Source organism: Pteropus medius, unplaced genomic scaffold, assembly GCF_902729225.1.
Source record: "Pteropus medius unplaced genomic scaffold, Ma_sr-lr_union100, whole genome shotgun sequence".
Taxonomy (NCBI): domain Eukaryota; kingdom Metazoa; phylum Chordata; class Mammalia; order Chiroptera; family Pteropodidae; genus Pteropus; species Pteropus medius.
Window position 1 is genome coordinate 9621560 of NW_024342474.1, and position 144179 is coordinate 9765738.

Sequence of the window (144179 nt, forward strand, 5' to 3'; positions counted from 1 at the left end):
ACTTTGAGGAAGGTGCAGTAGCCATAATTCAGTGGAAAGGAGTTTCTCTGAATAATAATTCCCCTGAAGAGTGTCTCTTTCAATTTGAGCAGTCACATATGCATTGATTCTTCATGAAGCTTTTGTCTTATTCTAAATGAGATATAAACAAAGAGCAATGAGACGTGAAGCTGACGATCTATGATAGATTCTTCTGTATAGATTTAGTGACTTATCTAACTCCACAGTGGTCAGATGAGAGGTTACAAAATTATAATGCCTCACTGCCAAGTCCATGCAGAGAGAGGCAGAAGGTCGTAATTCCCTTTCTAGGAGCAAACCTCTCCCGAGAACCCAGAAGTAAGGTGACCTGTCGGCTTTGGTAGAAAAGTGCAACCTTTCCCCAAACGAGGGCAATGTCATTCTTGAGTCCAATCCACAGGCACTGGGTGAAGGATTGCACCTAACTCAGAAAGTTATTACTTACTTCCTGGTTGTAGGCACTCTGTCATCTGGACTGCAATAGAACTGCACTCCTTACTGAGACTAACAGTCCAGGGTTTCACCATCTGTACCTTAGTCCTGATAGTAGACTCTGGCTTCTGCTCACCAAAGAACCCTGTTCAGAACTTCAGGAAATTATGTGGGGTTACACATTTAACTCACTACAGCTCAGGCAAATTAAAACCACAACACTTTAAATTTGCCTACAATTATTCCTGAGGCTGAACTTGGAGTTTGATAATTAAATATCCAATATTATTTAAATCTGGTTGGATCTGATGATTTAAATAGTCCATTTAGACAGTGTCCAGTATCTTTTAAAAAGAAGTATTTGTAAGTGCTTGTGGTTTTTAACAGCTTATCTTAAGAATTTCAATGGTTAGTTGCATAATAAAATGTTCTGGGTGTTTTATTTTATTTTTTCATTTTTTAATGAATGAATTTTTTTATGGTGACATTGGTTAACAAATGTTCTGGTTTTAATAGCTAGCTAGCTAGATGATGATAGATGATAGATAGATAGATAGATAGATAGATAGATAGATAGATAGATGATAGAAGATAGATAGATAGATAGATAGATAGATAGATAGATAGATAGATAGATAGATAGATAGATATAGATAGGGGGACCAAAGTTTTGCCACCCTTATTCTACCTTTTAGGGATATTACTTTTAAGCCATTTATTAAGAAATAAGATTCAGAAAGAACCTTTGACCTACCCCCCTTTCCTGCCTAAGAGGAGTCAAACAGAAAAACCTGCTGATGTTTGCCTTAGCCAAATCTGAATTAAGTATGGTACATACTATTTTTGAGTTGCCCAGTGAGAATTTTCCTGCCCTGTATGTTCTGTTCTTCCTCAACTACCTGTAAATCTCTCATTCTCACTTCTGAAATCTAATACCTCATCCTCCCCTTTTCTCCTTTATCCAGAATGTCATATAAACCCAATATTGCTTCACTGTCTTTGGAATTTTCATGCATATGTGTATTCCTCATGCGCATGTATTAACATTTTCATTTTCTCTTGTTTATCTGTCTCTGTTAATTTGATTATTAGCCCAGCCAGAAGAACTTAGAAGGTGAAAGGAAAAGCATTAATTTTTTTTTATTCCCTATAAATAGATAGGTAGGTAGACAGATAGATAGATAGATAGATAGATAGATAGATAGATAGATAGATAGATAGATAGATAGTTAGTTAGTTGATAGATAGATAGGAAGAAATGTTTGGCCTTTCTTTTAGTTGGTATTTTAGAATTTGGGCTTGGAGTTTCCTGGCATTTGCTTTTCTATGTCAGTTCTGCTCACATCCACTGATTTCCAGCCTGCTATTCCTTGTCCACCCGGTTAATGCACACTCTGTTGGCTTCTGATGCTGCAGCCTAGAGGTGAAAGTCCAGTCCCTACTAATGAAGTCTAATCTAATTCCCTTGCTGAGTCCCTTGCCTTTAGTACCTACTGCTTAGATTTGGGGTCTCCCTTTTTATTTCTGGTACAAAAGAAAATATATGTCAAGTTATGCTGTACATGTACATGTGTATCCATATTTAAATTTATATTTGTAAGTTTATATTAAATTTATTTGACATCTTATGCAGCATCTCTATATGTTTAAAGGGAATATACATATTTCATCTACATCCATTATTAGCCAGAAAACTAACTTAATTTTTAAAAAATAAAATTTAAATAAGTAATACATTAATTCTCCTTGTTAAAAAAGGGGGTAACACTGTAGCTAAGGACAAATTCCCTTCAATCCCACCCCCAGCCCTGTCCCTCATCATCCCAGAGGCAATCTGGGTTATCACTTAGGTTAGCTTTCTCTCAGTTCTTTCAATATTTACACGCATTTACTTATTTCCTTTAGGAAATATATAATTTCATTCTATAGTGTCCTTTATTTTCTTTTCACATAAAAAGGTATGGTAATATATGTACAACTTGCTTTTTTACTCAGTTGGATGCTGCAGAGAGCTGTCCAGATCCGCACAGACCTAACCTCATTCTTTTGACTGCCTTTTACCATTGCATACATAGTCTGAAAATACACTTTATTAGCAATTCTTCTAGTCATGGTTCATTGTTTCCAGTTTTTCTCTATGATGAACTCTGCAATGGACAGGCTCGTACATGTTTTATGCTCAAGTGCCACTGTTTTTCAAAAGTAGACACTAATATCTGGAATTACTGGCTCATAGTGAGACAGAATAGGGAACGGGCTTGGCTCCACTCCCTTAAATGCCAGCTTCTGCACCACCCAGATTCAGTTGCTTTCCAACCACAAACTTCTCCAAGGCACTCGATCTCCACATCCACATGGGTACACAACCCTGAGTTGACTGCAAGACGACCTCCCTGGGGTGGCAGGAGTGAGCAGCACCGCCATCGTGAGCCTACTGCGCATGTGCCAGGACCTCTCCTGCTCAAGCACCACAACCAGGAGGAATGGAAAAGGTCACCCCAGCTGAGTTCCAGTGGCTCCCTCACTTTGCCCTGTGTAATGTCCCAAGCTGCTCCCTTTGGGGAGCCAGCTCAGGAATCCCTCTTCCTGTGCTGGCTTCCTGGTGCTGGAGCCTAAGCCCCAATAAACTTTGAGCTTTTGGTTTTGCCTCTTGTTAATTTCTATTACATAGAGAGCCTAAGAGTTCAAGGTTGAAAACAACAGCATACATGTATTTTTCTTTTACTCAATATTGCCAAATTCCCCTTCAGTGTGGCCGTATAAATTTTGTATTCCCCTTAGCTGTGTGTGTGTGTGTTTTCCCACACTCATATCAATGTTTTATTAATGTGTTTAATTTTTGCCAGCACGGTGGTTAAAAATTATCTTAGTGTTCTAAATATAATCAGTATTCATTGGTAATTGGTGAAAGTCAGCTAGCTATTCATATGTTCATTGGCCACTTGTACTTACTTTTGTATTAATAACTTATCCTATTATTTTTCCATGTTCCCATTGGTTTATTATAGTTTTCCTTTTTTTTCGTAGGAGTGCTTCATAGATCCAAATGCGAATCCCTTCTGTGTTATACATATGGTGTATATCTCCTAATCCCTTCTGTGTTATACATATGGTGTATATCTCCTAATCTGTCACTTGTCTTTTAACTTTGCTTAAACATGTACATGTTATTCAAATTTATCAATCTTGTAACTTTGCTTATGATGCCTTTTGTAGTAAAGAACTTTTATATGCTGTTCAAATTTATCAATCTTGATGGACTCAAACATCAATCTATTCTTTTCTATCTTTTTGCATTTAGAGTTTGGTTTAGGATGACTTCTCAAATTCATAAGCAGTCTCCTATATTTTTTCTGATATGTTTAGGGTTTTGTATTTTGTTTGGGTTCTTAATCCCTCCAGAATTGATTTTTGTGAATGGTTTAAGTAGAGAATCTAACTTTATCAAAACAAATGATCATTGTCTTAACACTGAGTTAAGTGAATTAACTGAATTGTTAATACTTCCGCCACTGAGAGGGCATTCCATCTTTATTGTACATGTATGTCTCTCTAGCTTGGGTGAACTAGCCATCTGCAGAAATCACCCACACTAAGAAAAGACTTAACCATTATGCTGCTGAAATTAGACAAATACCCGACAATTATCTAAGTGAGCAGGATGTGTCCTTAATATGAAAACTGTAATTTAGTTATTTTAGAGCCTGTTCGAAATAATATATAGTAAGTGAGGATTGTTTATACACAGGAAGTATATAAAAAAGGGAATTAAATAGTAAGGATTTGATCATGATTATCTTTCATGGGAATAATCAATTCACTAGAGAAATTGATAAAAATTTCCAGGCCTTTCATGGCTTGAATGAAATAGCTTTTTACATTAGCCTACTCCCTTACCTCTGATTATATGCCCATTAAAAACTTTCTGCTAGTCTGTCCAGTTTCACAAGTATCTTGATACAAAAGGAGAGGATGCCCATGGAGATAAAATGTGTATTTCAGGTATATTTACTGTTCAACAAAAATTTTAACCTTTTTTTTTTTTAAAAAAGAAAGCGTTTATTAGGCCATTGCTCCAAAAAAAGACAGACTTGGAGTCTAAACCACCAGCACCATGGGTAGGTAGAGAAGACAACATGTCTGTCATCCTGGAGTTTTGCAAGTGCTTTTACACATCACGTAGGAAGGAGAAAGATGTATGCCATTCTGAAAGAATTTACATTATCTATAGACAAAGGAGATGGGGGAAGGTGAATAGGGCTAGTTCTGGGATAGGTGCAGTAGAGTCAGCAAAGAAGAAGTATCCTCTTCTAGGGCACCTGGCTATCCTAGCAAAAATAGTTACCTGGAAATTAATCCTAAATTCCAACAGATATACAAGGATGTGAGCAGTCTTGTCAGAGCTGGTCCACAGCTATTAACAGGCTAACTGTTAGGTCTCTTCCTCCTACTCTCCAGCCACTGTAATTTTAATTTAGAACACCTTAGAATTTTTTTCTTGTCACTACCTTTCTGAATTGAGAAATTGATATTCTTGTGTACAAATTAGTCTGTTAAAAGTCTTTTACTTGTAGTTTAAATAGCTAAAGCCATACAGTTTTCTGAATATCTAATTCCGTGGTCTTATTTTCAGTGCTTGTATAGTGCCTGGTACATAGAATGTACTTAGTACATCTATTGAATGAATAGATGGCAAAACCATCATCCTCGTTAGGTTAATATTTTAAATGCTTGAATCACAGTAATGTTTTCTCCCAGAGTATTACTATGTAAACAATTTCTTTCTGCAAAGGGATCCAGGCCTACAGCTTGAAGTAGAGCTAATCACATTCAAGGCAGATTGCAAATATCTCACTCATTTATTGCATTCATTCAGTAAAAATTTGCTAAGTACTTATTAACCATGATGCTAATACAATAAAAATTTAAAAAATTTTTGAAGATCACAGTTCTTGTATTTAACCAGAGTGGAAGGTAGAGGGGGCTGCAATTGCAAGCAGTTGAAAGTTCTAAGCAGCAGGTCTAAAACAGGGAAAACCAAGCTCTTTCTACTAGCAATGAGAGAAGACTAGCTATCATTAACTGCAGAGGTCTGTGGACCTATCCAACTGGAACTCAGGTATCAAGGACAAAGTTAAAACCCCAGTCCTTTCCAGAAGACTGAGAATTCACACAGATTAGCGAACCAAGAACCATTGGACATTTAGGTGATTTCCAGTTTTTACTGTTATCAATAATGCTATGTTAAACCTCTTTGGACAAAAACCCTTGTGTACATCTTAACTTCCTTAGGATCGACTCCTTCCTACAAGTAAGTGTATTCTCTGGGTCAAAAAAGCCTATGCCAATTTACAGCCCTATGATCAATATAAGAGGGTGCTTGTTTCCCATGCTCTTGGGAAACTACATTTAGAAAGATATGGATTTATAGGTCTCCATGAAAATTAAAACAAAATGTTTGCCAATTTTATGCTTAAAATTTCCATTTTATTTTTATTTTAGAACTATTTTATTCAGTGAGAAAAAAACTTGTATATTATGTTTATGGAGAAAGGAATCTGCCTTACAATATATTGCAATGACCACTGGGATCTTGTTTGTATAGTTATTCTTGTGTGGAAGTAGAAAATGTTCTCCAATCCTTTAACTGATGGGCTTAGGGTGGAGGTGTGATGGAAGGGGAAAAAATGGTGTCAGAAAAGGTTACGAAAAAAAGGTAACATGATAGGAAAAGAAGATAAAAAGAACAAGGGTGAGAAAGGAAAATGGAGAAGCAAGAGGGCCCAGACTGCTGCCACCGCATTCTCTGCCTGGGCTTGTCCATTTTCTTATGCAGTTGTCTTGTCTGATGTTTCTAGTTTAAACATTTAGCAACTGCGGCTTCCTTTCTTGTCAGAGGAGGAAATGAAAGAGCAAAGACAATTACAGGCTAAGAAGTAATTACTGGGGTCAAAATGAGAAATCGGCACACATACACACATATATATATACACACAGACATATATACACATAGGTATATATTTTTGGGGGGCAGGGGAATTCATGTGTTGCAACTTGCTCATTCACCAGGATCTTAGGGCTCTGACAGTAGACCTTAGTCATTTCTTCCTTTTAATAAAAGATTCCCTCCCTAGTTTTCTACCTGGTCATTGTCTTATTACTAAACACAGCAGTTACCTTCAAACCTCTCTGAAAAGTCTGAAAACGAATTCAAATTCTAATAGGCAGCATTCCTGAATTTTAAAATGTTAGTCAACTGATTGCATATTTTACTTCTCTCTACTTCTTAGTATCTTTCCTATTTAAAGGAACTCATGGAGCTAAAAGTTAAGTACTTTCAAGAGGCTTTTTAGATAACAGAAGAGATGTTTCTCTATAAACAAGTTTAAGATTTAGAAAACCAACAGTGGCAATGGCTCCAAGATCAGAATATGCCACAACCTGACTGTGGTTTTGTTTTCAAGCCTGAAGGCTGCCGTCCATTTTAAAACTCAGTAAGACTAAATGTTTCCTCTCATCACCTAACCTAAAAAGGTCCCGATCACATTTATTTAAAGACCTAAATCTAAATACACTATATTGCAATAAGAACAAACATTAGTAGAGTGATTTTTAAAATTATTTTTTTAAATTATTATCTGTTTTTAAAAGTAGGACTGGGGGGAATTGGAGAGTTGGTCAAAGGGTAAAAACTCCCAGTAAGAAGATGAATAAGTTCTGGAGATCTAATGTGCGGCATTGCGATTATTGCTAACAATACCGAATTGTAAACTTCAAAGTTGCTAAGAGACTAGATCTTAACTATTCTCACCACAAAAAAGAAATAGTAATTATTTGAGGTGATCTTATTGCAATATATAAATGTATTAAATTAACATGTCGTACACCTTAAATTTACACAGTATTATATGGCGATTATGCCTCCGTAAAAGGTAAAAATGAGCAAAGAGAAAAACCTAAATATAAGAAAGACCAATGGAAATTTACTTAATATATAATGATATAATCTACTTGATTCGTGAGATGTTTTCTAAATCAGTGGATGTTTAAAAACATTTTTTTCTAAATTTTCAGCAAAGCCAGTATCGCTTGGCTTGTGGAAATAAATCGCTTAATACTTAAATACCAATTTTAAAAAGTAGAGTTTTATCACAATTAAAAATACATACATACATACATACATACATACATGAATAAGGTTTTTGTTTGTTTGTTTGTTTGTTTTAAAGTAAACCAGATTCTAGAATTCTGCGCCCTTTCCAGGGGGTGTGGTTTGCAAGTGGAGCGTTCACAGCGCCAGGGCCCTCACTGTGAGCATCGCAGCCTTCGTGGGCATCGGGAAGATTAGGCTGCTGAACTTCGAGCTCATCTGAAATCTAAGTGAGCTAAAACTTCAGAAGAGAATTCAGAAGGTAGACTTTAAGTAGGTTTAGCTCAATTTACTGAGGCTCGTAATGTGTGTCTGAAGGAGGGTGATAAAGATGTTGAACTGTGATGAACAGCGTGGTAACCCTCTTGTTGATCTTGGAACCAGATAATCAAGAAGCTCTGATTGAAAACCTATGTGAAAAGCTGGTCAGATTTCCGTAAGATGAATGCCCATCTCTGAGACTGCAGTTGCTAAGCAACCTTTTTCATGAGATGAATAAGAATACTCCCTTAAGATATACAGTATATTTCAGCCTCATTAAAATGGCAGCATCTTGTGAGGCCATCCAGTATATTCCAGCTGAGCTGGATCAAGTTAGTAAATGGATTTCTACTGGAATCTCACCACTGAAAAAAAATAAAATAAAACACTCCTGTAAGGCTATTCTATGAAGCGCTTGTGGATTGTAAGAAAAGTGCTGTCACTTCGAAAATCGTGGTTGAATTGCTAGAAGTTACATGAAGGACAATGCTTCTCCAGCTTGGGTTGATGCCCACAGGTGTATTGTATGAGCATTGAAAATCCAAACACATTTCTTTTTGACCATCTTCTTACTTTAAAACCAGTCATGTTTTGGGAAGGTGAGGTTATTCATGATATTTTAATTGTTTTTGTGAATGCTAAATTGGCATCATACATCAAGTTTTATCAGAATAATACTCTATAGATTCACTTGGAGACTGTTACATGAGATGAAACATGAAAAGGCAGTTTTTATATGGCAGTTTACTTCTGTTGTCATTTTTAATTTTCCCCTGGCTTTGATAGAAGACACAAAACATAAGTAAGGTTATGGGATCCAAGGGTATAGACAATTATGTTGCTGTGGTCCAAGGCCATTTTTGCTGGCTATTAGCAGGATCCCCGGAACCAGAGGGAATACACAGCTATTCTTAAAATTGAAGGTTTGGTTTCAGAGAATATGTTTTTACCTGGGAAAGAACAAACTTGTTTTACTACTGAAATTATTACTCATTTTCTAAACACTCATCAAAAAAAAAAAGTTTAAGGAGAATTCTTAAGTTTCTGCAATTATGAGTATGTGATAAAGCCACCATTTTCTTGGCTAATTTCCAACAACTACCTTCATAATTTTGGCACCAAAAAAAAAAAACAACTATACAATGTGAACTTGTAGGTTTACGTAGTAGCTTTTCAAGATCTCTACTGTATTCCAGGAATACCACAAACATTTTCTAAAAGGTCTTGAGCTTACATTGAAAGAAAAGATATTTAAAACATGCAGATAAAAATCTGTTTTGTCTTCTACTCCCTTCCCTTCCCAAATATGTCTATGTTTTGTATCTTCTATCAAAGCCAGGGGAAAATTAAAAATGACAACAGAAGTAAACTGCCATATAAAAACTGCCTTTTCATGTTTCCTCTCATGCTTCAGAAAACCATGGTTGGAGAAACAGGAAAGAGCAATGCAGTATTTGGAAGCTGGCGTGTTTCTAAGACACAGCAATTGAGTCATCCTTACAATACTGTGTTAAAAAACATTTTTCATTTTAAGTTTTTCTGATAATAAAATACTGTTGAAAATTTAGAAAATATAGAAAAGTATAAAGTAAAAATCACTGGTAATTCATTACCCAGAGAGACCTGTCAACATTTTGGTATTATTTGCTGCCAGTCTTTTTTTTCTATTTTTAGCATATCTGATCATTTTATAGAATTTTATATCTTGGTTTTTCCCTTTAAGCTGTTTCCTAGGTCATTAAAATTTCTCTTAAATGATTGTCAGTGGCTGCAAAATATTCCCTTTTATGGATGTGTTAGAATTTACCTGTCTCCTAATTGAATGTTTGTTTCTATTTATACCTATTAAATAAATTTTAGTTAACTGAGGGGAAAAAAAAAACCTTATTTGGTCTCAGATTACCAGATAAAACCTCCTGTTAAAAGAGAATATAATATTTTAGAAATATGGAATAGAATAAAGAGTACATTAAAATTATCCAAGATAACCTATAAAATTTTATTAGCCAGCGTCACCCCAATAAATTTAATTTAAGAAATAATATAAAATAAATAAAGTGATTGGGAAAAAATAACCCGAGGTTCCAAACACCACTTAACATTTTGATGTAAATATTCTGGTCTCTTCTGTATATATATATATATACACTTTTGAAAAACTTAAATCATATTTATGTCATTTTCTATGCTGTGTTAAAAAGATTTTTAGCATTTCCCTCCATTATGAAAAGTCTGTTAAGAGCATGACTTTATTATATTCCATGTTCCATAATTTTAATATATTGTTGGAAGTTAAAGTTGTTGGAAAACATTTATTGTTATAAATGAGGCTATGATGAATGTCATTTGTTCATAAATCTTTGTGAAGATCTTTGAATATTGCCTTACATTAAAATCTTTTTCCAGTTTGACTGATTAAAAAAAAATCTAGCATCAGTAGAAACAGTCATTTAGCTCAATGTGGAAAGTTAAATTCTGTGTGACCAGTCACATTGGGAGTTTTTTGAAGTACTCCTGCAGCCTTCTCAGACAGGTATCAAACTATTTTAAGCAGAATTTGGCTGTGATCCTTAATTCATATCTTTAACGAATATTTATTGGCACAGTGCAAGGCATTGGAAAGATAACCTGATCAAAATAAAAGCCTCCCCTTTTTGGAACTTGCAATGTAGTGAAGGAGAAAGACTAAAAACAAGTAAATATATACTTGCAAATTGTATTTTCAGAAGGAAATACAATTTGTATTTTTTTAGAAGGAAAAGAACTGGATTCTTAAAAGAGGGACTATCGGCATGTGGACGTAGATGTAGAACAGACTTCATGAGATCTGCATGAGGGGACGTTATCCATGCGAGGGTGGGGTGAGCTTGGCAGAAAACTCTGACAGAGACACCATGAGTAATGACCACTCAGTCACTCAGACAGCTGCAGCGTTCAGGTTCAGTTGGTGTTATGTTAATATTTTCTTGTTCATGTATGTGTCATTGCATAAGAGTTTAATATTTTACATATGGCTGTGTTCTCTGGACTTTAGATTGAGGACTCTGCGATAAAGGAAATGTCTTTCATTTCTCTCTACTTTTCTGGTTTTCGTAGAATGTGCTACATGGAGAGGACCCTTAACTCATGCTACCAACTGAATAAAGGACTATTTCTTTGAGTCTGCCTAGTTGGGAAAGTCCCCTTGGTTAGATTATTTCACCCAGGGATTTTGTATTCCTAGCATCTAACAGAACATCTGTCATAATCAGTACTAAGTAAATATTTATGGAATAGTGAATAAAAGACCAAGTGAATGAATAACTTTTTCACTACATTCATATGTTTATTTCCATGTGTCCAGTTAAACCATGCACTGAAGCATTCAGTCATTCAACAGATAATCATTAAACATATACTGCATACTAGGCATTGTGCCAGTGTTGGGAATATAGAGGTGAGCAGCCCTTGTGGAGTCTATCAAGTATTACAAAAGTCAGAGGTAGAAAATCAATCAAGCATATATGATATTTTCTTTATTGTCAAGAGATAAGGAGTACAGGGGGATCTGAACGAGGCTCAACTTCTTATGTCCCAAACTCAGCACATTCCACCAATAGACATCCGATGCCAGGATCCAATAGAGCTTCTGCTGCCAGGGTTCTATTACCAGGCAGTGGCCGTCTTTGGGCTACCAGCAAAACTCCTTATATCCCTGCCATCTTCAGGGACCACTGACCTGTGGGAAACTTTGGCAACATTTCCACATCAAAGAGGGGTGGAGTCCTACTCAACCTCACTTGTCTCTTCTGCCAGTTGAGTAGCTTAGCAACTTTCAGACAAGATATGATTATTACAGAACAGAAAAAATTCCTCCACCCAGTGCTAGCAGAGCCAAACACTAAACACCAAGAACTGCAGTAGGGAAAGACTGGCTATTTTATTATGAATGGCACCACCCAAGAGAGCAGAAAGCTAATGCTCAAAAGCCAAACTGCCTGATCCAGGGGTCGGGGACAGGTTTTTAAGAGTATAGGGGAACATGTATGCAGAAGTGCTAGCAGGGCAAGTTTTAATTGGAGGACCTTGGAGCTTGGCTATTTATGGTAAAGGGCATCACCACAGGATCTTCCTGGACAATGGACCCTCTGCCTCTGAAAAGGTTTGGTGTTCAAGTTCAGGTTATATCCCAGTCATTGGTTCCATGTGTGTTGTGGGGGAGCAAAACTCTGGTTCTGGATGCAGCTGGAGGCCAAAGTTCTCTCTTCTGCACATGCTTCGGCCACATGACCTGCAGTTTTGGTCTGTTGTCTCTGAAAAGCAACTCAGTATCTCCTTAAAGAAGATATGACCATTTTGAGCTAGTTTTGCGGTTACAGGATCACAAGTGTCAGATTTAGTTGGGAGGTATGGCAGGTTATAAACTCTCTATTCCTCCAGAAGGTGACATACACTGCTCCCGGTCCTCCTTAAAACTCTCAGCAGTAAAAGTCATCCGACTGGTTGAGCCTATATTACCCTTATGGGAACCAGAGTCTCAGGTCAAAAATTTGGCTTTATTTGAACTTGCTCTTGGAGAATGGAGTAACTGTTTTCGACAGGACAATATCTCCACTGAAATCCATGAAGTATTTGTTAACCTCTAAGGATAGGATAAGATATCTATTATGCTTCATATCATCCTATTACATTATTCTGTTAAAAATTCAATTCCTCAGTGTCTTAAAAAAAAAAAAAAAAAGATCCATATGACTAAGTAGAGTTTATTGGAGTAGATACAGGATGGTTCAATGTTAGAAAATCTGTCACTGTAATATTACCATATTAACCGATTAAGAAGGAAAACCACATGATCATCTCCAGATGCATAAAGAAGCATTAGATAAAACTGAACTTATTAATATTAAATTTTTTTAAAAAAACAGGAATAGAAAGAAACTTATATAATGTAATAAAGGGCATCGACCAAAAACTTACAGCAAACATCAGACTTTAAAAGCATTTTCATTGAAGTTAGGAATATGACAAAGATGCCCGCTATCACTGCACTATTCCATAAAGCAACAATTGTTCTGATGGTTATAAGACAAGAAAATGAAATAAGATATAAGAAAGGAAGAGACAAATAGTCTTTTTTACAGATGATATTATTATTTACAAAGAAAATTCAAGACCATCTACCAGAAAACTGATTGTATTTATAAAAGAAAATGCAGCAGTATTGCTGGCTATAAGATCAAAATACAGTAATTGTCTCATATGTCAGAAGTAACTAAATAAAAATAAAATAGAAAAAGGGATAATATAACAGCACTAAAAATTGTTAATTACCTCATAAAAAAAAACTAGCCAAAAATACAAGAGCACTAAGGAGAAAATGATAATATATTGTTAAAGGGTGTAAAGAGACCTGAAAAAAAAAGGAGCAATATGTCATGTTCTCGTCTGAGAAGAATCCAGACTGAAAAGATATCAAACTAATCTGTTACTCTAATATAATTTGAACCAAAATCCCAATAGGACAAATTAGACAAACTGTTTCTAAAGGTGGCATCCAGGAAGAGCCAAAACAATACTGAAAAAGTAAGGAGAGCTTTTCTTGTTAAATATTGAAACTTACTATAAAGCTTAATACTCTATGGCCCAGCAATTCCTCTTGTATGTATGTAGTACTTACTGTTTATGAATTCATAAATTTATAGCCAGTGTATAAAAACATGGACTCAATGGATATACATCAAATTGATAATTATGGTTGCCTCAAGAGAGGGAGGGGAATGAGATAAAAAATGAGAACAAGAGAATTTCAACTTTTTTTTGAGGTATATTTGACATACAGCATTATATTAGTTTCAGATGTACAACATCATGATTCAATATTTGTATATGTTGTGAAATGATCACCACAATAAGTCTAGTTAACGTCTATCACCATACAAAATTACAGAATTTCTTTTCTTGTATTGAGAACTTTTATGATGAACTCTCATGGCAACTTTCAAATATGCAGTAAAGTATTATTAGCTATCATTGCTATGTAGTACCCTCATGACTTATTTATTTTATAACTGGGAATTTGTACGTTTTGACTACTTTTACCTATTTTCCCCACCCACCCCCACCTCTCTGGCTACCACCAATTGGTTCTCTGTATCTATGAGCTTGTTTTTTTCTTTTAAGTTTCCACGTATAAGTGAGATGATATGGTATTTGTCTTTGTCTGATGTATTTAACTTAGCATGATGCCCTCAAGGTCCATTCAGGTCTCAAGTGGCAAGATTTCATTATTTTTTTATGGCTGAACAATATTCCATTATATATACCACATTTTCTTTACCATTTATCCACTGATGGACACTTAGGTTGTTTCCATATCTTGGCTATCGTGAATAACGCTGCAGTGAACATGGAGGTGCATGTAGCTATTTGAGTCAGAGTTTTTGCTTTCTTCAGATAAATACCCAGAAATGGGATTTCTGGATCATATAATAATTCTATTTTTATTTTTTTGAGGAACCTCCATACTATTTTCCATAGTGGCTACACCAGTTTACATTCCCACCAACAGTGCACAAGGATTCTCTTTTCTCTACTTCCTAGTCAACACTGTTATTTTTTGTCTTTTTGATAATAGACATTCTAACAGGTGTCAGGTGATATACAATTGTGGTTTTAATTTGCATTTCCCTGATGATTAGAAATGTTGAGCATCTTTTCTTGTACTTGTTGGCTGTCTGTATGTCTTATTTATCAACTTTTTTAAAAAGTTCTATTTTTAAAATGAATCTGAAGCAGAAATGACAAATGTGAATTCTAGGCAGTGGTTACATTGAATACAAATCATTCTATGAATGTTTCTGCATATCTTAAACTTGTCAAAATAAACAAAAAGTTAGTTGATTATCAAAAGGGAAACAAAAAGCTTGAGTTTATATTCACCGTTTGCTGGGATTTTGCTTTTTAAATAACACTATCTCCAGATGTTTGGAATTTGAAATACTTCTATAAATTTAGATGGTCTCATAAATATTATGAATCTTTCAGCATTCTAAATATTCTAAACACTGTTTCTGAGATAAATCTTATTTATTTTTTTACCATTCTTTAAAGATTAGTTAGTCGTCATTAATAATAATATACAAATATGACATGGCCCTTAGACCAGGGTAAAATTCTATTGTGGATGTATTTGCAGAGTTTAGGTTCCAAAGAATATAAGGATGCTCAAGGTATCTCCTTCTCTTGGAACAAAGGAGGGTGTCAAGAATAATACTGTTAAAAATTAAGAAATTTTCCCCAGAAAATCCTTGAGTTAGCACAGCAAGGGCAGAATGACATCGGATAACTGTGGAATGCAGGGAAACAAGAGCAGCTGATCTGCATCTTTTTTCTTAAAGTCCTGAAACAAGAACTGCTTTTAAAGTGAGCAGATCCAGTGTTTCTCTCTCTCTCTCTCTCTCTCTCTCTCTCCCTCTTTCTCCTTCCTTACTTCCCTCCCTGCCTGCCTCTCTCTTTTTACTTCCAGCAATATTCAGTATCATTACTTGATTCTTTTGGTTTCTGAGACACCATTATATGGCCCTGTGTTGGTTGGCCTTCTGGTCATTCTTCTCATTCTTTACTGTTTCTATCCCTGCAGCCTTATCTTAGTCCAGTCTCTTCTCTCCTTTGAGGAACTCATCAGTTCTTAAGTGTTGAGCCAATCATCATCTGAAAAGCTCTCTCCAACCTGAGCTTCAGTTCTGCATTTTCTAGCACTGAACCCTTCCTTCTGTGGTGCATCATCCAAAACTCAAGCACCACCCAACTTTTCATGTCTTCCAGGCTTTTCGTTAGCAGTATCATCATTCTTTTTGGGTGGAAATTCAGAGTCATCCTGCTAGGTTCTATGACAGTAGAGAGTATGACTTGTTCACCTCTTAGGGCCTATGGTAGTGCTTAGTACACATGGTGAATATTCAATAATGTTATTTTATTTTATTTTTTTTACTTCCACAGCTGAAAGTATCTTTAAAAGAAAGTGTTTATTAGGCCATTGCTAGCAAAAAAAAAAAAAAAAAAAAAAAGGAAGAACGGTCTTGGAAGTCAGAGTCTAAACCACCAGCAGCACAGCAGGACAGCTAGATAGAAAAGACGTGTCTGTCATCCTAGAGTTTTGCCAGCATTTTTACACATCAAGTAGGTGGAGAAAAATGTATGCCATTCTGAAAGGATTTACATTATCTGTAGACAGAGGAGATGGGGGAAGGTGAACAGGGCTAGTTCTGAGATAAGCTCAGCAGAGTCTGCAATGGAGTCCACATTAGAGTCTGTAAAATTCATGTGTAAACATGAAGCAGAAGCTCCTGGGGATCTATGGCACCTGGCTATTCTCTCTTTTTTAGATAATCTCAGAAATAGCCACCTGAAAGTTAATGTAACAACTCCAACATACTGTAAGGACTATGAGCAGTCTTCTGTTGGTTTTGCATTGCAGTTGTTAACTGATTTACCCCCTTTTTTTCTCTTTCTTCCTCCCTCTGGCCTGCTATAATTTAATTTATGACATCTCAGAATTTTCTCCTTGTCACTACCAATTCCTTGACAGCCAGTATCCTTGCCTCATCCATCTCTGTCCCCAGACGCTCAAAATATTATCACTTCTGACTTCATTTCTGCCCTTCTTTTCTGGTTCCATTAGAAAAGGACTTATCACTCTTGTCCTTTGTGCTCTACTAATTCTGTCAACAGAATTTTTCAAAACACTAGGCTAATGAGAAGGGGCAAAATTGTTCCAGAGGGGCTGGCCAGACTATTCAGAGCTTGAACTTGCTCACAGTAGTCCTGTAAAAAACATAGTTTTGAGCAATCCACCTGTTACAGCCTCTCAATCTGTCTACTGCCTACCCTGTCCAAAGCCCCAATTCAAATCCCTTGCTTTGAACTTTAAGAAGACTTCAAGTTCTTAAAACTGTTTTCTTCGCTTTTATGCAAGTCCTACTGATTTAGTTTAGTTTCTCAAGCAGCTCTTTACATTTTCACTTGTGGACTTTTTTGATATTTTTTTCTTGTGCCTGGTATATTCTCCTCTGTTTTAAGTTCTTACCATCGTCCTTCAAGGCACAAAATATGTCTGATCCTCTCTAGGGCCTTTGTGAACTGCCCAGGTATTCACTATCTTTGAACTCTTACAGCACACACCTGTTCCTTTACTTGACATTAACAAATACCAACATGAATAATTTATATTTTTGTGCTTTTTTTTTGTCTCTTGACCTTTTTTTTTTGAGATTTTTTCTTTCATACTGTGTCAAGTACACACTCTCACAACCAGAAATTTCACTATTTGTTGTGATAAAGATGAGAGGATTTTATTTTAATAAATCTTTTTAAATAACTTATTTTCCAATTACAATTGACATACATTATATTAGTTTCAGCTGTACAACATAGTGGTTAGACATTTATATAACTTACAAAGTGATCACCCCCATAAGTCTAATACGAAGTTATTACAATATTATTGTCTATATTCCCTATGCTGTACTTTACACCCAGCTCTCTAAATCCTCTCTCCCATCTGAAGACTACCAATTTGTTCTGTATGAGTTTGTTTTGTTTATTGTTATACTTTTATTAAAGCAAACTGCATCCCTAAATGATATTAATCAGTTGAGGGACCACTATATTTAGGGAAGATTCCTTTCTAGCAGGCCAGGATGTGGGAAAAAGGAAAAATATAACTTTACAAAAAGGTCCAGCGTTCACAAGGAACTAAGCTCTTCCTGGCAAAAGATGCTGTTCTTTGCCTATGATGGTGATTTCTGGGTTGAGCTGACTCAAATTCATATGTCCTTATTCATTTTCGAGATGCCACGTCTGTGTCACGTATATGGCCACGTCTATGTGCCAAAAAGGGGCAAGTAGGTGAGTCCCTCACTATTGAGTGCCTAATATATATATATTGTTAATGGCAATACATGCATATATTATACAAAGCCAAATATTTTAAAACCATAAAGTGAAAAGTAACCGCTCTTCAACCCGTCTTTTATTCCTTCAACTATAACATTTGTATGTATCCGTGTACAAGCCCATATTGTGCTCTTTTAAATCATATTCTCAAAAAAAGTCTTGCTATAACTCATTTGTATACAACTACAGCGGCTGGCAGTGTGGATTTAATATAGCGCACAGCTGTTAATTTTGGTTTCTTTTTTTGGTAGAGGCACTTAGATACGCATTTGCCTGCAGTTTCCACCGCTGTCGGGAGGTGTAAACACAAGAAATACAAAAATAGCACAACGAAAAAAGGAGTTCCAAGCGTCCAGCGCCAAACGAGGCTGTGGTAGGCAGGGCATCACCCGCCCCCTGCCAGGAACTCCGGCCTTGAGGCCAGTTCTGCGCGACAAGCAGCCCCTTCCCCCGCCCAGGCCGCAGAGCTCCCAGACCGCCCCCTTCGTGGAACCGGCCGGCCCAGCCCCCGGCCCCAATTGGCGGAGGTGGCAGGTCCTGCTCGCGCGCGCGCGCACTCGCGCGCAAGAGCCCGGATGGGCCGCGGCTTCCGGCGCGCTCCCCTCGGGCGGTAGGGGTCGCCAGTCGGGTGCACCTCGGCCCGCGCGGCTCCTGTTGGGGCATGTGCGGGCCTGTGTGTGTAGAAGAAAAATGGGGCAAGAAGCCGAGCCTGACGGGCAGCCCTAAGTCTTCGGACCGAGGTCCTGCCGCCTCCGCCGCCAGAAGCCACCCTCTCCTGACCTAGTAAGTTCGAGCGCCCTAGTTGCCTGGGCCCAGCGAGTGGAATAATCGCCGAGGCCCAGGGTGTCGGGCTTCCGCGCGCCCGTGAAGGGAGCTTGGCGACCCCCACCCCACGCCAGGCGCGGAAATCCCCGCTCAGTGAGGAGCATGGATCGGCTGGGAAGCGAGTGGGCAGTTCTGGGTTTGCTCTGTGACTTGCGTCTTCCAGCTCGCTGTCCTTTCCAGCTTCTTCTCCGCTCGCAGCCTTTGTGCATTTGGGAATGGGGGGTGAGGAGCACATGGATTTGTGGAAGTTCTGTTGGAAGGGGACGAGCTTACTGCCGCCTGAGGCGAGGGCGGGATTTCGGGCCGCGCTCCGGGTGGGCGGGGGGCTCCGCTGGCGTCTTGGGGTAAAGGTCACGTGGGCGGGGGTGCTGCGGAGCCCCCCCCCGGTGACTTCCAAGCCGGGGGTTGGAATAATGACAGGTGCCTGTTCTATAGCCAGTCTGAACCAGGCGCCGAGTCTGGGCGAGATTGGGCTGGTTCTGTGGGTAGGTTGACTCAGCTTTTCCTCTTGTGCTGGTCAAGTTCGGACACGTTCCGAGTCTGCAGTAAAAGGAGCTAAGCCCTGACTTGTCTCCAGCTGGGGCTATTTAAACCAAGCCTTTTTCCCAGCTGTATTCACTGTGGTCACTGGCGTACGGCACTCCTTCTGTAGTGATCCAGGTAAGGACCCACTTGCTTATGGCTTTACTTTTTAATAAAGGCATTATTTAAAGTTATTATTTATCTCCTTACTATGTGATTTTGTCTTTTTCACAGACGTTTCCTGATTTTAAGTTTTTATCGTGTTTTATTTTTTCCCTACTCTTAGGCAAATGTGCAATACCAGCATGTCTGTGTCTACTGATGGTGCTGTAAGCACCTCACAGATTCCAGCTTCAGAACAAGAGACCCTGGTTGGTATTTTTGTCTCAAGGGTGGCTTTTAAAAATAATTTATGAGGTGATCAACTAAATTCCATAGACCCCCAATTATAGCATGACTCTAAGTGAAATTGTGTGTACATAGGCATTACCGTGTGGAGTAAAAGTTAACTTTAAGGAGCAGTATTTTCTTAGCTCTTCATCACACTGATTTTAAAAGTGAGTTCCATACACTCTTAAGCATGGATACTGACGTTTATTATGTGAGTTTTTTTATGTTTTGACTTATTAGTATTTAACTTTTAAATGATTTCTAAATGTCACAAAAGTAATTAATGCTTGTGAAGAGTTTAGGCATTACAGAAATGTAGAAAGTAAAAACTGAAAATTCTAGTCTTTTTTGACCATGTCTTAGATCTCGTATGTATATACCCACATATATTATGCATATGTGAATTTTAATCTCTTACTCTCCTGTTTGTTCTACTAAAACAAGATTAAACTAGAGATGTTCTGCACATTGTATCCATGTCAATAAATAAAACCTAGAGTTCTTTTTTAATGGCTGCATAGTATTTCCTAACAGTATACCATTGAAAAACTTTATATCTTTACTGATAGTTTTAATTGCCTTTAGTTTTCGAGTATTACAAATAGTGCTGCTTTGAGTATATGTATCCTAACGCAACTGTTATGTATTTCTGTAAGAAAGATTTTATTGTAGGACAACTAATGGGTCCTAAAATATATACGTTTGATCGCTGCTGACAACTTGCTAGCTTACCAAAAGATTTTAAGTTTTCACCTCAGTCAACAGTGAATATTATCAATCTTTATTATTATTTTGCCCTTTTTTTTGTAAAAGGTATTATGTCATTGTCTCAATTTGTATTTCCCCAGTCTCCGGTGAGGTTGGGTATCCCGTGGATAGTTAAATCATTTGTTTCTTCTGGGATTTGCCTGGTTTTATCTGTCCAGTTTCCTTTTAGGTGTATTGTCTTTTTCTTAATAATTTTTTTGCCTTTATGTTGTCAGTTTCCAGTTGACTTTATGAAGTCAAATTTGTTGACTTGTTGGCATTTGAATTTCATATCATGCTTTGGAAGAACTCCCATCCCAAGATTATGCAAATATATTTATGTATTTTCTTCCCGTATTCTTATTTTTAATCTAGATCTTTATCTGGAATTTATCTTTTTGTTCTCAAGTATAAGATTAAGTATGGTATTATCTTTTATAGAAGTTATTTTTATTAATGCATGTTTTAGTAAAGAAATGATGCTTATGTTGCTTTTTTACTTTCAGTTCTATGTAATTTGAAGTTAATATAGAATATATAAAATTTTAGAAGAAAATAATTTTCTGAGAGTTCATTCTTTAAATAGCTTGAAGGTAAAGCACATATGTAAGCACAAAAAATGTAATCAAGAACAATAAATGATTCAATAATACTTTATTGTGTATTTTAACTTTTATAGTTATTAAACAATATTCTATTAATTAGCTGGAAATAAGCACTTTTCTTAAATTTAGTTTTGAGATTTAGATCTCAAACTGGGATGCTGTCAGATTTCAAAGTTAGACAAAAGACAGTAGTATATTAAAGAGGTGCAGAGGAATGAGTGTGTGGAGGTGGCAAGCTGTAAGCATACTTGAGTTTTGAAGATTTTGATACAGCAACAGATAGAAAACATAAGCACATGTTCCTGCCCCCTTGCCAGTTATATTTTCTCAATACCACTTGTAAAGCCTCTAGATCAGCATTAGACAAACTATAGCCTATGGGCTAAATTTGGCCTGCTGCCTATTTTTAGAAATGAAACTTTATTGAAATGCACCCACACTTGGTTTAGATGATATTTATGCTTCTGAGTCAGGTCATCTGGCAGGAAAGGCTTAAAATATTTACTGTCTAGTCTTGGTCTAGTTTTCTGACTCCTTGAATACAGGTCATATGTTTTTTGTCTTTTTTTTTTTTTTGCAATTCCTTTTACTCTGTGGTGCATAGTAGAAGTTCAGGAAATGTTTATCAAGTAGATACTTGAAATGGAGACCAATTAAGGCAGCATGATATAGTAGGAAGAAAATGGTAGCTTGTAGTTGAGGGACATGAGTTGCCGTCTCAGATCTCTAACTATTTTTGTCAGCTTGGGTTAGTTATTTAAGTTCTCCATTTTTCAGGAACCTAATCTGTAGAAGAAAGAGATTGGTAAAAGGCCCCACACTAAAGATTTATTCTTTTTTCTTGGATTTTGTAATTTAGTTTACAGTAAGACTATTGGACTATTCCATTTATGGTTGAGTTTGTCAGGTAGTAAACAAATGACAGAAATAGCTAGAGGAAAAAAGAATAACTGGCACTGTCTTGGATACTCTTTTGATGGCAACTGATGATGCTTGAGGAGTCTGTGGCTATTTGCATAATAATTAGGTCCCAGTATTTTTTTTCTAGACTCTCTAGACAGTCTGTGATATTCTATTTAAATATTCTATTACATTTAGTGAAAACATTATGACTTTTTGAATTCTAACCTTGTGGGATTGTTAAGTGTGGTGTGTGCTCCCTTTATTGAACTACTTTATGGATGTGTTTGCTGTGGGGTTTATAGTTCTGTAATAATTTTGGAAGTATAATAGCAACTCTTTGTTCTTTATAGGTTAGACCAAAGCCATTACTTTTGAAGTTGTTGAAATCTGTTGGTGCACAAAAAGACACTTACACTATGAAAGAGGTAAGCCGAACTAAGAGTTAACATGGTAACTAATGTCTTACTACTTATGTATAGCCATGGGGAGAAATTGGCCAGATAGAGGGATTTTCAGTAAACAATGGTATTAAGTATTATGACAATTTGGACTAGAATTTGAGGCTGAAAATGTTAATTACACTGAGTTTCATTTCTCAGCTAGAAACTGAGACAAAGGGAAGCTCTGTAGATGAACCTACTAGGCAGAAAGGTGAAGTCTTCTCAGACTGCTAATTTCTCAGAATTATGTTTTTAAATACATGAAATAAATAGGATTAGAAAGAAAGGAAACATTAAAATACAGTTACCAGAATAGTAATCTAGTTTGTAGATTTAGTAGTAGATCTAATAAAATTTTGAAGTAGTGAGGAGTATAATGGATATTTTGGAATGTTTGCATCAAGCATAGTATGACGAATACTATGTCACACTTGTGATTCTTGTTGATGAAATAATCACAGGTATTGCTAATACTTTGTTTTTTGCCTATATTAGTAATGGAAGGAGAAGCTAATTTTCAGTTCAAAATTAGTAAAAAATAAAGATTTTTTTTTTTCATCTAAATTCTAGGGGCTAAAAATTAATACTTTTCCTTCTAAGTTCTTCTAGTTAGGCTAATAATCAAATTAACAGATTAACAGGAGATTAACAGGAGAAAATCAAAATACATGCACATGGAGAATTCATACAAGCATGAGAATTCCAAAGACAGCGAAGTAAAATTGGGTACATATGTCATTTTAATCAAAGGAGAAGAGAGGGTAGGGACCTGAGATTTCAGAGGAAGTAGGCAGTTGACAGGTAGTTGATGAGAAGCAGAATTTACATGGCAAGTAAATTTTTGCTAGGCACCCAGAAATAATGGGACACAGGTTTTTCCCTCTGAATCTCTTAGGCAGGAAAGGAGTGTGTGTGTCAAAGGTTCTTTCTGAGTCTTTATGATGCTTTTAATAATCAATTTGAAATCAGTATCCCAAAAGGCACAGTTTTTGAGGTGGCAAAACTTTGTTTCCCTTCAAAATTAATGGACCTCCTGAATTCTTTCCAAAGACTTCTTGGGCGTCCATGGATCCCAGGTTAAGAACCTCTATACTAGAGATACATGAGTACAGTATACTGTTCTTTCTGGGACAGAGGTGAACTGATTCGTGAACATATGTTTTATTTAGTGGATGCATTTCCATGTATTGTTCTCTAGCTTTAAATTGGTACACAGAAGCACGATTTTCAGTGAGGAATTAAGTCATCTTAGGCAAAATTTCAATGTGAGCGAAATGTGCCTCTTCTCTCCCACTTAGTTTACGGGGCTCAGATTTCTTAAAACACTAAAGTACCTTACCTACCTCGGGATAGTGGGGCAGGAAGAGAATCCAGAACCTTTTCTTTTTCAGCCACACTTTTGTAAACTTCCTTATGGGATGTTTGGTAAAAAGGAATCTAGGTTCTCTTTCTTCCTCTTTTCTCATTGTCAGCCATCTCTCCAATCCATAGTCATGGAGGAATTATTTAAGTCTGAAGTCTGCTTAGCCTGTTAAGTCTATAGACAGTGCTTGCAGAGAAATGTCAAGGTAAAGGACGTCGTCAGGGTTGTTAACTTGGGTTTGACCTTAACTACCATTACATAATCAATTAAGGAAACAAAAAAGGGACTTAGTAGTAGTTAAAAATAAGAACGTTGATCAAGGCCGTCGTAAAGACTTGGAATGCTTATGCTAAGTTATATAACAGTAATGTATATATTGTCTGATAGAGTTTACAGTTGTAGGATCTTTGTTCGGGGACATGTGGGAGAGTGATGAAAGCTAGTACGAGATAGTAGGACATTGGACCAGGAGTCAGAAGACTGAGTTAGTTTTCTTATTTCTATTGTGGTGATAACATTTCTATGAACTGTTAGAAGAATGAGATAGTGCTTATAAAAGTACATTATAAACCGTAAAACACCATACATATTTAGATGATTGTTATTAGATTTGTATGTGGATGTCTTTAAATGTATTGCCTACTTATTAACAGAGTATGTAGAATGTAATTTATCTGTATGTGCATGATTCAGGGTCATTATTTTGATTATTATTGTATAGATTATATTGATATCTTCAAGGGCTTATTTTATTCACTAAATTCTCTCAAACTGTAGAAGTAATTGGTTATTTTCCTATCTTGCTTATCTGTGATGATCTCAGAGGCTATTGAGGTATATGGTGTTGAGATAATTTACTACATGACTTCAGATCACTGCTATATTTTAGGTAATATTTTTGTTTTTGTTTTTTATTGCTATCAGTCGTTTTGCATTTGACTGCTGTTTCCCTTCTTCCTAATATGTAGTACCTAGATATTTGGGCAGCGTTAAAGTCTGGGAACAAAAAATACATTTTAAGGTTTATTTAACTAAATCAGAGAAGCATCATCTGCTTCCATCAAATTAAAAGGAAAAGATATAAAAGTTTTTTTTTTTTAATAGTACTGAAAGGTTATACTAGATGGTTGTAAATGGCTGATAGTTGTTTAAGCTTCTTCAAATAAGTGAGATATTGAAATGTATTTGAAACTAACATTTAATTTTCTTTAATGCTCAAATCATATTTTTTTTCAGGTTATATTTTATCTTGGCCAGTATATTATGAACAAACGATTATATGATGAGAAGCAACAGCATATTGTATATTGTTCAAATGATCTTCTAGGGGATTTGTTTGGAGTGCCAAGCTTCTCTGTGAAAGAACACAGGTAAATTCTTCAATCCATTGTAAAAAGCCAGCTGGGTAAACATTTCAGTTCACCTTTACCCTCACTCCCTTTCCTCAGAGAAAAATTGTTACAACATATATAAAAGATGCTGAAATTTAATTTCATAGCAATATAGTATGTTGTTTGAGAACCTGAGTTCTAGAATCTTAAAAACCTGAGTTTCAAGCCTAGTTCAGTAATTTTCTAGCTGTGTAACTAAGTAAATTGACATAACCCTTTCTAAACCTTAGTTTCCCCCTGTTTGTAAAGTAAGGAAAAAATATAAATACTTCATGTGGAGGTTATGAAGACATTGTGTAAAAAGCATATATTTGGCACATAGTAAACTCAATTATTAGCTATTTGGTGCATATTAAAAAAATATTATTATAGTCACTTCCAAAAATTTTTATTACATCCTGTGATAAAAGCTTAAATTTAAGCTTTAGTTACTTTAGACATTTTTTTTTTGTCGTATACCATTATGGTACTTACGTTAAATTTAACTCAGATAACATTTCTAGAATTATTCTACTGAGAGCTGAAGACTTTTTTCAGTCATTCTTACATTTGGAATTTCTTGTCCCACTTGGTTTAGCACAATCTTTATGGAGCCTTAGCATGTGTATCCTAATAAATGAATACTTTTCACATGAAACAACCAGATTGTATTGGTATTTAATGTTCAATAATATTATAGCTAAAAAGACGGTAATTAAGTGGGCTATTTATAAATTTATTCTGAACATGAAGACAGAAAGCTAAGATGAATAGGAAAGAAAATGACTAGTTTGTCATTGAAAGGTATTTTTTTTTAAAGATATTTTTACCTCTCATTTTTATATTATGTGCAGATGTGTTTTAACCTAGTTGTGAACATAATATGTTTAATTTTGTCCTTTTTCAAAAAAGGTTTATTGGAGTGTCATTGGTTAATAAAATTATATATCATCTTGATTTTTAACATTATATAAGCATCTTTCCATTGACAAAACCACTTCTGTTTAATATTTATGGTACCATTTTATACTGGCCTTAGGATAAAGCTTTAATTTTATAAATTAAAGAACTGTATCAGTGATTTTACACCATTCGAGTATTGAATCTTTTGATAATGTTTGGAGATAACAGTTTCTGATATTGAAAGCATACTGTTAGAATTATCTTTGACTTGAATTCTAATATGTTGAGAGATTAACCACTGGGGAAATTGCTGACTCGGAAAAAGCATATGAATAGGAATATTGATTTTTGTGAGTTTAAGGAGGTGTATACAGTCCCAAGGGTGAAAAGAAATAGTTGGATTTGGCACTTCCACCTTAACCTTGAGGATTATAAATGGTATCTTTTAGCTAATAAACATTCTCTAAAACCATTAGTTCAAAATAAAGAAACATACTTTCACATCACTGAATACTGGAATAAGTGAATTGCCTTCCTATTTGGATGTGAGTTCCATGAGAGCAGAGATTTGGTTTTATTTTATTCTTTTCTCCATTTTCTAGAATAGTGGCTGGTACGTAGTAGGTTCTCAGTTCGTATTTATGAAATCAGTGAATACTGCTTTATTTTTAATAAATTTTAAGATCATGAAAGAAAATCAGATGATTGGTCCAAGGTCGATGAAAGTCAAAATTATAATCAAGTTTCTATATAGTGGGTTTTCTATAACATTACTTTTTTTAAGTAGTCTGCTTTTAAGCACAGAAATAGAAAATTTCTTTTCTGTTTGAAAATAAGTATATATATTAACCTGCCTCCTGCATTCACACCCATTCTCTGTGGTCCTTTGGTAAAATACAAACAAGGCACATTTCAGGAAATCGATAGTCAACTCTTTCATCTAGAGACTTAAAAGTAGCTGTATATAATCATTGTGCAACTTTAGGTACTTTTTAGGGCTTGGAAGCTTGATATAATTTAAATGCAGTGATTTAAAATTTGGTTTGGGTACAGTAGTTCATACTAATAATACATTTAAAAGAGATTAAATCCAGTTTAATACATTTTTATTTTAAAATGTGCATTTCTTATTTTTTTCTCCCTACAAGGAAAATATATACAATGATCTACAGAAACTTGGTAGTAGTCAATCAGCAGGGTAAGTTAATTTTGAATATCATAAAAATATTTTAAAGATGTTTTGTGTATGTACAGAAATTTTATGATTTTGATTCTCTTTAAAAGTTGCTTTGTTATATGTTGAATTATAAAAGAGTGTGATTAATAGGAAGAAATACATGTGAACTAAACACAATACTAGATTCTAATGCAGACATATCAGTTTTAAGCCTTATGTTATTAGAATTTGTCTTGAAAGGTAGATCATTTCAGAAGCTCCCTACTTAGTAAAGATATGATTGAACCTTGAAACATGTATTGAAAGATTTTGGGAAGTAATTATACCTAGGTAAGACCATTTGAAACAAGGATGGGTATTTTTGTTTCTTTGGTTTTTATAGTAGACAAAACTTTGTTTACCAATTTATTTAGGTAAGTGAGATTTTAATACATTTAGACTTGTTCTTAACTAGTTTTTTTTTTGAGTCACATATCCCTTTGATAATCTCAAAGCAGTGGATTCTCATTCCAGAAGGATACACATATGTAGTGGTATGCTGGTAAATGTTTAACAACCCACTCTCTAAGGGAAAAGCCCTGATTTGTAGTGGTTGGTGGTTTCCATGGTATAAATATTCCCATCATGGCCATTTTCAGGCTATAAATATAGAGTTGGGAAGAGATGTGTACAGTCTGCTTTTGAATGCTGTTGGGAGCTGACTCCAACACAACACAGGTTTTTTAAAGCCCATCCTCGAAATACAATTAAGAACTGTTCTCAGAAGTTCATTTACTTCTCTGGATGAACTGACCACTCCTCTGTGCTACCACTATTCCATATTTAGATTTTATTGTTATAATGCTTTGTTATACCTGTTTATATTTCTCTTTCCTGTGTCCTATTCAAGTTTGCATTCTACATCACACAGTACAGTGTTTTATTTATATGGTGTTTAGTGAGTGTTGAATACTTGTTTTTCCAAAGTTAGGATTTAAGGCCCAGAAAAGGGCATCACCATCTTGTCCCAGAATAGAAGTAACTTTTAACCTGGCGACCTGACATTTTATTGTTTTACAAAGCTCTTTATGCATTCAAATGAAGGCAAATAAAATAACTATAGTACTGTAGTATTTTCATTGTTCTGAAGTATTATCACAGATGTATTTATTTGTTTATTTAAATAAACCTTGGTAGATTACTAGGAAGATTTTATTAATGAGATGGTAATTATAGATTATTTATATTATTTCCTTTCTGAGTTTGTTCCAGATTTCAGATTATTAGCATTAACTTCAGAATTTATATCAGCGTTCTAAACCTTGTCACACCTAGTGCTTTTTATTGCATCTGTTTGGTAACATCTGTATTACTGTACTAAAAATATAATCTCTCTGCATGTACATTTTAAAATCAGTGTAATGCCTATAAACCATTATGATGTATATAATCTCAAAATGTTAATGCTCAGTCCTAACTTCACTATTAAGATGAAAATGTCTCCAAAAGACTGTAAAGGGCATTTGATTATGATCGTTTGTAATTGTATATATTCCATACCTGAAACTTTGACTTTTGAGCTCCAGGTCTCCATATCCAACTACAAACTAAACTCACCTACCTGAATGAGTTTCATCCACTTTAGTTCATTATCTTCCGTTCCAAATCTGTCCATTTTCTGCAGTTTCTGTCTTGGTGAATGGTACCATCTATTTGTCCACCCAAGGTAGAATCTTGGAATCCTTGAGTCCTTTCTCCCCTGCCTTGTATATCAGACACCAGGGCTTTTATGTTTTTAATTTCTCTGGAACCGTTTCTTTTTCCATGCCTTAGTTTAGGCTTCAGTACTTTTTTATAAGTATTATTGCAGTTACTGTCTAATACTGGTTTTCCTGCCTCTGCTCCCTTTTTCTTGTATTTTGCTAGCGTGAGTTGTCATTCCCGTGTTTAAAATGACCATTTAGAGAGGAGTTCTTTATTGCTCTCTGGATAAAATACTTGCTGTGTACTAACAAGTCAGTTTTATCTCTTGGATTAAACTTTTTTATGGGGAGTGGCTGCAGCAGTACCCTAGGAAAGATTCCAAAGTATCAGCTGGGAAGAGTGCAGTGACACCGGCGAGTGCTGCTTGTTGACATTCTTGTGTTTAGTAAGACACACAAGATAATTTATGATTCTGCTTACATTTGGTAATATACTACATGTAGTTTCCTGCTACAGGCACTGGTAGTTGACTTTTGGATGTTTTTCTTTTTTAATACAGTGATCCCTCAATCTGGAATTGTCTTTTCTAGTCGTGCTTCTAATTTTTGTTCCTCAGACACTGCTCTATTCCTACCAAATAATTGCTCTGCTTCACCACTGATTTATCTTACACTTCTTTTATTGTGTTTATTATGCTTAATTACTCTTATGTGTCTTCTATATTAAAATTGAATTATCTTATTTACATCTCAAGAATCTAGCATGGGGATGGCACTTGGGAGACACGTTTCTTTGTTGAAATGTTAAATTGTATAAGGAGTTTGTCCTAGACTGATGATTGAATGGCCTTTTTTTCCTAGTTTGTAACTTTTTGTTTTTATTTTCTATCAGAACCATCAGATTCAGGCATACCTGTGAGTGAAAACAGGTGTCATCTTGAAGGTGGGAGTGATGAAAAGGTAATCTTGAAACTACTTGTTCTAGTATGATGTTTCTTATAAATTGAAAAGGTTATTTAAAATAGAATTTTTAGTTTCTTGGTGTTAAAATTAAGTTTGTGGTGTGTCGTGTCCGCCCCCGAATGCTTAGGACCCTGTGCAAGAGCTACAAGAAGAAAAACCTTCATCTTCAGATTTGGTTTCTAGACCATCTGCCTCATCTAGAAGGAGAACGATTAGTGAGACAGGTAAATATGAATATTTAATTATCATTTTTAAACAGCTTTTTAGTGTTCATTCTCTAATGAAATTACTACATTTAGGCTTAATGAAATCGTGCTTTTTTTGGTTTAGATGAATGAATTTCTTTGAGTTTCATTGATTTATTTGGTTTAAAAATTGCTTTCTTAGCAACATTAGGTAGAGTTTATTGTGCTCCTTGATTTTTATAGTTAGCTAGCTCTCTGTTCAAGATAATAGAGAACAAAGGTTTAAACTCTGTTTTACCTATCTTAGCAGTTAAGTGATAAAACCTACCAGTGAGTTTAAAAACATAAGTAACATCTTAGGAACGAAGATAGGATAAGAGAGTAGCTAAGAGTATTTTTGCAGAGAAAAGATGGTGGAGGAGAAGGCTATTGCCTGATCAAGAGTATAATAACTAAAACTCTGTGATTCAGGTGAAAGATGATCAGTGAAATAGACTAAAAAAACCCAGACTGGAATCTTGTACGTGAGGACAGAAGGCAGTAAGGGCAGAGGATATCTTACTAAATGGCAGAGGATATCTTATTTACATGGACTGGAACAAACGGTAGTTATTTGGTTGGGAGAAATCAAATTATATTTGTAACTTATGCCAAAGTGAATTCCAAATATATCTTCTAAGTATATTAAACATCTTTGGTTCTTTTCAGGGAAAAAAAATCTTAAGTTTGGTTTTGACAGAAAAATTCTAGATTGTTTGCTCAGTATAAGTTGTGGAGGGATTAAATTAATTGTAATTTAAAGTAGATAAAAAATTTCAAGCTTTATAAAGTCTTTTAAAGATTTAGTGTTCTGCTCTGTTGGACAGATCCAATGAAAGAATGTTGACTTTCGAAATAGCACTATTTTTCTGTTTAATTTCATTGAAACTAAATTTAAGTACAGATAGGTACTCTAAGACAGCTCAGTTTATAAATAAATCATAGGATAGCAATTTAATTAACTTGTTTTTTCTTAACATATCCAGAAGACAATTCAGATGAATTACCTGGTGAACGACAAAGAAAGCGCCACAAATCTGATAGTATTTCCTTTTCCTTTGATGAAAGCCTTGCTCTGTGTGTAATAAGGGAGATACGTTGTGAAAGAAACAGTAGCAGTGAATCAACAGGGACTTCATCAAATCCGGTAATCTTCTTGTTTTAAATAAAACGAGACTTTTTATTTTTAAAATCTGATTCTGGCAGTTCTAATAAGCATTCAGAAAGAATGCACATGTATAATATGCGATTGCTGCTATGCACAGTGGTAAATTTTTCTTTAAAATAAACCTTTGTAAATTTTCCCCAGGTTTGGGGAGAAGGGTGGAAAATAGTGGAGTTGCACTGGGTTCGTGTTGGTAAAATTAGTACTGATATTAATAGTTATTAATATCACCCTACATATTGGAGCCTCTTTGTGGGGCCATTGCACCAATATAGTAAATTCAAATAAATTGGAGTATAAGGTGGTCTGAGAATTTAGAATTTTTTTAAAAAATAAGGGAACAAAATTGAAAATTTGCTTCGATGTCTTAGGATTCTAAGGCAAATTGTCTTGAGTATTTAGAATAAAAGTATTTTTACTACGCTGTCAGCAAGTAAGTCTCAGCTTCACATTTGTTATATGTAGGTCTAGACATCAGGGAAGGGTTTATTTACTTACTAAGGTTGTGAAATATGGGTATATTATTGCATGGTTGACAGATTATCAGTACTTTCTGATTGATATAAAATTCTAAAGTATTAGCCAGGAGTAAAATTCTTAAGTGATGTCACTGAAAGAAGTTTTGTAAAGAATGTTTGACAAATGGAATATTTTCTTTTTTGTCATTAACATTTGTCCTTAAAATGTTATTAAAATTGGAACCTTTATTTGTGATACAGACAGCAGTGCTTCATGGTCATTCTGGATATGAGTGATCATTTTATAGTTCTCTAGAAGATGTAAGAGACTGAACCAATTGTGATAGTAACCTTATTCTTATAATGTTAGGTTTTTCTCTTTCAAAGCAGTGATTTTATGGATACAGATGTGCCCTTTAACGTTCGTATTTAGTAGAGCTGTTACTTGTGTAGGCCACTAGATGGCTTGGGGAGAGCAGGTTCTTTATTCAGTACATATTTAAGTGTGTTTTCTATGCCATCCATTTGGCACTGAGATACAGTGGTAGTCAAAGTAAATATTATCCTTGCCATCATGAGGAGTTAGACCATCAACAATTAAATAATTAAACATTTAATAAATGCTATGGAAAAAATACAGGTTCTTGAAAGCAAATATGTATGATCTGAAAATTCCAATAAAAGAAAACTTGACATGTACACAAATTTTATATTTAGGTAATTATATTCCTTACAATGTTCCATTAAACTTAGTCTTTGTTAAAGTTGTTCCAGAATTCTAGCTTCATGGTATTTACAGTCCTTGTTCTTGCTTTCCACTTGGGACACTGCCTTGTTATCAAAGAAATGTAGCAGGTATTCCCCCTTCCCCCCACCGTTATTCCTACTGTACACTCTCTAAAAATTCCTCTCTATTAAAAATCTTTTGTTTTTCAGGCCAAGTTCCTAGTTATAAAAACTTTTGGTAGGGCCAATTTTTTTTTTTCGATTTAGCTTACTTTATATAAGAATGTTATAGACATCATTTGGTGTCGTCATTCACCAGTTTGTTAAGGAGTTAAAGGAAAGTATATTTGCCTCGCCTCTTTCGGGTTTTATAAATTGAGAAACTAAGGCTATATTCTAGGCTCTATATCAGTTGGTTTACATGGTATTTTATCATCTCAGTAGCCTCAAACTCCATTTATAGATGAGAAAACTGAGACTTGAGGGTTTCAGATAACTTTTTTAAGATCCCATAACTAATAGCTGTCACAATTGGAATTCAGACAAAACCAGGGAATTCTGACTTTAAAATTTAAGATCTTTCCAGATCAAGCCTGTCTTTTGCTTTTACAATATACAATATTTAAGTGAGTAATTCTTTTTTGAACATTAGCCAGAATATTTAAAAAGAACTTTTAATATTGCTTTCTTCATAGTACCCTAGAACTGGAGTGGGCAAACTGGGATGGGATAGTAACTGTTTTGGGCTTTGCAGGATATATGATCTTTGTTGCAGCTACTCAGCTCTGTTGCTATAAGGCAAAAACAGCCATAGATGACAGGTAAACATGGGTGTTGCTGTGATCCATAAAACTTTAGGGTAGAGGCCAGTTTGCTGACTCCTGCCATAGAGGCTGCTTTCTGAGACTTAATTTTTCTTGTGATTTTCCTCTTATTCTAAACTTAGTGCACTAGTTAATTGAAATATCCAATTTGTTCAATATTTTATTGAAAATATTATTGTATTCTAGCTTGACTTGTGATTTTAACCTGATAGTAGAGCTGTTATGAATTAGAACTGCAACTTGATGAATGTTGCTTTTACTACTACTTGCTTAACATCACTGTAAAAAAGTATTTTGACTTGAGTGGTTACAAAATAATATACTTTGTTTTTGTTTTTATAAATGATAGAAATTTATTAGAGATCATTTAATTCAAACTTTTTCATAGATGAAGTAGCTGTTGCCTTTACAGGTTATATATGTTTAAGGTTAAAGAGCTACCTAGTGGCAAATCTAGAATAAGAATGTATGTATCCTGACTCCTAGATTTATGTACTTTTTCTAGTTCTACCCTTAGCCACTGACAGCACATAATTATGGGATCGAAAGTCTTATTAGGTTCCTTTACTATTAATTAGAGACCTAAAATGAGGAATCACATGAGCAGATACAGAATTTTAAAAAGAAATAGAAATGTTTAAAAGTTCTTCCAAAGAAATTATTCTCAAAGTTTATTATAAAACATAAATCTCATAGTTATTGCATGTTTTAGCTTCTAGTATTCTACCAACTTAAGGTGATTAAGACAGGTCTTAATACTTAAAGTGTGTATAATTCAGATAAGAAACTTGCAAAATTGTTTTTGCATAATTTATGTGTGGAAATATATAATCAGTAATAATCATAAGTAGTAATGGTAATAAAAGGTTCAGAGGGTTCTTTTAGTTGTGGTATTATCAGAGGCTTACTTCTGTCAAAAGATGAGCAGGACTTAAAACTTGTTATTCTAGTTAGAGTGTGGAAGTTGAAGTGCCAAGTGGTTTATGAAACAATCTAGATTTGGCCGATAGTTCATATTTATTGGTGGGGGTGGGAAGTGTCTAGAGATAAGCTGAAAATGTTCATATAGTCATACTGTATGTACCTTGAATGCCAAGAGGATGTGGCCTTTTTCCTTAATGTGGTGAGTTTGAACAGGGAAAATAATAGTGTAGTAATGACCCAGAATGTTAATCTAGTGTCAGTGTGCAGGATAGATCTGAGAAAGAACTAGAAGCACAGGAATGAGTTAGGAAGCTGTTACAGAGGCCAACAAATAATGTACAATGTCACACTTTTTTTTTTCTTCTCATTTTAGGATCTTGATGCTGGTGTCAGTGAACATTCAGGTGATTGGTTGGATCAGGATTCAGTTTCAGATCGATTCAGTGTAGAATTTGAAGTTGAGTCTTTCAATTCGGAAGATTATAACCTTAGTGAAGAAGGACAAGAACTCTCAGATGAAGATGATGAGGTAGTTTTATTTTTCTAATTATATTCTAAAGTTTTAAAATATTTTCCATATTGACTGCTGAGATTGAAAAAATAATGTATTCAGATTTCACTTGAAATATTTGACTCTTGATTAGTTCAAACTGGAGTTTTGTTTTCTGGACTTGAGCCTTCGTAGTTCTTTATATTTTTATAAGTATAATCCCAAGAAGTAGGCCTTAATGAGTATTCTTTTAATAGTTTGCTCATTTAAAAAACGATTTAGTTCCCTTTTTGTATTTACTTTTTATAAAAGTAAAGAAAGCATGTATACCATTAAAGTCACATAGTACCTCCAGCTCTGTTGCCTACATTTCTACCTGTTTTACTATTATTTATTACCGCTATATTAATAAAATAAAAACAAGTATACTGAATATTTTTGCTTTAATTATTTTAAACATTCTGTTTGTTGACTTTTTACCATAGTAGATGAGGGTTTCACTGATCTGTTTTCCACCTTTACACTCATTCCATTTGACCTTTGTCTCAGAATTTCTCATATATAGTAATACATGCTATTTGTTTAGGACTTAATACTAAGAAGCCTTCCTGGTTGAAGAAAACGTGATGAATTGATGCTAATGGATTTATTTTATTAGGTATATCAAGTTACCGTGTATCAGGCAGGGGAAAGTGATACGGATTCATTTGAAGACGACCCTGAAATCTCCTTAGCTGTAAGTATATATTTACCTTTTTAAGGAATTGAAAAATAATATCAAAGTCAAGATTAGAAAAATACGTCTAATCTTCCTGACAAGAGGTAATTTTTATGAAGTTAAAATTTTAAAAATTTTAATGATTTAAAACATTTTTGTTCTTTTGTTTATTGTGGTGGGATCTGTTGCTACATTTTTTAGTTTTTTCCTGCTGGAATTTGAACTTTTAAAGAACTTTATTATGGACAATTTCAAATATATAGAGCATGCAGAATAATACAGTGTATCTCCAGTGGTACTTATCATCATGTTCTAATAGTTACCAACATTTTGCCAATCTCATTGAATACAAACATTTTCATATTGATTTGTATTAGAATGTAGGGTTTGACATTAAAGAAATTAGGACTTAAACATTTCCTACTTCCCTGGGTTCCTGAGGTATTGGAAGTTTTTTTCCAAACTGAATATTGCTTTAATTTTTGTTCTTAATATTGCCTCTTTCTTTGGTTTTATCAGTTAGAAGAAACTTACTCTGACAACTTGAATGAACCAATGTGGGAGAATGAATAGTCTCCACCCTTTTTGCTAATGTCTTATGTTATTTGTCAGGCAATTTAAAAATGGTTACATTATTCGTGTCAGGATAGGAAGGATCTCCTATGGCAAGTTTTACATGTACAATGTTCTCAGGCAAGAACCATGTTTCAGTTAAGGCAGGGAGATAAAGGTATGTTCAGTAAAGAAGCTAGGGATGTGAGGGAAGTTTGTTATCCAAATTGCATGGTGGAAAGATTTGGGAAATAAATTAGGGTAAGGAAGAAGCAATCAACAGTTATAGAGATGAGAACATAGGGAAGGATAGATAAGTAAGGGGCATACATTTTGGATAGTGACAAGGATGACAGATTTTAGCTGTCAGTGATTATTGGGGAGAATGTTTTAGCATCACTTCTGTGGGTGAAGTTAGGGAACACTCAGCTGAGCATTGATTTTAGTGCACTTCTAGGGGAGTCAGTGGCAGATTGAGTGGTGGTTTCATCCAGATTGATTGGGTGGACTCTGAGCACAGTATCCAGGATTGAGCCTTTAAAGGAAGTTAAATGGGTATGAGTCTCATTACAGAGCAGAAGATCGATCCCATATCACTTGCTTCAACTAAATGAACCATGTGTCCTTGAACACATAACTTTATAGGTGCATGGTTAAAGTCATGGTGAATAAATTTTTTGTTTTAGTATTCTTCAGAGTTTAGCTGAGAAATACAGGAAAGACTGGTAAATGCTGAAAATTGAGCTGTGTGATATATTTTACCTTAGACATATTAAAGTTGCTAGCATAGATATGACTAGTTATTAAAGGGTTACAGAAACTCTCTTATTTCTTTGAAGGACTATTGGAAGTGTACTTCATGCAGTGAAATGAATCCTCCCCTTCCACCACATTGCAACAGATGCTGGGCCCTTCGTGAGAATTGGCTTCCTGAAGACAAAAGGAAAGAAAAAGGGAAAATGGATGAGAAAACTGAACTTGAAAACTCAGTACAAGTAGAAGAGGGCTTTGATGTACCTGATTGTAAAAAAAATCCTACAGTGTATGATTCCCGAGATTCATGTATTGAGGAAAATGATGAAAAGATCACACAAGCCTCCCAATCCCAAGAAAGTGAAGACTATTCTCAGCCATCAACTTCTAGTAGCATCATTTATAGCAGCCAAGAAGATGTCAAAGAGTTAGAGAAAGAAGAAACACAAGACAAAGAAGAAAGTGTGGAGTCTAGTTTTCCACTTAATGCCATCGAACCTTGTGTGATTTGCCAAGGTCGACCTAAAAATGGTTGCATCGTCCATGGCAAAACAGGACATCTTATGGCATGTTTTACATGTGCAAAGAAGCTAAAGAAAAGGAACAAGCCCTGCCCAGTATGTAGACAACCAATTCAAATGATCGTGTTAACTTATTTCTCCTAGTTGACCCTTCTATAAAAGTAGAATTATATATTTCTAACTATATAACCCTAAAAATTTAGACAACAGGAAATTTTATTTTTTTACTTGTATCAAAACAAGAAGGTATCTTGATGCATGTAGATTTGTTTTCTGTAGTGTAATTTACCTACTTTGGGAGAGGGAATAGTGAATATTTATTTTCTTTAATGAAAATTTCACTCCTGTTTATATTTAGATTTTAATGTAATTTGAATTGGATATATAGTTCTTCCTTTACCCCTGCCCCTCATATTTTAAATAATTTTCACTTTCTCTTAAACGAGAAGTATCTGATTTTTTTTAAAAAAGTGCTGCAAGTAGGACATTTAAATATAACTTATTTAGTACTTTTTATGTGAGGAGGAGAAAAAGTACGAAATACTTAGTATTTAAATTTTAGATATTCTTAAACCTTTTGACTCAGACTTTGTAAGTAAAAATGCTTTTATCTAGCTTCATTGATATAGTAAAGGATAGGTGATAATGATAATGTCAGTTTGAGAAGTTTTTGAGAATAGCCATCATTTACTCATAACTTTTTTAAGGCTCTTTGGTACAGTGTGGAATTGTCTAGGCATCTAACTTAGGCAGATTGTTTCATCCAGGCCCTTTTCCATACCTAATTTCAGAGTTTAGTGCCATCTGTTGTTTGAAGTTGAAAAATTATAAGTCACTTTGAAATGTCTTCATCAGCTGGGTTACATGTTCCTGGTAGTTACCTAGGTTTCAGACGTTTGCTTAGGGCCAGTTTTGGAAACAAGTGAATTCACAAAGACTAATTGAGAAACTTAATAATTAGAAGGATTGTTTGTTTTTAAACTAGCTGGAAATGTCATAAGTTCTCTCAGTAAAACAACTGATTGCTTTCCTTTAAGGCCAGTAGGGTCAAACATAGGATTATAAAATATCAAACTGAATAGATTAACATACTGATTTATATTTAAATATAAATCTTCAGCAAAATAGTGAAAATAACCACTTTGATTTAGAGTCCCAATGTTTTTCTCCCCTGTAGGACAGTTGTACATTCTCAGGTGAGGACAATAAAATCAACTGAACTATTAGTTTAGAATGGAACTGAAGGAAAATTTTGCACAGCAAGTTTGTGTGCCAGTTACTAATGGTATTGTATTAAACTCTAAAAACAAACGACACGTACATGTGACTTACTGTGTATACGTATATACGTAGGAAACAAATGCTTGAAGCAATCAGTACATTAGCCAAAGAGTGATCTTTAAATACATTAAAGCTTTATTAATTTGGAATTTATAATAACTTCAAGTAGAGTTGGTAGCAAAAATGCAGTTATAAACACTGTACTTTCAGGATATGTTATACAGTGTTATGCTATTTACAAAACATTCAGATCTGCAAATTGTCTCATTCAGCATGCCTATCATTACTATCTTGATTGTCTAAAATTTTGGCTTTTTATACATAAATTTATTGATTTATGAATAAACGATTTATTAATTGTTTGAGAATTGTTTCAAGAATTGATTATTGGATCTTTTAAACACTTAAAATTTTCCTATAATAATGTTTTGTTAAAATAGAGATTATATTTGAATATCATCTTATTTCGGTAATTAAAGGTATAAGTCTGAACATGCTTCTGTTTTTAGAAAGGCCATGCCCACTCACTTTGGAAGTACACATATCAATTTGATGCAGTTGAGAGCCCCTAAGTTATTGAGTAAAGCCAACTTAAGAGAATAATGTTACATCGTTTTGTAGGACCGTGAAATGGCTTTTCTTCCTATCCTTTTCTCTTGTGTTACTACAGGGCAAGCGGCTTAAGTGGTTTCTCAAGTGGTTGTGAATTGTCTGGAAGGGGTGTAGCTGGGGCAGGGAGGGGAGTTAGGGCTAGCCACCCTGCCACTAGTGGTCATGAAAAGCCCTATTGTAAGTTCTCTGTGTCATCTATGAAACTAAGTTCCACGAGGCCAAGAACCTCTTCTTGATTGATTCATGTATATAGGTGCTCAGTAAGAATTTATTGAATGAATCAAAGCACTGGGACTTGAGTCTTGAAGCTGGCTTTAAAACAGGAGCCTGTGGGCCCCAAAGCCAAACCAGGGTTAGCTGTTGGCATAATTTAGTTTGGATTTTTATTTTTAATAAGGATTCTAAAGCTCTAACTGATGAGGATGAAAGTCTGTAGCCTCATGATGATAACTGTAAGTTACACAGTGTATTGTGAAAAGTTTACAGTTGCACTTTCTGGATGTTTGGATTCTGAATTGGGTTTTAGTTTAGTTTTTTAAAAAGTTTCTTCAGCCTAAAATACCATTTGTTCAGAAGTTAGAAGTTTGTGGCCATATTGTCTGTCGTAAATCCAGCTTTCAATTATATATGATAGGGAATTTTTTTTTTTTTGAATTTACAAACGATGCTTTTAAAAGATAAATATCTGAAAGCACCAGCACATTAGAAGGTGTTCCGAAGTGTTGAATAAGTTAATTTGTAAAATGGGCTGTTAATAGGATTTAATAAAAACCAAGAGAAAATAGAATGAGAGCAGTATGAAGTGACAAGCAGATGAGAGATTCCTCAAATGTTCAGTAGTTAATAGGTAATACATTTGGAATGATATATAAAGATACTGCTAGAATAATATTGTTTTGGGTAAGAAAACCATACTAGATTGTTTTTCTTTTTTCTCCATTACTGTCATGTTAGGCAAATTTTATATATTTCTCTGCTAAATTTTAGTATTTTTGTGTGTGTTTTTATTCACACATTCCCAGGCCTTTCTCCCAAGAACACAGTAACGTCTGTCTAAATTGACTTCACTGCCTTTGGTCTCCCCCATTTTTGGTTCATTTATAATTTACAGGTATCTTCATGTTGCTTCCCTGATTTAAATATTGAAAAAAAACTAATTTTACTGCTTGTTGGGTGTTATCTCAAATGTTCTGCCTGATCATTTTAGCCTTTAGAGCTCTCTGTGAAACAGGTGCTTGCTTTTCATCATTCTCTTCTCTCACCCTTTGTAGTGTAACAAAGTTCACTTGTTTTCCTGACTCTGCCGTTACTTTTTATTTTCATCCTGTGGAGTGGGAAGGGCTAAATTCAAATAGCAGATCCAGTACTTAGTACCCTTAGAATTAGACAATAAATAAATGGAGCCAAGGTTGGGGTCTGGCAGGTAGTAAGGCCTTCTAATAAATGACAGGTGTTTAATTATATCCTTGCATCCATTCATGACCATAACCACTTCTAAAACCCAAAACCTCGAACTAACCCTATCTTTATACATACATACATACATACATACATACATACATACATACATACATACATACTCACTCTCAGGTATTTTTCACACAAGTTCACTGACACATTGTTTTGTACTCTCCACAGTAGTTGATTGTAACATGCTTTCCTGTCCTTTTCTCCCAGGTGTCTACTATAGTGCATTGTGTGCACAGTAGGCATTTAGTAAAGGATTTCAGTTGGCAAGGAAAGCAAATATGCAGTTTTCCCTAATTTACAAGAGGAAAAAAGGCAGTTTTAAAAGCCATTTTGAAAATAAGGGAACAATTTTCTTTAAAAGTTGGTACAATGTCAGGATTTTAACAATTGGAAAAGCTTTTCCTTAAAAAAAAAAAAAATCCCTCCGCATTAAAAAATACTTTTCTCCTTTTATCACAATCATTCGTTTTTTTTTTTTGTTTTTTTTGAGGCTAGTGAAGACCAAATCTTTTAAACACTTTTTTAACCACTAGGTGGAAGCACAACATTGGTTTCTCTGAAGGCATCCACTCATGGTAAATAGACCCATAACACAGTGGACAGAATACTCCCAGAAGAGATTGCTGGGCTAGAATAATGAGAGTTCTATGCTCAGTTAAAACACAAGCTTCACCTTTCAGTCCTGAAATCCTTCATTATTTATCCTTCAGAGCGTCATGAGACAAACACGATACGTAAAAACATTGCTTTGGTGTGGAAGTACAGATATCTTTGATCAATCAGAAAAAAAATTTATTGACTTTGACCCAAGTTAATCATTTTACTATAAACTCTGGAAATCTTTAGTGAGTATGTACGATGGTGTAGCAAATTATTTGTATAAACTGGTACTTCCAAAATTTGAGATTCCATTCTTTAAATAAGTTGCTTTTCATTATAAAACTAGTAAATAGAAATTTCAGAATGGAATAATAACTTGTTTATATTTTATTTTACTTTTCTTGCTATGTCTAATATTTTAAAATTTTAGTTGATTTAAAAATTGTACCTTGTTTTTATGGAGGGCAGGAAAGAATGGAGAGTAATGGATGCTTTAAGGAGCTTCAATTTAACTATCGAAGTCTAGCTAAAATGTACCAGGAGATTTCTGCAAAGGGATTCGTATGTAATGAATTCCCTTTTGAAAATAGAAAAACTTTCCAATTTATTTTCTAAATTGAGATATTTATCACTTTTTTTTTTAGAAATTGACATCTGTAAGTTAGCTATCCTACTCAGCCTTGTCTCATTTACACTATCATTTTTTAGTGTGTTTCAGAGGGCAGGCAAACTTGAGCCCAACTTCTCTGTCCTATGACTAGAAATTTGATATCAGGGATTGCATCAGTGAAATAGGGCTGTTAGGTTTTCAATTCCTATAGGAGGCAAATTCTTTGTTTATAAGTATGCTCTGTGTCAAAAGCACTTTATTATTTAGGACACTTATTTAGCAATTTATTTATTTAGGACAAAAGACTTCTCCCTAACTCAGCATTTCCCAAAATGTGTTTGGAAATCTAGGAAAGTAAGTTCATAGGGACAGTACTAGGCTAAATTATTTAAGAAAATGTTTCCATGGCTAAGTATGTTGGGGGAATCCCATTTCTTGCATGATTTCTCTGACCCTTTACTACCTTAATGTGCATTGTGAATTTTTTTTTTTTTTTAACCAGAAGGCACACTTTTTATCTGCCCCGAAGTACAAATTAATTTGGATTATAACATTAGGATGGGTGTATATCATGTATAAACTATTCTGGGAGGACTATCAGGGCTTTGAAGGGTGGTTGCAATATTGCCTCATAAAATGTCATTTGATTTTTCCCAGGGTTTATTTGGCAGTAATCAGTTCTCTGGTACGCGGTCTTTGCTACACTTGCATAAGTACTTGTTTTCAAGTTAATGTAATGGAAAGAAACTGCATTGTTGTTTACATGAATATTAATTTATTGAGAATAAACATTCTAGATTTACTCAATTCAGAGGTAGTCATGGCCAATAATACCCAGTAAAACTTTACAGTCTTAGACAATTCGTGCATTTTAAGTTCTTAGAAAGAAAACTTGTAAAATCATTTGTGAAACATGTATAAATGGCTGTGGGGTAGTTTGCATGCTAAAGTATGATAAAACAGCTTGTAAGCAATACAGTACAACACCTGCTTATTAGTGACTTCGTTAAAGTCTATAACAAAGTTAGACTTTCTCCAAACTTCTATGTTAGGTGTTATTAACTTTTTTCTCTTTAACCATATAAACTCAAAAGGAAGATATAAGGGGTCTGTCATAAAATAGAGATCAACTTTATTTTCACCAATAAGAATCAACCTTCTTAATAAGCAGCTTATCCTGTTGCAATGAGAAATATACTATGCTCATTTTTCTGGATTTCCTAGAAAAAGACATTTCCAATCAAGTGTCATATTTTTGCTTTTTAAAGGTAGAATAAATTTCATATTTGCTTCTGGAACCAAACGATTTCTTAAGACTTTCAGAAATGTTGAGGCTTTTAACTTTTCTGATATATCCAACAGCTCAAGTCTGTGATAAATTAAGCACCAAAATCAACACTGACACTCATCTGCAGGTACTTAACATTTCTCTAAAATACTCCCACCAGTTAGATTCATTCAACATTTTTGATAATTTGAGTAGGTACATCAGGAAAAGCTGTTACTTCATAAAAGTTTCCTTAAATATTAAATGATCATTCTAACTAAGCAATGTTTCAGTTTTCAGACCAATTCTGTTTGTATCTGAGGCAAAAGATTTGGTCCTTAATAAGATATATTTCCTTCAAAATATTTACCACCTGAGTGTTAATTATCCTTCCTCGACCTGAGCAAGCACAAAAAATGGCACCAAAGTATGACATATCACTGTTTCCGACAGAGAATCTGAGTCAAGCAGAGGCCCTCATTTTACAGGTAAGGAAATTGAACATAGGGTGAGTTTGAAACCAGAGCTCCTGTCTTTCATCATTTTACTCCCATGTGCAATCTTCTGTTTTGAAAACCTTTACCATGTTGGTTTCTCTATAAAAGGAGTTATACCTGAACTTAGAACCTGAGGAGCATATGAGGGTGGGGAACAGTAGGCAAGGTGTCATGCAGGGTGATGTGGGAATCTGGTCTGACTATAATCAGAATTCCATAGTTGTTCCTCTTGGACACTTCACTTGATTAGTGAAGGATGTAGCTGGAATACTACCGTACTAAATCCTTGTTGCAAAATTTACTTTTGAGCACAGAGCATTGCTGCAAAATACGTACCCCAAATTAAATTCAGGTTTGGTTTAGATTTGGTTTGGAGATTACTATAATTGTTTTGCTTGTCTCTAAATGATTATGTTTGATTCTGATGAAATACCTGATTTTAAAAACATTTAAGAAATTACATTAAGGCTCATGAACCAATTCAGATTTTGGTTTGTGTCCTTTCAAAAATTATCTTAGAAAAGGAAAAATTAGAACTCAGAATGCCTACTTGGAAAATTGTTTAGGGCTTGATGGTAAATCAAGCTGAATTTTATATACTTTTATTCATAATATACAAAACCATTTTCTGCATTATATATACTTTCAAGTATATAATAAATTACTTTTATTTAAATAAAAATGATCTAGATATTTAGGTTATTGCCAGATTTAAAAGAACTGATTCAAAGAAGACTACAAATTCTGTTCATATTAAACATTTATGATTTTGTGCATGTAGAATAAGTTTGGCACAGGAATAGCTCCTAAATGCCCATGTATCTCCCATTCATTTGGATTGTTTCATTTCCAGATCCTTCAGAACTTTCCATTTAAAACAGCCAGGGACATTCACTTTCCATGAGCAATACACAGGACTTAGGTCAGCTTACCAGGGATCAGCTTACCAGGGTTGCTCTTTTTTTCTGTTTGATACTTCCCTCCCCCTATTCTTACATATAATGTTTTAAGTTAGGTTAACTCATAGTGAACAATTGCTTCATATTGTGTACTGAGGATAAAAAATTTGTTTTCTGATAAAAGGTAGCTATAGTGTTATTAATAGGTAACATAATACCTTTACTACAAACCTTAGGAAAAATGCAAAGTCTAGTAAAAGCACCCTATTTGAATTTATTTCTTGATACATGTATGAAAACACTCTTCTGTCAGTGTTACTAGTGAGTCAGAAATTGTCAGAGCATGGGACCTAGTTTTATAAAATGACTCAAAGCCCTACAGTTTCTGGGAGAGATTAGGAGTAGGAGATTGCTGGAATCCTTTGTTCATTTCCTAATATGTTCTAGGCTCTGAGGATTAAAAAAAAAAAAAAAAAAAAAATTTTTTTCCAAACAAATTAGCCTCTGGCCTCAGACGTCCCACTCTGCTAGAGAAAATTCACATATGGAAATAGAAAATCATAACAGTGTTGTAAATCCAGTAATAGAGTCAACTTGTTTGGGGGAACAAAGAGTAACAGCACCCAGATTGACTAGAAGGGGATGAAATGGAAAGGAATGGCCTGATGGTCAGCAAAGGCTTCCTAGCGTTCATACCTGAAATGAGTTTTAAAGGAGGGGGAAAGAAAATGTAGTGGATCAGAATGGCATTTCAGACACGGACACACCAGGACATTACGTGAATAGGAACTACAAACGATTGTTGAATTGTGTTTTAAACAGATCCCCTTGCCTAGTACTGTGTAAAGGATGGATCTGAAGAGGAGAAGGCTGGGAGGAAGAGACCTAGTAAAGCTGTGGCAGTGGTGCAGGTGAGCTATGATGGCTGAAACGTGGCAGTGTTAGTAGGCACGGAGAGAGGGTAGGGTCAACCAACATTTATAATTAACATCAGTCTTTAGTGACTGACTATATGGGATGAAGAGGAGGAAGTATCCAGGATGACTCCCAGGTTTCTAGTGTGGTGGTACCAAGTAATTGAGACAGAAAATAGAGCCGCTCTAGAGAGAAAAGTATGTTCAATTTTCAACATAAGTCTGAGGCACCTGTGGGTCACATCCAGGTGGATGTGTCCAGTGGGCAGCTGGATGTAGTCTGAAGCTCAGGCAAGAGGCTAGAATTACACACTTGGGGGTTATCAGCATAAGAGGATTGTGGCATCTGCGTACAGAAGGGCAAGGACACTTAATTGACCTGTTTTGGAACTCAGGCACCACCTTGTCATCCTATTAGGCCCATATTTTCCTGTTTTCTCTCATATTTCCTAAGAATATTTGCAAAACTAAATATTTCCAGTCCTGTCATTTCCCCCTGCCCTGAGAACTAATTATATATGGCACTATCTCTTCACATATAGCACTTACAGCAAGGTCTTGTATATAACAGGTGATCAATAAATGTTCATCTTCATTGCTTATATTCATCTGGCTCTCTGTATACAAAATTAGCCTCCTTTTTTTTCTTGCAGGAACTTTTTTTGCTTCTCAAGTTTTAACTTCTTAAAAATTTCTAAGACTACTTTAAAATTATAAATGGGCAATACTTGAAAGGTAGGTGTCTTCCATTCATCATCAAGACTAAATCATTCCTTTCGTTATCACCACACATTGCTTGTTGCAGGATTTGGAAATAACCACTTATCTTCTTGGAGAAGGACCAGTGGAGTTTGTCCAGTTGTCCCACAGAGGAAGTCAGATTTGCAGTAACCTGGCATGAGAAATCCCTGATTCCAGGTGGTGATGGGAGTTGAGTTTCACATTTTGCTTTATTTGAACAATATGTGAAAAAGAGTCACTAAAAATAAGAACACACTAGGCTTTGTTGCAGCTGAGTGGCTTGGCAAATTACTGTATAGAGGAATCAGAGGACATGGAGGATTTGATACTGGGATGGAATCCAGTTGCCCTCTGAATGAAAATACAATATCCTTTTTAAAAGCACTGAAGTCCTGGGATTTTTTTGGAATAATCACCTTCATGAGGTATGGATTGTGTCCAGGAACTGTAACCTGAGAAGAAACAAGAAACAATTATTTGAGTGATTTCAGATGTTTCGTGGTGCCAACACTGAAAACACTGATACCCACTGCTAAAATGCAGCCTTTATGAAATACATGTAGCAAAGTGCCAGGCCTCCCAGGCTAGTAATTGCTTCAGTCCTGCTCACTGAAAGAGTTATTCAATGTCTGTCGATATGGACCATAGTTGTTAATGCCATTGCCAAGAATTACAAAGTGAAATAAAGATAGATCCCCTATCTGAAGATGTAAGAGAAGGAAGCAATAGACTGATTCTGCCCCATCATTTTCATGGAGAGCAAAGGTAAAGAGCTGACCGTTTCCCTTTGTCCTAAGCCTGTACTTAATATCTTGATTGGGTATCAAGATTATTTATAAGTGGAATTATTTTCTCAATGTATTCCATTTTCCTTGTGGCTGATCTAAGTGTACAAGCTTATTGCTTTGTTATAAAGCTTTGATTTTACCTGGTTTAGTTCATATGAGTCTGACTCTTCAGCTAGATTTGTTTTTTTGTTGTTGTTGGGGAATGATCAGGGAAAATAGGACAGATGCTAAACTAATTATAGACTATGTCCGCTGAGAAATGCTTTTATTATATATGGTGGAGAGAGAAAAGAATTGGGAATAACATTTACATAATCATTAATTGGTATGTATTTTAACCATTCATTTCAGCTTCCAAAGTCTTGCTTTCCAATCTTCTAGAAATAGTAGCTAAAGGCAACATGTACTGTGTTAGTCTAAGTAATTGGAAATGAACAGTTCATAACTATTTTATAAAGGTGTCGCTTATTTATGGGATTGCATAAAAAAAATTTAGATTCACTACAAGGAACCGCTCCCCCCCTTCTTTTTTCATAGAATGGAGATTTACAGTAAATAACAGGAAAATAAAAGGCCTTTTATTTAGGCAAAGATGTACAGTGAGTTGAGGCTTTCTAGCTCTATCAATCTTCTCAGTGGGAGGAGAGATTCTCAAGAAGAGAATTAGCAATTGATGAGCCCCACTGGCAGGCTCTGTGGGGATAACCTATGGAGCAGAGAGGCTCTGAATTCTATTGAACTTTTTAAACTGAAAACCATGCCTTTATTGTGTCCTAAAGATGAAATAATGAAATATAAAGACAATTTTTACTACGGAATAGATGACTACCTTCTCTTAGGAGCACCTCTGCTCAGAACAACTGGTGGGGCTGGCATCAGATCTACTAAGCAAAGTAGAAGAATCCTGAGTTTCTTAGGGAAGAGTCTTATCAAAGAGGAAGAGGCACCATCTGGCCAACTAAATCAGGTACTTATTCATTTAGTTCTTAAACCTACTCTGGCTCAAACCAGTCCATGCTTCCTATTAGGAAGAAATGATTCAGAAACATGCATTTAAATTAGAATTAAAACCTGAAATTTTACTTGTATTGATTGGGAAACTCACCATCATTTTTATGAAAGTGATACAAAATATGTCATTCACTTGCTAAATATAGTAGTAGAATGTGTGGATCAAATTTTACTTACAGTGAATTCTAAAGAACTTGTGTCCCAGTCTGCTTTTTTAATAGCAGAAATTGTTTCATGGAATGGGTGTTAAAATGGTATTTCATGAAGCTTGGAAGTACTTTGGCTATATTGTTTAATTTTCTTATTATTAAGGTTTATTTATTTTTTTAATTATAAAAGGTATCACAAGAAATAGGATTTGGCTTCCATTAAAAAAATTGCTAGCTGAGAAAAAACATGATTTTTTTGGTTTGTCCCTATCATGCTCACCTCTCTCACTCCTGCCGAAAGCTAGTCTGATGCTGTCCTTTCCTTCTGCCCTGATATACTACTTTTGGACTGTCCAGACTTATTTTAGATTCCTTCTGGGTAAGTATTGTGAGTTTTATAATTCTATTTTAATAACAATAACTAGAACTGTATACATACATTTAATATATAGGACCCAGGTAAGAGCAGGAGATAATACTCTCCAAATTTGTTGGTTTTATAGGGGCAGATATGTTTTCTATCTTGAACTTCTACAATTACATTGGGTAATGGATTTCCATTCTGATCAAACACTTGACCCTTTACACCTGTAAGATAAAAAGAGAATTAAATGTTAATACTACATTTTATGGCATAGGAAAAAAAATTCTTGTAATTATTTAAGAAAAAATATTAGCTCTTCTGTGTTAATAAAATGTTTGAGAATAGAAAGTAAACATTTTTTAAAAATTGAGACATAATTGACATATAACATATTAGGTTCAGATGTACAACATGATTTATATGTACATATTACAAAATGATCACAATATAGTTAACATAGTTAAATTTTTTTCTGATAGTTAAAATTTCATAGTTAAGTTTTTTTGATATGAATTGTTAAAATTTACTCTCTTAGCAAATTTCAAATATACGATACAGTATTATTAACTATATTCACCATGCTGTACATTACATCCCCAGGACTTACATATTTTATAACTGGAGTTTTGTACCTTTTGACCACCTTCGCCCATCTTGCCCATCCCCTGCATCTGGCAGCTACCAGTCTGTTTTCTGAATCTCTGAGTTCAATTTTGTTTTGTTGTTTAGATTACATGTAAGTGAGATCATGTGGTATTTGTCTTTCTCTTACTTATCACTTAGCATAATGCCCTCAAGGTCCGTCCATGATGTAGCAAATGGAAAGATTTCATTCTTTTTTATGGCTGACTTAATTTCCATTATAAATATATACCACATTTTATTTTACAGTAAAAAGTTTTTATATTTATTTTTATATTTAGAATTAGTCTGCTGGACTCAGTTTAGTTGGTCCCAATTTTGTTGGTAACATCCAAAGCAGCATAGTTGGGAGCCAGTCGAACATATGCCTTCTTCTCTCCATCAGTCCTGATTAGGGTGTTGACCTTGGCCATGTCAGTGTCATAGAGCTTTTTCACAGCCTGTTTGATCTGGTGCTTGTTGGCCTTGACATCCACAATGAATTCAAGTGTATTGTTGTCTTCTGTCTTCTTCATGGCTGACTCAGTAGTCAGGGGTAACTTGATGATGGCATAGTGGTCAATCTTGTTTCTCCTGGAGATGCTCTTCCGAGGATATTTGGGTTGCCTTACGAGCCAAAGTGTCTCGGGCCATTGGAAGATGGGTGATGTGCTTATCTTCTTTTTTTTTTGTGGCTGTAGACACCTTTCAGCACTGCTTTCTTTGCCTTCAAAGCCTTTGCTTTGGCTTCAGCTGTGGGAGGGGCATGGACTTCCTTCTTTGCTTTCAATGCCATCTTTGTGCCACATTTTCTTTAATCATCCATTGATGGACACTTAGGTTGCTTCCATGTCTTGGCTATTCTAAACACTGCTGCAGTGAACATGAGGGTGCATATATCTGTTCAAATTCATATTTTCATTTTATTCGGATAAATACCAGAAGTGGAATTGTTCGATCATGTGGTAGTTCTAGTTTTAATTTTTTGAGAAACCTCCATACTGTTTTCCATAGTGGCTGCACTAGTTTACATTTCCACCAACAATGCACAAGGGTTCCCTTCTTCATATCCTCGACAACACTTGTTATTTCTTGTTTTTGTCTTTTTGATAATAGCCATTCCAACAGGTGTGAGGTGATATCTCATGGTGGTTTTGATTTGCATTTCCTTGGTGATTAGTCATGTTGAGCATCTTCTCATGTACCTGTTTGCCAACTGTATGTGGTCTTTGGAAAAATGCCTATTCAGATCCACTGCCTGTTGATAGAATTTTTTTTTTTCTATTGAGTTGTATGGCTTCTTTATGTATTTTGAATATTAACTCCTTATCAGATATATGATTTGCAAATATTTTTCTCCATTCAGTAGGTTGCCTTTTCATTTTGTTCATGGTTTCCTTTGCTATGCAGATGCTTTTTAGTTTGATATAGTCACACTTGTTTAATTTTGTCAGTGTCAGGTCCAAAAAATTATCACGAAGACCAATGTCAAGTTGCTACCATCTATGTTTTCTTCTAGGAGTTTTATGGTTTCAGGTCTTACATTCAAGTCTTTAATTCATTTTGAGTTAATTTCTGTGTACAGTTTAAGACAGTGGTCTAGTTTCATTCTTTTACATGTGGCTGTCCAGCTTTCCCAGCACAATTTATTGAAGAGTCTGTCCTTTCCCATTGTATATTCTTGGCTCCTTGTCCTACCTACATAAATGGTCATATATGAATAAGCTTGGTTTCTCTCTATTCTGTTCCATTGATCTATGTGTCTGTTTTGATTACTACAGCTTTGTAGGATAGTTTGAATCAGGAAACATGATTCCTCCAGTATTGTTCTTCTTTCTCAGATTACTTTGGCTTTTCGGGGTCTTTTGTGGTCCTATACAAGTTTTAGGATTGTTCTATTTCTGTGAAAAATGCCATTGGAATTTTGATAGGAATTGCATGAATCTGTAGGTTGCTTTGTGCAGTATGGACATTTTAACAAAATTCTTTCAATCCATAAGCACAGACTATCTTTCCATTTATTTATGTAATCTTCAATTTCTTTCTTCAGTGTCTTATTATTTTCAGAGTTCAGTTCTTCACCTACTTAGTTAAATTTATTCCTAGGTGTTTTATTCATCTGGATGTAGTTGTAAATGGGATAGTTTTCTTAATTTCTTTTTCTGATAGCTTATTATTAATGTATAGGCATGCAACAGATTTTTGAATGTTGATTTTGTGTCCTGCAACTTTACTGAATTTGTTTATTCTAACAATTTTTTGGTAGAATCTTTAGAGTTTTCTATATGTATCATGGCATCTGCAAGTAGTGACAGTTTACTTCTTCTTTTCTGATTTGAATGCCTTTTGCTTTTTTTATTTTGCCTAATTGGTCTGGCTAGGACTTCCAGTACTATATTGATTAAAAGCTAAAGTGGGCATTCTTGCCTTGTTCCTGATCTTAGAGGAAAAGCTTTCATCTTTTCACCATTGAATATGATGTTAGCTGTGCACTTATCATATATGGCCTCATATTATATGTCAAATATGGCCTCATTATTTTGTATGTTTCCTTTATGTCCCTTTGTTGAGAGTTTTTATCATAAATAGAAGCTGAATTTTGTCAGATGCTTTTGCTGCATCTATTGGGATGATCACATGATTTTTATCTTTCATTCTGTTAATGTGATGTATCACATTAGTTGATTTGTGGCTGTCGAACCATCCTTGCATCCCTGGAATAAATTCTACTTGATTGTGATCTATAATCCTTTTAATGTATTGTTGAAATCAGTTTCTACTATTTTGTTGAGGATTTTTGCATCTCTGTTCATCAGAGGTATTGGCTTGTAATCTTGTCTTGTCTGGTTTTGGCATCAGGGTAATGCTGGCCTTGTGAATTTGGAGAGTCTTCCCTCCTCTTCTATTTTTTGGAAGAGTTGTCTGGTCTTGGGCTTTTGCTTGTTGGGTGTTTTTTTGTTTTTGTTTTTTAATTACTAATTCAATCTCCTTACTAGTAAAAGTTCTGTTCAGATTTTTTATTTCTTCATGATTCAGTCATGGTAGGTATATGTTTCTAGGAATTAACCATTTCTTCTAGGTGTCCAATTTTTTGGTGTTTGATTGTTAATAGTAGTCTCTTATGATCCTTTGTATTTCTATGGTATCAGTTATAATGTCTCCTCTTATATTTTAGATTTTATTTGAGTCCTCTCTCTTTTTCTTGGTGAGTCTTGCTAAAGATTTTGTTTATCTTTTCAAACAAATAGCTCTTAGTTCCATTGGTCTTTTCTATTATCTTTTTAGTCTATTTCATTTATTTCTGCTCTGATCTTTGTTATTTTCTTCCTTCTACGAACTTTGGGCTTAGTTTCTTTGTCTTTTTCTACTTCTTGAGGTGCAATGTTAGGTTGTTTATTTTAGATCTTGTTTCTTAATGTAGGCATTTATTGATATGAACTTCCCTCTTAGAAGTGCTTTTGCTGTATCCCATAAGTTTTGGTATGCTATATTTCCATTTTCATTTAAGTTATTTTTTATTTCTCTTTTGATTTCTTCTTTGACCCATTTGTTGGTCAGTAGAATGTGGTTTCATCTCTACCCATTTGTGTATTTTCCAGTTTTCTTCACATAATTGATTTCTAGTTTTATACCATTGTGGTCAGAAAAGATGCATCATATGATTTCATTCTTTTTCAATTTATTAAGACTTGTTTTGTGGCCTAACACGATTTTGGGGGAGGGAGTGTTCAATCTGCACTTGAGAAGTATGTGTATTTTGTTCTTTTGGATGGAATGTTCTTTATATGTCTGTTAAGCCCATCTGGTCAAACATGTCATTTAAAGCCAGTGTTTCCTTATTGATTTTTGGCCTGGATGATCTAACCATTGATGAAAGTGGGGTATTAAATTTCCCTACTATTATTATACTGCTGTCTATTTCTCCTTTTAGGTCTGTTATATTTGCCTTATATATTTAGGTGGTCCCATGTTGGGTGCATATTTACAAATTTATCTTGTTGTATCAACCCCCTTATCATATAATGACATCTCTAATTACAGTTTAGGTGCTCCCATGTTGGGTGCATATTTACAAATTTATCTTGTTGGATCAACCCCCTTATCATATAATGACGTCTCTAAATACAGTTTGTCTTAAAGTCTATTTTTTCTGATATAAATATAGCTACCTCAGCTTTCTTTTGGTTTCAGTTTGCATGGAATATCTTTTCCACCCCCTTTCTTTCAGTGTCTGTGTTTTTATATTTGGAGGGAGTCTGTCATAGGTAACATATAGATGGATCTTGCTTTTTTATCCATTTATCCACTCAATGTCTTTTGGAGAATTTAGTCCATTTACATTTAAAGTGATTATTGATAGATATATAATTGCTGTCATTTTGGTAATTTCTTCTGGATGTTTTGTAATTCCTTTGATTCTTTATTTTCTTGCTCCCTTCCTTTGTGAACTGATGGTTTTCTGTAGTGGTATTTTTTGATTCCTTTATCTTTTGTGTATCTAGTGTAAGTTTTTGCTTTCTAGTTACCAGGAGACAACATAAAACTACTCATATTTACAACAGTCTATTTTAAGTGGATAATAAGTTTGAACACATTCTTAAGCTCTACATTTTTACTCCCCCACTCACATTTTATATTTTTGATGTCACAAATTACATTTTTTTACTTTGTGTATCCATTAGCAAATCACTGTAAGTTATATTTTTACTACATTTGTCTTTTAACCTTCATATTAGCTTTCTAAGTGATTGACCCACTACTGTTACAATACTAGGCTATTCTGAATTTTACTAAATATTTACCTTTACCAGTTAGATTTATACTTTCATATGTTTTCCTGTTACTAATTAGTGCCGTTTTTGTTTCAGCTTAAAGTTCCTTTAACATTTCTTGTAGGGCCAGTCTAGTAGTGATGAACTCCTTTAGCTTTTGCTTATCTTTAAAACTTTTTCTCTCCATCAATTCTGAAGGACAACTTTACCAGGTAGAATATTCTTGGTTGGCATTTCTTTTCTTTCAGCACTTTGAATATGTCATGCAACTCCCTTCTGGCCTGCAAAGTTTCTGTTAAAAAGTATGCTAATAATTTTATGGGGGTTCTCTTGTAGGTAGGTAACAAGTTGTTTTTCTCTTGCTGCTTTTAAGATTTTCTCCTTTAACTTCTGACACTTTAATTATAATGTGTCTTGGTGTGGGCCTCTTTGGATTCATCTTGTTTGGAACTCTCTGGGCTTCCTGGATTTAGATGTCTGTATCTTTCCTCAGCTTATGGAACTTTTTAGCCATTATTTCTAGAAATAAATTTTCTGCGCTTTCTCTCTCCTCCTTCTGAGACCCCTAAATGTTGGTCTGCTTGATGTTGTTCTGTAAGTCCCTTCAGCTATCTTCACTCTCTTTCATTCTTTTTTCTTTTTGCTGCTGTGATTAGATGAGTTCCATTGTCCTGTCTTTGAGTTCATGGATCTTTTCTTCTACTTCATCTAGTCTGTTAGTGAGCCCCTCTATTGTAGTTTTCAGTTCTGTTGTATTCTTCAGCTCCATGACTTCTTTTTGGTGCTGTCTAATATTTTCCTTCTCTCTGCTGAAATTCTCACTTTGTTCATGCATTCGTCATTGTTTTGAACTCTATCAAGTAAATCACTTACCTCCATTTCATTAAGTTATTTTTCTGAGGTTTTATCTTTCTTTTTGTGTGGAACATATTCCTTTATTTCTTCATTTTATTTTACTCTGTATTGGTTTCCATGCATTAAACAATCACCTCTCCCAGTCTTGAAGGAGTGGCCTTGTATAGGAGATGAATCTTATTGTTCAACCCTGCCCTAGCTCTTGGTTGCCTCTCAAATCTTTGTGATTGATTGTCCAAGCAGTCTACTTTATTCTTAGTGGCTCCCAGTAGTCAAGGGTGTGCCAAGACCTGTCAGTGTCCCAAAGGGGAGGATCTCAGTCAGTACCTAGATTCAGGCTGATGAGAAGCCAGAACTTAAGGCAGCAGCTTTTAAAATATGCAAATACCTCTTTCAGGGGAAGACCTGGAGGTGGGCATTTCTATCTGTTCCAACTGCACCGAGCCCTGGGGTGATGGATTAGAGCAGGAGGCCTTTCCTTCCCAGACAAGATAGACTAGAGACTTAAAGATGGGTCAAAATTTCAGAGACTCAGAGGCATCTTTAGCAAGTGGTAAAACTGGACCAGATAATGTGATGCAGCTTGACAAATAGCAATAATTTTCTTAAACCAGAACGATATCAATAAGGAGGTATTTGCTCCCATCACCTACAAACACAGCTATTCTTTGGCTCCTTACTGGGCACCAATATGAAGAGAACCTTTCTGTCAAGTAATAATAACCACACTCTATCAGCATTTCAAAATAAGGTTTCATGATAAAACTAGAAAAACAAATGCCTGTCTTAAACCACAAGAGGGCAGGGTTGATGTGCTAATGTATATATTTTTAAGTGACTTGTGCACATCTGATTATAGAGACAGGCAGATAGATATTCTTTATAAAACCTAGTGTAAATAGACTTGTAAGCCTTTCAAATTAATAATAACAAGAGTTATGCTGTAATTTGTATGTTATTTAACGGTTTACAAAGCTTCTTCACTGTCAGTATTATATCAGCATGGCACTTCAGAGCCTGTCTTAATTCAGTGCTTGGCAGAAAACCTTTAGAGGTAGACTGAAATTCTGAAAATAGTAGTGCAGTTACTTGGAGCATATTTCATGTTCAGTTGCCCTCCCACGTTGATGCTGCTGAAAGAGGAATTTTAGAAAATAGAGTAACACACTAAAGGATCAATGTAGGTAGAAATACAATAGGGAGGCTAAATTATTATGTGCCTCATGAGGAAAATCTCATGGACAAATACCAGAATACGAAACCAGAAGACTGAGAACAAAGTTTGATGACATAATTAGAAAGGAGACAGACCCAATAATAAGCTTAATAAATGTTATTAAGATGTTGGTGAAAAAGATGACATTTTGTAACATCTGCCATCACAGGTAATCCACCTCACCCCATTGTATGTCTTAGCCCTGTGAGTTCACTAATAATCTGTGCATGCTTATGCTGGGGTAGGGGCATGGGGCTGGGAATAAAGGTATGAAAGTGGGAGGGGCATCCATTTGGGGGAAGTGTGGCCAAGGGAAGCTCTTGATTGTCCTTGTTCTGAGCCCTGTACCCCTGTGCTTCTGACTTTTCCCTCCTTCGGCCATCTCCATCTCTTTTTAGCAGGTAGAAAGCGTTGGTGTGAAGCATACAGAAAATTACAATTATGCATCAGGCCTATGACGCAAACCTCTTAAACACAGACCCTCCACTTTGGTTTGATGTAGTACCATAACTATTATGCCAATCCCTAATGTGTTTCTTCTCCCAAGCCATTCTGAATGGAGAAAAATAACTTTAAATCTGGCAATGGAGAAGAGTCTGCCCAAAGAGACACAGACTGATTAAATAAACTTGAACTGTGTGTGATTCCACCATCATTATCAGCAGGGTGTTCCTCTAATGCAGTGCTTTTCAGAGCCCTGGAACAGCAGCATCAGCATCACCTGGGAAGATGTTAACCATACGAGGACCCACTAAATCAAACTCTGGGGTCGGACTTGGCAATCCATGTTTTAACAAACCTTCCCAGTGAGTCCACTGCACATGTTTGAGAACTACCGCTCTTGCCACGTTTAGCCTGTTCATCTGTGATGAAAGCCAGCCAACCATCAAAAAACAGGTTGGGAAGCTTCCCAGTGCCAGGTCATTTGGCAGAGTCGAAGGGTGGGAGAAGTTAAAGCTAATGGTGCTAGGTCACTACCCCAGTTCTAGAAAAAATGCAAAATGGCACGTCCAATATTCTCTGAGTCTTTGATATTTTGTGGCAAATGACAAGCGAATTTGGCTCTTTTTCTAGCTGGGTGATGGGTAATGATGTAATAGTAACAACCTGTTTTCCTGGTCTTTTGCCAGATTTCCAGGTCATGCGACATGTAAAATTAGAAGTACTCTGGATTTTACACCACCAAATTAAAGTAACACCCATCATACTTTCCCTTATGTGAACTGATGGGCACTGACTATCACCTGCTGCAGATATTCATTCACAGAGAATTCTTAACCATTAGTTCTGGTACTGAAAATGAGGCCATACCTAGAAGACACAAATAGGGGCTTGCATTTTCTTGACCCTAAGGTTCTGCCAGATGCTATATTTTGTGTTAACAAATTAATAAGAAACCTTTACAAACCTAGGTGCACCTGTTTCATATATTCAATCAACGAGGCTTTATTATGATTCCAGAAGGATGGAAGCTTCTCCTCGCGAGGATATTTACAGCACGACAGCTCCAACGTGATTTCAAAACACTGGGCCCAGACGTAGTTGTAATCTTGCATCCCACCTAAATAAAAGCATATTTAATATTTTTTAGGGTCTAAAATTGGAGTCGAGCCAAGTGTCATGGACCTTAAAGACAGTTGCAAGAAAAATATATGTAAACAGGAAAAGATGAATTTGACATATTAACATATAAAATCAGGGCTTAACATTTTATTACCCAGGCATGACCAGGCAATCCTAAACATTCCCATATGGGTAACTGGATCATGGCTGATTGAAGTTGAGTTGTGCCTTAGAATTAAGTGAGGGGTAGAGGAAGGGTCTTGTTTTGTAATCATACATTACAAAAAGAATTCTTCAATTATATTTCTTCCGTAAATTACATTTTAAACTGATGTAAACTATAGTGAGATTTCTTTAAAAATATTCCTACAAATCATTTATAAATACATTTACTATGTAAAGCTAAGTATATTACTTTGGAAGAATAATAATGGCCAACATTTACTGAGTGTTCACTATTGCTAGGTACTGTTTGAAGAACTTTGTATCAACTCATTAAAGCCACACAGCAATTATTACCTGTATTTTACAGTTGAAGAAACCTAATCACAGATGGTAAGTAACATGCCCAGGGATTCTAGCCAGCAGATGACAGACTAGAGCATGGGTTCCTGCTCCAGCCCCTGTGCTCTTACCTGTGACACTAAACTGCTTCTGGGGAGGAAGGAAAGGCTGCCGTGCTGCCTCTCGGGGGGGGAAGGCCCAACCCCTGCTGCTTCTGGGGTTGCCACTGCCCAAGCTTACTTTCCAGTTCTTACCTCCAGAGACCCTGTTTTCAAAGACTTATAATCATATTTCATATTTTCTAAAATGCAAAACTTTTCACATTTTAAAATCTCTGAATTGGGATCTATCTTAAGTTTGACAGCTGAAAAATGTCATTAGATTGGCTGGAAACCTTTTTTCTTTCTTGGTAGTACATTGTATTTTATAATCAATGCCATCTTGAGTTTGATGAAATATAGTAACTTTGAAAGTAGTAGTTTCTGCCAGGTTGATATCTGCCCAATAAAATATTCTCAACTCCATCAGAGTATCTGAGAAGTACTAAAGTAGAAAAAATTTTATGTTAAGAAAATAGTCAAAATATTATATCAAAATAGTAAATAGTATCTATGTAGGTCCAGATGCCAGCCAGGGAAGAATTTCTGTCCTTTCTTTTACTTGTAAGAGTTTTATTTTTCTCTCTGACCTCATTTTCACCATGAAATAGGAGAGAGAAAGAGTGGTGAGAGAAACAAAACAAAAGCCCTTGGCAGGATGACTATCTCAGGTAGAAGGAATTTAAATGGCAAAGCAGGTGTGCAAAGGATGCAGGACGGAGAATACCAAGTGTGGAGAGTGTGCGCAGCTCTGGATAAGGCCATTCAGTCCCAGCTGACAGAACCTCCAGGATGAGCCAGAATACCTTGTTTTAAGCTCTTCAAAATAGCTGCTGTCTCTGTCTGCTTTTTTTTTTTTTTCCTCAGAAGGATACACAGCTTACAAGCAGGCATACTTGGAAACAATTCCTGACAGCAAGACTGGATTCCTAGCTAATTTCCCACACATCTGGATCTGTCTTAAAAGTTATACACAGTGCACATGAAGGACAGCTCTGCCACTGGGCAGGAGGGGGCCCTTTCCTCCCAATGAAGCGTGACAAGCAGAGACTACACTGGAGCCCTGAGGTGGATGTAGGGAGGCTGGATCTAGGACAGCAGAGAAAAGTTTGGGATGTTGTGGTACCTAGCTGGCCCTGCTGCCTATCAGTTGCAGTCTGCGCTTATTTATATTACCTGGAAAGCTGGCAGAAAGCCGCCCAGATACAAAAGTAACAGCTTGCGCAAGACTACTTGGTAGCCTATGCATCCAGTGTGACAACTGGAGAAGTGGCTTGTATGCAGAAATGTAGCCTGCAGCTTGCTGTTGTTAGGATCAGGCTGAACAGTCTCAAAGGGGACACTTTCCTGGTTCCAGCCCACTGTCTTTCCTCACCCTTCCATCCTAGGTCTCTCCTATTACCTCTCAGTTCCCATTTTAGGATGAGTTCTCTGACACCTTTGGGCTTCTGCTTATATCTTTCCTTCTGATAAGAACATCCCGCCCGCCTCACACCCACCTCCCTCACCTGGCCATCCTGTTCCTGGAAAACTGGAGGCCCGCACACACTATATCCAGCCTGAAGAGCTCTTTTGTTTAGCCAGCAATGTGGCTTTAAAGTCATGAGACTTCATTGGATAAATCCAGCTTGTTTTACAAACTGGAAGATGCACCAATATAGTGACCTGCTCACTGCCGCATGGCAATAATGAACCAGATTGAAGGAGCAGCTGTCCCCATTAGATGAGACATAAGCATTAAATTTTTCCACAATCTTCACCACTCCCCATTGTATTTTGGCTTTATACCTCTGGTACACTGTACCTTTTCTGAATTTCTATTTTTATTCTAATTATACTGCCATCAAAATAATTTATTTGCACATTGCTCTTCCCTATTAAACTTGGGGTTAAGATCTGTGTCCTGTTCATCTTTTTTGGCACAGTATTGACTCGTAGTAGGAAAATGCTGAACAAGCATCTGAGTGAATGAAGGCCGCCTTGGCAGTGAGGAACATGTCTGAGCTTCTCTCAAACGATTAGTCGCCCCCGCTGTTCTTGTGATATTAGCTGACAGAGACACGATGGAAGGGACTGCACAGTGCCTAATAAACTTTTTGACAACTGCCGGGGTCAAGAAAAACCAGCTGTCACCTCTGGGTGCAGGCAATAAGAAGAATAGTAGAAATGAAGAGCAACTCACCTTTGAGCGGATACCAAGAGTATCCATTTGTAATTCCATTGGGAAAGTTCATTTTACTTTTACACTGATCTCCTTTCATGTTGGGATTTCTCGAAGCGTAGGTATTTGCAAGATATTGAAAAACATCATCATCGGGGGTTAAGCTCCGGTAGTGTAATGTCCCAGTTGCTGTATGTGAAAGACAAACCAAGACCTTCCAGTTGGTGTTAGAGTAAGAGGAAGCACACGACACCATATTAGCAAATACATCATCACATCACACACAAAGTCTTTAATTTCCTAGAGAGAAATCTTCTACCCACTTCCACGAATGCTCCCTCTACTCTTCTTCCTGGTTTTTAATGAACATACACAAGGTGACATCACACGAAATAGGCCATATACATATCCAGGCTCCTCCTAAATCAGCTTAAAAGTTAAATATCTTCTTAGTCACTCTTGCTAATTTCTGGAGGATGATAAACTTTCCTTAGGTACTACAAGGGTTAAATGAAACTACTATAATATTTTAAGTCCTTGGTAAATACGTCGTCTCACAGTTTTAGGAGTCAGCAGTTATTGATTACTCATATGATTAGCAAAGAAAGATAAGTTCTAGTTTTATTTTCTTTTGGCCACATTGCCTCTTGTGAGATAATCTAAATCCCAGTTTTACTATTTCACTGATGAATGTCAAGTAATCCTGTTGTTGCTTGTCAGTTCAGTCATGTTGCCCATCTACTATTTGTGAATGGTAGGAAGGATGGCTCAGGGTTGAGAAAATGAAGCCCTTTCGGATAAGTTGAGTAGAGAGTAGAAGAGTTTATCCCCATTCAGAGGCAGAGTTTGCAGTCGCACTCTGGACTTAGAAGCCAGAGTGGGGTCCATGTTTGCTTACCTGGAATGCCGTTATCGAATGGGTAACTGGCCACCAGGGCACCGCCGTGGAGGTTTGCAGAGAGAACAAATGTCTCCGTTTTCAGCCACTCCATGACTGCCACAGTTTCAGGCTGCCTTGTTTCATTATTAAACTCAAACGCATCGGGGAAATTTCTGTTCAGGTCATAGAAGTTATCATTTTCCCTTTAAAAGATAGAAGTTTTTAGGGTTCGCTGGTGATATGCGAGGATGTGGACTCATGCAGTGTGAGGACCTTTGGTTTGGGCGCCAGGTGTTTCTAAATATGAATACAGGGTGGTGGACGTTTGCCTTGGCAGCTGCCAATGAACCACACTTGACATTCACACAGCATGTAGTCCCCACCTGTGCGACTTGCTCTCACCAATGGGACAATGGCTATTGTGATGCGAACAGAGGTTTGATAAGTGTTTTGCATTTGGGGGCTTTTGCTTTTGGAACAGTCCCTTATGGAACCCTGAGATCCCAGTGCTAGCCATGTGGAGAGTCCACATGGAGAAATGGGGAACCCAGGTGACAGCCGGACTGAGACTCCAGACATGGTTCCACGCTAGCTGTTTCAGCTAGACCCCAGCTGAGGCCCCAGATACAGCACAGAGATTAGCCATCCCTGCCCTGCCCTGCCCTGCCCGAGTTCCCAATTTACAGAATTGAGAGTAAATACAGAGGTGGTTGTTTTAAGTCCCTAACTTTTGGGGTGGCTTTTAACATAGCATTTGATAACAGAAACAACAGGAGTGTGCTACTTTATACAAATGTATTTCTGAAAAGTGGACCGACCATGTTTAAATATGCAACAAACACTTGAAGGGGATCAAGTGGTGAGATTTTATTTTTGGTAAAAGCAAACAAATTTTTAGTCGCACAAATATAAATATATATTAGACATCTGAGAAATGCCAAACTTCCTGAGGCAGCTTGAAACAAAATAAACTGTTTAAAAATCAGAAATACTTTAAAACTCGCTCTTCTTTTGGGTTAGTTCTTGTACTTGCTTAATAAATCAAGTGGTAACTATTGAGGGCCTAGGGACTATGCTAGGCCCTGGGGACTTAAAAATGACGAACAAAATGGACAAGACTCTGGTAGCTTATAGTTTAGATATTAAACAAGAAATCAGACATTAAACATTGTGCTATGAAGGTGAAGTGCTAGGTGATGAGAGTACAATCGGGGACCTAATATATGACAGATTAGAGAAGGAGTCTTTGAGGAAAGGCTGAGCAGCGGGCGGGGAGAGAAATGGGAAATTGGATGTGCAGAAGGCCTGAGGTGAGAAAGAACCTGTAGTTCCAGGAGATGAAGGAGGGTCAGAGTGGCTGAAGCAGGGGAGAGGAGAGAAGGTAAGGGGGAGTGGCAAATAAAGCAGTAAGGTGGGCACAGGAGTAAAGCAGCCTTATTCAGGATTTTGCTTTTCATCTTCAAAGCAATGGGCAAGCAGCCCTGAGGACTTTTCAGCACAGCAATGACAGGACATAGGCTATGAGGTGGTTCACTAACTCCTTGGGACAGGGCCAAGGGGTATGCTGATGGGAGCCTGTTCGTTATTTTGTTATGTTTTAAATAAGGATCGACTAGCCCATTATTACCTTCCGTTACTGTAAAAACAGTCAGGCTTTTTGACATTTTCAAATCCATCTGGGTTCATTGACGGCATGATGTGTATCCGGGTGCTATTGATTAAATTTGTGATTTCAAGGTCTTTTCCATCGCTGGTTACGAGATAGTCAATTAAATGGAGCAACAGTTCTCGCCCTACGGTCTATATGTGAGAAAAGGGGACATCATTAGATCAGAAGAGAACAAGGAAAACAGGCTCCAAAGCACAGATGCCCCAACAAGGGTCTCTACCACAGGGTATCCGAGGCCAAAACCGGTGGCGAGGCCACAGTTTCTCAAGCACACTGATACTCTGGCAAGTGGGAATCAATCACGGGGGTGCTGAAAATTGTTAGTAGAAGGTTTTTTCTGGTTTTGTTTTAAGCTAATTAAAAAAACTCATCTGTAGATAATTTACTTTTAAAAAATGAATTAGAGTGGAGTAAAAGTTATTCTCATCATGCTATTTCCAATTTGCTTCCCTTGTAAAATACTTTCTGGAGTGGCAGAGAAAGAAGTGGGGTTGGCACGGGAGCTGTGCGTCTCCACGAAAACACGTGGTGCCCACGAGGGCCGTCAGGGATGTCTCATCGGGGGGACAGATGAGAATCTGTGTGTTGGACATGTAGATTTTCAATCGAGGAAAAGTCCAAGTTTGTAATAAGCATAATTTAAACAGGTTTCTGTTTCTGTATTCGTCTATTTCCAAGTTCTCTTGTTTCCAAATTCCCCTGGTGCACATTTGTGCAACTTTTCACCGAATGTCTCATTTCCACATTCTCGTTAACTTTAGTCATTTGCACATCATCCTCACAGTTGTTTTGCCATACCTGCATATTTTATATACTGTTGTTTATATTTTAAATTGGCTCACATTGTACTTACGTTAAATAAAAATAAAAAACTTTGTGTCATCATTTTGCTAGATGTGTTTCTAATGTACATTAAAATAAAAGCATGACTATGAAAAGAAAATGGTCACATCCACCTAAAAGTATTTATGTACCAAAAATTAGGAAACGGAAGGCCTGTGAGAGATCTTGCTTTACAATTCCCAAGAGGGAGATTTACTATTTTTCATATTTAAAAAAATTTTAAAAAGGAATTCACATTTCAGTCTTATTATAGAAAGATTTGATTAGGCTGTATCGATTTCTCTCTGATCCTGGGTTCAAGAAATCTCTTTCTGAGTAAGGGGTATTTACCTCTTACAGAAGGTCAGATGCTGTTGAGGGTTAGTAAATGGGAAATCGGGGCAGCAGGCGATTAAACAAGGGCAGCGCTCAGAAGCATTAATGTTGGCAGTGGGCAGGGAAAGAATTTTCAATTACAACTCCACTGCAAGAATTCATTGCTGTGACAAAGGATGAGCAGTTCCATTCTTTATGCCCCTCACTGGCAAGCAAGCAAAGAGACCACATTTTATGAATTTGTTATCCTAGTGAACACAAAATAATTGAAACTGAGACTAAGAAAAATAATAAAATCATGATTTTTTTTTCAAGAAAACGAATGCGTAACCAAGGTATTTTCTGTATGTCTCCATCTGCCAAAACAAATCGCAAGTTTTTAACTGCAGAGAGTAAATAAAAATCTTGGAAATACATTAAAGAACCAACTAAGAGTCAGATAATTTAAAAAATGCTGAAGTAAACAAATGAAATTTCACAGGGAATTAAACAAAGTCCTCTTTTTGTGTTGGGCCATATTTTGCTGCTTCTCTAACAGCAGATTTATGCCAAATAATTCAAATTAATTCTTTCCAGCCTTAATATAAATGTCTCAAATACTCATTCATGTTTTATGTATAAACCTCCCGACATTTAAAATTAAGTCTTTGACTATGAAACCTTGGACAGTCCAAATTTTAAGATAGAATGTAGTCAAAACAATCTCCAGTAGCTTAACCAGCCTTTCATTTAGCATGCTCATTTTCTTCCTGTGAGAGTGTAGACTTATTGAGAGAATCACTAATTAAGAAACTGAAAGGCTGGATGAACACATCAGCTTCTGGAACCTTTCACTCATAATTCATCCGGCATTTAAAATGGCAATAACCCAGAAAACGGAAAACAATTCTCTATCAGTTTTAGTTCGATTCAGTCAAACTGAAATTTGCTATAGATAGATAAAATTGAGTGTTCAAACTTTTCAAAGAATGTTTATAAACAATGTAAAAAAATTTTTTGAAGAAACAATCCACAACATAGTGTGTTGTATAGAGAGAGACAGGTAGCACAAAAACTTTAGCAATCCTAATGATGGAATCTGTTTTTGAAATGCTACATTGTAATGTAGCTTCAGGGAAAAAAAATAAGCCTGTCAGTTCTGGGGGGCTCCACAATGGTGTGTTACAGATGTAATTCACTAGTCTGACTGGCTAGCTAAATCCTTCTTCAAGTATCAGCCTAAATATTACATCGTCTAGCACACTTTTCCCTGCCCTCCCAAAGTCTGGGTTTCAAGATCTGCCTTTGTGGTCCCACAACTCTCCTCACCTGTGCCGTCCTCTTACTGCTCACATACATTACAGTGGCCTGACCAACCACTCTCTCCCCACTCCACCATGTAAGCCCTTGAGGGCAGGGATCCTAAGGGCTTTCTCTGTAGCCCTGCTATCTTGCCCAGATCGGTACATTTTGTATTCAAAATTGACTCTTGTTACTGTTGACAAATCCATTACAAGGTCAAGACTATTCAAGAACTTTCTGAAAACATAAGGACTTAAGGTGCTTAGTGAGAGGTGATGTACGAATGATCAAGTTATTTCATTTAAAGGATTTTCAATACTGAATGAATTTTACAGGAGTGGGATTAGCAATTCTGATCATGCCGAGGACTTGGGATTTCTGGTCATCCTGGACCAGCTCCACCAAATGAGAGATGAAGAGAAAAGGGATGGTTACATGAGGAATTTGATACATGTTTAAAAAGAATTAGACACTTCATCTGGAATAAAGATTAGTTCTGTCTAAATCCAAAAAGAAAGAATCATCCAAAGCCGCACTGTATAATTGAGGCCATTTTGCTATCATCTGGCATAGTGGTGGAAGAAAGAACTTGGAAAGTGCATTTGGAAAGATGAGCTTTAATTTTTTGTTTTGTTTTAGTAAGTTTGGAAACTCTGCTGCATGTTGACCACACATCCCAGATTTTCCAGGACAGGCACAATTTCAGATATTATGTCCTATTACTCATGTAAGCGTTAGAATACATTTCAGATACGAACATCTATAAATACAAACTACATCTCATAACCTGTCTCCTACACCTAGAAAGTGTGTGAAAATAAATGTATCCTTTATTTTAAAGTTGAAAAATATGGTCACTATTATTCTGGGAACGTTTTTTCCATCAATCTATATATGGAATACAATAAACTATAAACTAATACCACCAAATGTGAAATTCTAAGCATGATGTGGACATTTCAAAAGTCTATACCCAAATAAACCATCACAGAAAAAATAATTCATGTATGTTTAAGAAACAGAAGCTTTAAAAAAATCCCCAGAAAAAATATGAGAATTGGCAATTCACTTAAGTTTAACAAACACATATTGAACACTTACCCCCATACTACACACGACCGTGGGCCCTGAGGTCAAGGGAGCCTTGCGAACCCAGCCTCTGACCTGCACTTTGCCTATTACTATATTAGTTAAAAACAACTGGCACCCAACTCTTTAAGCAGGCTTCACATCAATATTTCCATTAGAGAGGAATTAGATATGTTTTAACAATCTAGAGATTATCCGTGTATAAGAGTTTTTTCTACAAAGTTTTTAAAAATTGGGATAGAAGACAGGCACAGAACAAGAGAGGGGAGGGCTCGAAGAAAGACAAGGAGCGATTTTCCCAGGCAGTTCTCCTGCACCCACATAAGGCTGAGGGTATTAGATGTTCCCAGTTTCAGGGCATGGCCCCAGTTGTCAGTGAAGCTCTGATTGTAGATATTGGGTTATAAGTTTACCACGAAGTTAGCCAGCCACAGAATGGGTGGAGGGAGGTGCAGGAGGGGAAAAAGACCCCACTCCCAAACTCTGTGAATGTTTGTGGAGTGAGGGAATGGCTTTAGAAAGCCCCACTCAGTGTGTGCTGACATCATCCCTTCCAACTAAAAACAATTATTAGACTTCAGTGTCAGCACTGCCAATTAGGAGCTTGTATAAATTAAACCCAGAAGTGGGGCTTCTACAGTGCAGCACACCAACGTGTGTGCAAAGGAGGAAGTGGATGGTCTAGAAGAACACCTGCTAGTCTTACAATGAGAAAGGTAGAAACTCAGAAATAATACTCCCAGGATGTTCTGAAAACAGCATGAACATCAGGTGACAAAGGCTTATCAAACCTGTGTTAGCTGCCCAGTGTGATTCCACAGCAGTCAAGGAGAGGAAGTCAGGGAGTAGGAAAAAGAAAGGGACGGAAATAGGTGACTTGGTGATATTCATTCCAGTGTTACTCCAAGAGCTTGCTACTCTTTTATATGATGAATGGGCCCAAATCTTCTCATCGAATGGCACTGGTACTACGTATCCATCTAAATGAAATTAATTTGAAATAGATCAAAGATCTACATGTAAAAGTGAAAACAATAAAATCAGAACATTCCAAAAGCAGCAAAAGAGTACAGGAGGCAGAGCTCAGTGCTCAGGCTCTGGTCTCAGATTGCTATGACCAAACCTGGACGCTCTTCTCGGTATGTGTATTAACAAACACGCCTCCTGCAGAAGTGGTCAAAAGAAACGATGCCTACAAAGCACTTGGTGTAGTCTGTGTTCAATAAGTGTTGGGTAGAGTTATTTTCTTGTAATGCACTGTGTAGAAGGTAACTTGCCAGCCTGATCAATGTGGCACGGCAAGCTGGTGTCATCTAATGGATGTGAGCCAACAGCAAGGTGACAAGATAATATGAAAAATATCATACGAGAGTAGATTTAACTGCACTTCTTTTGTAACAATACTTGCTTGTAAATGGGCCATTTTAAATTGATTTTGCTACCTGCAGTGTGCTTTTTTGCATTCCAAAGTATAGTCAGACTAATTAGCTTGAACCTTCAGCATCAACCAAATTAACTCATCTACACAATTCCTAAGATATATGTTAGCCAAAAATATTTCACCTAAATCCAATAAACCTTTAGATCTAACTTCCTAAACAGAGGGACCAGAGGCACAGCTTCAATGAAACAATAAGGAAGGAAACAAAATATCCAGAGTATGGGACATTCTGCAAGACAGACAAACTGACTGGGTCTTTATTAAGTCTAGTGTCATGAAATGAGTCTTTAAATGCTCAATTAAAAGAGATTCAAGGGATATATTAACCAAATATGATCTATGGTCCTGAACTGGATCCTGACTTGGGCAATTTTGGGGACATTTTGAGGATAATTAGAGGAACTAGAAAGTGGGATATAAGGTAAAGATAGGATAAAGATTTATTGACAGGAGAGGAGAGCTAGTATTAACTTTAAAAATATTACAAATAGCAAATTAGCATAGTTCATTTGGTAAAACTGCAGGCACATACATGCAAATATCTAGAAGGATAAATAATAAGGAATTAACAGTCCTAATTTTTGAAAGGACAGTAGTTCAGTGTTTCTTGTTTATCTTTTTTTCTTCTGAATGTGCATATGCTGATTTTGTAATAACAGATTATTTTTTTTAAAAAAAAAGACCCAATTTTAAAACAAGCCATAATTAGGTAAAGTAAAAATTCATGGGGGGAAAATGCAGGTATGATCAACAGAATTGAGTCTTCTTGATATCACTGATGCTACTGTCATCTAGCCATGGCATTAAGTATGGAACACACACACACACACACACACACACACTTTTACACACACACACACACGTGGGGTCCCAGGAAAGAGGAAACATTTTCTAATAATGTAGTCCATTCTGTTCCCCCTGCCATGTGCCTCCCTCTGGGATTCGCCACATGAGGCCCGCAACCCCTAGAAGAGCCATAGACCCTGAGGTCAGCATTCAAAGTTTGTGCCAGAATAGCAAGGGGTCCATCCAAAGGAGGTTAAGAACCACTGCCCTAAAATGTTTGCTATGCCGCCCTTTCATAGCGGGTTCTTGAAAATGCTCTTTCAATTCCAGAAGATCTGAGAGAGGAAGGATGACCCTCTACCCGGAGCGATTTCTCTGTTGTTGGATTAAACCATCACTTTCCTCAGCTCCTAATGGTACCAGGAGAGCAGAATTTATAAGATCTCAAATTGGGGATAATAAGTTTCTCAATGGCCCATAGCATCCCTAGCTGGGACACACAGGAGGTCATAGGACTTCAGGTCCCCACCCCAAAACACACTGGGACTTAACCCCCTGCCTACTCTCAGTCCTTAGCATTCCTCAAAGAATCACAGAGCCCTGATTCGATGGGCTACATTAACAACCCAGAGAGCAAGATGATAGCAGAAATTTGAGAAAGTGCATGGAAGGAATAAGCAAATTCGGAGGTAAATGAGGGAAAGGACACTTGCTTATCTTTGGAAGTTTCCGTTCTGAGAATTAATTTCTGAGCAGCAGGCTGCAACTTCTGAAATGCCAGGAATTCGATAAATAAATTGCTAAAATCAATGGGTGCTATATGTCTTTTACTAAAAATGGATTCCACAGGACCTTAATTGATAGGCTAGATAGCAAAAGGGAAAGGAAGTCTGGGCTGCTGTCTGTAATGAATGGTTGTTTTATTATAAACAACTTTGGTCAGGCTTCCTGCAATATGAAGTTTTTTAAAGCACAGCCTAATCATGCTCAAAAAAGTCACAGGGCAATTGAACTCCCACCCACAAATGAGGTTCAAAGATCAACCCCTTTCTTAGAGGCAGGTGTTTGTATCTTAGCTCCAGCTGCAAGAAGTACGCTCACAGGGCAGGACAGGTTGGGCAGCGTGCCTGGAAAGGGCAGGCTGTGTGTGTCATGAGGGGTGGATCCTGTTCTATAAAGCCTAGGTTTGGGGAGGGTTAGGCTAGGACGGGAAGTTCAGCATTTGATTAGAGCATGACACCCACACTGCTGCGAATTCGGAAGTGTTTTAACAAGCCAGCTAGTTGTACTTACTGGAATATACATTTACTTTGACATTCTTAGAGTTGTGTGTTTTATAGGGTGTTACACATTATTTCTACATAAATAGTCTCTGCTGTGATGACTGGGAGCTATTTTGCCCTTACACTTGATTGCCTAGTTGTGTGGAGTCCTGGTGAATAGAAAATAGTGCAGTTGTCACAGTTTTAAAATACTCTGAAGAAGTAAGGTGAGAAATAGAGGCAAGCATCTTCGAATGCCCTGCAAGAACAGCTGGGCAGGAAGAAGTGGTAAAAGGGCATTTTGCAAAGTATGAAATAAATAATATAAAACAAGACAAAGTAGAACCCTGCTAAGTTGGAAAAGAGGCAGGACATGGAATTAAAGAGTGTTTGCAGAACGATCGGTATGAAAGAACCCTAAGTTTTATTTCTATGAAACTTTTTTAAATTAAATTTATTAGAGTGACATTAATTAAAATAGAACCCTAAGACTGATTCTCTAAACTTGAGCATTGTAAACACTGAGTATTTGATTAAGAGCAAGTGACAAAAGCATTCAAAGAGCCAGATATTAGGAGTTTGGATTGCTACTTCTGATTGTTTTGAGTTCAAATAGGCTATAAGCTCCTTTGCTGGGTCACCTTGATGCTGACCAGGAGGGGAAAAAAAATCAACCCAGAAGGAGTTCAGCTGGCACTGCTGTTCTTCCAGCCCAACACGAAACAAGCTCAGGTTACCCTAGCAGGGCACTGGGTCAATAACCAAATGGCTGCAGTAGTGGCTGGGCCCTGGTTCCTCAAATTCTCTCAGAAGGCCTAACAGGAAGACCTTTCCAGAGTCTTTACTACAATTTGTGCTGCCTCCCTGGCATTTATACAGAACTTGAGAGGCCTGAGGGGAACTTTGGTGACATTTCAGATATTCAAGTCACATACATACCTCATCTCCATGCATATTTGCCACATATTTGAACTCTGGAATCCCAATTCTGTGTTCCTTTGGTGACCGCCCCACAACAAGAACCCACAGGTTTCTGCCTTTAAAAGGAAGGAAAAGGTAGAAAAGTAAGTCGTCTTTTAAGATGACAAATGAATGACAAAAGGAAACAAATGACGCTGCTTTTCCCACCTGATTAATGGTTCATGATGACTAACGTTCATATGACTAACACTTCTGTGCTTAAAATGCTCCTAGTTAACTGCCAGCCAAAACCCTTTCAATTTGAGCACAAATATTTAACTTACTATTTTTGAATGTGATTTTTAAAAACTGAAGACTCATTAGGCTACGTAGATCTTATTTTTCCAAAGTATTTATATACTTTGCTCTGAGTTCCTAGTGCTTTATAAAGACGATCTTGCTAATTCACACAATCACACAAACTCAGATTGTAGCTGGTGGTTGACAGAGATGGTGCCGAAACTCTCAGTGCAAGGAAAGTGGAAAAAAGTAACAGCAATAAAACATATAACTCAGGAGGGAGATTGTTTTCTAAGTAAGATATCCTGAATCTTTTATTCGAACGCTGATGGAACACAGCTCCTTTGCAGTGAGTGTCCTCGGTGCTCAACAAGTCTTGTCAGGAAAACTGGGATCCACGGACCAGCCAGATTATACCCCAAGGAAAACTTTCAAGCCCTAACTCTGCCACTGTTGGTGTGATCTGGAAAAGGAAGGGCAGAGACTAGGCCTTCTGTGGAATTCATGAGCCCAGGAAAGGAATTTAACAGCACTAATCTGCAGAACTTCAGATCTAGTTCCTTAAATCAGGGGTCCCACAGGCTGGGAACACTCAGTTGCCATGAGCAATCCAGGGAGAAGCAGATACTGAACTTGTCTTTTTCACCATTTATTCTTATAACAATATTTTAGGGAAATTCGTCATGACAAGGCGATGCTTCAAATTCAGAATCCTCATTCCTTCATTCATTCATACCACATACTTATTTAGTACTACTTTATCCAGGCATTTAACCAGGTGGCTAGACTTTACAGATAGATCACTCTCTCTACACCCAGTGGGATTTTGATTTAGTGGAGAAGACAACATGCAAACAAATAACTACACTAGGCTGTGACATATATGATCAGGTATTATGGATATGGAATAAAAGAAGAAATGGTTAACTTTTCCAAGGATCAAGTAAAACTTTACAGATGTAGGGTTTTAGGGCTGACTTCTGAATAGAGTTCTGAAGAAGGATTCTGAGTTTGCCATGTGGACAAGTACAGTCCACCTGGTCTTCTCCCTCCAGAACCATTTCACTAACCAGAACCTTTCATTCCCCAATAATATCAATTCTCAGGTCATCTGGAGTCAATTCTACAAAGATAACACTTTCATGTTAAGCAAGCAAGAGCTTTTTCTGAGGAGTGAGTGAGCTATTAAACTTGGCTCTTTAGGTTTCCTTCTAGGGAATTATTTTAGGTAGCTGTTACTGCTTTTAAAGCTAGAATAATCATAGATTTGTACAGAATATAGTCTAGTTCACTTGTGGGCAAGGGAAAAACTTCAATATCATCTTAACATTATATTTACCAGCTCTCTATCTGCAACAGCTGGCCTGTTACATAAAGGAGAGTATAAGATGACAAAAATCTGATTTAATATGGATAGCCAATACTATTTGGTTTAAAAAAGAAGGGAAACTGAAACAATAAAACCTAAGTGAAGAAGTACTTTGGTGAGTAACTCAATCTCAATTTTAGCACAAATGACCCCTAAGTGAACTGCTAGATGAGAACCTCACCTTAAATAACTTCAATGGCACAAAGTCTGAGAATGAAACCAACCAATAAACCTGGAAGATATTCATACAATGCTTTAGGAAAGACAAGGCTCTTGAAGGGTTTAAATCAACCTCTCCAATGAACACTGGCTGTCTCTGGCTTATACCAGAGTAAATGCACAAAGGACAAACTACTTACTTTTCACAGCCTGATTGCCAAGGCAAGGGTAATTTAAACAAGATTTTTTTTTTTCTATTAGGGTTGCAAAGGTTACCTTCATTCCCCAAAGTTCTCGCTAATATCAGGTGTGCTAAAGAATTCTGAGATGCTTGGCCTCTTTCTTCTCACTACAAAATAAACAAAACTTGAATTCCAAATATTTCAGTATCTGTATTCAGGAACTCACTCGGGGCTTGACACAAGTCTCAGGGATGTGATAAGAGTGCCCAACTGGGTTTGCTTGAAGGATCAGGAAGTCTTACAATTCGAAAGGATTCACAAGACAAGAAAGCAGACAATAAGTGCCACAAAATACTGTAGGAGTTCAGGAAAAAGCAGGAAAAGCTTGGAAAATTAGGTATAGCTTCAACGGGCAGGAATGAGAGAAGTGTCATTCCCACATCAGAATCACCTAGATCCTTTTAAAACTGCCAATCCCTTAGACCCGTCTCCTAAATCAAACTCTAGGGGCAAAGCCTGAGATCTGCATTTATCAGGCTCCCTTGGTGATTCTGAGGCCCATCAGAGTTTGAAAGCTGCTGAGAGTGAGGCAGCGAATGTCCAGATAGATTCAGGAGGCAGTCAATCTTTAAGCACCTAAATACTTGCCATGTGGTAAGTAAAGGGGGGCAATCTCAAGCAAGGTGAGCAGAGGAGGCCTTTTCAGGATGCGCTAACACACGCCGACACCAACAGCAGTCCAGTAACGTGCTGGAACGCAGGCCTGTCCGACATCAGGAACCAGGAACTGTACCTCAAAGACTGGTTAAACCACAGCTACGAGACCAAATTGAAAGCAGCAGCCAGCACTGCCACCTGCAACTCTAACCTTCCCAAGATGACCAGACTCATTTGTAAATCTGGGTTTGAATTTTTAAAAATTCAGATACATCTCCATTGTGCAAACGACCATCCCACAGAAAGGCTTAACTCTTCATTTTCTCACTTATTCATTCAACAAATAGGCACTGAATGCCTATTCTGAGCCTGACATTTAGTCAGCTGAAACAAACGTAAATCCCTAACTGATCATATTGCCAAGAAAGTCACTTTGTCTGACATCACTTTCATCATTTGAAAAAATGAAGTCCAAAAGACACACGTTTGATAAACTTTCCATTATTTGTGGGTTAGTCAGTCATATGTGAATCGGATCACGTGGCTCCACTGCTTATCCTGCAATGGCTCTTCATGGCATCAAACTGGAACCCAAGCCCTCAGCATGGCGCACCAGACCTCTCATGGACAGTCCGCTTCCTGCCGTGAGCCTCCCGCAATCCCATACACGTGGCTCTAGCCATTCTTATGTGTTGGTTCCAAAAGGAGCCAACCATCTGCCTTGACATCTTTAATGCAAGCTCTTTCTTCTGAATGGCTAGTCCCTAGTCTACTTGATCAAAGAGGCCAACTTCCACCCGCCTTTTCAAGGCTCAACCAAAAGCCCCTTCCATCCAACTCCTTTCTTACCTTTCTTCTCCCTCAGTCCTATCCCTTCCCTTACCAGCTGGAGTTACTCTCCCTTTTGTACTCCCATAGTACTTCTGCAACCCCTTCCCTATCACTTACTCAAACTGTAGGGTTTCCTGTTGGCAAGGCATTGTGTACATCTGTGCTTGCAGCACCTAGTGTAGTGCCTGGCACATACATAGCAGATGACTAATAAACAATGCTGAATGAATGAAAAATGACCGGATAAATGAACAGCTAAGGAAGTCCAGTTGGAACCAGGATCGCCACTGCTTCAGAGATCAAATGGAGTTGTTTTCCAGTATTGATAGAAAGGTCTGCAGCTGGTCTACAAAGTGCCATCTGGGGTGGGGTCTGGAAAGAATCCAACTTTTTAGATCAATTCTTGAGTAGATGGACCTTTTTGGAGCATTTCTGTACAAGAAAGTGCTGAGATCAAAACCAAACACTAGCCTCGTGTTATACTCTTCCGACAGCATGGGAAGAAGGGATTTTATTTGCTTACACATTTGCCCCCATGGCACTAATGTTTTGAAATGATACCTGAGAAATGTAGATGTTAGTTTCCCTTTTATTTCTTCCTGAATAGGTGAATGGAGAGGCTTGGGGAGCTCGTTTTCTAAATCAGGATTCTTCTGTTTGCTCAGGGACTTCTTTTTTTCAATTGAAAGAAAGGAAAGGAAACATCTGAGGTTGCATTGAATTAGAATATATTTTCTTTTCTTCATTTTTGATTCCAAGGCAGTCGAGACTCTCAGAGAAGCAGAGCGGCTTGTCTCATTAATCACTAACCATCAACCAAAACAAGACTGTAGGAAATGCCTCTGCTTTCTCCTCTGGAAGCTCTACCTTCCTCCCACTCCATTCCCAGATCAGAGACTGATGAATCCATTCCCTTGCCTCTAAAAATTTTCATTTTTAAGCTGTAAATGGTAAAATTATAAGAAGTTTAAAAAACTGAGTTTTAAAAACTGGCCATAATTCTCCTGTCCCAACCATCATAATTTCCTTATGTTCCCCTCTAGTCTTTTTTCATGTTGAGACGGGAAACTTTTAAATCCCCAAAGTGAAAACCTCTAGAGGTCTCATACTATAAAAAGCTGAGAACTTCCCTTTTTGGTCCCTTGGGAGAGAAATCAAACATAATCAGATCATCTTTTTGAAGGAGAGTTCAGCAATCATAACAAGTGTAGTATTAAAGTACGAAAAGTACTTAGAGATTTTTTTTAATGTTATTTGAAAATATACAATAATTACAACTAGCACTACACATTTATTGGCCATTTAATGGTTCTCTTTTATGGTTGGTCAGAGGCATTCTGGTTCAGTGTGGATATTTTGGTTCTTTCTTCTCAGTTGGTGTTTTTATTTCTTAGGAGTTCCTGCAGGTGTCACACAGCTATAATTTATGACGAGGACAATTCTGATCCATTTGACCAGAAAAAGAAAAGACAGTTTGTTGGAGACCTGCTTATCCTTACTATCTATTTAAGAACTCATCTTTTAGTGACAAGAAATAATGGCAATTAATTTACTAGTTTTCTCACAAGCTGCTCTGGAGAATAAAACTTTTTCTTTCTACCATCCTACTCCCGAGTCTGTGCCTAAAAGACTTTCATTTGAAAGTGAAGCAAACCAGAGTCCAGACAGAAGGATAACAGGAGATCCCCTGAAGTTGTTAAAATGAGGGTCCTTTAAGAACAAAACTTGACCTAAACTAGAACACTTGATGGAGATGTGAGATTACAGAAGGTAGACTTCTTACTAGTATCACTGTTCTGAGATTTAAATCTCACAAATGGACCAATAGTTTAGTAAGGACATCAAAACCAATATTTCAGCAGCACACCATCTGCCTCAAAACAGCATCTAAGATTTCTTAAAAGACATGCAGTAACCGTTTAGTGGCATCTTATAAGACGATGAAGTGTGCAGGTTCTAGAATCAAATTGCCAGGGTTAAACCCTAGCTCTGCCGCTTACTAGCCATGTGGCATTGGGCAAGTTGCTTAATCTGAGTGAATCGGTTTTCTCCTGTGTTATGGGATTAATGGTGCCGGCACATCATGGTTTTACTATCTCATTTGATCCCGACAATCTTTACAAACAGTGCCAGAAACGTGGTAAGCACATGTTTGTTTGAGGGCCTTAAGTGTGCGGAATTGGCTGATAACAAACTATAGGCCCTAGCAGATGACAGCATCAGGGCAATTAAAGAAAAATTTCAAATATAAAGTGTCCACAACATATGGACGGAGATCTCAGGCTGACAGTCAGGAGAAACGTATGATCCAGAGGGTCTGCAGATCAGTTTAGATAGACCATACCCGTGGAAGATTTTTTAAAAATTAAAGTGTGGATTCGGAAAGCGGCAGGGGCTATCTTGAGAAAACATGCCCTTTGAAATCAATCAGCACAAAAACTGTCACAAACATTCATACCAGTATACGTCAGGTAAATTTACTTTTCATGTCCAAGGACTGAATCCCATTCAGAATTCCCAGGACAAAATGCCTGAGGATGGTGCTGAAGTAGCAAACACACATTGCCACAAGGTCAGGGCAGGAAGCAGGTCACCTTGGCTGTTTGTGCTGAAACATTAAGCATAAATGCATCTTTCACAACATTTTCCTTCATGGTCTGTTGCTGAAGTGACTGAAGCCGTCACATAGATTTTAACTATATCCAGGCTTAACCATGTTAAGATTTCCAGTCTGGCCCTGAGGTGGGAAGACTCCAACTCCTCACTAAAAGAGGGCAACCCAGGAGCTTGTCAGTGAGAAACTGGTTCATTAGGAATCAGTCAATGACATAAAACTGGTTCCATATGAGTGGGTCGATGTCAGCAAAAGGCAGGGGAACGATCCCAGATTACGAAACTAAAGAGATAGGACACTATATGAAATGTGTTTCCAATCCTTGATTGGATTCTAAGAGGAAAAAAGTTATGAAAGGCATTCTTGGAATTGCTGGAGAACTTTAAAAGTGAAATATATTGTTTATTGTATGGTTACTGCTTTTCTTAGTTTAATAGTGGTGTGTTGTGGTTAGGTAGGAAGAATCATTTTTAGATGGTGCACACTGAAGTATTTCGTAAATAAGCATCTATTTACCATTTCCAATAGTTCAGCAAAATCTACAGGTAGAGCTCTTGAGAAAAGGCAAATATGGCAAAATAGTAACAACTGGTGGATCTACATGAAGACTGTATTTATTTTACTATAATTTTTGTAATTTTTTTATAGGTTTGAAAAATTTCGAAATAAAAAGCTGGGGGAAAAAGTTTAAAAGGGGTAAAAAATCATGGCCTAATCTACTGGTTTCTGGCTTCTGTAGCTTATAAAGGTGAGATGCAGGATCAAGAGAGGTAAGAGTTGGTCACCTGAAAGTGAAGCCGTGAGGGAATGGAGGCCCCAAGGTAAGAAATTCACAGCTGCCTCTCCCTTTGAAAACACAGAACTATACTAAAAAAAGGGATTCAGAAATTACTACTTAAAGGGATTAAGAAATCACTACATAAAGCCAAGGCACATTGTCTGCTTAAATATCCATATATTGAGAAAGAAAAATCATTTCAGTGCAAATGTGAACATTAACTAAAGGACAGACTTTTTTTAAAAAAAATTATTTTTATACAACCAGAAGAAAAAGTACAAAAACATTTTAAAATTATATGATTTAAGTGATCCTTGAGCCTTCTGGTCACCAAGTCGGTCATCTAGCAAAGGCCAAGTGATTAGCACAAGATAAGAATAAGGGATCAGCAAAACTTGGGTGTGCGTAATTGAACCACGACCTCCATGTCTTCCTCAAGATTGGACTTTGGGTCAGGGAAAGAGAAATATAAATGGTTAAAATTGTTCTCCCTGCCTCAATTTGATCACCATTCCCCTTAGGGCTTTGGTTAGAACAAGGCCGCAGACTATGACAGGAGAGGAAGGAGAGAGGTAAGGCAGGAGTAGCGGCTGCTGAGAAAGCATGAGAAAGAAGAGGCCCTGAGTGTCATCTGGCCCGTGAACATGGAGTCAGGAGCAGTTCTGCTTTCTCCAGTGGACAGCGATAAAGGACCGTCTGTGTGTGGCTTTCGAGGTTCTTTTCAATTTATTCCTTAACAAAATCATAACGTATATTTGTTGTCAGCAAACTTAAGAAGCTATATGATAATTACTTGACCTCTTTCCAAGGAGTGCTAAAAACGAGGATTACTTCATTTCTGTCTGCATTCATTTCTAATACAGCCAAGAATATAAGCATACTTTAACTTTATAGTTCTAGATCATTTAAACCATGAGCTGGTGCTAATAAATTTCTGTAACAAAGCAGCGTGTTAAATTTGCAGTACCTACTGTTGCCAAATCAATGTAAATGTAAATATTTAATTAAAAAAAAAAAACAAAAAAACAAGAACCCAGGCCTACGCATTCATATCATTGTGATGCCCTTCCTTCAGAAGCTATCGACACATTTCTCAAGCTTATGAAGCAACTGGCAGTGATGCTTTCGGCAGACCCACTGACAACGATCACTGACTGAGGAGTATTATAGGGTGAGCTGCGTTAGTGGGAATTTCTGTTGATTTGAGATTTTTCCAGTGTTTCAGGGAGAATTTGATTATTAGGATTATGGAGAGAGTATAATCATGGAATCTGAAGAAGAACTCAAAGATTTCGGGAAAATCATATCTGCTTAAAATACTGATATTTTACATAATTTCCAAAGTATTTTCACACACTTCATCTTACTTAATCTTCAACAGAAACCCCAGGAGATAGGTAGGGCAGGTGCTATTATTTCCATTTTACAGATGAGGAAACAGGCTCAGCTAGCCTAGGCTCTGAACTGTTTTTTTGTTTGTTTTACTTTAAGATTGATGTTTGTTCCACACTGCTCCTCCAATGGAAAACAGAATTTCCTCTGTGACTACCTTAGATACAATAAATATTTCTGAGTACAAAGAACTTGATACATCTAACTCCCAAAACAAAGCAAGAGCTTCATCTCCCATGTCCCTCTCCCCACCCGACAAAAGCAACTATTATTAATGGTCACTTCTCCAATAGTAGCATTAGACGCATGAGCGAGAAGGTGCTTTCTGGAATGTCATGTGTTTACTTTCTTTTGTGTCTATAAGCTCTGAGGCACTAACTGCTTACCATTCAAAGCTAATGTTATCTGCCAAGATGGCCTGTGCACACATAAAGAAACCAGCATTTATTTTGGAAGTGGCTAAGTTTCCCAGTTGTTTCTCTGGCTGTGTATTTACAATTGACTGATCATAAGTCTGTCTGAAGCTAAAGACCATAGCTTTAACAATGCCATCTTGTACCCGTAACTGCACCTTTTGCTCAGTCTGTGTAAAGTAGCAACACTGAATGTTCAGGTTCTCTATTGTCTTTGAGAGAAGACCCAAGATTACATGGGCCACCTGCACTGCACATTTAAGGTCAGAAAATCTCCCAGGCCCAACTCTTCAGCCTCATTAAACTATGTAATTAGCTTGCACCTCAGATCAGTTCCTTACTGAAAATGTGGGTTGAGAAATGCCTGTTTCTGAAAAAGCTTGAGGAAATGCAACTGTTAATAAGCCCCCTGAGTTTACTCACCCATTAAAGCACATCTTATCTTGATCTTTGTTCGTATATATTTAATTAACGATTTATACCTTGACAGTTTCACAAAGGATATGAAGCAGCCTGGTCACATAGCACATTGCTCATTGACAAACTATTCTCAAGAAAAAGTGGGCCAGAGGCCTAGAATTGATTTCACACACATAAATCTATGATGCCAGTTAGGCCTCTTGAGACGCACCTATTTTCCATGGGCTATGACACGGAACCTTAGTGACAAATCCAAACGAATATAAGGAACCATTCCAGGGGTACTTTTTGACAATATTATACACTTTCTCACAATCAGTCGAGGTAGCCCTGGTTCATCTCACAATCACAGCTCTCATCATTTGCAGCACATGGTGGCCAGCCTTTATCCTTTCTGATAGTGTGCCTCTACTAACTCATCTGAGTGTAAAAATTTGTAGACAGATCTCATTCAAGTTATCACCTATTTCACTTCACTACACTCAATCAAATGGTTGGGCTGAAGGATGAGGCAGATTCTTCCCCGCCCCCCACCCCACCCCTACTTCCACCCCTGACCTACAGATGTTGCCGTCTCCCCTTAAGAATTGAATCTCTGAAGGCAGGGCGTCTCCTCCCACACGCTTGCGGCGTGCACCCGGGGCCTGGCACACCCGGGGTATGGTCTGTGGCTCCACCTGGGGCACAAACCCAGGACCTTCTGCATGTAAAGCAGACATGCTAACCACTACACTATGGAGCCTCCCCTGAGGCAGATTCTTAAGAGAGGATGGGCAACGAGATTTGCCAGGGTATTCTCATTCCTGAACGAGTCAGCAATACTCAGCCAAAGAATTACTAATAGAGCAATACCTTGAGACATGCCCAACTATCACTCTTGAAGACCAGTGATAATACAATGATCAAGCCCCCATCTCCATTAAACACACACATAAGTGGGCATGAAATGGTATGACAATGGCCCAGTGAAAAAGCTGGGGAGGAGCAGTTTTAACCGTTGCTTTGCATTTGGGTGGAAGGGAAAGAGGCAGGGGAGGATGTGGATGGTGATATAGTCATATATGGATGACTTCTATCTAATGAAGATAAACTTTGGTAGAAAAGAGCCATATCTGGAATTTATCCTCTTTAAAATGCAAGAATATTTTTAAATACCTCTCTTACAGGCATAAGAGAGAATCAGAGAAATCTCATTGCAGGCATTTTCTACAGTGTTTCTGCATTTTTGTAGTTTTTTTTTGTCATGTATGATATATCCTATAGTATTGCGTGAGTTTAGTAATTCTCAAAAATTGTTTTGCTCAGCATGTATAGTCCTGTTGATAGCCAGAGTTAAGCAGATTGACAGCAGACTAGGTCAGCAGCATCACTGTATTTCTTACAAGTATTATCTCTGGACTACTTGCAACAGATTTAGCTTGGGTATTTATTACAACTGCAAACTCTTGGGCACCACCCAGAATAGGAAGCTCTAGATGTGACCTCAGGAGAATGCACTTTTTACAATACCTCAGCTGACTATAATACACACACATTAAAAAAAAAAAAACCTCTTTAGTGAAATACAATATACATATAGAAAACTGGACACTATACGGCTGTGGATTTTATCAACTCAACACACAGTTGTATAGCCAGGACCCTTTATGCCTACTTCCAGGCACTATCCCCTATTGTGGATTCACTCATACTGTTTAGTAAATGCAAATCATTCATCCTCGGGGCTGTATAGTATTCCACTGTGTGATGCAAACCAAATTGAGAACCAGTACTTTCCAGAATGAAGTATAAATAGAGCTATCCCTGCACGGATATGTCACGCCTTATTCTTGAAGGCACTCTTTTCCACTTTTATCACAAGGCCGAACTTTGCCAGGAGCTACAGAAGTCACATTATAACTGGTCAGAGGACTGGTCTGGAGTGCAGATGGCCCAGAGCGGTGGTTGTTTTTTAATTTTACAGAGGCTCCTTCCAGGGTGGGATGATAACTATGGAGGCATTACATATCTTTTCCTGACACTGGATTTTCAGCTCTGCCTCATGAGCACTCATTAGAGTGGACTTCTTTCCCGCCTGCTGCATTTGCTAAAATAGCCAATTTGGAGGCAGTATTAGTATAGTGGTTTTGCTTACCTGGAGCCAGACTACCTAGATCCAAATTGTGATTTTGCTACTTCCTGTGTGTCCTATTGAACTCTTTAGAGCCTCAGTTTCCATATATGTAAAATAAGGCTTATAAATGTACCTCATGGAGTTGTTAGAGGGAGTAAATGAACATTTGAAAAGCACTTAGAAGAGCGTCCGGCACATAGTAAGCAAGCATAGGTATCTGATAGATGAATTGGTATTTCTAAACTCACTGGTGTAACACAGACACTAAAGAATCATATCGGTCTCATGCCAAAGGAAGAAAGGTACTGAGGTGATTGAGTGGATTAGCCCAGACTAGTTTCCACTCTACCCCCTTTAAAAAATTATATGTACGGAAGATTTGTTCATTTGTTATCCCTATTTCTGCCACACAACATTCTCTTTCTTAAATCTAAAAAGTGTTAATTAACATGCCTACACACTTCACAATCCATTTTTATTAACCTCTGGTAGCTAGAATTAATGGAAATCAAGTCAATCATTAATCCAGGGTTGGACTGTTGTTAAATAAGGTATTAACCCAAATTCAGTTTTGTCCAGGATGATGGATGAATAATTCTATTACAACTAGAAATACCACAGAATCCAATCTCTGATTCATTTTAGCTTGTTTCCTGAAGCTGTGACATTTTGTGTATTTGAGATATTTTATGTATTTCCTGAGCTGCTGTAGAAACCAGGATGCAAGGTCAGCCAGGGGCTCATCTTTCTGCTTCTGTCCCTATCGAGAGCCTTTACGACCCAAATCTGTTCAACAGGCCCACAGCCTTCTTTCCCCAGCACTTTACCTTTTCTCCCCTGGACATTCACTCCCCAGTGTCTTTTCAAAATCTTCATGGCTTTCTGCTCACAGGAATCATACATACTTTTTAAAAATTTGAACATTCAAAAATATATGCTGTAGGATATGAAATCTATCCACACACCACTCCACTCACAAAAATAGATTCCAGATGGATTCAGGTGCTAAATATAAAAACTAAAACTATAAAAATATTGAAAAAAGTATAGACTATATTTACGACCTTGGGGTAAAGAAGGCCTTTTTAAATGAGACATAAAACATAAAAGCGTAAGGAAAAAGACTGATGAATATGACCTCATAAAAATTAAAAACTAAAAGGCAAAAGATATTGAAAAGAAAGTTTAAAAGACAAGCCATAGAATGGGTGAAATATTTGCTACATATACAGTAAAGGATATCCAGATTATCTAAGAACACCTACAAATGAGTAGAAAAACAGGAAAAGGGCATGAGGAAATACAAATGGCCAATAATTTTAGAATGAAGTTGTACAGGGATCTGTGTTTGTTCACCGCTGTCTCCAGCATCTAAAGCAGTGCCTCAATGTTTATGTAATGTTAAGTAAATGTAAAAACATGCATTCTGATTTTCAATCATGAAAATACAATTTAAAGTAGAGATTTCTTTTGACCTATTGGATTGTTAAAAATTTAAAGTGTTGGCTAGGATGTGAGGACATGTACATACTCATGTGGTATTGGGAGTGTAAACAACACAATTTATTGAAGAGCAATTTGTCAATATCTACCAAGTACAAAAATGCATGCCTACCTTGGGAAATTATTGCGCTCATGTGCTTGTTCGAGAGTATCGATCACAACATTTCTGGAAATATCTGAAAGTTCTAAATGCCCTAAATACTCATCCATATGAAAATGAATAAACTATGATAAAATCAAACCGGGAAGCAGTTAAAAACAATGAGGTATGTCTCCATATACCAACCCCCAATACACAAAGAGAAACAGGCAATTCGAATAACAATACGTATGGAGTGATACCCATAAAATAAAACTGTAGACACGTGCATATATGTAAATGCATTTTTAAAAGTTTGGATATGAACTTTTTTTTTCTTACAACATATTGTGGACATCTTCCCATGTCAAAACATAAAAATTTACCTCATAGAAAGGTTGTATAATATTCCATTGGCTGGGTATAGAAAAATCTAATTGATTCCCGATTGGTGAGTATATATATATATATTTTAATAGTTTTATTGAGATATAATTCACCCAGTCGAAGTGTACAATTCAATGGTTTTGGTATAAAACCATTGTCATTTTAACCATTTTTAAGTATATAATTTAATGGCATTGATTAGATGACTATCATTTCCATTTTTTATTATAAATAATGCTGTAAATCTATATCCGCATACATACTTTATACAAATGCATTTCTCTATAGGATAGAAAGCAATCATCTGCTAAAGGGTCAGTAAAAGGAGTGATAAAGAGAAATATGGGCTGGTCTTTTCCTAAGATTACTACATTATTATTAAACACATTTTAAACCTCTTAAAGAGATAGTGGATTTTCCAAAGCAAAAGTAGAAAAACAAAAAACTCTTATTTTTCTATGTTCATTCACACTGTCAAGTATATAAATACAAGCCAATAAAAGCAAAGGATAATTTGTTACTCAGTGTCTGGGCATACATATGCTAGACCCCAATAGAATCAGTTATCTGGTATCTGACAGCTTATCCTGAGTCTTTTTTTGCCGAACATACCACAAGCAATTGACCCTTACAGAGACAGACATAGCCTTAATGTTAGATCTAGTTTCCTAGTCTGGACTTCACAGTCGCAGTGGAGGGTGACTTTCAGAAATTCACTTAATCCAGTGGCCTTATGTTCCTCTTCTGAAAAAAGCAAGGTCTAGCCTGGATGCTATAACTTGTATGGCCCAGGTCACACACAAGGTGTGCTGGCAGAAATGAGGTCAGCCTGCAGGTGTGGTGGGAGCCTGCAGATGGGAGTTCTGCTCTGAATCTGCCAGTTTCTTGCTTTGTGGTCCTGGTCATGTTTCTTAACCACTGGCAAATTAATCTCTAAAGTTGTCTATTGGTACTTGTCTTACAGGATGTTGTGAAGATTCAATGAGATAAAGCACAAAACCTGCCTCTCTTATGCCAGACACCAAAAATGCCCTCGGTAAACAGCAGCTTCAAGTGTTTTAAACACCAAAGCGTGTGTCAGTGTCACGCGTCCAAGTTGCCAAATAATCCAATAATACCACAGCATTTATTATGTGCCAATCACATTCTGAGAATTTAACCTCTATCAATTTATTTAACCCTCTCAACAACCTATGAAATAAATACTATTGTTTCCACTTCCGAAATGGGAAATAGGCACACAGGGCAGGAAACTTACTCGGATTCACAGTTTCTAAATAGCATCACTTGGATCTGAACCTAGGTAATCTGCACTGTTCTGAGTCTGTATCCTTAACTGCTATTAAACTATCATATTTTTGTTTCAAATATATCTGTGTACTTATGAGCGTTGGTATAAATATGGTATTTCCCCCTATTCTGATAGTTCCTCAATTTCGATCCCTGATACCAAAATCTCTTTCTTACCAAGATTTTAAAAATTAAGATTACTTTAATAAACAGTCAATTGACCTATGTTTAAAATGACTGCCAGATGCTACCTTGTTTTAAAGATGGCAATATAAAAAGAACGACTATAAGAAAAGGCATTATTACACTTCTCATTGGTCACTTATGACCTCTAAGATCACACTGTGATTTCTATGAGCCTAAGATGTTTTGGAACTCAATTGCTTAGAGAGTTACTGTTCCATAATGGGCAACGCTCTAGTCCTTTAGCTATTTCCCTAGAGTTTCTACCTCAATATTGAATGGTTTTCCACGAGATCACATGTACTATTATACCAGCTCATAATATGTCCCTGAGAGGAAATATAGTTTGGACTGTTGATAGAGCATGCCTCAGTGTTTGGCAGCCTGGGATTCTGTTAATTTACCCAGTGTAAAAGGTTATTTTGTTTTCTTTCTTTAATTTACTTCTATCTCCATCTCTAGCACACCGGGAAAAGCTTTCTCCTCTAGCAAGTGGGCCCCCAATGGCAAGGAATGACCCAGTTACATGTCTGACCTGACCGTCTCATTCACAGGATACACAGCATGGTCAGCACAACTTAAGTGTCTCTATGTTGCACCTCCATCTTCTCCTCCCAGCCATTAAGAACGCTGGGAGGGGACTCTGTCCTACCAATTGGGCAGCTTGATGTCTTATTCACACTCTTCCCTCAGGGGTCCTGCAGACTTAACATCTAAGGTATCTTAGTCTGTGCTCGTTGGAAAACCCAAAGTTCCTGATGGCTAGATTCTGCCCCCTACTCTCTAGTTCCATGTTGTCCATCAACAAAATCTGCATAAATCTGAGTCTTAGTTGTGAGGAGGGAGCTCCTGAGCCCAGGCAAATCAGCAGACGTGGTGAAGTGTTTCTGAGCATTTAAAAATATTTAGAGAGACTGTATCTGCCCAGAGCATAGTAAAGATGTGGGTGTGGGAGGGTCAAGAGTGAGATTTTTTTGCCTAAGCCAATACATAGGTGATCAGCCAAGATACTCTCTTATTTACACAAGCGTCTAGCATTTGGCTTGACACATAGAAGATATTCGACATTTTCTAACAGAAACAATCTTGTTTTGATCAGTGTCAGAGGGCTCTGAACCTTTGTAAAGCATCACTTATACATGTCCCACTAGAATACTACCATCCAAAGGGCAGGAACTGATACACCTTGGCACACACCACAGAGTCTGGCACATTGCCTTGCTTATGGCATATCCTATTCTTGCAAAGGTATCATGGTCAACGAAGTGGTTTTCTTGTTACCCAACTCTCGTTGTGGAACCTTTATACAATAAAGTCTTGTGTGAAAATTCAATGTAAAAAATTAAAGCTGAGCTAGTCTGGTTTAAGGAAGGGGTCCCAAGCTGTCTTCTGTCTCCTCACCCATGAAGTATCCCCTCAACAGGAGCCTCTAGAGACCATTTGAAAACTGGAAGAACTGGGTCCTTGACTCCTGACAGTCCTGGGTTTGAGTTCTCAGCTCTTGCTTTCTAGTTGTCCTGGGCAAGTTGCCTTTTCTCTGAACCTCAGTTTCCCATTTGTAAAACAGGGATAATATGACCTAATTCCTTGATGCCAGGATTTAAAATAACTTGTAAAAGTAGCAAGTACATAGTAACCATTCAATAAAGTGTCCATCTTTATTACTAATCGTCAAATACCCCTTTTAATTCCTTTTTAAACACATTTTCCCAAGAACAGAGAACAGAATGTCCTATGGAAACATAGTTCCCTTGGGGATGCAAGTACTGCAGTTTCAGTGAAGTGTTACGTGAGTCAAAATATTTTCCCTATTTATCACTGTTCTTTGAACGATCTGTTTAAAAAAAACAACAACAAAACCATAATGACAAAATCCTTCTAAAACTTTGTATTTTCCAGCGAGCACAAACTAAGACACCCTCAATACTAGATACATTAGAAATCACCATCTAGTCTTTATCATTGTCCATACGTACAAGGGCAGTCCCATCTCCTCAGCATCCGGGGCTCCAGCTGCTTCCTGCAGCACCATCCCATTACAACCTTTTGGCTCCAAGTCTCTTTTCCCATTCACTTTGCTTGATTTCCTATCCTCTCACCTGTTTGGTAACATTCAAAGCTTTGTTCAAGTATCAGCTCTCCTGATAAGCCTTTCTCAACTTTACCAAGCACACTGGAGGCCAGGCCTTTGTTGCAGTGGTTTTTCCATGAAGGTGACTGTGTATAAGGCTCCCAAGCCCCAGTTCCTTAAGAGAAAGGTCCAGGTTATGTTCTTCATATCCTCTCACATGGGTTCTGATAGACAGCTCAATAAATGTTTGTTGAACAAATACATAAATGACTTTAAAAGTCAAATTGGGTTAATGACCCAAGTCTATCAGTTACCAAGATATAATTGTGGATCCTCCAGATTTTCCATCTATAAAATCTATTTGTTCTCAGCTCTAAAATAGGAATGTAATTCCAGAAATGGTTGTTCGACCTTATTTCTTAAAAGAAATATTTATTGTAATGCAAGATGAATTATAAAATCATCAGAAATTTTATAGAAAATTTTAAAGAAAACCATAGAAAACAAATCTGTTGTTTTCCAATCAGTCATGAATATCTAGGGTAATTATGCCTACCCTTGGATAAAGCAAGAAGTCTTTAACAGTGGTACAAGGTCTTCCATGATCTGCTCACTTTGCCTCCTCTATCCCTTTTACTCTTCCCTCTCCAGACACACTAAATTTCTTTGTTCCTCGAGGTCAGTACGCACCTTCACCACCCGGCGTTTGAATGCGCTATTTATTGCCTTGTTTGTCCCTTTCGCCTGGCTACCTGGCTGATGTCTATTTATCCCTCAGGTCTCAGCCTCCATATACACTCACAGGGCTAATCACATTTGTATTTATTGGATGTCTCTTCCCTCTGGCCCACCCCTCAGATTTTCAGGGCAGGAACCATGTCTTTTACCTTTATATACATATGCCAGCACATGCCACAAACTATATTAAGCATTCAATAAATGTTTGCTGAATAAATTGAATTAATTCATCTAGACAAAAAGAGAATTTAACTATCCTTTGAGACATTTCACTATACTTTATGGCTCTGTTTTCACTCACAGCAGCATTCAGTATGGTTAACCATGACCTCAGTGAGGAAAGAGTTAACATGGCCAGTCTGTTCTACTCACTTCTTATCTCTGGGAACACCTGCAGTCACGATAATGACCCTTGACCAAACTGACCACTAAATTTCTGAAATGTTCACTAATTAATAATGTTATTTTGTATTCCAAAGTCAGTAGGTCAGGATGTATCAAGCCAAAAGCATTGTTTAAAGTAAATATGAAGATTCATAATGTGCACTGGTTTGTACCCTGGCTGGTCACACAGCAATGTGACCAGCTCCCCTCAGCGGAGGTACAGTTCACAGTTGGAAAGGAACATGCATCTATCTGTAGGGTCCTCACTGAGGGAGGACAAGAAAGCCTACACTGACCTCTCTCATCTTTATATATATATATATCTCATTATCTTTCTATTCCTGCACTGTATCCTTTGCTTAATAACTCTTAGCTGTGATTATGACTTTTGAGTCATGAATCGTTCTAGCAATTCACTAGTGGGTGGTCCTGGGACTCCAAAACAGCCTCCTTCTTGAACTGCTGCCCTTCTTCAATGTCTATGACACCACTTTTCATTTCCCTCCTACCTCATTACTGATTTTCTATCTCCTTTGCTAGCTTCTATCTCTACCGGATTCTAAATGGTATAGTGTCCTACAGCTTTATTCTGGCCTTCTTTTATCTCTACTCTCTTGTTAGATTATTTCATTAGTCCCATGGGTTTCAATACCATCTGTATGTTGATGACTCTCAAGTTTATTTCCACAGCCAAACCTCTCCCCTGAACTCCACATACATACCCAGCTGTCTACTGGACATTCCCACTAAGGATTTCAAACTTATTTAAAAAAATTATCTATATCAGAGCTCTTGATTTTACCTCAGACACTTGGTTGCCCAAGCATAAAACATAAAGGTCATCCTGGGTTTTTTATTATTTCCTGATTTCTTCCCACTCCTCTCCCAACCTATTAGCAAGTGGTGTTGATTTTACTTCCAAAACAAATCTCTGACCCTTTCACTTTTCTCCATTTCTAATCGAAATCACCATCATCAACATTTGCCTGATTGTAATTGGGTATCCACTCTGCTTCTATACTTGCCCCTTTCTAAGTAATTCTGTATTCGGCAGCCATAGTTATCTTTCTTCAACCCTACATCGGATCACACCATTCTGCTTCAAACCCTTCAATTCTATTCTCGGAACAGAATTCAAACTCTCCATGTTTGAACTGGCTTGTAAGGCTCTCTATGAACTGTCCCCTGCACACCTCTCCAAATTCATCCAAGACTACTCTCCACTTGCTCCTGGTGTTTCAGCTTTACTGGTCTCGTTTCTATTCTTAGAACAAGGCAGAGCCCTTTCCATCTTCAGGCCTTTGCACTCACCACCGGCTTCTACACTTTGAATCAGAGTATGCTGTAGTCTGAAAACACGCTTCGTAGGTACATTTAGAAGTACATGTTCTTAAAACTCAAAAGATGACCAAGCCCAGCAAAATTTTAAGGTAAGAATGTTGTATTTCCCAGTTTATCTTAAATAAGAAGGAACTTACCAAACAAATGATAAATCTAAGTTTATCTCTAGGTTATCTTTAGGTCAGTAAGATTATTCACCTGAGCCCCTAAAAGTAAGCGAGAACAATAAAATGTGTTCCCTAGTTGAACAACCTTTATCTGAAATTTAACTCCATGTGTACCTGGTATTAAGGGGTAAATAAATCTTTCTAACTAAAAATGAGAAAACTCCTGTGAAATTGCCACATTAAAATGATGTGTTTCCCATATGTTCCCAGGTGTCTACACTTTCACAAGAGTGAATACCCACCTTTAAAAGCATTTTAATGGTTGGTCTCAACTGAATTACCAATAATTGGCAAGGGAATGAATATTTAATAGGAACTAAAAATTAAAGTTAAGATACCTTCAATAGTCTATCTATCTGTGTATTTCCAAAAATTGTTCTTTTCTGAACCACTCACTACAAGAATAATTAAACATGTCGAATGCTTGGATCTTAAATCTGTACAACATTCCTGAGTATGGAGGGGAAAAAAGACACTTAAAATTGAGGGTGTTCAAATCTGTGCTCAACTTTTTTGGGGGGTTGGGTGTTAGCTTCATCACATGATCTGTTCTCTTTTTACAGTCTCTTAATAGACACTTGGATTATGCTTGTGCAGTTTAAATAAAACCAGGAATATTTACTTAAATTCTTCTTAATGGAGGTGTGTGTATATTCTATATTAACCCTCTTTTAATACATGTTTGGTTAGCATTTTGGGAGAGTGAAGGGGAGAACATAACCACTCTGGGCTTGTCAGTGAATAATTCGATTATGCCCTTTACTGCCTGAAAAACAATAACTACACTGCTGCCTCTTCCTCCACTTATCTGGAGTTACGGCATAATGAAGTTGTCTAACTCTACCTCTCTAAGTTATCACATTAACTATCATAAAATAGTTTTAGCAAAAAAAGGTTACAGTGCAAGAATTTAATTTTCTTGAGAAACTGAAGTACTTAATACATACAATATGTGTAACCGTATAAAATTATATAAAGTCACATATATGTAACTATCTAAATGTATATATAAAATCATATATCCTACATACTTACACAATAACATACTATATACACTATACTATATAAAAGTGTATTTATATTCATCTTTCATTTACTATGCATGGAAAAGCTCTTCAGCTCTGATCCTTCGATTGCCTGTCACATTGAAACAGCAATTATTCGAGCCTAGGATACAAAGATGAACAAAACCTGGTCCCTGTTCTCCTGGTGCAACATAGCTAGAGCTACTGGAAGATGCTTAGGAAGAGAAGCACAAAGAAATTCCAACTCTGCTCAGGAGACTAGCAAAAGGCTTCCAGGACGAGGTACCATTTCGAACTAAGCCTCAGTTAACTGAATAAAATGCTCAAGTGGCCTATAACATTCATAACTGCTCTAAAAATGTGACGTTGCTAAATTTCACCTGCTGTATTCCTAACGTACCCATGCACTTAGAAAGGAGTCTTATGCATGCATCTGGGTAACCATCAGTTCGCATGACTTCGGTTGTGCTCCCTAAGTGTGGTTCTAATTTCTTCAGAGAGATTCCTGTCAGAAAAATTTAAAAACTGGGAAAGCAACTAATTGAAAACTCTTTAAACAAATAGAAGAGTTAGTTGGTTTCTTCTACTGAATTCTGTGATAGGTTAAACCCTCCAAATATGTAAGCACTATTGTTAATACCTTTATACCCCACCAGGAAGGCCGTTATCTTCGGCTCTGGGTAAATTCATGATAAGTCTGTGGAGCCAATTTGAGGGCAACTTGTTTGAAGTTGGCGGCACTTTCCCTCGATGCAGTGAAGGCTAAGCCCTCCCCATGGAGCTTGACAAAGTTATGTATGTGAAAGTTCACAGAACAGATTAGTTGTACTTTAATTTAAACATCTGACATTCAGAGATGAGAAACATTTTTTAATGTGCAACTCATGTCTGTTTTATTTTAACACAAACTTAAATTAGGACTTCCTAACCTCTCAGCAGACAATTATATTGTATTACATTGAATTGCTAAGGAGCTAGTCACTACATAGGAAGATTTAATTCCCTTCCTCTAACCCCAATGCATGTTGATATTTGATATATTTTTTAAAAATTTTACTTTAAGATTCTTTTTATACTTTGCATTCTTAGAGAAGGGGACATTCTAAACATACAAACTGAAAGAAGGAAACAGAGCTAATGGCAGTTATCTCTCAACTCTATATACTGCTGTCACCACAGTGTTACCTCCAGACACACATATTTACTGACTAGGAACGAAAACCAAACACCTTTTAGATGCTGCTACATAAATTTGAAGTGGGTCCTTATCAGCTCTCTGTGATTTTAGACTAACAGTTCCTAATCCTATCAGTCTATAACTCTTTTCATGTCCAATATTTTGCAGCTCCGCCTTTACCATGCTGGCATTAAATTAATAGAAAATATAACATTTATATACAGAATTTCAAAAAGACCAACTTAATATTCAAAGTGTATATAGAAAAAAAATAAAAGGAAAGCAACTTATAATAAAATATGGCATCAGTATATAAAAACTTGGGCATGATCCAAGAGGCGACATCATGAAACAGTCAGATGCTTATACCTTTATAGCTATCCCTCTAAATCCATGGGTGATCGGTTGCTGGACCCCTGTGGATACCAAAATTCGAGGATGCTCACATCCTCATCTGCAACAATGTAACTTTTTTTTCAAATGTTTTTGATCTGTGTTTGGTTGAATGTGGAAACCACAGATAAAGAAGGCAGATTGTAGCTGAGTACAGTGAATGCATCTATTACAAATGCAGACTAATTCAGCTGTGTAGTCACTGGTGTCAGGATTTTATGAATGTGAAATATCTCTCAGTCAAGTTCAGAGAGAAACAAAATGAAATTTTCCCTCAATTTATCTATAGTTACATTCTTGAAAAGTTCAATATATATTAAAATTGTAGGAAAAAGTATTTTTTGTTGGTATGAAAAACAGAGCTCAGATCATTGTAAGCTTGTCTTTAACCTATGTAGGGCATTAGAAAATATGGGGGACAAGTTTTCATTGTGCATGACCGTTCTGAACATTGCTAACAAGATCAGGAGGATGCATCAGAAGGCCCTTCCCACCCCAAAGATGTTTCAGTTATGGCCTACAACTCCCTCATTTTCCAAAATTCCCTCTAGGGGGGGCTACTTCTCTTAATGAGAACCACTGTTCTCAACTCAGGAGATGGCAGTTTGGTGGACGGGTGTCTTGTAAGTGTGCAAGCCAGGATCTCAACCTTCTTTTGTCTCATAATCAAAGAATTTTGGCATATAGAAAAAAAATTTTTTTAAGTCTACGCCAAAAAATAGAATTCAAACTGCTTTAGATAAAACTGGAATACAGAAATGAAGGAATTCCACAGATCACTCAGCACATAAAAAACATTTAATATAGGCCTTTCTTGGATGATAGAGAATGTTTGTCAACTTTGTCAGAATCACAGGGGTTAGGGGCAAGATGTGTAGGAGGAGAGGGTAGGCGACAATAACGGAGAAAAAGGTTAACTGGAGAAACTTTTCCCTAAAGCAAAGAGGTTTAAGGGTTTATTCACTATTTGGCATAAGAATGACTGCTTCAAATTACTCACGTCCTTTACAAACGATGGACAATTCATTCAATCTCAATTCTTTGCAGGTAAATTGGGGGATAATCATGGTATTTCATACCATTGTTAGAGTGATTAAATGAAACATATGTAAAGTGCCAGGTAAATAGTAAAATCCACTTGATGTTGGCTGTCATTTTTTTAAAAGTTTCAAATGTCACTAACCCCTAGAGTATTTGTTTAGATATATTTGAGATTTGGAATAAAATTTGTTACTATATATAAGAAGCAGAGTACAATTCTGTGTTACTTTTAGGATATTCTGTTTCAGTTTTCTCTTTTGAAATACACTACAAACATAGGGGAAATCTAAATCATTTTCTTATTACAAAAAAAGGCAGTGTCTTTAAAAAAACTCTGGTTATAAAACAAGGCTGATATCCAGAAGATGTTTCAGAAGAAAACTTTGCATTTCAAGTTAAAGAAGGAGAAAGACTTGCTAAACCAATATAACTTTAAATCACAAATAAGTATTATTCCTATATTCCTAGATTTTAGTGATTTTCTTGATAGTCCTCAATAAGTCCCCTTCTTTTACATCACAAAGAGCATTTTATATAGGATCTCAAGCAAACTGGCTTTATGATCACACTTGAGAAATGAACAGTGTGACAGAAAACTAAATATGTGGCAAAATTTAAGACACAATGTCCCCCCCACCCCCTAAGGGCAGATCACCAGCCAAAAAACCAAAATCTACCCAAGTCAAGGACAGGAGACAATAAGAGATCTATGTATGTGGACACAGTACATGCATCTTTGGGGCAGGAATCTAAGCCAGTTCTGGGGAGATTCCTGATTAGAAATTGTATAAAGACTCCTGGCAGAGGAATTAAATAAATATCTGCTGAATGAATATATGAAGGTGAGAGTCCTTGAGGAAAAAGCATGAGAAATAAATTCTCTCATATACTTTAAACACAACAATGAAAAATTGATAACACAGTGATCCTTTATCATCATTGTCTCAACATAAGATCTATCCTCTTAGCAAAATTTTAAGTATATCACAGTATTATTATCTATGATTTACGGTGATCTCTAGGACGTATCCATCTTGTACAATCGAAACTTTGTATCCTTTGACAAATCCTATAGTAATCTTTCAAACCACTAATTCCAGTACTGATTTGTGACTAGTATAAGATTCAGAAGAGCTGTTTTTTTCTTAGCATACATATCTCATGAAATTATAAATCAATAGTCTTTTGGAAGGCCATTTGGTTACATGTATCAAATATATAAAACTGCCTAAGGCCTAGTAATTTGTTTTTTGGAAATGTATCCCTAATAGCAGCTCTTATGTAGCACTCACTATGTGCCAGGAATTATTTTAACAACCCAGGGTCACAGCGGGACAAAGTAGAGAATCTAGAATTTGAACTTGGGCACTGTGGTTCCAGAGTATGTGCTCTGACAACTTTTCCAGTCTCAGCTATGAAGATGTTCACTATGGCATTGTTTATAACAGGAAAATTTTAGATACAAACTAAATGTCCATCAGTGGAGTGTGAGTAAAGTAAACAATAGTATATCCATTGATAGGGCACAAAGCAGGCATTAAAAATCAAGTTTTAGAACATGTTTGCATGGGCAAACGAGATATTTGGCTCAGTGGAGAGGTGGGGGAGGCACGAAATAGTGCTTATAGTGATTCCAATCCACTAAATGTTTTCTTTGGATGGAGAGATTTTAATTTTCTTCTTGGTGCTTTGCTCTATTTTCTAAATTTTCTGAATGAACTTAAATTCCTTTTGTACTCAGGAAAAAAAATTACTAATAAATTCCTCTCTAGGTCAGCATAGCCCTCAAAATATACAAGTCATACATATAACTTAAAATATTCTAGTAGCCATAACTACATTAACAAAAGTAAAAGGAACAGGTGAAATTAATTTTTAAGTATTTCTTATTTAACCTATATATCTAAAATGTTATCATTTCAACATAATATTAAAATAGTAATGGAATATTTTACTTCTTTGTATTGTCTTCAGTCACTTTAGGACATTTCAATTTGGTCTAGCCTCATTTCAACTGTTCATCAGCCAAGTGGCTAAGGGGTACTGTAATTGATAACACAGCTACAGATACGTGGCAGAAGTTATACTTTCAGATCAAAGGGGCCCAAACCATGACCCTGAAACTCTCCACTAACAACCTCAATCTCCGTGTAACCATCTACAACCAATTTAAGCTGCTGCTTTATAGAAAAAAAGATGTGCCTGAGAAATAGGAGAATCTAAGTTTGAATCCTCCCTCAAACACTTATCAGCTATGTGATCTTCAGCAAGTTAATTAACTTCTCCGTGACTCATTTCACCTGTTCTATAAATGATGATAAAGCCTACTTTGAGTTGAGATTGAAATAATGTGTTAAAACATCTAATACTTGGAAAACATTTGATAAGAGATTTTTATTATCTGCCCCTTGCCATTTGTAACCTTCCTCATTCGGATAAAAATTAGACTTAGCAGAAGGCAAGTCGAGATTCTTAAAACACAGATGGTAGAAAATCTCATTTTAAGTGGTCCTAGAATGAATTTTTTGGGATGTGAAGAGCTAAGCTGGAGAAATCCACAATAAATACATTTGTATTTTCAGGCTACTTGATGGCAGGGGACATCTTTGCTTGCTTCCCACAGCTTTTGCTCAGCAAATATTCAATCCATTAAACAAACAGATATAAATCACTGAATATGTACCAACCATCTTGCTATACAAAGAGCTAAGAGTAAAAAAAAAAAAAAAAAAAAAAAAAGAGGTGCTTCCTTAATTGATTGGAGAAATGAATGAATGAATGAATACATGAACACTACACTTTTACTGATTTTCTCCATTTGTCAGGTTTTTTTTTTTTTTGAGTTGCTTTTCATTTCACATAGATTTTCTTTACAATGTCATCACATAGTGGGGTTCCCTCGAAAAGACTCAACTGAAATATGGTCAGTCTACTATGGCTGAGTAAACATGTGCTCAACTTTTGTGTGGGTTTATAACACTTCAAAATAAAAAACTGAAAATCATCAAATATAATAGGTGATTATCATAACATGTATTGACGGTTTTATAGCATCTCTGTTTATAACAAAGATCAGTAACTATACAGATTTGCCCCAGAGTGGTGAAAGACTAAGAAAATTCAGATAATCAAGAGGATAAAATATTACATAGCAACCAATTCATATTTGCAGACTTTGTCAACTCATGGAAATATGTAGTGAAATAATGTGAATCAGGGGAAAAAGCAGAATAGAATCCATGATTACAACAATGAAAATGTGATATGCATTTACAAAAATTAAAAATGCATTTGGCAAGATAGGAATATTACTTTCTTCCCTAGTGGGTAGGTTGCCCATGTTCTTAACAAAAAAAAAAAAAGGAAAAGAACACATACGATAAGTCCAGTTTGCTAAGCAAAGTTATCTTACACTAGAGAGCAGGTTGGCTGGGGAAAATCGCCTATCTAGTGAAAAGAGTGCCAACAAAGGGGCATTGTCTTTTGATGCTCATGCTAACATGCAAATACTCTGGCAACTGACTCCCAGCTACCAGTGTGCAGTTTAGCCTATCACTTGGAACTGAATAGCAGATTTGGGATTTTTCTAAATCTGAATAATTATTCAGAACAACTCAATGCAAACATTTGACTACTAGTGTCAGATTTTATTTTTACAAGATAACTCCTCAGTCCTGTATCACAGGAGTGATACAAAGTTTAAAAAAAAAAAAGCCTGCTGACCTTCACTATTCCTGTTGTCCGATATTATGCAGGATAGATCATAAGAGCTGGTTCACATTGAGAGTCCTCAGCTTTCTTTCACGAGTACTATGTGATTAAAAAAATAAAAACTTACCAAATCATTTAAGTACTTAAAATTAACAACATCCTCATCATCTTGTGGTTTAAATGATGAGTGAACAATAACTCAAGCTAGTTGTGTTCTACATTTCCTTTATTAACATAATTAGCATTCTTCGATCTTTTAAAATTGTTCTTCTCTAGCCTTAGGGGGAAATGATTCAAAAGGCTGAATACATATGCTGATTCAAGATATGATTTCTCACACATCCAACCTCTTTAAGTTTGGATTAAAGAGCAATATAGAGTAAAACTGGCACCAGTTCTTTGACAATGTTGTTTAAAAACAAAGGTACTATTATACACATATACACTTATGCATTGCACATAAGTAAATTTATGTAATACTTCTTTAATATAAAAACCCTGACTTTAATTTTTTGGGAAAGAATATAAATATGGTAATTAAGAGACTCCCTATTGGCTGAAAAGCTCAGAACCCAGGTAGGGTTTGAACTCACCTTATAAACTGTTGAGATCCAAACTGCATAAGCTTGACAAAACTAGATTTAAGCATTAAGTTTTCTGGTAATTTCTTTGTGGGTACCAAAAAAGAAGATTAAGAAATAATATATGATAAAATTATTTGCTTTGCCTCCAAATGTCTAAGCCTTGAGGTAGTGATCTGAGTGCCAATCTGATTTAAAAACTCACCATCTGGGTGATCGTAGGCAAAATAATTTCTCTATGATCGAATTCTCCATCTATAAAAGTGAGAACTACTTAATACAACATAGTTATATGTTCATACTTAATATAGTTTCTAAATTACAATAAAGCAATTAAACAATAAACGTGAAAATGCCAAAAGCATTATCAATCACTGTTAACATACATTATCCAGCAATTGTCTTATTCAAATAAATAATTTTTAAAACAGCCTTTAACACTATCTGAGCCACTTTTTTTGCATAATTTTAAGCATTTGGGCTAATTATACACGACTCAAATCTTACCAACAGAACTGTACTATTTAAGAGAAACTTGAAAAGTGATGGTTTTGCCATAACTTTAAACCATAGGGCTAATTATACATGACATAGCAATTTCACCAAGAGAACTGCACTATTTTAATTTTTAAAAGACCTGAAAAAATGATACTAACAGTCTGAATCATATTTAAAGAGGTCAACAAAAAGGGAAACCTGAGATGGATAAATGAACTTCCTTGGCAGAAGTTTATTTAGAAAAGGAACTAAAATACACATTCCAGGCAACCAATGTCTGCAAGATCCAAACACACACACACACACACACCCGCCATTAACTCATAGGACTTCAATGACAGCGGAGACGCTTAGTAAAAAATCAGGTCTTCCTACCACTACTCCCCTAACAAAACAACACAACACACATAAGCAGAGAACAACCAACAAGCAAGACACTGGTGTATCCATTTGGAGCCCCTCTGAGTAGCTTCACAGAGAGTGGGCACGAAGCTAAGGCGTATTCAATGAATGAAAGCGAGGACTAAGGGTTTAGAAAAGTGCAGGAGACGGACCCTACCTTTCACAGATTTCCCAATACTGTGTAAGTGAGTGATAGAACTGTAGTTTTGGGCAACACTCTTCAAAAACGCTTCCATCTCTTCCTGGTGGTGGTAGCTGAAATCCAGCGCAGCTACCAAAGGCAGCAGCAGCCCTAGCCAGAGGCGGGCGAAGTCCATGTTCTAGAGATGAATAAAAATGATAATAAAGCTGAGAACAGAGAAGGGCGGGTGCAGGGGACTGGGACCGTACTGGCTCCGGCACAGTACTCTGGTGTCAAGTCTCCTGACACTACCGCTCCCTACTTAAGGAGGTAAAAGTTGGAAGCAGCACCTTCGGGAGTTAGTGTAACCGGAACACGGGAAACCTCGGGTGCCCTCCATCCCGCCGCCCGCCCCTCTCTCCCGCCGCTAGTCTCCACCACCCGCCGCCGCCGACGGCAGCTGCAGCAGCTGCCCCACTGCCCCGGCCGCGCGCGCGCGCGCCCGCAACCTCACCCCGGCACAGGCGCGCACCTCCACCCGCCCGCGGCCGCAGGGCCGACCAGTCATTATAGCCCGGCCAGGGGGCGGGCGCACACAGGCCTTGCCCCATAGCCTGACTGACGTCCCGCCAGCCCACTCAGACGCCGCACGGTCCCTCTTAGGCGGGGCCGAGACGCGCGGCCCCACCGCCTCTGCCGCCGGCGCACCTGGGCTACACGGCGCTCCAGTCGCGCGGGGTTTAGAGGCACATCTGGCTGTATGGGTCGTCTTAGTCACTGCTAGCTTGGAAGTGTGTCCTCATCTCTGCTATGGCTCCGGCCGCTGATGAGGTCCGGACCGCTCCGCAGAGGGGCATGCGGGCGTTTAGGTGTCTCCAGCTGCTGCAAGTTTGGAAATGTTAAAAACTCCGCGGGCTTCTCGTGCTGGGCGGGCGGGCGCGCCTACTGCTCACCTGGAGCTCCGGGGTGCACCGCGAGCTCTGGGCGCCCGTAGGTCCTCGCGAGTTCTTACAGGTATCTTGCGGCGTGAGTCGCCCGTGTTGCGCTCGCAGCCGCGCCAGACTCCCCATCCCTACTCTGCATTCGCGTGGGATTTTAGAAAGAAGAATGCACGTGTGTAGAAGTTTCAAATGTCATCAAGTGTAGAGCCCAGAAAAAATTTCGAGAATTATATATGGTGTATGAGATTTGACTTTAAATTTAAAACTGGAAATCCCATGGAAGAAAGCAGAGTCAACTATTTACAAATCTAATACCCCCTCCACCAATACTCCTTAGGTCAATATCAGTTCTCTCTTCCTAAAATGTGGTGCTGGCAGAGACCGCACATACTTGTCACACGTTACCTGTCAAGGTTAATGACTCGTTTGAAAACCACTGATTTGCAATAACATTACTTATCATTAGATAAAAATAGTGGTGTCAGGGACCCACTCCAGACATTGAACAGAATTTCTCTCAATGAGGCTCAGGAAAGATTTTAAAAGAACCTTAAGTGAATCCAATGTGCTTTTAAGAATTTGCCTGCCCTTTTTATGTCACAGATAGATACTGCTGTAGAATTGAGCTCTTAGGCCTCCTGTGATTCCCAGGCAGCAGAGCCCAGAATGTTAAGACCATAACATCACATGATCTGGGGCTCTGTGTAAGGTGTTTATTAAAGAAATAATCTAGTTTAATACATTTTTAAGAAAAATTTTCTAAGAGTTGGAAAATCAATATGACATTGCTGGGTTTTTGAGTGGATTTTTTTTAAAAGGTGTGCAATGTCCCTATGTTCATTGCAGCATTATTTACAATAGCCAAAATATGAAAGCAAGCTACTGTCCATCGACAGACAGATAAAGAAGTCGCGCAATATGAAGTACTACTTGGCCATAAAAAAGAATGGAGTCTTAACATTTGTGATAACATAAATTGATCTGGAGGGTATTACGCTGAATAAAATAAGTCAGGCAGAGAAAGACAAATACCATATGATTTCACTTATATGTAAAATTTAAAAAAACAAAACAGCAAAACTCAGATATAGAGAACAAACTGATGATTGTCATGTGGAAGGGGGTTGCGGGCTGAATGAAAAAGGTGAGGTACAAATTGATAGTTACAAAGTAGTCACGGGGATGTAAAGTACAGCATAGGAAAGTCAATAATATTGTAATAACTATCAATATTATTGGGGGATCACTTCCTAAGTTATATAAATGTCTAACCACTATGCTATACACTTAAAACTAATATAATATTGAATGTAATTGAAAAATAAATATAATAATAATTCATTAAAATATTGCAAGGAAAAAATAATGCTATAAAATTTTCCAAGTAAAAAAATAATTTAATATCAATTTAAGATAAATGAATATAATTTTCCTTACTATAAATCATTTGCTCTTTTTATAAAGAGCCTCCTGAAATTGTAATTAAAATTGAATTGTCATTTAGACTTTTGTAATAGAACTAATTAAAATTAAATTAACATGCTAGGAAAAAGCCAACTGATTTTGAGTTAATTCTTCTATACAGACTCATCTACCTGTGAAGGTAACTGTCTCGATCTGGGCCCCACAACGAAACACCGTAACTGAGAGCTTAAACAGACATTTGTTTCTCACAGTTCTGAAGGCTGGAAGTCCAAGATTCTTAGTACTCACCAATGAGTTGCATGAATTAATAAATATTTAATATCAATTAATTTTTAAAAGGTATGCAACACTTACTATGCTAAAGGGTGCTAATTGGGTTGGAGTGGGCATGAGTGGAGGTCAGAGAAGGCTTTTTGAAGATGTGTCTGTTTAAACTGAAACCTGAGGGATGGAAAATGGAAGGTTCAGGCAGAGAGAATAGTATGTTTTATTTTATATTCTCATGTAGTTTTTATCACTTTTTTTTACACACATTAGAAATAATATTGAGATAATGAGTAGTTTCATTTTTTTATAGATTCATACTGTCATATTGTCTACCCATTTCCAGCATCTCCACATTCCAAACACTAACAGCTGTTTCCCATCTAAAGAGGTGCTAAACACCCAATCTCAATATGGGGTGCGGGGGGTAGGGTCACCCACCACCAAGCAATTCTCCAGATACCAGCTGCATGAGCCAAAATTCAACTCAATTTTGACACTGTCTCCCTGAAGGTGCCTTCAGATTCCACAGGTTAGGGTCAGTCCTTTAGGTTATCAACTGTGCTTCTGACCCACTGGCTATAGCTTGGAGGTTCCTATGACCCACTCCTTGGGTTTGATTAATTTACTGGAGCTACTCTCAGAGCTCAGAGAAACATTTTACTTACTTGATTACCAGTTTATTATAAAAGGATATAACTCAGGAACAGCCAGATGGAAGAGATGCATAGGACAAGGTATGGGGAAAGGGCAAGAAGCTTCCACGTCCTTTCCAAGTGCGCCATCCTCCCCAAATCTCCACGGATTCACCAACCCAGAAGCCCATCTTTTTGTTTTACAGAGGCTTCGTTACATAGACATGATTGGTTAAATCACTGGCTATTGGTGATTGATTCAACTTCCAGCCCATCTCCACTTGAGGTGGGCAAGGGCCTGGGGAGGGACTAAAAGTTCCAACTGTTTAATCACATGATTGGTTCTTCTGGCAAATAGCCCCCATTCTTGGGTGGGTCCAAAAGTCACTTCATTAACATAACAAGAGACACCTTTAAGCTCTCATCACCTAAGGAATTTTAAGGGTTTTAGGATCTCTGTGCCTGAAATGGGGATGAAGACCAAATATATATTTTTTACTATAAATCAGAATATCACACCAACCCAAAGCAAGCCTCAAGGCCCAAATAGAATCTAATCAACAAACAAATAGGACCCAAACATTTAAGGGCTCTGAGCTTTAACTGAGCTAGGCCTTTATTTACTCACTACTGGGAATGATCCTCAGACTACAAATGAGGTATTTCAATTTCACCTTTACAGAATCAACAGAAATATTGAAACTTAAGTTTTATAATTGTCCCCTGATCTCTACCACCAAATACCCCAGATTTTATTATCTGCCTGTAATAGCTGGAATATAGGCACCAGATAAATATTGATAACAAATTATTTTCTGGGGTTTTCACTGAAAGGGCAAAACTATTTGTTTTATGATCTTAAATGATCATTCTCTGGGGAAAATGAAGAGGGGTGACGAGTGACCTTGTTCATATGCTCATTCCATCTGCTCTTCCAGATCCTGCCAGATCTCCTTCAGTTTCTGTGACCCTTGGACCAAGTGTGTGTTTACCCCTGACAAAGGTGCCTACTGCTCCTGCATCCGTACATAGAAGTTGGAGGTTTGGAGGCAAAGAGATGCTAATGTGGGTTTCAGTGTATCCCAGAGGGTTCCGACTGGCCCCTGCAGGCTCCAGTTCATCCTTGCTCTCTCCCACTTCATGTCCATCTTTCCTTCCCGACTACCTGCCCTATGGACTGCCGAATGAAGAAGCAATAGCCTTCCAAACACCATTTAACGAGCTCAAACAATTGCTCATAAAAGGCCCTATTCTCAAAACAAATCCCTCTCTCTATGTCACTCCTAGCGGTTCTGCTTCTCTAATTAAACTCCAGTGGCACAGGAAATTAAATGTATAGAGTCTGACAACCTGATAGCACCACTTCCAACTGTGTGACCTTTAGACAACTTACTCAGTGTGTATAAGCCTTACTTTCTGCATTCGTTAAATGGGTATACTAATTCTCTCCTTCTAGGATCGTAGTGAGATAATAAATGAAAATCACTTAAACAGTGTCTGCCTTCAATGGCATTGAACAAGTTTTTGGGGGGCGGCCAGGGTTGGAAGGAGCTGCCAGGTTTGGGGAATACAGTGAAGAACAAGGCAGGCAAGAGCCTGTTCTGATTGTGCTTGGGGTTTTATGGGGCAGGTTAGTAAGAATTAGTAGGTATATTGGGTGGTAAACACACAATACAATGTACATATGATGTATTATTGAATTGTACACTTGAAACCTATATCATTTTATTAACTAATGTCACTTCAATAATTTAATTTAAAAAAAGGAATTAGTAAGTACCATGTTGTAAGTGTTCCTATAAGAGAAGGAAAGAGTAGGATGGGAGGACAAGCTGAGTCTTGGTGGTAAGTGGGGGTGGGATATGTCAAGGAAGGATTCCCAGAGGAAGTGGCATCAAAACTGAGACACAAGGACAGGTAGGAATCTTTGAGCATTCTAAGAAGAAGGCATTGCATAGCCAAACCTAAGAGTTAAGAAAGAGCCTGATGATTGTCATCATTGTTAGAGTTCCCATTGCATATGCTGAATACAGGCCCTGATGGCTCCCACTGCCAATGGACCTTGTGACCAGAGCAGGGAAGAGAGCTGGAGACTAGGAGGTGGTATAGAGTCCACTAGGAGCCAAGAGGCCTAATCAGAAACCAATTAGCCTCTAGATTGAAAGAGAAAATAATATAAAGCAATTTTAGGGCTGTGTTGTAGTGAGCAAATGTGACTTTCTTTATAAGAAGAGGAAAAGGAAGAAGGGCAGAAAAAAAGGAGCCAGACACCCTGAGTTATGTAATGTGCCAGTGATGGCCACGGGGGGACCATGTGAGGAGAGAGAGGAAGCTGGAGTGCTGTGAGTGGGTGGTTGCTGAATTGGACCTTCGCTTTGCCTCTCCTGGCCTTGTGTGTCGCCCATTGCTACAGCATGGGAAGTTATTTGGGAAGCCAGATGGCTTTCATATGCAAGTAATGAAGAAGATGTATCTTCTTGAATTATCAGTCTACTTAAAGAGTTTTTTTGGGGAGGGGAAGAGGGGAAGCCCATCTTATTTTTAAAATGTATCCAACAGATATATTATGGAACAACATGTGAATGTCTCTTTTGTTTTCGATAAAATATGAGCTTTCAAAGAAACGTTCCAGTCGAGCAGAGCTGCTCTTCCCTCACACCCAGATTTGTAAGTCCGAGGTCCCTCTGTTCTGACATAGGGAGTACTTAGGAGGAGAAGGAACTTGACCAAACACTGGTCAAGAAGCACCCGTTTAAGGCCCAGGTGAGAGTCAGGCATGAGCTTGCTTTTCTCCGAAGGCTAGTTCTTGCCAGCTCCCACCTCCAGGGCTTTCTACGCAATCTGTGGGCCCAGTGCGAAAGGAAGATGTGAAGTCCCATGTTCAAAGATTATTGAGAAGTGCAAGACAGGAAACCATGGCATTAAACCAAGGGTCCAGAGTGACTGTGCAGGTCCCACACCTGTGAAGCCAGCTCTGCCCACTTCTCTCCCCTCTTCCAGACACATATATGGTATATTTCCGAGGCAGAGCACCAGCTGAAGAGAGGGGGAGAGAGAGACTTTCCCCCAGTCTGTCCTATTTATAACCTTTTCACATCTTCCAGAGTCTTTGTCTTTTCCAAATTGTTTGGATGAGGACAAACAGGGCAAGATTCCACAGAGGTTTCTCATCTTGTCAACTAGTCCTACAGGTGTCCTTGATGCCTGCTTGTTTCTCATGAAAGTAAGGGAGGAAAACTATTTGTGGCTAGCCGTGTATACCTCCTCTGTGCTTACAGGTGGGTCCGAAGCACATGAGGCTTAAGCTCTTCCACCTGCGTTCTATCTTGGTCTATTTGCATAATTTTGGATGAGGTTAGATGGCTGATTATCTTCATCCAAAATTTACAGGTGGCCTAACCAAAACTGCTATTTCTCAAGAAGATAAAGTCAAGCTGGGGCAGTAGGTACAAGTTATAGAAAACAGCTTTCTCTGCAATTTATCACTGTGGGACCCAGCCTAGGACCTCGATACACATTGGTCCTACAGAATATTTGGCTCAATATTAGGTAACGAACTCAGAGCAGTACACTTCACTTGACTGGGTAATGGAGAGCCTCCTTCAGCATGCGTATACTTTTCCCTTTGAAGGATCTCCTTTTGTGGTAAAAATCTTACAGAAACAGTTCTTTCTGGTTTCAATGCCTGCAATATCTTTCCTTCTAACTCTGCCTGTTAGAATGCTATCTAGCCCTCAAGACCTGTTTCAGAAGCCACAATCTTTTCAAGAATCTTTTCTGACTGTCCTAGTCCTATATCCCTTTGTTTATGTTTTTCTTACTTATTTTGTAATATATCCTAACATTTTTGTTCAATAAATATTTATTGAGCATCTACTATGTGCCAGATATACTTTTCTCTATTTTGAATTCATTCATTTATTCATATATATTGACCTGGGTGCTGCTCTAGTCTGAATGTTTGTGTTTCTCAAAAACTTTACATGTGGAAAGTCTAATGCCGAAGATGATGGAATGAAGAGGAGGGGCCTTTGGGAGGTATTTAAATCGTGAGGATGAAGCCCTCAAGCCTGGGATTAATGCTCTAAGATAAGAGACCCCACAGAGCTCCCTCGCCTCTTCCTTCCTGTGAGGACACAGCAAAAGGACACCTGTCTATAAACCAGGAAGCCTTCGCCAAATGCCAATTACAAATACAAGTACCATCCGCTGGCCCCATGATCCTGAACTTCCCGGCCTCCAGAATGGCGAGAAATAAATTTCTGTTGTTTATAAGCCACCCAGTCTATGGTATTTTGTTATAGCTGCCCAAACAGACAAGGACAAGTACCTTTCTTCCACATCTAGGTGTTAGATATAGAAGTAACCCGGACAGACTCAACCCCTACCCCTGTTGAGGTAGCAGTGTAGTAGTGGAGTTCTCAGTAACTTTTTTGAAGGCAGGGACTTCCTCTGAGTCATCTTTGTGTCCCCTCCAGAAGCAAGCACAACGCTTTTCCTTTACTATCTGCTCAATGAAAATATTCATTGAATTAAATAGAATATGATACAATTTCAGTAGCACTTTGGGACAAGTGAAAGAAGTCTGTTTCAATTCTAGACAAAATTTTTCTAGTTGTGGGGTTTGTTATAATATGAATGCCTTAAGCACAGATGTCAATACCATGTGTTTATGGTAGCTTTGTTAGCATTGCGACATAAAAATTCATCAGGCATGAGTTATTCCCAGTCAGGATTTCTATTTTTGTTAGACTTTTTACAGTTGCTTTTACTAGTTATTTCTTCATAATGTCTTGGAGAGCTACTCCATAAAATTATTACTGCTGGTTATTTAGTTGCTCTTTCATGGCATTTCAAGATTTATGAGCTATGTAGGTGGCAACGAAAGCTTCACAGCATTTGTTTGTGTGCGTGCATGTATTTTCTGTATGCCACATATTTTAGAAAAAAAATATTTTAAAAACTTTGGAGAACATCGTGTGTTCTGAGACCAGTACAGCTTTGGGCGTATTGCCCAACCCGGAAGAGTTTGACATGTATTTCTTCAAACCCCTCACTCTGTTCGCATCACTCTGAAACTGCCCTGTCAAGGTCGCCAAGGCCTCCAATGGACAACTCGTCTGCCTGCATGTCATGCAGCTGCTCAGCATCACAGATTGCTGTCTCTTCTTGAGAAACTACCCTCTCTTGACTTCTGAGACACACACGGACCAGATTTTCGTCTTTTCTGGTGGCTCCTTTGCTGACTTCTCTGCTCATCCTTTGAGGGGTAGCATTCTTGACTCCTCATCTTCTCCATTTACTCTCTCTCTTTAAATAACCTCATCCAGCCAGCCCCATGGCTCTAATTTCCATCTAGATGCCAGTGACTCTCAAATTTAAATTTTTTTCCTTGACTTCTCCTCTGTGCTCCAGACTTATACACCTAAATGCTCATTTGACAATTCTACTTGGATGTCTAATAGATCTTAAAACGAACATTTAAAAAATGTGACTCTTGATTTCCCTCTGAAAACCTGTTTCACCAACACCCCGCCCCACCCAGCCCCAGCTTTTCTATCTCAGGAAATGACACCACCGTACATTGTTACTCAAACCAAAATCCCAGAACTCATCTTCAACTCATTTCTTTCCTTTCCTTCTCATCATATGTATTACATCAGTAAATTCTGTGGCTCTATCTCCAGAATATATCCTGACTCTGTCTGCTGCCCCAGGATATATCCTGATTCTGTCTGTTGTCAACACCATCACTGGTGCTATCTTAGCCTAAGCCACCATCGTCTCTGTCCTAATTGCCCTCCCTGCTTCCCCTCTGGCATCTATAATCATAACTCAGATGCCAGAGGATTGTTTAAAAACGTAAGCAGAACATGTCATTCCTATACCTAAAACACTCTAGTGTCTTCTAGTCACACTCAGAATCAAACCCATCTCTAAGATCTCACATGAGCGGGCCTCTGCCTGCCTCTCTCCCCTCATCTCCCTTGGCAATCCTACATTCTAGCCACAATACCCTTGAACAAACAGAGCTGCCTCTCAACTTAGGGCCTTTGCACTAGCTTTTCCCATGTGTCAGACATGTTCTTTTTCTAGAACATTGCATGTCTGGTCCCTTCATATCATTCAGGTCTCAATATCGATATCATTTGCTCAGAGAGATGCCTCTTTGACTACTCAGCTGTAGCCCGCAGCCCACGCCCTTGTAGTCACTTCTTTTCACACCACCATGTCTTATTTTCATCATAGCACTTACTATTATTAAATATTTTCTTATTATTTATTTGTCTATCCTCTCCCCACATGCCCAGAATGTAAGCTTCATGAGAATGGGACCTGGTCTTTCTGTTCAATGTTCCTGGCACAAGCTAACTCCTTAATACATGTTCGACGATTGAATAAAGAAATGTATAAATATCTTTTTGAAAGAGCCATTCCTGCCCATAAGCTGCCATCTAATTTATGAGACACAGAGATGTTGCAAAATCCCAATTGCCTAGCCAGAAATTGTAACTTTTAGAGTCACTCCATTGGCCACTGTCTCGATATACCACTGTCACTGTAAAAACTATTACCTAAAGGAGAATAGAAGTCTGATGCTACCTTGTTAATACACTAATTCATCAAAACATGAACCAGAGTTAGTCATTTTGGGAATCAGAGGGAGTGAGACCAAGGACAAATAAATTATAATGGAAGTGCAAAAGTGAGAACATGAATAGTTGGCTACCTGGAAGCACTGCCCAATTTGGACGGATATAAGTGAAAAATTAGCAGGAGAAAGGACGTTGTTTTCTGAGAGGCCAAAATTGGAGAGAGTGTGAAGAGATGATTTGTTGAGTACTTTCCACGTGCTGGTGTTGTATTAGGTGCTTAGGGATAAGGAAGAAGTAAAACCCAAACTTTGGACCTCAGTGCCTTCTGAGAAAACCAATTCTACGGTGATTTCTGGTGAGAAAGGATGATCGTATTTAATAAACAAGGCACAAACATTTCAGTTCTGACCTATCACCAGTCTTCTCTCCAAATATCAGTTTATACCTCTACTTTACAAGCAAAAGTCAGTTAGCATCAGGGTTTATAAAATTCACTAAAACATACAAATGTAAAGTAAATGTTACTCTGCTAATTTGGAACGGATTCTGGCAAGAATTCTCAGATAAAGATACAAAAGCATTCTTTGTTCATTTCTATGAACAGCCTTTTTATGGCTTTTGAGACCTAGTCTAAATCTGTAAACGTAAGAATTAATGTTTCTGATAGGTGTTGGCCTTGTAAAACTGGAAAAAAAGGATCACATTTTCTATAACACATGAATGCACAAATGATTAATTCTTTGGCTCAAGATGGAAACATTTATTTTTGGCATTCTTGATTCCTCTTTCTGCATTAGCTTCACAGATTTTTCTCAATAAGATGTAGACACTGGATGGACTTCATTCACAAGGAAATATCAAGACAAATGGAGTGACTAATGTCTAAGAATTTGAAACTTGTAAATATTTATGAGAAAATTATATTCATCTTTGTGAGGATTTCTTTCTGAAACTTGGTTGTAACTATTATGTGCTCTGAATTCTCTTTAAACTGTGGATACTAGTGTTAGTATTGCAGTGCCACATGGCAAAACCAGTATCAAAATTGTGTATAAAATAGCTCGTTGAATCTTGAATAAAAAGGACAATGCTGCTTCTTTAAACATATGACCTTTCCTCCAGCTGAGCCTAGAGCATCTCATTTTGGAATCAGTGACCTAAGTCCTGGACCAGCTAAATAATTTGTAAGGCCTAGTGCAAAATGAGAATGTGGGGCTCCTTGTTAAAAAAAAATTATTAAGAATTTCAAGATGGCAACAGCAGAGCATTAATCCCAGCACTGAGCTCTTCTAACCATAGCCCTATGTGACTGCATAGGTCTCGAGCCCAAGAAGCTGGCTCTGCCTGTGTCTTTATTTTAGATCCTCTTAGTATGACTTGCTCGGGTGAACTAACCAAACTGAACTTACCTTTCCCTATTTGCAGAACAGGTATAAAGAATTAAGCATGCTGATTACCTATAACAACTGAGGGTGGAAATCAAGGTATTTATGTAATTGTGATCTTCAACTAAGAGAAAATAGAATTTTAAAGCAATTTTCTAGTGTAAGGGTTTCTCCTGACAAGCATCTTCTATTTTAAACTTGGAACTCTTTTAGTAAGAGCTTCAGAATCACTTTACAATATTAGTCCCAAATCTTTACTAGCCCATGCAAATATTTTAATCCTTTCTCTCTAGTCCGGTGGTTCCCAGGCCTGGCTGATCATCTTAAATACTTGGGGATCATTTAAAAAATACAGATTATGGGGTTCACTGCAGACCTGTGCAATTAGAATTTCCTGGGCCTATATTCCCCGTGAGAAAGTATACAGAATGAATGAATAAACGAATGAATGGATTAGTTAATGAATAAATATCTTTTTTGGCCTACTTACCTTGACTTTTTACCATGTTCTATCAGGCAAGTGAAATCATACAATATTTATCTTTTGTGATTAGCTTACCTAACTTAGCATAATGTCCTCAAAGTTCATCCACGTTGTAGCATGTTTCAGAATCGTCTTCCTTTTTAAGGCTAATAATAGTCCATTGTACGAATATACTACATTTTATTTATCAATTCATTTGTCCACGGACACTTGCATTGCTGGTCTTTTGTTCTATACTTCCAAAAGACCTTATTAAGATATTCCTTTGAAACAAGTATAATGTTCTACTCAAAAGCAATTTCCTCATTGTTACCAACAGCAAATTTCTGTTTTGGCTGCCAGGTTAAAAAAAGTAAATAAAGCTGTCATTAGGTAAGTGATATGCTATTGTTTGAGAAAGGCATCATCATCTATCTGTGAGTTCTGAGGTCTCCATGTGTACATTCTGGCTTACTATTGATCTTCACTAGTCTTTGCAGCTCATTTGCACGTTGCAGCTAGAAAACAGAAGAATTAATGGAAGAAGTTTCAGCAAAGAAGAACTTGATCTTGAAGACCATTTTTCTTGCCAATATGACTTCATGGAGAAATGAAGTTCATCAAGTTCATGTAAACTCAGCTGGAACCTCTATATACTTGTGGTAGAGTTAAGGAAAGCCATGAACTTCCCATAAACATCCTGACGATGCTGTATCATGGAGCTCCAGGCCTTCTAGGCAGTTCCCTTTCTTCCTTTTCCCTCTACCTCATCTTCTTTGGTCAGAAGTACATATGAATTCATTGTATGAGGCTTCTGCTTGTTTTGTGTAAAGGAAATAAGTAAGACCTGTCCTAAGTAAGTAAGACAGGACCTATATAGGATGAGTCCTGTCAAAAATAAGGAGAGACGGTATGGCTCATTGTGGGTTTAAGGACAAGCAAGAATGAAAGGGGATTTCTCAGATTAGAGTTGTACAAGGAGCGTATTAAAGACTTAAGTGAATATAGATACATGTGTGTGTATATATATGTATACGTATATATGTGTGTATGTAAGTGTGTGTGTATGTATATGTGTGTGTGTATATATATGTGTGTGTATATATATATACACACACATATATATATGTATATATCATAATGTTTGAGTTAATAAATGGGACCAAAAAGAGAATGCTGAAGGGAACTGGCAGAAGTTGTAAGCATAGAGTGAGAAGTCAGGATGGATAATCAGCCATTCGCTTCTATTTCTTGAGCTGAGCTAACTCGGACATAGATTGGGACATGTGGAAATGTTGATAAAAAATACACTGAAAGCAGAAACTCCCAGACCTTCTCCCCACTCAGTTTCCAGAATCTGACAGTTTGCCAGACCTTGCCCTCCAGATAGGAGATGGCAAGACTCTTCTCTGGGAAATTTCTGACCAGTCTAAGGAGAAATACTTTAAAATACTAATATGGGGGTAAAGGATGGAGAGGAGAGTCAGCAAATAATCTGCCCACATCACCCTGGTCCTAGAGTGAAGATTAAACTTCATAAGCCCCATTCTTGAACCTCCAGTCAGTTTTTAAGTCTCTATCCTTAATTGGGGGTGTTAGTAAGCAAAATAGACAAACCTCCTGTTCTCTATGAGCTTACATTCTAACTGGCTGAGGGGAGGGAGGGGAAGGCAAAAAAATAAAGGGTATAGTATACAGTATTTTAGAGAGCAACAATTGCTTTGGGTAAAGGTTAGGAGGCAGTGGTTATGAAGCGCCATTCTGGGAGGGTATCACAACAGATTAAATTCTAATTGGAAAGGGAAATCGCACACATCTATCTAAACCACCATCTTCACTTGAAAGCTTTGCATCTGAACAACTTTCAGTCCCTGAAAAGAACTTGCTTGTGCTGGTCTGCAGGACCTTCCCAGCATTCAGTTCCCATGATCCAGAACTCTGGACTAGAGTCCTCTGCTCCCCCTCGCGTGCTAACTGCTGTGAGAGAATGAGATTTGGGTTTGTGCTTCAAATTACTGTAATTAGTTTAGCCTCACCTATTTATTTGTATAATCTGTGAGGAGGAAAAGGCTATTATCCTTATGCCAAGGAAACCCACAGCCTTTTGTACTGGTTGAATTTATTGTAACAGCGTCAGAGAGGTCTTCCTGGTTAATTATCACAAGGTTGGTGAGCTAGTCTAACCTCCTATGACAAAGAGTTTACACCTCAGGTGAAGAAACATGATTCTCTGCGATAGGATTCTAACATGCACGCGTGGCTCTGCAGCACGAACATTCAGATTCTCGAGCTGTAGATCAACAGCCCCTCCAAATATAAAAACATACCTCTGAAGATTACAGGAACATTCTTTGCCCTTCTTAGCAAACATACAGAAACCAAACTTAATGATTACAATATAAAAAATCATTGTAGACTTAAATTTAATGGAAACAGGTATGTAAACAATCTCTAACCTCTTTTAGTATTTTTTTAAACAGAGTAATGACTAACCCACTGCTATGTGAAGTAAAAGCACTTGTGTCACACTCAAAGTTTCTCATTAAATACCACTGCAATGCCTATGGCCTCAACTACGATTTTAAACGAGAGCAAGTCAAAAAATTTGGAACTTAAAGTAATTTTATTTCACCTTCTGTATCTCAGTTTAGTCATCGTTCCTCCAGGAAGCTTTCCCTTATGCCCCAAGAAGGGAATTGCAACCTGTACTCTCGTTATTCGTTTATCACACTGTGATTGTCTTTGCTTATGTCCTTTTTTTGAATACCCCAGTAGACTTCTGAGAGCAAGAACCAAATTTATCTTTTTCTCAGTTCAATCCCCAGGGCTTTTGGTAGGCGCAAAATAAATATTTTTTGAGCAAATAACAAAATACATAAATGAACAAAAAGTTATTAAACATCATAATAGGGAATTAAAAGAGTTTTTATATTTTAATGTTGGCAGCTATTCACTATTATTAAGATTTTTTTTAAATTCAAAATAACATTTTAAAATGCTAGATTGAAAAATCAAATGTTGTACTCTGCTCAAACGTTTCCTTCTCAGTGATGCCTTCTCTGACCATCCTACCTAAAACTGCACCTGAGTCACTGGTCCTCCCTTTACCTCCTTCCTTCTACCTGATGCTGTGCATCACCTGTCTTCCCGCTCTAAGGGAGCTCTATGAGAGTAGGGATCTCAGTTTATTACCACTGTTTCCTCGGTGCCTAGAACAATGCCTAGCATAGGATAGCAGCAAATAAATAATCCTCTTTAAAACAAATTTAAGTTATCAAAGGCTAATGTTAATGGAGAGTACAGGCATATCTCATTTTATTATGCTTTATTACCCTTTACAGGTGTTGTGTGTGTTTTTTACAAACCGAAGGCAAAATCTTCCACCAGCAAAAAGATCACAACTCACTTTATTGTGATACTCGCTTTATTGGTGAGATCTGGAACTGAGCTCACAATATCTCCCAGATATGACTGGAATTGTTGGGGTGAAGATAGAGTTAATTAAAAAAAGGTGGGTTTTTTGTTTGTTGTTTTGTTTTGTTTTTTTAATGAGAAGGATACTGGCTATTATGTAAAGTCCTGTGCATTCAAACCTATTAGACCACAGCCCATATAGGGATTCTTTTGATATAGTGACCTGGCACATCATATGAAGTAATACCTTTATTACACGCAATGCTCTTTTCATGTTTTTTCTTTCTTTTCTCTTTCATTCTATTTTAGTTAAAAAAAAAAAAATCCAATCTGACCCACTTAACTGATTTCACGAGCCACCCACAGTTTGGAAAACACTAACCTACAGTTTTTACTTAATAAAATATCCATCTCATGTAAATAAAATAATGACTGCCTTCACTACGGCACTACAAGAATGTCCTAAAAGTTTCATGACAGCTCTGTTGATTGCCGAAAATAGATCAAGAATTAGTTCCAGCTCAGTAAGCTTATTTATTTTTTGGGTCCGTTGGACACATTTTTTTTTCTAAATAATTTTATTTATTCATTCTTGTTCATAAGGAAATTTTGTGCTGTGTAAATAAAATTTGTTAAAGAAAAGGCCCAACATATTAGTTAAAATTACTGTTGGGGGTACATTGGGAGGGGCGGGAGGGAATTTAAGAGATTGTATTTGAATTATCAAGGATAGATGAAAAATGACTTTGACAATGAATGATTATAATAAATTATAGTAAACAAAATACATATTGTTTCTTAGATATCTTAAAACTTTTCTTTGTTTTATGATGAGGTAGGACTTTAGATGGGAGAAGATTTTAGACCCTGCGTTTTGATGTGAGATTAAATAATAATATATTCTCTAGGAGTGAAATAAGTTGTGTCATAGTAATCATCATGGTGTTAATGTTCCTTATTACTCAAAAGGAAATGGTCCAGGCAGAAGGCATTTGCAACAATACACAAAAGAGGAAATACAAATGACTAACGCATGGAAACATGTTTAGCCGCAATGGTTATAAAAGAAATACAAATTAAAACAACAGTGAAAAAAGTTTTAGCCTATCAAAATAGCAAATAAAAAAATTTGTATCTACTTTTTAAAATGAGATGCTACTATAGTAAGATACAAGAAAGTGGTCATTCATACATTGCTGGTAGGAATGAAAACTGCTACAACCTGTTCAGAAAATAAGTTTGTGATGTAGCCTTAAAAATACCTATTAAGGTAATTCTACTTCTAGGAATCTATCCTAAGGGCATCGTCAGAAATTTGGAAAATATTTTTTTTCATAAAGTTAGTTATTGTAACATTTTTTATAATAGCAAGAAAATTGGAAATAAAGTTTAAGCTAAAGACTAATGGGTTATAACTTTTATTAATATATTTGCATTTATCTGTCCATATGTTCTTTCTCTGCATATATATGCATATATATTTTTTGTTCTTTCAAAATGGGATAAATCTAGTACATTTTTTAGTTACCAATATATTGTCAACACCTGTCCATGCTAATAAATATAGTTCCACCACATTATTTTTAATAACTGCATATATTCTGCATTGACTATGCTGCAATACATTTAACCAAACTGTCCATTTTTGTTATCTGTAAATCAAAGTTTTTCAAACTGCAGTTCGTGATCCTTAGTAGGCCATGAAATAAATTTATGGGATCATGACTAGCAGTCTTATTTATTATAGTTTGTGTTATGCCTCTCTAATATGTTTTGTTGAATAATTGATAGGACGAGTCCTTTCTTAACCATGTTCTTCTGTTCTTCTGAATTATATTATTCTTATGTTTTATCTAAAGTTGATAGTTAAAATTATTTTGAATAGTCCGAGAAAAATCCTGTAGAAAATTTTACATTAAATTTATAACTTAATTTGAGAATATTTATAACAATGAATCATCTCATCCAGAAATAAAGTGTCTTTATTTAATTATTTTCTTTTATATGTCTAAGTAATGTTATAGAGGGTTTTTTCATATAGGCTTTCACATTTTTTGTTCTGTTTATTCATTGGTGTTTAATATTTAGTTTTGCTTTTGCAAAAATATTTCCCCTTTTTCCAACTGAACATAGTCATCTGTAGGAAAGACACCAATGTTTATATACTTATTTTGTAACTGAGCATACTGAATTCTAAAAATATTTTCCCACCCAAGTTGTGTAAGTCAAATGAGAATGAAAGCTGCAAAATATAACTGAAAAGTTTTGCTTCTATCCCTCTTCCTTCCTCAATCACACTTTATCTGAGTCCCTTTCATTCATTAAATATAAGTGTCTGGCTCGTGAAAACAAAAAAAGACCATAAGGACATCTGTATGATCAAATCTCCTTCTTGAAAGAGCAGGGTGAATTTCCGAGTAAACACGATTAGACAACACGTAACAGGACCCACCTGCAGTTGCTTTCCCCATCCCCTTTTTGTCAGCAGCTGCACATCCTGAAACCACATTCTCCCTGCACAGGAAGAACATAAAGGACTCCTTGGATAGATAAATGCTGTTCTTGCATTTTGACACTGGTTGCTACCTGTATATATGTCTGTCATGGTGAGTGCTATTATTATTCTCATTTTATAAATGAGAAAACTAGGCCCAGAGAGGTTAAATACTTCATTCATTCATTCAATTAGTAAGCATTGAGCACCTACCATGCACTTGGCCCTCTTTTTATGACGGTGAACTAAAGAAAGTGCCTACCTGCGTGAAGGTTATATTTTAATGGGAAGATGTGCATAAACAAAAAATGTACCTTTTCTAAGGTCATACAGCTGAAACATGAGTCTGGCTGCAGGGCCTGTAGGCTTGACCACTACAGTATGTCACATGGAGAGAGACGTGAACATGGGCCTTGGAGAAGGTTATCTACCATCCCAGAAAAACCTTTGAAAATGGCATGACTTGAGTGAGTTGATCACTGTCCAGGGTGTGATCTCATTCTACAGGTTCCGCCCAGGGAGAAGATATTCATCTTCTAGAGACAGTTGCTTTTTGACTATTTTATGTGTTCACCTTTTCTGACCCCTGCAGCCCACCTACCTAATCAGAATTCTTGTCTTTATGTCCTTGCTAGCTTAAATTGCTAGCCAATTTAAGCTAAGGTATTAATAATTGACAAAAACTAACTTACTTTAACAGAGCCCAATAATGAGGCTGATGCTGGATTTTCACATACATTGTAGACCAGAGTACAGAGAAATATTTGAATGGAGTTAGGCAAGAACTTTCAATATTACTCAAAATTACCCTTAGAAATAGGGCAGCTGGTTAGTAGGCTATCACCTAAAGCTCCATGGATTAATTTATTTGTTTTTAACATAGATTACCTTTTACGTAATAAAATTCCATTTACCAGCCTCTGTTATTCCTTCTTTAATGAAACCGAGGCTCTTCTTGCCTTATAGACATAGATATTTGATAGATATAGATCTTTTTCAAATATCCAGAGTTGGTCTTTATTTACTAGTTTCAGAATTCATCTATATTTTAAATTTTTATAAAAATATTTATATTATTTAACTCCTTTGAAATCTTTGGAGTTAAGCAGGCTTTTTATCTTAAGCCAGGGTTTAAGAACTCTAGAAAGTTTATGAAGGATTTAAGTCGTTTTTATTAAACACTCTTAGTAGTTTAAATACAGGAAAAAAATTTCCCTGCTATTAATTTAGCTTGATGTGAGGTATTGTTAGTCCCTTGGAAACAAACTTCAAATTTTCAACTCTAATTAAAAAAAAATTTGTGGGATTTTTGTTGTTGCTTTTGTTGTTTTTGGATCTGTGAAAGCTAGAGGAAAGAGAAAAACCAAAGGGAAAAAACACCCTCACATCCTGTGGCCTTTCTGTTAGCACTGCACAGAAGTGTGGTTTACCCCTCTGAATTTTCTGTAATTAAGTGGTTCACGAAAATTTGGTAAGCACACTTGCTATGGAAAACTTTACACGCCTTTTTTTCTTCTTTTTTTTTTTTAGTACATCATGTGAAATCCTTGCAAACACAGGGACCTTTTTATTTATTGACAAAGGGAACAGTGATTCTAGACAAGCAGCTCTCTTGTCCTTCTCAAAAATAAGAAAGAGAATCTGTGCCATATTTTGGTGCAGAGTAACCAGAATGAAAATGCATACTATGTTATTTCTCCTTTATTTTGTGAATGCTTCCTATCCAACAGTGAAAATTATTTATGTAAACTAGCTCGTGCTTTCTGCAAAGGACCTAAAAAACAGAAATATTCTTAAGTCTTTCAGGGTCAAAAATTATATTATTGACCAAAGTGAACAAAGTATTAACTTATCTCTCCTTGGGAATTTGAGATAAAATAAAAAAAACGAGTGGAATGATTTTCTTTCTTTCAGACATTCCTGGATGGGTAATTAGGTATTCATCTCACAACAGGGATCGAGTGCCTCCTGTGTGTTGGGCTGTGTGCTAGGCACATAAATGAGACAGGGCCCCTGCCCCTGGCACAGCTCAGCTTTGTATAGGAGACAGGCAGGTAAACAAATACAAAGCTGAGAGACTCTTGCTGTAATCAAGAACGCCTGGCAGGAACAAGGGACTTCCTCACCCAGGGACCCAGCAAAGGAAGAGAAGATGCAAACCGCAGCCAAACTCTACTCTGATTTTAAAGCTTTACTGATCCTAACCAACACTGCACAGACACTTAGTTACCATTTGTCGCCTGTATGCATGGGTGGCCAAAGACCATAAAAGGTGTACTTTCGGGAGGGTCTCTGATGTGGGCAACTCCTATTTTAAAAGCGGCCTTTCAGATGAAGTACTATATTCCTGTCTTTTCATCATTTGGTCTGAGTCTCAGGATAGAGCCAAGGATCTGCCTTCAAAGACCACGATGGATTTGCCATGAATCTCCAATTAATAATAATTAATTGAGTGTCAGCTAAGTGTTGTCACATCCTCAGATAGTCCCTGACAGAGGTGGATTTAAGGTGAAGCTAAGGAAGCTTACATTGCCGAGCTCCTCACTTGCATGGGCACTTTCTAAGTCCTGGGAGGGAACCTAGTGATCTAGTCACATGCTTGTGTGTTTTTATAAATGTTGCAAAAGTAAAAAAGTATATGTATATTATTTTTTACACCTACAGCACCTGGTCTTCCTGGGTGGTCCCCCATCCAAGTACTAATCAGGCCCAACCCTGCTTAGCTTCCGAGATCAGATGGGATGGGGCTTGTTCAGGGTGGCATGGCCGTAGACCATGGACCATGGCTCCACTGGGGCGCAAACCCAGGACCTTCTGCATGTAAAGTAGATGTGCTAACCACTACACTATGGAACCACGTCTGCAAAAGTAAAATGTTTAACCACAATTCGTTAAAACATAAGGCTACGCCAATTGTCTCTCCCTCATGCTTCCCTTGTCAGATGGCGTTGGAGTGGCTATGGGCACTTTAGGGACCTGAGGGGAATTTGATTTAGGGATTTGTTTCATATGAATTTAGCGTAAATATTTAAGTAATCTGCAGTTATTTCCTTGTGTAAGTATGTTATTGCTAGATGTCATGGCACAGTACTGATTTCCTGGAATACTCTTATCACTCACATGCTGCCGATTGCCTATTGTTATTATGAATGTGTCCCACAACACCCAGCAACCCAAAAATTAGCTGAGCATGGGAGGAGAGTAAATTTGAAATGTGTGGAGTCAGGAGCTAGTCTGTGGTACATCTTTCCAAAGCTTATAGCTGAAATATACAAAAAACTTAAAGGCTTTTCTGAACTTGAAAATAATCCTAAAAAGTCACATGATTTTACCAAATAACAAGTTCTGAAGCAGAAAAAAACTTAAAAAAAATATCAGTAACAAAACATTTTTTTTTCATCTACCATTTTAGGGCAAAGATCAAAATGTCTTTATTCTCTTAATAAAGAGTATATTACCAAACATAATCACATGAGGAGGTAATCGAGAAATATATAGCCACAATGTGCAGGAAAAGGTATGGTAGAGGTATGTCAGAAATTTCATTAAAATAAATATTGTTATTTTTTTCTGGGTTTTGTGACATTTGAGGTACTTATTAGCTTTTATTATTTGTAATTTGTTGGATTTCTCATTTTGAATAAATTTTCATGTGTGTACTATTAATGTATTTATGATTTTATTTTTTTTACTTTAGAAGGGCCCTCCACATTGTAAGCTTCAGGTTCTATAAAATCTGAGTCTACCAACCCTGTTTCATGGCCATCCAATCTAAAGTAATCAATAGTCACTTACATGTCACCTAATGTTTACTCTCTCCTTGAACTTATCACTGTCTTTTTTCCCTTGTGAATATATGTAGATGGTATTGGTGCTTTACCAGCTGATGAGTCCAGAGCCCACCTCCTGCGAATGCCATGGCTAACAACTTACAGCAGTGACCTTCTCTGCATACACACCCATGACTAAGGAGCCACTTCCCCTGGGGTAGCCAAGGACCGACAGAGACAGGGGTACAAAAGCTTCATCCTCTTGCCTCAAAACACAACTCTGAAGGTGCAGATTGCTTGCCAGGGCCCCCAGCGATCAGGCCAACGTGAGATGCCTGAGCACACGCTTGCTCAGCTTCTTGCCCAGCTTCTTGCCCTTCCCCATCCAGGTTCCCTCCCCCTTTGTAGGTTTCTCCTGTGGTGAACCTAAATCCCGGTCTCAGGCTGACAGTGTATTTATCTGCTGATGGTCTGTCTCCCCTCCTTGCAGGAATGTAATGTCAAGAGTGCAGGAACTTGATCTGTCTTGCTCATTGTCATATTCCTATTGCCTAACGGCACATAGTAATTACAATTACATGGGTGAGATAATCAACGTTGAATGAATATATAAATTCCAGTCACTCCACACATATTATCTCTAATTCTTATGGCAATCCTGAGAAGTAGATATTGTTTATTTTTGTCTTACAAATAGGAAATTGAGACAGTGCTTTGGTTAAGTGACTTCATCATGGTTAAGTAACACCCCCAAGAAGTGCCGTGGTGCATGGTGAGCCCTGTTGTCCTCTGCTGGCATCGTCAGCCTTTGACTTTGGGAGAGAGGATTTAGCATTTCCGTATATCGCTCTGACCCAAGCGTGGGTGTGGACACCTCCCTGAGTCAGTGCAGGACAAACTGTATGATTCAGTCAGGACCTAACCTGAGTCCCTTTCCTGGAACATTTCTGGAGATGACCTCCCTCCCAGGTCATCTCCCTGTGAAAAGGAACATCTATCCCCTGTCAATAGAAGTGCTCCTGGCAATTCTAGAACCTGAGACTAGACCACTGTCAGCCAGGCACAGAGCAAAGAAAATATCCCTCCTAACCCTGCCACGATGGTCCTCCCCCAGAGTCTGTTCATTACTATCAAATTGACCTCTTCCCTGGGTAGATGGGGCAGGGGGTGCGGGGAGGGACTTGTCATTCACTTCAGGGGACACTCTCATCCTCGCTTTCATGGCACCAACAAGATAAGCTCATATTGACAGTGAGCTTATTATTTACTCAAAATTTTATATTATTTACTCAAAATCTATATTATTTACTCAAAATTTATATTATTTACTCAAATTTTTTTTATTGATACATAATCAACATATAACATTGTATGGTGCACAATGTGTCGGTTTGATACATTTATGTATTGTAATATGATTGTCACCACAACATGATCCAACTCATCTACCACATTACATAATTATCATTTCTTCTCTATGGTGAGAACAATTTAGATCTAGTCTCTTAGCAACTTGGAAGTTTATAATACTGTATTGTTGATTATAATCACTATTTTGTGCTTTAGATCTCCAGAACTTACCTGCTAGTTGCAAGTGTGCACCCTTAAACAACATCTCCTCAGTTCCCTCACCTCTTTGCCCCTAGAAACCACCACTCTACTCTCTGTTTCTGAGTTTGGCTTTTTTAGATTCCACATATAAATGAGATCATACAGTATTTTTCTTTCTCTGCCTGACTTATTTCATTGAACATAATGCCCTCGGGGTCCATCCAGATCTTTGCAAATTGCATGATTTTCTTTTTTCTCATGCCTGAATAATATTCCATTGCATATATATATATATATATATATATATATATATATATATATATATATATACCACATCTTCTTTATCTGTTCATTCATTGACAGATATACTTAGGTGTTTCCATGTCTTGGCTGTTGTGAATAATGTTGCAATGAACATAAGTATACAGATATCTCTTTGAGATACTGATTGCAATTCCTTTGGATAAATACTCAGCAGTGGGAATTCTGGATACATGGCAGTTCAATTTTTAACATTTCGAGGAACCACCATACTGTTTTCCATTTGGCTGTATCATTTTACATTCCCACCAACAGTGTAGAAGGGTTCCCCTTTCTCCATGTCCTTGCCAACTGTTATTATCTCTTGCCTTTTTAATAATAATGAAGGGGGACATAATAAGCCACCCTAAAATTGCCACTTTGGCATGTGGATTATTTTAAGCTAAAGGTAACCAAAACCTAGCAGACTCAAGAAAAACTTTTACATCTTCCTTAAGTATCTGAAAAGATTTAGAAAGGGGCCTGTGCCAGAAAAAGAGCTATTATCAGAGATACTCCACCTCTCTCCCCACCCCAATCCCCCCACCCCCTTGGGAAGACCTATCGGCATGGCAGGGTGAACTTGTAATCACCAAATATCTGTTCATCTTCTCATCCTGTGAATCACCCTCCTCCCCTTTGAAGCCTCAGGGCCCTATCCTACTCCTAAACTCCGGATGGCATATAAATCTCAATTGCTCAACTTGCCCTTGAGTTTTATATCTTTGGGATTCTTGTATGTACATAATTTAAATTTTTTTCCCCTGTTAATCTGTCTTAGGTCATTTTAATTATTAAGACAGCCAAAGAATCTAGAAAGGAAGGAGGGAAATTTTTCCTGCCTCTACAATAGCCATCCTAACAGGTTTGAGGTGATACCTCTTTATGGTTTTGATTTGCATTTCCCTGATCGTTAGTGATGTTGAGCATCTTTTCATATACCTGTTGGCCAATTGTATATCTCCTTTGGAAAAATGCCTGTCTATGTCCTTTGCCCATTTTTGAATTGGATTATTTGCTTTTCTGCTATTGAGTTGTATAAGTTCTTAATATATTTTGGATATTAATCCCTTATTAGATATAAAGTTTGTGACTATTTTCTCCCATTCTGTAAGTTGCCTTCTCAGCTTATTGATTGTTTCCTTTGCTGTGCAGAAGCTCTTAAGTCTCATCCCGCTTATTTATTTTAATTTTTGTTGTCTATGCTTTTGATATCTTATCCAAGAAATCATCGCCAAGACCAATGTCAAGGATCTTTTTTCTATGTTTCCTTCTAGGAGTTTTATAGTTTCAGGTCTTCAACTAATAAAACCAGGTAGAATAAAAGTATTATTTAATGCTTATTATTCTAAAGATATGCCTATTTAACCAAACCAAACTCAAACCAGTTTTAATATCAAATCATTTTCCCTGATCATGTGATTCTGAAAATCATTTGAATTAAAATTCTGTTATATTTTTGAGAATTCTCATATGAGCATTTGTTTAAGTCAGTTTAATAGAGCTCTTTTAAAAAAATAAATCAACAGTACCATCCAGAGCTAAAAAAATATATATATATTAATATTTGTGGAGAAAGCACTTAAGATTTGTATTTGTATTTGTCCTCGGCGAGGGGGTCTTGGAACCACAGAAGCAGTTTGTGCTTTCAAGAACATTGTAGTCTCCCATTTTTTTCTTCAGTTTTAGGAATTGGAGATGATAAAGATAGGCAGACTTTAATGACTTCTAGAGCCCCATTTCTGGTTTCACAAACATTTGTAAGAAAACAACTGCTCTCAAAATTTGGGTTGAAACTTAAGTGACATCATAGGTTGCTCACTACATAATCCTTGATTTGCTTCTTTCCCTCTGGGTATACAGTTTTATTTCAGCTTAGGGAGGGGACTCAATGTTAAAAAAAATTCCTATCAAGCTCTGATATTAGTTTCCAATTTAGCCAAATTTCTTATCAAAAAGTTATTAAAACCTTTCAAATACCTTGTCAGGTTTCAGCTGAACAGTAAATTCTTCTGGCATTATTAAACAATTCCATGGACCCAAGAGGGTGCGAAAAGGTTACTACTTTCTAGTGTCTTTCTCTCTGATAGCCAAAAGAAAGAACTGACAGCCTTCATGTCCCAGGTCCCCAATGAGACACAAGATCTACTTCCACAATACAATCAGGTAAAAGAGATACAATCAATTAAAGTCGACATAAACATTCCAACTTTCATAATCTTAACACTTACTTTTCCATACTCTTTTAATCTAATCGCATTCTGGGTCAAGGCTTTCCCAATGTGCTTTGGTACCACAGTTCATGAATTCTCATATCAAGGAGTTCTGGAAAATTCTCTTTTCCATCTCCTGATCATTTTATCCACTCATGAGTAAAAAGTTTTTGGGTATCCAGCAAAGGGGCAAACCAAGGGACCCTGGCCCTGTGATTTATCTTTAACTTCACCAGCCTGACTATTGCTCGAAGTGATTGCTGGTTAGGTTTCTTATTGTTATCTCTTCCTTTCAGTCTTTTAAATTTCTCCACACTGGGATAAATAGAGTGACTTTTTGGGGGTCCTTTACCTTTGGGGGATGAATAGGGAATCAACTTGGCCCATTCAGCCTTTGTTAATGCTGTTCTAAACCTTTGTTTTAACTCTGTCATTGTCCGTTTTATTTAGCCCAATTTTTTTTTTTTTTCCTAATGGACACATTCTTCATAATAGCTATTGTAATTTTAGATTATAACTTCCTTGAGGGCTGGCAGCAGTTTGATTGGACCCTAGCCATAGATGAAATTTAGCCCACATTTCTCTCTGACCATATATTAGAGCTTCCAACCTGAGGGACCAAGCTGAGTTCTAAGGACATACAATTTTAAGTTGTCTTTAAGATTTTGCTATTCTTTTCCTTTCATTTTTTTTCTTAAGTGCCGGACAATTAAATTTCCAATGTCCTAATTTTTACAACATCTGAAAGCAAATAGGAAGGAGTCTGAGTGGATTTTGATTTTTGTTCTAAATTCTGTCCTTCTATCTTATCAAGGGAATGTTAATGACTAGTTATTATAAAAATATGAGAGCTCTCTAAGAAAAAGTATTATTTATTTTCAATTTAGCTTTTCCAATTAAAGGGATCCATTGTCTGGCCTGGACGGTAGGATCTAAAGCCGCTCAAACCAATGCTAAGGATTCAAGAGGCATCCCCTAAAGGAGAGTGCAAAAAGGTGCAACCTCGCGAGAAAGTGTATTCCCAGAGTTAGCCCAAGAAAGATGTAGAGCTCTGTCCTTAAACAGCTGTTCCAAAACACAGAGAATCACGTGCTTTCTTCCTTGAACAGAATAATGTTTAAGAGTCCACAAGCTTGGATCCACAGCCTACTTAGCTGCCCACCAGACACATATGTATCATCCCATTGGAGGACCAGAGATAATAGACCATCTCTGGGAGAAACAGGATAGACACAGAAAACTCCCTGAGAGCTCCTCACAGCCAGATAGAGAGCAAGGTGTGTCTTGGCAAGTGCACCCTCTGAATAGTAGAGGCCAGAAAGAAAATATTCTCACTAGTCATAGGCCAAGCTCTCAGGATAAGATGAAAGGAGAGAAACGAGACACATGGAGAAAAACAAAACCCAAATTACTCATACCAAGTAACCCAGAGTCATTAGCCCAAGAAACTAGTTTCACAAATATTTTCTCCTGCCAATCTAAATTTAGCAGAGAGGAAAAGACTCTCACCACTTTCGCTTCCACCGGATCCTGCAGAAAGGTATCTGGGAGTGTGCTGACAGGGCAGGTGAGAACCCTTACCTTCTGCTGGCCTGTGTCAGATGTCCTGGGATCTCTTCATTGGCAGCAGCCTCCTGGGGAAGCATGGGGTTCCAGCCAGTGAGTTTACCCTGCTCACAGAGCCCACTGTGGGGAAGGAACAAATTCTCCTTTACCTTCCAGGTTCTTCCAGCTGGTCTGAAATCAAATAGACATGAGACAGATTAGCAAGAGAAAATAACCAAATTTAATACAGACATGTATAGGAACCGCATACATGAGAAAGTCAGACACCCACATGCAAAAGATAGAAAGGAAACATGGGTATTTAAGACCTCCTGAGCTAGGAATGAGTAATGTGCCTCGATGGCTTCGAGATCATTGTGGGAAGAAAAGCAGACCTTTAGCATATAGGTTTGCCCGGCCCTATAGATAGGTCAAAAGAAGTTATCTCTGATAATCTTTTATGGGTAGTTAGGGGGATGGGAGCAGAAGTTTCTCTTGAGCCTGTGCTAAAGTTGCCTTTAGCTCAAAACAATTTGCATACCACAGAGGCACATCTTGGGATGATTCGTTCTGGATCCCCACAACTTGGAATGACTGAGATCAGAAGAGATTTAATAATAATTATTATAACCCATGCATTATTTTGTTCCAGGCATTGGAATCAGGGAAGTCCTTTGTATATAATATCTGAACATGACCCTCCTCAAACACATAGAGCAGGCATTGTTTTTATTATCCAAGATACAGACCTTACTGCTCAGAGTCCATACTGAGGTTTAGAGGAGTTGAGTAATTTCCATGAGGTAAATTACATGAGCAACTACATGAGTAATTTACTTAAGCAGAATCTTGACTCCAGACCCCAAACTCAGAACCACTAGGCAAGACTGCAGGCCATTTGCTATTCACAGTCCCCAGCAGCCCTATAAGGAGGATAGCGCCCTGCAGCTGGAGGATCATTTGTTTCCTGAGTGGAAAGTGAAATCATCCTTCTTAGAGAGTACTAAGTAATGTGCAGTTATACAACATAGAAAGATTTGAAACAGGGCCACATTGTTCTCATAGGAAAGGATGAATATTAAGAGGCAGGGAGATGGAAAAGTTAGGGGTATGGGAGAAAAATGCATTTAGAGAGACTCTGTCAGGCAGCCCAGAGCTAGCAGATAACAGAAAGGTCTAATGGGGGAATTTTATTAGGTTGTTTGCAGTTTAAGATGCAATATACACCTCCTGTTTGTCTTCCACAACATCTCTAGTGAGCTTGACATTGTTCTCTTAAGCTTTGTGAAGAGCCTGTGCTTGGTGTAGATGTGATGCCAACTGAACCCTGTTTTTCAAAGCTGTAGAAGAGACTGCTCACAAGGACCCACAATGCCTGGGCTACGGATTAATGAAATTCAGACCATCTTTTCCTGTTTTCTTTTCCCATCATTTTCCTTCTCTTCTACGTCTACATACTTGTCTCCCAAGCTTGTACCCTTATTAATTCAGCTTCTGTTACAAAATACTTTAATAGGCCCAAGATGAGATCTATATATATGACAAGGTTCCTTGGGAGTTCACTGGAATCTTATGTATCCTTTGGATGAAGCAGAGAGTCAGATATGTGGTCGCCCTGCTATCTAATATAACCATTAAGGATATTGATTTACCTAAAATACATTTAACTTAGAATATTATATTAGTTTCAGGTGTAAAACATAGTTATTCAACATTTCTGTACCTAACGAAGTGATCACTGCACTAAGTCTAGTAACTATCCATCACCATACAAAGTTACTAAGGTATTATGGACTATATTCCCTATTCTGTACATTAGATCCCCATGACTTATTTCTTTTTAACTGGAAATTCATACCTCTTATTCCCCTTCAGCTTTTCCACTCTTCTTCCCATCCGCTTCTCCTCTGGCAGTCATCAATTTGTTCTCTATATCTGACTTATTTCTATTTTGTTTTGTTTATTCATCTATTTTGTTTTTCAGATTTCACATATAGATAAAATCATATGGTATTTGTCCTTAGAATATTGATATTTTGGTCATTGCAACACCACCAAATTGATGTTAGAGTGTAACCGAGTGTGTCCAAGTCAGTTTCCAATTGAACTGTTTTCTAACAAACAGGTCCCAAGTACGATCCTTAAAAACAAGTTAGCAAAATCCCAATAATGTGCTCTTTCATCTTACATAGAAATTGCTACTAGATCAGCTTGCATATTGCTGTCAGAAAAGTGAAATAGCAGTCAGAGCAATGATTTTTGGATCATGTTTACAATGCCAGGGTTTGGGGTGGGGGAAACAGGCTAAGGTGGTCAAAGGGTACAGACTTCCAGTTATAAGATGAGTGAGTTCAGGAGATCTAATGTGCAGCATGGATGTTTTGGTGACTGTGGCTAACAACACAGTATTGTATATTTGAAAGTTGCCAAGAGAGTAAGCTTTTAAAGTTCTCACCACACACAAAAAATTCTGTGTATGTGAGGTGAAGGATATGTTAACTAACCTTATCGTGGTAACCATTTTACACTATATACATATATCAGATCGTTATGTTGTGCACCTGATACTTACACAATGTTAAATGTCAATTATATCTTAATAAACCTGGGGTGGGGGGAAAAACAAATACAAATAGAATCATGACCACCACCACAACAAAATCATAATAATAAAATGCTAATAATTCCTTCAAAATGGAGACCAATTGATGGAGGCCGGCTATCGGGAGCTGTCTGTGGAGGGCTGAGGTACGTTTCTCTGGAAAGTTTAGTACAGGCCTCTTAAACTTTAATGTGCACATGAATAACCTGGAGATCTCACTAAAATGCAGATTCTGACTTGACAGGTCCAAGGTGCAGCCCAAGATTCAGTATTTTTGAAAAGCTCTCAGGAGATGCCAGTGCTGCTGGTTCACACACCACACTGAGTAGCAAGAGTTAGGTGGGAGGTAACTGTTCCCTCTCTTGCATTTTCTGCTTGTTATTGGGAAAAACAATTAATGAAGAAAGATAAGATCAGAGCCCGGAGGGATGAGCTCCTGAATTGACATTTCCTACATTTAGAAAGAGTTCAGGGAAATTACACTGCATTTCCTTCATAAATATTTACTTTTCTGATCCCAAGATTGCTCCATGTACCTATATAGTCTACACTTAGCAATCCTAGGACTCACACGATGATGTTAAAATAAAGTTGTTTGTTTAGGTAAACCATGATCTTCATATGTCAAATTCAAAGGGGTTCAAAGACGTAAGGGGTGATTCACCAGTCATGATGGCGTTGTCATCCTGTTTATCAGTATAAGCCAGACATATATCCTAGGGAGCTGTCAGTTCACCAAGTACAAGTTTGAGAAAGATATTTTCCATCTGAGATTTGAAGAAAGCAGAAATAAGATATTGGGGACAAATACTGTGTCAGAAGATATACTGGAATAATTTCTTTCAAGAAGTTAGATGGCAATAATATCTTATAAATGTTTAAAGATTTATAATTACAGAGCGACTTCATCTGAGTTATGTCATTTGATTTTCAAGAAAATCCTAGGAGGCAGCTTTTTTTTCCTCCTCTAACAGATGAAGAAACAAGGGCTGAGAGGTAAAGTGATTTGTTCAAAATCACCTGCTGGAGTGGTGGTAGAACTAAAACAGAGATCTTCTAGTCTTGTCTTCTTCTCATTACAACATTGTCAACTATACAACATATTTGTTCTCGCTATTCTTTCCCGGGAAGACATCACAATTGATCCCAGAATTCTTTTCCATTGGGCTGTTAACTTCATAGTCTTCCTAATTCCATGTCCCACAAAGCTAGAAGGCCACCACCAAGAAATTGGACCTGGTGTGGGAGAAGAAACCTATTTCCCTCCTGGCATTGCTGACTTCTATCATTCGCAAGGATTGGTTACGAAGAGAATCACTATCCTTGGAAATCTGTAAAAGGACAAGCATTCAATTTTCAAGTGTGGTAAATAATTATTCCCTTAGAGTTAGAGGATGACTGTGGGGGTCCTTTCCAACCCTGGCTTTACATGAAGTTAACATCAGAGTTATTTTTCCATGATTTTGCCCTGAAGTCACAGTAAAACAATATACATGCTGAAGTAAGAAGAATTCTAAGATGGGTCCCCTGATTCCCAGCCCCTAATGTTCACACCCCATGAAATCCTCTCCTCTTATGTTTGAGAGGGAATTCTGACCTCCTCCTAGGCCATAGATTATGGCATAGCTGAGTGGATTTTGCAGACGTAATCAAGATCCCAAATCGGTTGATTTTGAGTTAATCGAAAGGAGAATATCCCAGATGAAGCCGATTTAATCAGGTAAAAGTCTTTCAAAGTGGACTGGGCTCTCTCTTAGGTCAGAGACTTGCTCTCCATTGCTGGTTTTGAAGTGTAATGTTATGAGAGAGCCTATGCGGAAGCCCATGTGGCAAGAAACTATAGGTGGACTTTTGAGCTGAGAGCAGCCCCTGGCCATAGCCAGCAAGAAAACAAGGACCTCAGTTGTACTACCACAGGGAGATGGCTTCTGCCAACAACTGAGTGAGCTTGGAAGCAGATCCTTCTCCAATTGATCCTCCAGGTGAAAACACAGCCCAGTCAACATCTTGTTTGCAGCCTCATGAGACCTTAAGTGGAGGACCCAGCTATACCATGCCCAGACTCTTGACCCAAAGAACTTGTGGGATAATAAAAGTATGCTGTTTTAAGCTGCTAGATTTAATATTAGCTATGCAGCAATAGAAAACTAACATTCATGCCTTATATTACATTTGTGTTATTAAATTTTAATCTTGGTCTCTTCCTCAACTGTGAATCTATTTACCTGTTCAAAATGCTAGTTACAGGGGAGGTAGATAAGGGTAAAGGGGGTAAATATATGGTGACAGAAGGAGATTTAACTTTGGGCGAGGAACACACAATACAATACATGTGATATATTATCAAATTGTACACTTGAAGCCTATATAATTTTATTAACCAATGTCACCACATTGGTTTAAATTTAATTTAAAAAAATTAAAAATAATAAAACGTGTGTCTTTTTACAAGACAAATAATTTTTAAAGCCATTTTTAAACATAACAAGATTTAGAAATTGAGATATACATTGATTTTACCATATGGACTTTGTCCTATCTCTGTGAAGCTATCAAAATATCACACCCTATTTCATTCATTAGCATATAACAACTTATTCTTTGTAATAAAACTGCTCTGCAGTGATTCAAGGTTACAATTATCTTTGCATTTTAAATTATTGTCACTGTAACAAAATCTAAAAATATAATTTCTGTGTACTTACACACATACACACACACACACACACAAACGCCAGTTAAAGCTCACCTCGACTTAATTCTGTCTGAACTTTAGAACAAGGTGAAGCACGACAGGACCCTTACGGTGGCAGAGCCCCTCCTTGGAATGAGGGAAGACCTCACTTCACACATTCCACCACACCCCACAGTTCTGAACGATACTGTAGTCCAGCTGATGGTTGGCCGAGAAATCAGTGCAAACCACAGAACAATCTTTATACATGCCATGATTTTTCAACTTTTAGTAAGAACCACTACGGCAAAAAGGCACTTAGTGACATGTATTCTGGGCAGGCCTGTTTGAAAGTCCTGCTGGAGTAGGCAGTTACACTTGACTTGGTTTTCATAATTAAGACTAAATTCTAAGGGTTTTTTTTTTTTAGTGAGACTTTCCAGCACAATATAGGCTTAGGGGATATATCCATTCATTTAATCATTTAACACTGATTATGGGCCGTGTGCAGTCCTGAGCAGTGAGAATATAAGGGTGATTAAAATAGGACACTTGTCCTCAAGTTGCTAGAGAAGAACATGGGTAAGAAAACCAATAATTACAATGCAATAAGAACGAAAAGAGTGGTGGGTAAGTGAAAATCAGGAGTCTGCAATAAAAAGCTATCCCCCAAAAGCACTACATCGAAGTTTATGGCTTACTTTTCTCTCCTAAGAGACTGTGAGGAAGCTACCTCTTCTTGCTATTACTATTCTATTTATTCCAGATACTTAGCAGTGTCTGCACATAAGAGATACTCAATACTGTACTTCAATAAAACTAAGACACTATTAAGATTATATCATTATTTTTATGTCTCATCAAAAAAAATGCTGCTAATTACACTACGACATGTCAGAGATCATAAACTGATTCTATTTTCGGAGATGTTAAAATGTGAGGAAAAATGCTCACCCTCGAATTGATTTATGGTAAGTAATCACTGAACTGTTTTGTTGTATTTCTAGAGGGATTATGGATATAACAGAGTAGAGATTTCAGAGTGGATCTCAAAGACATGCTGTACACTCACAGCGTGTTATACAGCTCTGAACACTGTTGACTCAAACCAGGTTGTTGGAAGAATGACCTGAGTTCTTGAATGCAAGACAGACAAAGCTACATGTGATATCTTTAAATATCTCTAAGAGTTGTAAGGTTCTAAAGCTATGAAAGAATGCAAGATCCCATAAAGTTAAAAAAAAATTTAATTATTAGGTAGAAAATACATTTACTTATCTTAGGAGCCCACCTAGTTCAGAGGTCTTTAGAGTTAGACAAAAAAAAAAAAAAGCCCATCAACTTTTATGACTCCCCACCCCTCAAAGTCACATAATAAAGTTCTAACTTCCTGTGAATGAAAAGGGGGATAAACAGGCCTGAGAAGCACATGACTGAAAATAATCACACAGGACTGTCTGAACATTAACTTCTAACTGGGCAGATGATGGTGGGTAGTCACATCTCAGGCCTATAGTTTCTGTAATAAAAGGCTACTCTTTAAGTGAGCCCTGTCTAGTGTCCTTGGGTGTCTAGGTTAATATACCTTTGAAATGTCAGAGTAATTTTCTCTTCCAGACCCCTCAAAAACACTCACTGATGACAGAGCACAATGATACTGAAACTCCTTGTTATCCTGTTGCCCATATACCATCTCTATTCATTATAATTGTTGAATGTTAACTAAATGAAGTAAGTGTATATCTCTCTATTATCCTTTTAATGGGAGTCTCAGAGATTTCCTTTCTTTGTTTTCTCTCGCCTCCTTAATCTATCACTAACAGATTTCGTGTGACCTTCCTTACTTTTTTCCTTTGACTCTAAATGTATAAAAAGAACTGTAAAACCGCCTTGTCTGGAGCATTTTCTCAATTCATTGAAATCTTGCTTCCCAGCATGAGCTCAAAATCTTGGCTCAAATAAATTCTTATTAAGGCTTTTCACAGGTTTGAATGTTTCTTCTGTCAACACCCCAGCACCTCAGAATGTGACCTTAGACAGATGTAATATCGTTAAGATGAGGTCATACTAGAGTAGGGTGGGCTCTACTTCAATATGTGTGGTGCTCTTATAAAAAGGAGAAATTTAAGCATTGATAAGCACATGAGAGAACCCACTTGAACATGAAGGCAGAGATCGAGGTGATAGATAGGTCCACAAGCCAAGGAATGTCAAAGATTGCCAGAAAGGCACTAGAAGCCAGAAGGGAAGAATGAAACAGATTCTCCCTCACAGCTCTCATAAGGAACCAGCCGTGCCAACTCCTTGATGTTGTACTCCAAGCTTCTAAATGTGTAAAACCATAAATTTTTTGTTACATGAGCCATCCAGCTTATGGTACTTTGCTATGGCAGCCCTAGTGATACAGGATGGGGTGAATCTCCCTGAGTCGGGGGTCAAGCCCTACACCCACTGAGAGAGGGTCCTTGACTCTGCACAGCAAACAATTCAAGCCTGTGTCAGAGTTAGAGACAAAAGGAAAATTTATTAGAGAAGGAATAATATTCCACAGACAGATGTGGTCCCCTCTCAAAGTCAGAGAATGAGACCCCGAGTGTCTGAAGAATTAGATTTTATATCTGTTTTTCCTTTCTGGAGGTGAGTACTCAGAGTTAAGGACATGGGGAAGTTGTTGTTGGTAATCTCAGCAGGAATCTTCCTGTCGGTTCCCCATGCTCTGTGGTCAGCCAGGTTCCCGTGTCCAGCAGCACATAGCAGGCTCTGAATACAACCTGGTTTAATATTCAGTCAATTTGTGTAGTTCTCATGCCTCTTTCCTATGTTACTAGGAAACTAACACATCTATGTATCTTAAGAGCTCAAGAAAGGTGCACCAATCACATGAGTGGCCTGACTAGAAGTTGCAGGCTTCTGTGTGTAGGCAGAATTAAACAGTGTGAGTCAGGAGACTAAAACCCTTTCAACATTTTGAAACCCATGACACAAAGTCTATAAAAAGATAATCTGACAGGAAGAAGAATTGCTCTGGTTATCTAAGGCTCCAAGTCTCACTTCTGATCAATATCTCTGATCATCGGAACCCTCCAATTATAGTGTAGTAACTGCCATCCTTACTAGCTGGGCAACCATAGTTGGGATGGTAATGCTATACCTTGTCTTTCCATTCCAGGAAGACTAAGAATTGGTTGTGGAAGGATTTAAGAGAATCAAAACCAAGGTATTAGTATATTTTGTATAAAGGGGCTATAAATAGATATATTTGATGTGTTCCAGATGTCCTCATCCTCTCATAGAACTTACCATCCAAGGTGGAGAGGTGCAGAGTTTATGTTTACTCTTGAGAGCAGATTGCTACATTTTCAGGAATTTTGCAAGCTATTAATAAACGATTTCCATTGCAACTACGCAAAAATATAAAATGATGGCTAGCACTGTTGCAATAGTGCTGAAACTAAAAGAGGTGACAATTTAGTGAATATAATTTATATGAGGGTAAGAAATAGTTAAATAGCAAATGACCTATCAGTCACAATGACAATACTTTTACTGGGAAAAGAGGTAGCAGATTGGGATGCAACTCCATTTGTCAAATTATGGGAAAATTGCAACCATAGTTTGGCTACAGATATAAGAGATTGTCCAAAATCCTCAAAGGCATTCTGTGAGAATCAGTTTACTATATGAAATTTATAATAAAGAGTATTATATATTTTATTATTATTTGGAAGTTGCGTGCTACATATATTTACTATCCTCCTCCCCCTCACCCCCATGGCTAGTTATTAAACATTTACCACCACTGGGGAAGCAGACCACTAACAAATATTCTGGCAATAAGTAAGTTCCGGTGGTGGTAAGAGCTACGAAGGCACTGAAGCAGAGTGACATGGTGGAGAGTGGCCAGGGCTTGGGGAAAGCTCAGGGAGAGATGAATGACCAGAAGTAGCCAGTCATGTAAAAATGGAGGGAATGTTTTGGGTAGAAGGAAGGGCAAGTTTAAAGGCTGTGAGAGTGGAAAGAATTTGCACGTTGCTAATATTGCTGTTGTTAGCAGAATCTGAACCTGAGATCCCAAATCTGAGGCTTCCATTCAGTTCTTTCTTCCTCGATCTGTGTCTGAGAACCACTCAGAGTCACTGCCCGTTTGGCTGCGTGGAAACACCTGTGGTTCCCGGCTTCCTCTGTGAACTAACGGAGTTCCGTACGGTTTAGATAATAATTGTACTATATGTTCTTTTCTTGTTTCTCATATTTGATGGAATTCAAAGCCATGGAACCTATATTTTTCCTTTCTCCCTGTTCCTAAATTACCTTTGCTACACAAGTCTAAACTACATTCCATTTGAAGCCTCAGGTCCATTTCCCTGCTTTCTTTCCAGTAGTATAGTTGTGATCCATCCCACCAAGTGCCTTGTTGCTGGGCTTGTTTAATGACATGGTTAAGGGCAAGTGATTCCCCTTCCATGCCTTTTAAAAAGTGTTTATTTCCCAGTTTGGCTTTGGAAATTGACAGCTCCTAAAGTAAAAGGAGGCAGTTTGGGGCAAATGTTTTTGATTCCCATACCTTCAGTAATCTCACTTATTTAGTCATTTCTGGTTTCTGAAACCCGGAGGCCTGCCTGGGAAATGTTTGAAGGATGCTGCTTTATTTGTGTGTGTAACAGCACCACATTCGACTCTTAAATGCCACGGCTCTAATTCATTTCTTAATGATGGTGCAAATAAGTTGAATATTTCACATTTAGACTTTTAACTCTCCAAACATCATTAGACAAAACCATTACAGTGACCCATTCAGCCTAACAGATAAGGCTACAGCATGAAATAGCTAATCAGTAATTTAAAATATGATGCCTTGCCTTTTTTCCCTCTTAGTTTATGAAAAGGGGCACTTTCTTCTCCATAGGCTGAGGGGCTGGTTCTTCTCACTGGTTGTTTGTCTTCCGGATTGCTTCCCTGCCAGTGCTATGAGTGAGTCTGGAGTGTTTAACTTAGCTTGTAAAATTATCAACATCAAGTTCATTGCTGTCATTAGAGGCAGCTGCTTGAAACGTCGGCACAGCTGCTTTGTGAGATGAGAACAAAATCCTGCCCACTGCTCCTTGTTCTAAGGCTGGGCTACAAGAAAATGCTGATATGAACCAAGTAACTCATAACACGATCATTTTTGCTTCTTTTACCACCAGCTCAGATTTCCACATAACGAAAACTAAGTTCAGGAATCTGGAAGCAAAAGCAAAAATGTCCCCAATGATTCTGAAACAGTACTCTATTACTCGTGGATTTCAGGATCTAGTTTTTTTAATTTTTCGATTGTATGACTCACTGAGTTTATAAGGAACCACCCATGAGGGCCTCATTCACTTGGATCATTAAAGTGCCTCCTGGGTTGAGAACAACAGTCCCCAATTTCAGAATGACCAAAGATTTAATAGCTCTGCATAAGCTGAGCAATGCTTTTTCTCTGTGAGGCTTTGCTTCACCTTGTTCTGTCCTGATGGGCCTGGAGACTGGGATACAAAAATGCTTAAAGTGGAACATAGGAAGGAATTGAGTAAGCCTGGACAAGGCTGCCTCACCAAGGCTGGGGCAGAATGAGGCAAAGGGAAGGTACTCTTCCCTTTGATTCTTTAATTCTTTAAACTCAAGTTCTGAGCAGCCATTATTTCTTTGACATCTGCATTAAAGCATTTGATACAAATGTGGCTATTTCTAGTCAAGGGAATATAGATATTTACCACACGTGTAATTTAAGAAACTATGTATGTGAGGGGAGCAACCATCTTTTCTTTCCTTCTCTTTGTCCTTCTCTTTTTCTCTCCTTTTTTCCTTGGTTTTTAAAGGTTAAAACAACAACAACAACAACAAAAACATTTTGCCCTGAGAGTGTAGTTTCACCAACTCCCTGCTGTTTTCAGTCTATCCCAGCTGTCAATCACAACCAAACAACAAAAGTTGGCCATAATTCAAAAGGAAAAAATATCTATGACAAACTTTGGCATGTGTTGGATGATTTAGTAAAATCATGGTTCCTTGGCTCATTTTCTAAGACTTTCTGCGTTCATTTCCCCCCATTTTTCAGCATTTTCATCAACACTTAATTTTAATGGCCAAAATGTTATCTTTTTACGCTCTTCTCAATGATTATATTCCGTCAGTTGAGTGACTCCGGCCAATAAATCTTTAAATAGGAAACCAGGAAAATATTTTTTAAAAGAGAAAACAAGTATCAGTGTGAGGAAACGCAGTGCCTACCAAAGCCGCGGCTCTCGGCCGTGTCCCAAGGCACCCTGCAGCAAACTCACAGAAAAGCCACAGCATGTTTTAGAGTGTTAAGAGAAGCGCAGCAGTATTTGGCATCTGTCAAAGGCGGCACCAGCTGTGAGTTCAAGGTAGTTCACAGCATCAGCGTTAGATCGTGCAGCATTCCTTCCCATGACGTCATATACTTGTGAAGCTGGGTTCACTATGCTGATGTGTGCAAAGCAATGTGGAAAAAGGAATGAGGGCGATGGTGTCCAGTTTGTTGAAATACATTTCTAGGCTCAAGATCCAGCTGCTTCAGTCCAGGGTGCCATGTCAGCAAACTGAAAGTTAGATAACTTGTCCCTTCAGATGCTCTGCTTGACCTGAAAACAGGATATCTAGTCAGCTAATTCCCAAACACCAAGCCAGCTCTGGGCTTTATACTTATTCTTTATTCCTTATTTTTTTATTTTTCTCTTCTTTGTTCCTTATTCTTTATCCAATAAAAGCTTCCTGCCCTCCACCCCATTTTGCATTTGTCTGGACTCTTGGGAGTGATGATTGCCTGCTTCATGAAGTGTTAAATAAAGTTTGTTTGTGTATCACCTAAATTATCTTCTTTAACAAGTCTGATCACAAAGAGTGAGAATTTATGTAGTGCCTAACAGGTTATGTATCCATTAATAAGTAATTTTGGTAATTATTTTTTCTTTTGATTTACATGTACATTTTTTTCCAGACAATTACTTAGTTGTTTGAACATAAATATTTATTAAGTTGTTTAGATTTAATTAATAAATGGAACCATTAGGAATTTCTTTTGGCCTAGGGTCTTTGAAAAAATTACGAGGACACTAAAAGTGCCACGAATGGAAAAAGTTTGGGACTCTTTGTACCAAGTTATGAAATAAATAAATATGTAAGAGAATGTCCACGTAAGAAATGTCCAAATCTGTAGAGAATTTTTATGAATTTATTTCAGCCAAACGGACAGTTGCCAGGAAGGAAATGCTTGGGAGAATGGCAGTTTTGCAGCTTATTTTATACATCAGAATCAAAGGAGGAGACGTAAGGAGAGTCACATGAAATCCACTGGTGGTAAATTAAGGGGGTGGGAGAAAGCAGAATAGGGAAATCTTGGAATTGGAGAGACACATCTTTTATATTGTGGATACACGGTAGTTAATAATGAACATTTATAGCACATAGAGATGGTATTTAGGGAACAAGATAAGAATGAGGAGTTCTTTGGTATCCTGCTCTGGTGCAGTGGGTGTGTCCTCAGGGGTCTAGAAAAGGAGATTACTCTGACATTTCAAAGATATGTTATCTTAGATGCAAAAAGACAATAGACAGGCTTCCTTAAGGTAAAGATTGACCTTTGTCAAAGAGGCTACAGGTCTAGGCCTAGTGACTACCTGCCATGACCTGCTTTTAGTTAGGAATTTTTATGTTCAGACCATCCTATGTGGTTCCTTTCAGTCTCTGAGTTTGTAAGGTCCGCCATGCAGGCCTTCTCTGAGCTTGTCAGGATTTTCATCAACAAGAGCGTGAGAAAAACTGAAGGATATAAAATAAAACATATTGGAAATGAATATGCAAGATACTAAAAATCAAGGGCGTGAGGCAGTAGGATATACATATGCCAGTTAATTTTGGGGGTGCAACCCCTCCATGGACACCCACACTTCCACCCCCAGACATTGGCAGGTGTTACTGATCCATTTGGATATACTTTCCTATTGAATTTAAATGCATCTTCAGAATTTTTCCCAGTTCAGTGTCCAGGGAGGTATTGATCTGTCAGAGTTGACACATGAGATATAACCTACCTTCTCTCCCTGTTCTGAATCTAATCCCCAGCCTTACAGTCTCAAAGACTCAACATTTCTCATTCTTTCAGAACGATTCTAGCATCTGTGATTAAACCTGTCCAGTGCACACAGACTCACACTTAAATAATGAGGGGAAACCATTTCAGGAGCTAAACTTCACCTTTTGGATTCAGATAGGGACTTACACCATTAACTGCCTGCTTCTCAGGCCTTTGGACTCTGATCGAATTACACTACCAACTTTCCTGGTTCTCCAGCTTGCAGATAGCAGATCATGCAACTTCTCGGCCTCCATCACCTCATGAACCTGTTCTTACAAAGAATCTCCTCATATATATCTATGTATCAACTATTTATTCTCTTTATCTGAAGAATTCCAACTAATACACCTCCCCAAGACTCTACTTCAGCGTAGATGGTTTGGACTAGACCCTGAGATTCTCAAATTTGGAGGGAATTCACTCAAACTAGTTGACCTCATTGTGATGGGCTTATGCCCTGTGCTAAAGTGGATGAATTTTATTCGGTAGACAATTAGGTCTATATTTGAGAAAGATAACTTGGGTAGTAAAATAATGAATACATTAGAGAGAGAGAGAGAGAGAGTTCTTATGAGTAAACATCTGATGTTTTAGCTGCCTGCAATCTTAATTATGAGCCAACCATACAATGAAGTTCCATGGTTATTCGGCAATCTCACATCAACCTTAGCTAGACACTGGAGAGAAATGTAGCATTCACATCAAGAAAGGACATGACTTTCTATATCCTGCCGTTGGTCAGATCATGTCTGTGTTATATTGTTCAGTTTTAAGAGCCACATTTTGAAACAGGCAACATTGTGACAAAGACTTTTTTCTTACCAAACTATAGTCTGGCTCCCTCGAGCCCTCTTTTTGACTAGGCCTTGATGTTGGCCCCAGTCCGGTCTTTAGCCTGCCTAGCCCAGTCCTTGCCTACTAGCAAGAATCCAGCTAAGTCAGTTTAGTGAGAATCCTCCCTTCTTTGATGTCTCCTCTTAGTAATTTTCTATCCACTGACCCACTCACTCAGCTCAGTGGCTATAAATTCCCAGCTGTTTTTGTTGTATTTGGAGTTGAGCTGAATCTCTCTCTCCTATTACAATACCTCTATTGCAATGGTCTTGAATAAAGTCTTCCTTGCTATTTTAACAAGAGTCAGAATAATGTTTTCTTTAACAATTGACACACCGTATAAAGCAACCTGAAAGGATGATCAAGAAGTAAAGGATCTTGAAATCACACAACTTGGGACATAATTAAAGAGTTTAGGATTTAATTACAGAGATATAATTTAAAATATAGCATGAATTATCCTCTGCCTATATTTTAGTTACCTTGCACCAGGAGTCCCATTATGAGAGTCTGAGGACTCAAGATGAGAGTCTGAGGACTCGAGACGAGAGTCAGACACATCGGGTGTATCTGGAGATTCGGTGGCAATTACCTCCTGAAGAGGATCAGTAGGAAAAACCAAGAGGCCTCTGGGGGAAATGAGGCAGTGGGGGCCGTGACTTCCCATTATCAGGCTAGAGGAAAGCAAGGACTATGTTGTTCACCATGTTTCTTCATTGGGTATTATTGAGAGAGTCTTGGGAAGAGGAGGAAGTAAAAACAAAAATAGTTTTATTAGCATCTCACAAGCTATTGGAAGAGAATGGCCGCTCTACTTCGGTTCCTCCTCCTGTGTGGAGAAAGGGACAGCTTGTTTTTTCACTCTAATGAGGCATTCATGTGGAAACAGTTTTCTCACAGCTTTTATCTGGACCCAGCCCCGGCAGACGGACAGATGGTGCAGTAAAAAAGTCTAGAAAGCAAATAGACCCAAGAAAGGAACGGAGACTTCACCTGGTAGCAGGAGCTCTGCTTTGCCAGCAGGAGAGTGGAACTTTGTGCCAGGCTGAGAGGATGTGCTGGCCAGCAAAGTGACACACTGAATTTTGGAGGATTTGAGAAGAGTTGGGGTCCCTATAATTGAAAGGGGGTGGGGCCAGGCCCACCTAAGTAATACAGTTCTGGGACTGTAACTTTGACTCTTTTTATCTCCAGGCTGGTGTTGCCAAGGAGAATGTGATTGCCTTTGTAAAGATATGGATAAAAGTCTAAGAGCATTGTAACAGATTTGCAAATACCTTCCTAATCCTAAAAGTCCCTCCCTAGTGCAGTACCAGGTATATAATAAGGGCTTAGATAATGTTTGTTGATTTAAAATAGATTTCAGAAAACATTATAGGATAATCATTTAACTTTAAATTCAATTTGACAGCAATAATAATAATAATAATAATAGCTGATGTTGGCCAACAATCTATTGTTTTCTGCACACTGTCTCATATGAGGCTCCAGGGAACCCTGCTGGATGATAACCACTATATTTGCCAGAGGAGAAAACTGAACCCTTGAGAACCACACAGCTGGGTGGTAAGCTCCAATGTACTTCCAGTGCTTTTATATGTAGATGTGATGCAAAATGGGGAGCATCCCTCCCCCCCTCCGCCCCCCCCAATCCATGGGGACTCTGCACTGAGAGAGAGTGGGTCCTTGGCTCTGAGCAGGAAAGAATTCAAGAGTGATCAAGAGTTAGACACAAAGAAAAGTTTACTAGAGAAGGAAAAAGGCTCCTTAGAATGTGGTCTCCTCTCTGAGTCAGAGAAGGAGACTCTGAGTGTTTGAGGAATTGGGTTTATATCTCTTTCTTAGTTTCTATGAAAAATTACTGCTTATAAGGAGTAAAGAATGTAATGAATGGTGGGTTTATCTCTGTACAAGGTACAGCTTTGTTTTCCTTTTATGGTATGGGTAAATGTTAATGGTATGGGTAAACAGTTGTTAGTGTCTCTGCTGGAATCTTCCTTTGTTCGATAGGTTCCTTTTGTCTGGCCCTACAGCCGGCCTAGCATCCAGGTTCTGTGCCTAGCAGCATGTAGCCGGCTCCAGATTCCCCTTGGTTTAACGTTTAGCCAATCTGGGTAGTTCTCATGCCTCTTTCCTATATTACATGTATGTAGATGTTCCATAGATAGTAGACCTCATTAAAGTAGACCCCGAAATTTGGGGCCAGTTCTATCTGACCATAAAACGTGTAAAGTTTCCACCACTCTTTTTCAGAATGAAGCCTTTTTTGAGCTGCTTCTCGTGTACTGAGCTCTGCCTGGTAGAGGAGAGAGGGAGAGGGATTTCTTTCTCTAAAGGCCTATTAAATTGGACCAAAAAGAGCAAAATCCATATGCAGCGTAATAGAGGTTAGCTTCTCAGTAATAGAAGCTGAGTAATTAATTTATTCAGCACCATCTGTGTGTCAGGTGCTATTCAATGTGCTGAGAATACAGCTGCATGGCCTAGCTTTGGGGCCAGATCCTTAACTTAGGTCTTCATTTTTGCAGCTCTGATAAATGTTTTTAGGATTATTTGATGTGCTTCTGGACCCCAGACAAGGCAACCTGAACTGACTGCTTCTCACTTGTAATTTCCTTATACAGTTTGGTGGATCATTGAGGAATTGTGAAATAATAAAGAATATGAGGATGCTATGCATGATATATCTTTTTTATTATTTTTTAAAAATACTGGAAAATGATGAAAAGGCAAGTAAATCATTAAAATTACCCATAATCCTAACAACAGCAATGACCAGTAAGCCAGTGTCTTCTTACACATACACACACACACACACACCCACCTCCCACATTTTTTAAATTACGAAACTATATCATTGCCTCATAACTTTTTTGTTTTTAAATAAAAATTGCTTTTTTACTCCAATCATAAACAAAATCTGTGCACATTGTATGGAAACCAAAAAACACAGAAATGTGTAAGAAGAAAGTATTCCTGTTTTGTCTGAGTCTGGGAGTACAGTCCTAGAGGACGGCCCCTGTTTTGCAGGGCTGAGGGAGGCAAGCAGGGGTAAAAGAGAACATTCCACTTCTCTCTCTACTCACAACACTTATGACACCAAATGTGTGCGCTTTCCACACCAAGCTATTTTCCAGTTCTCTGAGGTCACCAACTGGGTGTCCTAAAACTTCAATTCAATTCTGACACTATCTGCTTGGAGACAGCCCCAGACCCCACAGATTAAGGTCTCAGTCCCACAAGACTGCCCATACTTCAGACACCAATCCCCAACAGTAGGTCCCCAGGTTACCTACAACTTTTGTCTTCGTTGGCTACAAGCTGGAGGTTCCCACGACTCCCTCCTCGAGTTTGATAATTTGATAGAATGGCTTACAGAACTTGGGTAAATACTTACGTTTACCAGATTATTTTAAAAGATACAACTCAGGAACAGCCAGATGGAAGAGTTGCATAGGTCAAGGGGCACATAACTTCCAAGCTCTCTTCAGGTATGCCACCCTTCCAGCAAGTGTGTACCAACCAGAAAGCTCACCAAACCTCTTCGGTTAGAATTTTTGTGGAGATTTCATTGGGTAGGCACGATTGATTAGATCATTGGCAATTAGTGATTAACTCAGCCTCCAGCACCTCCTTCCCCTTCCCCCGGAGGCGGGGGTGGAGAGGTGGGGCTGAAAATTCCAACCCCCAATCACAAGGTTGGCAACCAGCCCCATCCTAAGGAACTTTCTAAAAGTCATCTTATTAATATACACTCATTTGTGGTTGGAAGGGTTTGTTATGAATAACAAAAGACGCTCTTTTCACCTTAATCACTCCAGAGCTATTTCAAGAACTGGGGACAAAAAAATAAATATTGTAATAAGATGTTCCTTTCACCTCTCATCACTTAGGAAATTATTTAGGAGCTCTGCGCTGTGAACTGGGAAGGCCGAATATATATTTCTTATTATATCACAGTATCACAGGGCACAACTGGGAGAGGATTTTTGGGGGGACTTGCAGAGCTGGAAAGCTGGCTCAGGAAAGGCTTCTGTAGTGAAGGAAAAATTTTCTTTCTTTCTTTCTAGGGTTTTTGACTGGTCTAATAATTAAATTGATATAAAACAGATTAACAAGAGAAAAAACGA

At 37.5% G+C, this 144179-nt stretch overlaps 2 protein-coding genes, 1 long non-coding RNA gene and 3 pseudogenes across 9 annotated transcripts; 3 read left to right on the forward strand and 3 right to left on the reverse strand.

The window, feature by feature from the left end:
• Window positions 1-4567: 4567 nt before the first annotated feature.
• Window positions 4568-8578, forward strand: LOC120604865 (eukaryotic translation initiation factor 3 subunit M-like; annotated as a pseudogene).
• A 9836-nt stretch (window positions 8579-18414) lies between these two features.
• Window positions 18415-38691, forward strand: MDM2 (MDM2 proto-oncogene). 2 transcript variants are annotated; one of them, XM_039865963.1, is made up of 11 exons: window positions 18415-18580; window positions 19431-19515; window positions 22140-22214; window positions 24829-24962; window positions 27014-27063; window positions 29617-29684; window positions 29815-29911; window positions 30898-31058; window positions 34382-34537; window positions 35157-35234; window positions 36608-38688. In XM_039865963.1, exons 2-11 carry the CDS (start codon window positions 19435-19437, stop codon window positions 37184-37186), a joined length of 1479 nt encoding a protein of 492 aa, XP_039721897.1. In that variant the 5' UTR covers window positions 18415-18580; window positions 19431-19434; the 3' UTR covers window positions 37187-38688. The 2 variants fall into 2 exon arrangements, with proteins under 2 accessions (XP_039721897.1, XP_039721898.1); XM_039865964.1 differs by lacking the exon at window positions 18415-18580 and adding an exon at window positions 19082-19282 and having other exon boundaries at window positions 36608-38691.
• Window positions 38692-44121: 5430 nt separating this feature from the next.
• On the reverse strand, window positions 44122-99554 carry CPM (carboxypeptidase M). 3 transcript variants are annotated; one of them, XM_039865967.1, is made up of 9 exons: window positions 99530-99554; window positions 98858-99020; window positions 70541-70638; window positions 62543-62715; window positions 60934-61118; window positions 60057-60224; window positions 57118-57270; window positions 48321-48469; window positions 44122-46385 (listed from the first exon to the last, which is right to left on the reverse strand). In XM_039865967.1, the coding sequence occupies exons 2-9, from the start codon at window positions 99015-99017 to the stop codon at window positions 46143-46145; spliced, it is 1329 nt and encodes a 442-aa protein (XP_039721901.1). In that variant the 5' UTR covers window positions 99018-99020; window positions 99530-99554; the 3' UTR covers window positions 44122-46142. The 3 variants fall into 3 exon arrangements, with proteins under 3 accessions (XP_039721901.1, XP_039721899.1, XP_039721900.1); XM_039865965.1 differs by lacking the exon at window positions 99530-99554 and adding an exon at window positions 99336-99395; XM_039865966.1 differs by lacking the exon at window positions 99530-99554 and adding an exon at window positions 99172-99307.
• On the forward strand, window positions 46379-59773 carry LOC120605046 (uncharacterized). 4 transcript variants are annotated; one of them, XR_005653494.1, is made up of 3 exons: window positions 46379-48260; window positions 56840-57827; window positions 58742-59773. It is a non-coding gene; the product is annotated as an uncharacterized LOC120605046 (long non-coding RNA). The 4 variants fall into 4 exon arrangements; XR_005653495.1 differs by having other exon boundaries at window positions 58745-59773; XR_005653496.1 differs by having other exon boundaries at window positions 57738-57827.
• On the reverse strand, window positions 49072-49753 carry LOC120605045 (60S ribosomal protein L23a-like; annotated as a pseudogene).
• Window positions 99555-119093: 19539 nt separating the features above from the next.
• LOC120605199 (uncharacterized) lies at window positions 119094-119212 on the reverse strand (annotated as a pseudogene).
• Between the last annotated feature and the right edge of the window lie 24967 nt (window positions 119213-144179).

Coding starts and splice junctions, on each gene's coding strand:
- MDM2 (XM_039865963.1), top strand. CDS start 19,435: ATGTGCAATACCAGCATGTCTGTGTCTACTGATGGTGCTGTAAGCACC. Junction 19,516..22,139: donor CTTCAGAACAAGAGACCCTG/GTTGGTATTTTT, acceptor TGTTCTTTATAG/GTTAGACCAAAGCCATTACT. Junction 31,059..34,381: donor CAGGGACTTCATCAAATCCG/GTAATCTTCTTG, acceptor TTCTCATTTTAG/GATCTTGATGCTGGTGTCAG.
- CPM (XM_039865965.1), bottom strand. CDS start 99,389: ATGACTGGTCGGCCCTGCGGCCGCGGGCGGGTGGAGGTGCGCGCCTGT. Junction 62,716..70,540: donor CAAATATGCATGGAGATGAG/GTATGTATGTGA, acceptor TCTCACATATAG/ACCGTAGGGCGAGAACTGTT. Junction 60,225..60,933: donor ATTCGATAACGGCATTCCAG/GTAAGCAAACAT, acceptor TTTCACATACAG/CAACTGGGACATTACACTAC.